General features: G+C 39.9%; 6 protein-coding genes, 2 long non-coding RNA genes and 8 pseudogenes across 8 annotated transcripts; 12 read left to right on the forward strand and 4 right to left on the reverse strand.

Moving 5' to 3' along the window:
* The first annotated feature begins 17,389 nt into the window (after nucleotides 1-17,389).
* LOC115694249 (uncharacterized) lies at nucleotides 17,390-20,684 on the forward strand (annotated as a pseudogene).
* Nucleotides 20,685-22,815: 2,131 nt separating this feature from the next.
* LOC130138397 (disease resistance protein L6-like) lies at nucleotides 22,816-23,724 on the forward strand. Its single transcript, XM_056312387.1, has one exon. It carries the CDS (start codon nucleotides 22,816-22,818, stop codon nucleotides 23,722-23,724), a length of 909 nt encoding a protein of 302 aa, XP_056168362.1.
* A 22,067-nt stretch (nucleotides 23,725-45,791) lies between these two features.
* Nucleotides 45,792-48,345, forward strand: LOC130138398 (probable nucleoredoxin 1). The gene is made up of 6 exons (XM_056312388.1): nucleotides 45,792-45,981; nucleotides 46,621-46,979; nucleotides 47,085-47,235; nucleotides 47,327-47,378; nucleotides 47,514-47,961; nucleotides 48,067-48,345. The coding sequence occupies exons 1-6, from the start codon at nucleotides 45,792-45,794 to the stop codon at nucleotides 48,343-48,345; spliced, it is 1,479 nt and encodes a 492-aa protein (XP_056168363.1).
* Nucleotides 48,346-48,504: 159 nt separating this feature from the next.
* On the forward strand, nucleotides 48,505-50,201 carry LOC115668015 (probable nucleoredoxin 1; annotated as a pseudogene).
* Nucleotides 50,202-51,470: 1,269 nt separating this feature from the next.
* Nucleotides 51,471-52,902, reverse strand: LOC115668808 (polyubiquitin-like; annotated as a pseudogene).
* Nucleotides 52,903-59,620: 6,718 nt separating this feature from the next.
* Nucleotides 59,621-70,509, forward strand: LOC115664268 (uncharacterized; annotated as a pseudogene).
* On the forward strand, nucleotides 65,328-66,461 carry LOC130138334 (uncharacterized). The gene is made up of 2 exons (XR_008816737.1): nucleotides 65,328-65,465; nucleotides 66,029-66,461. It is a non-coding gene; the product is annotated as an uncharacterized LOC130138334 (long non-coding RNA).
* On the reverse strand, nucleotides 66,745-68,912 carry LOC130138333 (uncharacterized). Its single transcript, XR_008816736.1, has 2 exons — nucleotides 68,459-68,912; nucleotides 66,745-67,071 (listed from the first exon to the last, which is right to left on the reverse strand). It is a non-coding gene; the product is annotated as an uncharacterized LOC130138333 (long non-coding RNA).
* A 2,822-nt stretch (nucleotides 70,510-73,331) lies between the features above and the next one.
* On the forward strand, nucleotides 73,332-73,886 carry LOC115669314 (disease resistance protein L6-like). The gene has a single exon (XM_030590548.2). It carries the CDS (start codon nucleotides 73,332-73,334, stop codon nucleotides 73,884-73,886), a length of 555 nt encoding a protein of 184 aa, XP_030446408.1.
* Nucleotides 73,887-77,353: 3,467 nt separating this feature from the next.
* Nucleotides 77,354-80,519, forward strand: LOC115665699 (disease resistance protein L6-like). The gene is made up of 3 exons (XM_030587547.2): nucleotides 77,354-78,289; nucleotides 78,459-78,758; nucleotides 78,948-80,519. Exons 1-3 carry the CDS (start codon nucleotides 77,369-77,371, stop codon nucleotides 80,517-80,519), a joined length of 2,793 nt encoding a protein of 930 aa, XP_030443407.2. The 5' UTR covers nucleotides 77,354-77,368.
* A 2,986-nt stretch (nucleotides 80,520-83,505) lies between these two features.
* LOC130138399 (uncharacterized) lies at nucleotides 83,506-84,103 on the forward strand. The gene is made up of 2 exons (XM_056312389.1): nucleotides 83,506-83,672; nucleotides 83,986-84,103. Exons 1-2 carry the CDS (start codon nucleotides 83,506-83,508, stop codon nucleotides 84,101-84,103), a joined length of 285 nt encoding a protein of 94 aa, XP_056168364.1.
* A 2,819-nt stretch (nucleotides 84,104-86,922) lies between these two features.
* Nucleotides 86,923-88,281, forward strand: LOC130138481 (uncharacterized; annotated as a pseudogene).
* Nucleotides 88,282-90,402: 2,121 nt separating this feature from the next.
* On the forward strand, nucleotides 90,403-95,504 carry LOC115661577 (disease resistance protein L6-like). The gene is made up of 6 exons (XM_056312390.1): nucleotides 90,403-91,064; nucleotides 91,852-92,103; nucleotides 92,178-92,955; nucleotides 93,057-93,365; nucleotides 93,489-94,999; nucleotides 95,390-95,504. Exons 1-6 carry the CDS (start codon nucleotides 90,403-90,405, stop codon nucleotides 95,502-95,504), a joined length of 3,627 nt encoding a protein of 1,208 aa, XP_056168365.1.
* Nucleotides 95,505-97,141: 1,637 nt separating this feature from the next.
* On the forward strand, nucleotides 97,142-98,635 carry LOC115661526 (uncharacterized; annotated as a pseudogene).
* A 9,656-nt stretch (nucleotides 98,636-108,291) lies between these two features.
* Nucleotides 108,292-109,670, reverse strand: LOC130138400 (filament-like plant protein; annotated as a pseudogene).
* Nucleotides 109,671-110,064: 394 nt separating this feature from the next.
* LOC115667699 (disease resistance protein RPV1-like) lies at nucleotides 110,065-119,196 on the reverse strand (annotated as a pseudogene).
* Nucleotides 119,197-131,887: the final 12,691 nt, after the last annotated feature.

Here is a 131,887-nt window from a genome sequence, read left to right on the forward strand (position 1 = left end):
TATTTAAGTATGTGAAGTTTAATAATTTTTTTTTAATAATCCTTGACGTCGCCATAGCATGTCCTGTTCATGATAGGGAAGTCCATGTTTCAGAATTTTTATAACAAGGCCACTTCTCTCGAAGTTGGAAATAATGTATAACCATTGTTGTTGATGTCTGAACCGATCATATGGACTCCATATTAGATCCGAATGATCCAAAACTCTTTGAATTTATTGCTCAGCAAAGTCAATTTTTAATTTCCCGAATCGATTCGTAGTTGGCCCATATCTCGAGTCTTTGTGCATGTGAGCATAAAGTAAATGTGAAAACAGAAAGTATATTCAAGTATTAATGAAAGGAATGGCGGTTCCGGCAAGTAGAGACAATGGCCCATGAAGTGTGCATGTGTTATGCTAGCTGTATATGTTTTTTGTTATAAAATTCCGGCACGTAGAGACAATGGCCCGTGAAGTGTGCATGTGTTATGCTAGCTTTAATGAAAGGAATTGCGATTCCGTCACGTAAAGCTTTAGTGGTATGCGTTGGCCAAGTCAAATAAGGGGGGTGATTAAGTAGACATGAAATTCTTTCAATGACCAGAACACACCGTTCCTACAGCGTTCAACTTTTTATTTTTATTTTTATCAGTGATAAATCAAGAAGAAATCCTGAAGAATTAGTAGGGTTGGCTCACAAGCTTAAGAAACAGAGGTAATGTGAATAGTTGGGTAGTCTTGGACCCCTTAAAGGGTGTGGTGCTCTTTCATACTTATAAACTGATCACTAGCCCATTTCATAAATGATATGGGATAACCCTAACAATCTCCCCCTCACTCATGGGACTTAGGTCGGATCCAGATTTGTTCGGAACTTTATACTTATAAACTGACCACCGGTCCCTTCCACAACCAATGTGGGATAACCCCAATAATATAGAGGTCCAAGGCCAATGTTATGGGTGGTTTTAAGACTCTCACCCCAATAGCTAGCTCAAATGATGAGACTTTCTTTTATACTTATAAATTAATCACCAGTCCCTTTCATAATCAATGTGGGATAACTCCAATAATATAGAGGTCCAAGGCATACTAAAAAAAGGAAGGTTAGGACGGTCTCATCTTTTGCGGGACCATGCATAAATGCACGGACTTCAGTTCAGTTGTACATTTGTTGTCCGATTGAAAAGTCAATTTGGGTAAGTGTGGCTGTAGATTTGCGAGTTCTCAAAGTCGGTTTATTGCCCTGTAAACGGAAGTCATATTATGCTTGTCTTGGCAAACTCCAAAGTTTACAAAAATGGCAATTTTAGAGAGACAACGCTTCACTACAGAGGTTCATAGGAGAGATAGAGAGGCTAAGATAGAGAATGTGTATTATAAGAGCATTTTGTTCAAATTAGTTTGTGTATCGCGAGAGTAATAGAGGTATCTTATAACGTAAGAAAGTTAACATATTGTCATAGGTGGTGCATTTTTTCTCTGCAAAAGATGAAGAGAAAAAAAATGAAAGAAGAAAGAATGTTTAAACCGAATTAATCAGCAAAAAATAATTTGGTTTGATTGGTTCTTGACTATAAATGGTTTAGTTTGGTTTCACATTTCTTCAAATCTTATTTATACAATTTGATTTAGTTTGACGTCCAAATTGTACCAACCATATCGTGCTCACCTCCTAATAGTTATAATAAAGAAATAAGTCCGGCAAAAGATTTGCACAGTCATTTGTTTTTAATATAAAGACACATTTTATAAGAAAATTTGAGTAGTTTTTTTTTTGGGGTAAGGTAAGAAATGTATTGACTAATCACGCACAACTTACAAGGGGATAAGCCGAAACACAAAAACCTCGTACCTGAGGCGACACAAAGAATGTCTCGACAGGTACAAAGGTGTTACAGCTAGCTAAAGCTTAAAAGCAACCCGTGCGCAGCACAACCCAAGGCCAGAACAACAGCCAACAACGACAAAAGGATAGCAAAGGCATCACTGGAATATAGAAGCGGAAATGCTTCAATTAACTTGGATTCTTCTATTCCAAGGGGTATCTTGAACAGGCTTGAAGGATATTGCAGTATCCCTCACAATCTTGACAAGGTGAGTCCGAAGGGCTGGAACAAAGAGGATACGATCCCTGAAAAGGATATGGTTTCTTTCCATCCAAATGCAGTGGCACAACGCTCCGAAGGAAGCTCTCGCAATACGCTGGTGGAAATTGCAGCCCCCAATACATCTGATGGCCCACTCGAGATTTTCCTGCCATGTACCATTTCTCCATGGGATATTGCTTTTTCTTGCCTAGAACCGTGCAAGAGCACCCGTGATTGTACACCCGAAAAATAGGTGGTCAATTGAGTCCGGTCTCCGACGGCAGAAGGCACAAGATCCATCAGAGATCCTATGGTAAGCCAAGAGTACCACCTGCGTGGGGAGTCTATTGAGGCATATCAGCCATAGCAAAAAGCCATATCTTGGTGCAATGCTACTATCCCATACAAAAGAGTGCCATGGCATATCATGACCCCTAGACCTGGTAATCTCCCAAGCTGAACGGATAGAAAAATTACCAGATGGGTGGCCTAGCCATAAGAATCTATCTTCACTTACCGTGTCCAGCAATATACTGGCTTCAGGCCAGGAGTTTATAGTATTAAGGACATTAGATTCTTGCCAGACGGATGTATGGAAATCCCTAACGGAAGAGTTTCGTGGAATACCCGAGCGGTAGATATCCCTGTCCGTGAAGAGCTTGTAAAAGGGGCCTTTCTGATGCCAACAGTCATACCAGAAGGATGTAGTGGCTCCATTTCCAATATTCCATTTGAATAATTGTTGGACTACTTGGCGTAAGTTCAGGATCTTCTTCTATACCCACGAGTAAAATGTCTTTTTTTTTTTTTTGGTAAAGGTAAGTATATGTATTACTTTTCAAATCACCAAATACAAAATAACGCCAAAGCTAGCCCTCAACCCGATTAGGACATAGAGATGTCCGAACATGGTCAAAGATGGCTCAGCAGGAACTATACAATAGGCGAAAAAGAGACCAACCATAAACAAAAGGAACAGAACCCAAATTAGGAGGCCATCAGGTCACTTCGAAGATTGAACGTGGAAGTCCCCACTTCCTTTGTAAAATCCGGTTTCTAAGAGTATCCTCAACTCCCCCAAAGGATATGGCTTTATCCTTAACAACTTTGAAAAGATGTTTGCGCATACCCGGGATAGAGACACTCTTGTTTCTGAAGATGGCATTGTTCCTTTCAGTCCAAATGATATGACATAGTGCACCAAAGGAAAATCTAGAGAGGCGGTGAGCAAAGGAAGAACCACCACAAACTTTCATCGCCCATCTAATATGCTCTTGCCAAGGACGGTTGCGCCAGGGAAGGTTACATTTCGTTGCCCAGAAAGAAGCGAACCTACTAGTAGAAGTGCAGCCAAAGAAGAGGTGGTTGACCAAATCCGGCCTAGTACCACAGAAAGCACACATGGCGGTGTCAATCCTGCGGTTTTGCAAGAGAAGTACCTGGGTAGGCAACCGGTTGAGAGATACTAGCCACAAGAGAAAGGCATGACGGGGGGCAATGTGATGATCCCATATGAAAGAGTGCCAAGGGGCTGAATGTCCTTTCCTTCTGATATGATTCCAAGCTAGCGCTACCAAGAAGGAGTTAGAAGGATGTGGTGTCCATATCAGTTTGTCCTGGGTATTTTGCACGAAGATTGATGGTGATTCCGTCCAGCTCAGGATATTGTCTAGTGTGTTTGAAGGTTGCCATATACAATCGTAGAACTTCCGAACCGAAGTATCCCGGGGGATCCGCGACTGGTAAATGTCCACATTGCTGAAAATAAGGTAGAGAGGGCCTTTGTTGTGCCACCAATCAAACCAAAAGGAAATCGAGTGTCCATTACCAATCTTCCACCGAAATAAAGCTTGGGCAGAAGCTCGCATATCCAGAATTTTCTTCCATGTCCAAGAGCAGAATGTAGGTCTGGATACAACCCAAAAGTTTGATTTTTTTAAGAAGGTTGAATGTATCCATTTGCACCACATGGATTCCTTATCAGTGAAGAGAAACCATAAGTGTTTAAGAGTCATTGCTCTATTGTATTCTATAAGTCGCCGTATCCCAAGGCCACCTTCTTCTTTGGATAGACATACAGCATCCCATGCTACCCTAGCACCACCCATTCCTAGATCAGGACCTTTCCATAGAAATTGTCGCAAAATAGCCTCAATTCTATACAACACTGATTTCGGAATAGAGAAAATAGTGGCCCAATACACTTGAATGGAATTCAGGACTGATTTGATGAGTTGTAACCGACCAGCAAAGGACAGAAACCGTTGAGTCCAGGAGCGGGCTCGAGCAGTTATAGAATCAATCAAGATTTTGCAGTCCTCTTTGCGTAGTCTAGACGAAATAATAGGCACTCCTAAATAGCGAAAATGGAGTGAACCTTGTTGGAAACCAAGGCATTGAAGTAATTGGCCATGCAGAACCGGAGTCCCCCCCGAGAGGAAGATATTGCTTTTCCTAGTATTCGGTTTTAGGCCAGACCAGTCAGTGAACATATCAAGAGATTCCTTGATTAGTTCAATCGACCTCAAGTGAGCTTCTGAAAACAATAACACATCATCCACAAAAAATAGATGAGATATATGGGACTTTTTGCATCGCCAAAACCAGCGGAAATCCGGAATGTTTGTTTTGGCCTTAAGAATACCAGAGAAGACTTCCATAACCATAATAAAAAGATATGGCGATAGCGGGTCACCTTGTCGTATACCTCGGCAACTACCAAAAAAGCCATGTAATTCCCCATTGATTGAGATCGAGAATTTGGCTGTTGAGACACAAGCCATAACTAGCTTGACGAAGAAGTCCGGAAATTTGAAGGCCTTCAAAGCCTTTTCAATGAAATTCTAGTCAACAGTATCAAAAGCTTTTTGAAAATCCACTTTAATGGCGCACTTAGGAAGGTAGGCCTCATGGTGAAAGTTCGCAAACAATTCTTGAGCAATCATGATGTTGTCGCTAATTCTGCGTCCTTTAACAAAAGCCGTTTGGGAAGGGCCAATCAAAGTTGGTAAGACATGTGCAATACGCCTAGCCAAGATTTTAGAGATGCATTTGTATAGGGTATTGCAACATGCAATCGGACGGAAATCATTCATGGCCGATGCATTAGGGGATTTCGGCACTAGAGTTAAAATGGTATTATTTAACTCTTTAAGCATGCATCCAGACTCAAAGAAATCTCTTACCGCCATGAGAATGGAGGGTCCAATGATCTCCCAAGTGGTTTTGAAGAAGTCAGTATTATACCCATCCGGCCCTGAGGCTTTGCCTTTAGCAAGCGAAAAAAGGGTAGACTGTATTTCCTCATCCGAAATCGGTTGTGCTAGGAGGTTCCTCTGATTCTCATCTAAAACCCGGCCAATGTAATCACTTATCTCCCTAATAGAGGCCTGAATAGGAGCAGAATTACCGTTGAGAAGCACCTGAAAGTGACCAACAATGTGATTCCTGACCGCTTGTGGGTCAGTTACTATAATACCATCATCTGTAGTCACCGAGAGGATTCGATTTTGTAACCGCCTTTTGTTGACAAAATGATGAAAGAATTTAGTATTCATGTCCCTCTCCTTAAGCCAGCGAATCCTGGATTTCTGTCTAAAAAAGGATTCCTCTTGTAATCTCAGAGCAGAGAAGGATCGGATGTGCTCCACTTCACTATCACGCAGGCTTTGATCAAAAGGATGAAGTTCCAAGGCCGTCTGAACAGCATAGAGGTCTGATCTGGCCTGTTCAGTCCAAGTGGAAATAGCTGAGTAGGAGCTTCTATTCAAGTGTTTCAACTTTGATTTAAGAATCCGAAGTTTGCAACAAATCAAATACATAGGTGTGCCTACTAAATGAGTATCCCAAGCTTGAGCTACTAAGTCCAAGAATTTTGGATGTGTAGCCCAGAAGTTGAAAAACTTGAAGGGTTTCTTGGAACTATGTGGCGGTAAGATTTTTATCACCATGGGGGAGTGATCAGAGATACCTGGCGCAAGGAAAGTGGCTTCGGAGAAGGAGAATTGCTGATTCCATGTGTCATTAATGAGCACCCGATCAATCTTGCGAAGTTTCCGATTATCACCTAAAGAATGAGACCAAGTATACCTACAGCCCACATATCGAAGATCCTCTAGTCCCGCTTGGTTTAGGCAGTCCCCAAATTCTTCAAAGGCCGGAATCCATTGAGTTGTGCTACCCACTCTATCATCCGGGTCTCTGATGGCATTGAAATCTCCAGCAACAATCCATGGTAAGTCACACGAAGAGAGCTGAATAAGGTCAGCCCATAGCAGACGCCGATTCACAAAGGTATGTTCTCCATAAACAATTGTGATTAGACAAGATTTTTGCATATACAAAAGCCTAAGCTGAGCATGTATCATTTGCCCAGAAGAGAAAATAAAAATCATCTCCAACTCATTCGGGACCCAACCGAACCATATTCTACCAAGGGGGAAAAATTCATAGTTGGAAATCCACCACCAGTTGGCGCATAAGCCTCTAGAAATATCAGCAAAAAGAGAGGCTTTGGCTTTTGTTTCAACAATACCAATACAGGAAAGGCGGTTTGTCCTAATAAAGGCCCGAATCTCTGCTTGTCTAAGGGGGTTTACTAGACCCCTAATATTCCATATACCAAAAAACATATTTCAAGGCGAGGAAGGTTACCTCTGAGTTTTCCTAGGCCTCCTCCTCTTTGATTTTTTTTTTCGAGGAGGACGGGCTAGGTGCCTTAACAGGACACATCGAGCTAGGAGTTGACCCAGGAGAGGGCTTAGAAATCTCATCCGTGGCACTGGATGCCATAGTTCGTGAACGAGTGTTGGGGGGGGGGGGGGGAAACAACAGCTGGTTCTTCCTCCTCCATTTCTTCTGAGGCACTATTCTTCTCCAATACTGACCGAGAGTCGGAAGAGTCTTCAGTGGGTGACTGTGAGTTTAGAGCAGTATCCTCAATCTGCTGGTCAATTAAGCCTGAAGGACACGGGGCAGAGGAAAGGCTCGGCCCTGCCTTAGAGTCCTTGAAATGATTCAGTTCAGGACTTATCAAACCAGGTTCAACAATGGGATTCAAAGCAGTAGTCCGGATTTCTTCCTCCCCCAGGTTCGGTGCCAGTTGTGAGTCTAGTGCAGGTTGGATCTGGTTTGATGGCTTGCCAAAGGGAGATTTGCCTTTTTTCCGGATGACCTGAGTCCAACCTTCTGCTCCTTGAGATCGAATAATAGTCTCAGCTCTGTATTCAGTATGTGTAGAGGCACATTCGAATCCACTGGTGCCCAATTTATGGCCAAATATGCCACAAGAAGAGCACGCCAAAGACTTCCATTCATATTCGATATTGATCAAATTCACTTCACCGTCCCAACGAAACTTCACTGCTTCCACTCAGGGTTTTGTGGTCTGAATTTCCACACAGACTCGTGCATAAGAAATTCTGGTCATCTGTTCCGTTTGCACATCCACATACAGTGGTTTCCCAATGGCGCTGGCTATTCGACCAATGCCAGCCGGAGACCATAGAGAAAATGAAATATCTCTTAGCCTAACCCAAACCGGGAGAGAATCTATAATACCCTTCTTGAGCTTCAATTTTGGGTGCCATTGTTGGAGCATCATTGTGCTACTGAAAATAGAAACCGGTCCCATATCAATAATCCTCCTGCGGAAGTCAGCATTCGGAACTCTAAAGAAATAGAACCCATTTTCATGTAGTTTAACATCAACTATATGCTCTCCCCATGCTTTCTTAAAGGCTTCTTCAGTTAACTTGAAGGGAATTTTCTTCCCAATATAGTGCCCAACAATGCATTCCAGCCAGAGTGGATTCTCATCAGCAACTACCTTTGGTGTAATATCCACTATCACTTCACCATCCTCCTCCAGCGGAGGAACAAAAGCTAGGTTGTAACCTTTAGTCAATACCTTCGCCACATTTGCCCACGTTCTAGTTACGGGTGCACGGATGGGTTGGCCTTGAGAACGACTAGAGTTCTGTCCCACCTCAATTGTTTTCCCATCTGGATTTGACTTGGAAACAGAACGAATTGAAGGTCCAGCATTATGGGCACTCCTATGAGAACGACTCCTATTCTTCGATCGACCCCTACTCCGGCTGCGGCTAGAGTTACCTTTCAGGAAGAGTCTAGGGCCAGTAGGAAGTTCAACCTCATGAATAAGAGAGGTAGATTTTCCTTTGGGTTCTACTGCCTTGGTGATAACAGTAGGAACATTCACCTCCGATTGAGACTCAGCAACAGGGGAGGGACCAGGCGATTGGGTTCTTATATTCTCCTCTATAGGGTCGAAGTATAGCAAGCTACCACACCAATTTCACCAACCAGTCAACCTAATAGCAACATAAAAGCCAGAACAGGGAATTGCAATAGTAGGTCTCCTTCCCAGCATTAATGCGTCCACCAATCCCAAACTCCAGCCCCACGACAGAAGGAGGGAAAACGAAAAGAGGGTACCTACAAGAGGGGATGCCGACCTCCAAGAGAACAATCCAGCAGAATGCACTCAGTGTGGTCGGATTTCTCAGGAAAAGGAACCCGCACCAGGTGACCGATCAGAACCGATGGCCCAGCCTCTATACTGAAAGGGAAAATGAGCCCTTTTGGAGGGGAGAAAGAGGAGAGTCCAGGGGACCTTGCCTCCAAAAATCAGCTCAAACGGCCGTTGGAATCCGCCGGAATCAGCAAAAATCCGTCGGGTGAACAGTACCCGCGAGAAACCCAGTAGAGAGCATTTCAGCTCGCGTGAACAGTGCCGCGAGATTTTTGGTGATCCTTCCCCACTAGCAAAATGTCGGTTTGGGTACAACCCAAAAATTTGTACGCTTGAGGAAATTGGAGTGAATCCATTTGCACCATAGGGATTCTTTATCTGTGAATAGAAATCATATGTGTTTGAGCATTGCTGCTCGGTTACATTCAGCCAATCTACGAATGCCCAGACCGCCTTCTTCCATCGGGAGGCACACTACATTTCAAGGGACTTTGGCACCCCCAATACCTAAGTCCGGTCCTTTCCAGAGGAATTGTCTTAGAACTTGCTCTATTCTAGAGAGGACAAATATAGGCAAACAGAAAACACTTGCCCAATGAACATGGATGGCATGAAGGACCGACTTAATGAGTTGGAGGCGGCCTGTAAAGGACAGAAATCGTTGAGACCATGAGCGTGCTCTAGCAGTTATAGAGTTCACCAATGAGCAGCAATCGGCCTTGCTAAGTCTAGATGCTATAACCGATACCCTAAGATATCGGAAGGGGAGTGTACCTTCAAGGAAGCCGAAGGATTCCAGAATAGAATTGTGTAGTTCCGTAGATCCACCTGAGAGGAAAATCTCACTTTTGTTCAGGTTCGGCTCTAACCCAGACCAGGACGAGAATAAATCAAGTCCTTCCTTGATAAGGTTGGTGGAAGCCACATTAGCCTCCGTGAACAGGAGTACATCATTAGCAAAAAACAGGTGAGTTAGGCCACTAGCTTTGCACCGCCAAAAAAACTTAAAACCAGGATGCCGTGACCGAGCATTGAGGATGCCCGTGAAAATTTCCATGACTAGGGTGAAAAGGTAGGGGGACATAGGGTCTCCTTGACGAATACCTCTACCACTAGCAAAGAATCCATGAAGTTCACCATTAATGGCAATCGAGAACTTAGGAGATATAACACATTCCATGATAAGCTTGACAAATGTCAGATGGAAGCCAAAGGTTTGTAAAACCATTTGAAGGAATCCCCAATCAAGAGTGTCATAAGCTTTTTGGAAGTCTACCTTGATTGCACACTTGGACAGGTACGGCTCATGGTGAAATCCAGTAAACAGTTCTTGAACCAGGAGGATATTATCCCCAATTCTCCGCCCCTTAACAAAGGCATTTTGGGACGGACTTATAAGAGACGGTAAAACAAAGGCAATTCTGTTTGCCAAAATCTTGGTGATGCATTTATAGACCGTGTTGCAGCATGCAATTGGTCGAAAATCGCTCATAGCTGAGGCATTGGGGACCTTTGGCACTAGCGTAAGGATGGTAGTATTTGTCTCCTTAAGCAAGGAGCTAGATTGGAAGAAGTCCTTTATAGCCAAAATGACTGAGGGGCCTACTGTATATCAGGATGATTTAAAGAAATCCACATTAAAGCCATCAGGGCCCGGAGCCTTGCCCTTCGCCAGAGAGAACATGGAGTTGTGAATCTCAATGTCAGTGACATCTCTAACCAGAAACCAGGCCTGATCGTCATTTAGGGCTTGCTCAATTACTGCCTGTAAACCCGCAACAGTAGGTAGGATGGTGGAGGAATTAGCAGCCAGTAAATTCTCGAAGTAAGATAGAATATGGTGCTGGACCAAACTCGGGTCATTAAGGATAACACCATCATCATCCGATACAGAAAGGATCCGATTGTGGAGGTGTCTCTTGTTAACGAAGTGGTGAAAGTACTTCGTATTATGATCTCCTTCCTTCAACCATTTGATTTTCGACTTTTGTTTAAAGAAGGATTCCTCTTAGATTCTGAGATGCGAGAAATCCAGGAGCTGGTCTTTTTCAAGACTCGCCAAAACCGGATTAAAAGGGTCAGCCACAAGAGCATCTTGAGTGGAAGCGAGAGCTAACCTGGCTTGAGCGGTGTGAGAGGATATCTCAGAAAAAGCTTCCCTGTTCAGTTGTTTCAGGCGCCTTTTGAGAAGCTTCAATTTCTGACATAGCACAAACATGAGTGAACCAAATATCCGGGTTTCCCACACCTGAGTGATCAATGCTGAATAAGATGGATGAAACATCCAATAGTTAAAGAACTTGAAGGGCTTCCTAGCGGAAATAGGAGGCACGATTCTGACGATCATCGGGGTGTGATCCGAGACACCGGGGGCTAGGAAAGAGGCCTCCGAGAAGGAGAAATCTCTGCCCCATTGTTCATTTATCAGGACCTAGTCAAGGATGTAGACCATGTAAATCTATGGCCAACGTATCTAAGATCCTCAAGGCCCGCTTGGTCTAGGCATAAACCGAACTCCTCAAAAGCGGGGATCCAAGCATTAGAACTGCCTATCCTATCTGAATCATAACGGATAGCATTGAAGTCACCCACAACCAGCCAAGGGGCATTAGCAAAGCGAGAACTCGATTCGATAAGGTCTGTCCAGAGAGCCCGCCGAGAGACAAAAGTATGTTTGCCATAGATCACCAAGAAATAACAAGTCTTATTTAAAGCTTTTATACTCAAATGTCCATGTATAGCCTGAGAAGACATTGAGATAACAGCTAATTCCATCTCATGTGGTTTCCACCCAATCCAGATTCTTCCCCGAGGGGAGAAACTATAATTTGAGGTCCATACCCAACCTGGAATCTAGCTAGTACATATTTCTTCAAAAAGGGACATATTAACTTTTGTTTCAATGATACTAATGCAAGAAAGAGAGTTAGATCTGACAAATGATCTAATTTCAGCTTGTTTGATGGGGGCCATTAATCTCCTAATATTCCAGATACCAAAAAACATATATACAGGGGAAGATAGAGCCTGTCACCTTTTCTTGCTTGCCCGTTTTCTTGGCTTCGGGTGGGCTATTTTAGCAGTTTTGGGGCTGCTTTGAGGATTGGGATTTATCACAGCAGGGGGCTGGAAGAGCAGGAACAGAAGTGCCCAAACCCGAATCGCCATTTGGGGGCAGTCCAGCTCGCAGACTAGAGAGTGGCGGAGCAGGGGAGGAATTCTCCTCCTCAGAATCACTACCAGCTTTGCTGGCCAGCATCCCTTGAGAGTCTTCTGAGTCAGAGGAATCCTCGGAAGTGGCTGGTGTAGGAATATAGGGTCAGAAAAGGATTGAGTTGCTGCACGAATGGTGATGGGTTTAGCAAGGACAGAACCCACATGAGGGGGATTCGTTACAGCAAGGTTTCTCGCTTGTGGATCACCATTTTTCTTGCGGACAGTCTCCCATTTTCCTTCCGTCGGGAGGGGAGGATTATGGGCAACAGGAGTTGCAGAGGAATTAACACTGATGTCTGTAGGTGTCACCCTAGCAGGGGGACATCTATGCCCTAATGTACCACAGGCTTTGCAAGAAACTGGTCTCCATTCATATTCTACTGCAATTGTCCATGTTTCACCATTCAAGATGATTTCTATAGAATTAAGAAGATCCTAGCTTGCCTTGATCTCAATACATACACGGGCGTACGAGATCATTCTCATTTGCTCCGTTTGGATATCTACATGCAGTGGCTTACCAATGGCACTAGCCACAGCACTTATACTAGTAGCGAACCACAAGGCATAGGGTATATCCCTCAGTTTTACCCACACCGGCAGAGATTGGTGTTGATTCTTCCTCAGTTTCAAGGTGGGGCACCATTGTTGCAAAATCATTGGTACCCTTAAGATGGTAATCGGGCCACCATTGAGGATTTTCTGCCGAATAGATTCATCCAGAATGTGAAAGAAAAAGAAGCCATCTGCATTTGCCATGACATCAACAACATGTGCTCCCCAGACATTTTTTTATGGCATTTTCAGTCAACTTGAAGGGTAGTTTCTTACCCACAAAGTAGCCCACTAGACATTTCTTCCACTAGGGGTTGGTGTCTTCAAGAATCTCATCAGAGATTTTTACCATAGGTTTGCCTTCCACAATCATGGGAGGGATGTATGAGACGGTATATCCCTTCTCAGCTGATTTGGCTACAGCAGCCCATGATCGTTGGGCTGGTAGTTGCTTCGGATCCTGGGGATTCTTTGAAGCTGCTAACCCTGCAGATAAGCTCTGCCTTGAGGTTGGCTTTTGATGTACATGGTGTTCCGATGAGATTCCCTCTTCATGTGCCTCATTAATCCGTGGGATAGCCGAGAAACGACTTCGGCTGCATCCATGCCTTCCATGTCGCTGTGCTTCCATAGCAATGGATGTCTCAACTTCTGCTGAGGCATCAATGGTTTTCAGTTTCACGGGTTCCACAGGAACCATGGGTTGCGGGGTATCTTCAGAAGTGCCAGCTTTGGCCATAGGAGGGGCTTGAGTAGTAGAAAAATGCTTAGCTGTTCCCTGCCTTTGCTTAGCTTTCGATCCAGTGGCCTTCAACGGAGGCTCCATTACACAAGAATACCCAGATGAATATCCTTATACGAGTATAGCCATTTACCAAGAGAGCCCCGCACAGTAAAGGTCGAAAGGATATCCAAAGGCCAGTGATTCAATCCTAAGAACAGTAACACGCACCAGAAACAAATTCCAGAACGAACCCAGAAAAACCCAAATCTGTTTCACAGCCCAATAGAGAAAGGAGCTCAGAAATCACAACGGACTGGCATCCCCAGGCACCAGAATCAGAGGAACCAGTGAGTAAAACCCACAGACCAGCAAATGCACCAGAGAGATTCCAGACAAAACCCAGCAAAACTCAAATCCGTTCCTTAGCCCAGCATTAGAGTACGGGAAAACAATGGACCGAGTAAGAACTTACTGGCAACCTTAGTCTCCAGATATCAGAGGAAAACCAGTGATTCAATCACATAGACCAGCAACCGCACCAGAAGAGTTCCAGACGAAACCCAGAAAAAACCCAGATCTATTCCACAGTCCAGCAGGGAGAAGAGATCGGGGATCCCAACTGATAGAAGAAAGTGTACTTACTGGCAACCCCAGGCACCGAATTTCAGAGGAATCCAGCGGCTGGATCGACCAGGAGGCTAGCAATCCCACTGGATGAGCATTCCACGGGCGACAGCTTCCGAGAGAGAAGCTGAACAGTACCGAAAGGAACAGTACCAAGGGCGGGTGAAAAGTTAGAAAATTTGAGTAGTTAAATGCTATCAATTTTAATAAAAGGCAAGTTATTAAGGCCATGAATTCAGAACGAATACGCGATGGTGAATTGGTAAATATATGCTAAGGCAGTACTTTTTTTTTTTGGTCTAGTCGAAGGCAGTACTTAGGTGGTGCATTTTTTTTGTGGAGAATGCTGCAAATTCAATAAATGCAATATGACGGAAATTTTAGCTAGAGTCCCATGTGTCATTTGGGAGGCGATTCAATATTATGTACTTTTAATATATATATATATATATATATATATATATATATTGCAATTTTACAATATTGGACTGGGATGATAAATATGTCCAACGTAGATATAGTTATAGAATAATTATATTTGACTTAAATGTTTGAGAATCATTTTTTTAATCCAAAAGATCAAATGTGAATTCAGAACAGAGGTTGTTACATAACTAGAGTCATGTGACAAGCACGAAGAAGAAACTCGAAAAAAATTGTGCTTGTGAAAAGTTACGCCTCTATCTCTGTCTTCTTTGGTCTCCACCTTAATATTATTAAAATCCATTGACTTTTTGACTAATGGTTGCTGCACCTCCTACGAAGTTGCCTATGCACGTTTTTTATGGCAAATAGAGTCAAATTCATATATGTGAAACGTAATGTTTTTTATTAGAATTTCGTTAACAAGTGTTCTAGGTATTGATTAAATTAAACGGGATAATGACACAAATAGTCCCTGAACTTTGACTTAATGTGCAATTTGGTCCATGAACTTTAACATAATGTTCAATTTGGTCCCTAAACTTTTAATTTGTTCAATGTGGTCCCTGAACTTTTAATATGTATTCAATTTAGTCCCTGAACTATATGAAAATGTTCAATATAGTCCATGCACTTGAATTAATGGAAGGACTATATTGAACATTTTCAAATAGTTCAAGGAGTAAATTGAACACATATTAAAAGTTCAGGGACCACATTGAACAAATCAAAAGTTCAGGGACCAAATTAAACATTAGGTTAAAGTTCAGGGACTATATTGAACAAATTAAAAGTTTATGGACCAAATTGCACATTGGATCAAAGTTCAGGGACTATTTGTGTCATTTTCCCAAATTAAACATCCACACGTAAAATTTTTTTGTCATTTTTAAATATTATTTTTCTTATATTATGCACCATCAGTGCATTGAAAATGGGCTTGCAAGTGGTTGTCAGCTACCAGTTGAGGCCTAGAGACCCCCACCAGCCACTAGGCAAGGGCCTGTGAGCCCTCACTAGTCGCTAGTAGAGTTGCGGCCTTCTCTCACATTTGGGAGAGAGCTCATAGCACTCGCTCAAAGCTGGGTGAGGGCCTCAACCCTTGCCTCGTGGTTGGTGAGGGCTCGCGGACCTTGCCTAGTGGCCGGTGAGGGCCACAAGCCCTCGTCCAGATTTGAGTGAGGATGGTGAGGGTCGTGGCCCTCACCTAGTTGTGAGTGAGGGCTTGCTGCTCTCGCATGCGGCTGGCAATGGCTACAACCCTCTTGCCTAGTGGCCGGAGGCTATTGGAAAAAGGTTTGATTTTTATGTTGTGTGAATTAATGTACCATTGCCAATGTAGAATTTTCTTTTCCATCAACTTACGGAAGATGAAGAGAAAAGAAAATGAAAGAAGAAAGAACTACTAAACCGGATCAAACAGACAAAAGATGGTTTGGCTTGGTTGTCTCTTGATTATGAAACGGTTTAGTTTGGTTTCTCTTTTCTTCGCACCGTATTTATGGAGTTTGGTTTGGTTTGACATCCAAACCACACCAACCACACCGTGTTCACCTCCTAATAGTTACGAACAAGGATATATGTGTTCTAAAAGATTTCCGCAATTATTTACTTTTTAACATAAAGGCACATTTCATGAGAAAAATTTGATTAGTTAGATATAATCAATTATAATAAAGGGCAAGTCATAAGCGAAAGAGATCGAAACATATACTCCATGGTGAACAGCAATTATATGCTTAGGTGGAGCATTTTTTGCGGCGAATGCAGCAAATCCAATCTATGCAATATGAAAAAGATTTTTTAGTTATCTAGAGTCTCGTGTCATCATTGAAAGGTGATTCTTTAGGAATATTTGATGTTATGGATTTACGTAGATATATAGTGAATGATCGATATTGGACTCCAACTATAGAAATCGCTACATAACAATCATAAATAATTTAAATGTTTGAGAATCATATATTTTTATTCAGAAGTCCTTGTTGAGTGATCTTGGGCTTCTTTCACCCCAAAAGCTAATTCAAAGGGTGAGATTTTTCCTCACATTTATAAATTGACCACCGGCCTTTTCACAATCGATGTGAGATGACCTCAATAATCTCCCCCTCACACATTGGGCATTGGGTCAGAGTGACAATAACCCATAACTCTCCCGTGTAACTATTGGGTCCATACTTGTTGGCAACCTTAGGCTCTGATATCAGTGTTGGGTGGTTTTGGGCTTATCTCACTCCAAAAGCTAGCTCAAAAGATGAGACTTTTCGTCACATTTATAAACTGACCATCAGCTCCTACAATCTCAACGGTCCCAAAGTGAACTTAGAACTGATATCATCTACATAGCCAGAGCCATGTGAAAAGCAAACGGAAGAAACTTGAAAGAATTTGGGCGTGTGAAACAGGTACACCTCTATATCTACGTGTTCTTAGTTCTCCACCTTATTATTTTTAAATTCATCGACTTTATTGATTATTAACTGGAAGCTGCGCCTACTGCAAAGTTTCCTATACGCGTTTTCTATGACGATGGAGTCACATTCAAATATGTGAAGTGAAATATTTTTCTAATAGTAATCCTTGGCTCCCGCCATAGCATGTCCTTTTCATGATTGGGAAGAAAATGTTTCAAAACTATTAAAATAAGGCCACCTCACTAGGTTGGAAACCACCATGTTTTGTCGTTGATGTCCGAACCGATCTTTCCTGTCTCCTGATTAGATCCGAATATTCCAAAATTCTTAGGATCTATCGGTCAGCTAAGTCAATTTATTTATCTCGAGTCTTTGTAAAATTAGTAATAATTCAATGGTCCCTCTACAAGTCTTAAAAGTCTTCGTCATGACTATATATGAAAGTCCCCGACTTGTACTCGAGAACCGCAAAACATCTTCGGTTTGTTCCAAATTGCCTATACCCAGTACACCGTGCTAGATGAAAAGGTATTTCGGTGCCTATTTTCGAAAGAGAGAGAGAGAGGTGACCCTGCGAAGTGTGAAGCGAGCTCCTATGGCAAACCCAGAAAGGACTAACATTCCATTTGGAGGTGAGTATTAGGTCTTCCTAAATTTTAGGGGGTGCGATATCCGTCATGGATTCGCCGACACCCTCTACCACTTCTTAGATAATGCTGGGATTCACATTTTCATGGATGACGCTGAGATTCGACCGGGTGAAATAATTGCTAACAAGCTTCTGCAAGCGATTAATGATTCCAAGCTCTACATACCCATCTTCTCTCCAAACTATGCATCGAGTCACTGGTGCCTCATTGAGCTTGCGAAGATGATGGAGAACATCTCTAAATCTAAAGAACATGAGAATAAGAAGGTGATATTGCCCATCTTTTATGACGTGGAACCTGAAGATCTCAAGCTGGACAAGCCGGATAAGCCGTTGTATCATGATGCCATATTGAAATTGAAGGAAAAGAAGGTGAATCAGGAGAAGAAGTTCACCACCGGGGATGTAGACAGGTGGCGAGAGGCTCTCAGGGAAGTTGATGCCAGCAAGGGGTTGAAGCGAAAGGATCATTCAGGGTAATCATCTAACCGTGAATAGGAAAATTGTTATTTCTAACCGGAAGATAGATTTAATAAATATTCATTACTTATATTCCAATTCCAATTTCCCTAAATCTAAATATACGGTCCCAAATTTTTCTTTTATTATTTTTTAAATCACGAGATATCCAAATTTTTTCTGACCTAATAGGATTATTATGGTTTTGTCTTTGACCTAATTTTCATTTTATAAAAATTTGGCTTTGCTTCATCATTTTTATACTAAGTTGATCCGTGTATGTGTTAAGATTCTACTATATGCTAGAGAACTTGATTATGGAACTTTACGTTGTTGCATTTTTAAAGTTATTTTCCATGTTAACAGAAATAGGTAAATCTATTATTGCAATAACTGATCACGCATTTATATTTAGGAAAATTTCAAATAAGGGCTTTGAGTACCTTCATTTTTTCAAATAAGAGTATGCAGTGAACATTGTTTAATATAAGGACATGAATTGGCCAAATCATCTCAAATAAGGGTTTGAAATGACCAAATCGTCTCAAATAATGACTTTTGGTCGGCCGGCCAATATGTGACTATTTTGACAATGGGTATTTTAGTCAAAAAAATTCTAAGTATATTTTTTTACTTTTCCTTTTCCTTTTCTTTTCTTTTTTTTTTTTCTCTTCCCTCCCTAGGCCATCGCCGCGCCTCGTCGATGGCCGGCGGAGGCAAGGGCCGCCCTTGCTGGCATCGGGCAAGGAACGCCCTTGCCTGTGAGGGCAAGGGGCCCTCGTCTGGGCTGGCGATGGCGTTCCTCGCTAGATCCGACGAGGCCAACCCTTGCCAGCGTCGGGCGAGGGTCATCTTGCTTGGGTTAGGTGGGTGAGGGCGACCCTTGCCAGATCTGGCGAGGGCAACCCTTGCTCGACATCAGCGAGGGTGGCCTTCGCTTGAGTTCAGCGACCTCTGTCAACCATTGACAAGGCCCGGTGATGGCTAGCGGGGGAAGAGGAAAAAAGAAAAAAGAAAAAATAAAACAAAAAGGAAATGGAAAGGAAAAGAAAAAAAAAAGAAAAAGGAAAAAGAATAAAAAAGTAAAGGACGAAAATGCCCTTCAGCCGGTGAGGTCAGGCTCTTCTTTAAGACTGACATGGCCACTTAAAGTTCTTATTTAAAACAAAGTCTACTTTAAGCCCTTATTTGAGAAAACGATGGCCCTTCAGGCCCTTATTTGAAAAAATGATGACACTTCATGCTCTTATTTATAATTTTCCCTTTATATTTTGATTGTTCTACTTAATTGAAAGAACATACATTTCTCTTCCTCTATTCGTTCAACTTAAACTTGTAATTGGACTTTAAAGTTTGTAATTCATCACGACCTGAAGTTTTGGGGGTAACTTTGAATTTTTATCGAGTCTTGAATCCATCTTGCCTCCTGAACCACCAAAAAAGAATAAAATTAAAACAGAGAAATGTAGTGACCCTTTTTGATAAATGATTAGATAGGAAATATCTATTTCTTAACTGGCAAGGTGCATGCGTGCTGCACGGATCTAAGTATGTATTTGTTATATTATTTTAAATGTCGGAGTCGTGTTGAATTTTCACAAGAGAAATACAATTATATGCAGAAATTATAATAAAATAAAGATTCACATCAACGAAATTCCCCGATTGAGTCTAAATGGATTTTACTTAAAGCGGATCAAAACCCCCAAAACACAAAATATTTACTTAGTTTAGTTATTTTGAATGAAAAGTTGTCTAGCATGGTGAAAAAGTGGGTTGCAGGTAAAAAAGAAAAAAGTGAGGCAAAAAAATTTAATCAAACAAATTCAATATACTTTTTAACTTGTAAATGATTTTCCTTGTTTGGCTAGTCATAAGATGATCATGATATGATTTTTGAGTTAACTTGGATTGCTATTGGCTCGAGTTGAACTTATCGATGATTTAAGTTGTGTAAATAGAGTGTTACTATTACAAAAAAACCATAGCCTTGAGTAACATAAAAAATGATAGCAGAAAAGTTAAAAGTAAATAATCTCCTATTAGTTATAAGTTGGGTAAGACATTACAATTAAGCAAATTTGAGGAGTGAATAGAAACTCTACTAAATCTTTTTTCTTGATTAAGTTTGTCATCTTTTTTTTTTTTAATTTGGTCTTATTTAGAGTTATTTAGAATTAGACAAATTGAAACGATTTTCTTGTTAATTGTCCATGTGTAGATGACTTATTTTTTACTGAATTGAGTAAGTAGTTTGTTTTCCGCTAGGTGAAAATCATGTTGGTTATCATTTTAGTTGTAACAATAGGAAAAAAAAATTTAAAGTGTGACATGAAACCGATAAAGCAAAAAAAGAATAATAAGAATAAGCACAACAGAACCACGGATGGCAAAGAATGAATAAGCGAAGAGAATAATAAGCAAAGATTCTCTCTCTTATCTTTCTCTTTGCTTATCTTGGTATTAGGCTTGCCTTACTGATGGCAGAGATAGAATCAATAAGCAAAGAGAAACCGGTTTCTCTCGCAATATGTGCGGTGGGGAATGCACCGTCAAGTGCCTCTCAATAACAGCTCCATTAGCTTCTCATTCTCCTTATGAGATTCGTTCATAAGATCAAAGTTTCTTAAATGGGAACAATACCCTAAGCGGTGGTGCACTAACTCGGTAGTCCCGCCTTGGTTGAATGCTGCTTTATATCCCAAACTTGATCATTATCTAAAAGCCTTCCAAAATTCTAACAATATTTAAGATAGTCAGATTGAACTTAGTTGACGGTTACATCATAAGCTTTTTCCCTCCAAAAAGTTTTGACCTCACCTTCCCACCCGGTTACTTAGTAGATGGTTTGTCAACATGCAAGGAAATGAGTTTGTTACCTTTTCTCAATTGAATCTGTTCAACTTTGTGGCAGCGATGGGCAGCTAAGCAAGTCGGTTGTTGAAGAGGTTCTGCATAGGCTTTGGATAAAACGAAGAATAGTGACCAAAGATTTAGTTGGAATGAAGGATCGAATAGCAGTCATAAACAATTTATTAGGCATCGACTCCGGTGGTGAGCACCAGGTGTTCCTCAGTTTTAGTGATCCCGACACTCTTCATGGATTCACCGACACCCTCTACCATGCCTTGGATGATGCCGGGATTCATGTTTTTACCAAATATGAAGAGTTTGGAAAGGGCGAAACAATTAGAGACGGCCTTCTACGAGCGATCGATGACTCAAAAATTTACATACCCATTTTCTCCAAGAACTACGCTGCGAGTGTCTGGTGCCTCAAAGAGCTTGAGAGGATGGTGGAGAACACCTTTAAATCTAAAGAAGATGGGGATAAGAAGGTGATACTACCCATTTTTTATGACGTGGAACCTAATGATGTGAAACTGAACACGAAGTTGTATCATGATGCCATACTGAATTTGGAGGAACCGCACAGCTCCGATGATGTAGAGGCGTGGCAGCAGGCTCTCATGAAAGTTGCTGATTTTACAGGGTGGGCCTTGAAGAATTATACAGGGTAACCATCTAACTATGAATGTGATAATTATTTTTTTGCAATCGAAAGGTAGATCTAATAATAATTCATTAACTATATTCCAACTCCAATTTCCTGAAACTGAAATAGAAAGTCTCAAATTCTTCTTTTACTTTTTTAGATAGCGAGATATCCAAATTTTTTTGACCTAATAGGGTTATTATAATTTCGTTTTTGACCTAATTTCTGCTGTATAAAAATTTGGCATTGCTTCATCTTTTTTATAATAACTTAATCCATGTATGTAGTAAGATTCCTACCGTATGCTAGAGAACTTAGATTACGGAACTGTATGATTTTTTTTTCCCTATCGAAAGAAATAAGTATATCTAATATTGCAGTAACTCATCCCACTTTTATATTTTGATTCTTCTATCTCTTTTTGCCAGAACTTTTGCTCTTCTGCTTGATTTAAATATCAAACATTTCTGTTCCTCTATTCCTTCAACTTAAACTTGTAACGGATGTTCACATTTGTAATTCATCATGTTCTTGAAGTTTTGGGGGTAATGTTGAAATTTTATCGAATCTTTAATCCCTCTTGGTCCAGTCCCGTTTGTTTCGTGCCCTTTTTCATTGGATAAATTCTCGTTGCCTGCTTACCACCCCCCATAAAAAAAAAAGACAATTGCCTCATAATAATAGAACAAATGCCCATACATATAGACTTGTGATAACCCATATAACTATTAGGTAGAATGATCATGAAAAGTAAACTACTGAGTAAAGCTCCCACGTGAGCGTGTTTGCCACGTGATTCAACCTCGTACACGCTTTTATGTATATAAAGACACTTGATGGAAATTATTTTTTCTTGTTTTAAGTGAAATAATAATATAGTGATAAATTTTTTGTGTCTTTGAACTCTATGAACATTCAAATGAATGAAATCACAAAAGTTAAATAGTATTTTTATTTCGGTGAAAAACAAACACTTCTTCTTACACTATTTCTATACTAGTATCTTACGTGGTGTTCTTTCTTACATGCAATAATAACGTATCAACATTAGATTCCTGGCTCCATGACTTAAATGATTAGAATCTACCTTTTGATTTGTTTATGGAAATTGATCCACAAAAGAGATACGACAAAGTCTTTTTAGATATGTGAATAAGAACCATATTTATATGCTCCTTTTCTGTTCCTTTTTTATTCTTTAGCGCAAGTATTGTCGATTTCATAACATAAGAATAGTATATTCTGATTATGTTATTCGTTCATAAGATCAAAGTTTCCTACATGGGAACAATTCTCTAAGCGGTGGTGGATTAACGTTGAAGTCCCGCCTTGGTTGAATACTCCAATATATCCCAAACTTGATCATCATCTGAAATCCTTCCACCATGCTAACAATATTTAAGATAATCAGATTGAAATTAGTGGACGGTTACATATCGAGTTTTTTCCCTCCAAAAATGTTTTGACCTTGCATTCCCACCCGGTTACTCAGTAAATGCTTGGTCAACATGCAACGAAATGAATTTGTTGCCTTTTCTCAATCGAAACCGTTCAACTTTGTGGCAGCGATGGGAACCTCAGCAAGTTTTTTGTTAACAAGATTGTGGATTGGCTCCGAAAAGAACGAAGTAAGATTGTGGATAGGCTCCAGAAAGAACAAAGTAAAGATGTGCGGCTTGTTGGAATTTACGGGATGACCGGCATTGGTAAATCGACACTTGCCAAGATTATCTTCAACCAACAATATCCTCGCTTTGGGAAATACTGCAGCTTTCTTGATGACATAAGCAAAATGGCAAAAACCAAGGGCTTAGTCAAGCTGCAAAAACAATTATTGTCCAATATGTCTGATTCTAGAGTGGCTTGGAATATTGAAAATATTGATTATGGGATCGATATGATTGGAGAAACAATTTGCAACAAGCAAGTACTAATTGTTTTGGATGATGTCGATGATGTCAACCAAATCCAAGAACTAATCGGAATGAAGTCTTTGTGTCCCGGCACTAGGATACTTGTTACCACTAGGGACAAAAGGGTTTTGAAAATTAGGGGATTTAAGTATGAAATCGTGCCTTATGAAATGGAGGGGTTGAGTTACAAAGACGCACTTCAACTTTTTAGTAGGCATGCCTTTGATAGCTACCCTCCTCCAGACAATTACGACGCTCTTTCAAAAGGCATTGTCTCTACTGCGGGTGGACTACCTTTAGCTCTTGAAGCAATAGGTTCGTCGCTTTTTCTTCAGAAAGAGCAAAAGATATGGGAAGAGAAGCTAGAGCAGCTAAGGAAAACACCAAATAGGGATGTCTTGGGAAAGCTAAGGATTAGCTATGATGCCTTAGAAACGGATCAACAACAGATATTTATCGATATTGCATGCTCTTTGATCGGTAAGAAGAAGGCTGATGCAATCAAACGGTGGAGAGATCATGGGCTTAGCCCAGAGGATGCTATTGATGTCCTTATTAGCAGGTGCATGATAAAGGTTACAAATGATCATAGGTTTTCGATGCATGTCCAGTTTAAAGATTTTGGAAAGGCAATTGCTCATCAAGAGCGCGAATCAAAATCAACAAAGGTAAAGTATGACCAAATTTGAATAGAAAATTGCTTACCCTGTTATTCATTGAGGATTCACGTTTCTGAATTGGGAGGTACTCCTGATTAATCTTTTCTTCTCTTTGATGAAATAAAATTGTGAGATATCGACAAATTTCTTTTCCTGCTCCTCAATGTCATTGGCAGTTCAAGGGAAGTGTTCAAGCACTCCGTTCGCAATCGGACTTATCGACTCAACCTCCTATAACTGTCACTACGGAGTCTTCCGGAGAGAAGATCTTAAATCAACCAATACAAGGGTCGGACTCTAAAACAGAAGCAGGGGATCCTCTATTGAAAACGGTGCACATTCTTTTTATTCATAGATCATCACTGTTTCTTCTGCCTTATTTGCTTTCTATTTCTGCTTTATTCTTAGTGGGAATGTCCATATGCTATGCGTGTCAACTTGGGAAGCGAGGCTAGGGATCTTAAATCACTCACTATCAGTAACGAAAAGGGCCGTTCTTATAAAAATTTAGGTCAAAGGACCTCAGCCCATCTTCTTATTTCCATCTGCAGAACCAGCAAAATAAAGAGGAGAAGAGAGAAACAGAGTCGGCAAAAGAACAAGGAGAGATAAACCAAGGGGAGAGTCTCTAGCATGCTTCAGAGGTCTCGACAAGTCAAATTAACTCCGCTTCGAAACGCTCGGTAAGAATTCGAAACTTTAATTAATCCAATTGGATAAGTTTTCTAGGTTTAAGCTATAATTTTAGTGCAGTTCAAATTTTAGGCTATTAGGTTGATTCCAGAGGTTGTTGATCTGTGATTGAATTGTACATTTCATCTCAACTCTTTTGCCCTTGAATTCCAGACAATCTCTTGTTTGGTACTTTACCAAGTTGCGTGGAAACATTGACGGTATCATAACTTGATTTTGAATGGCAGTTACCTCCAACACAAAACCCTTCATGTGCTTTTCTACCTCGGATCATTAAACTTCGAGCTAATCCCTATGACAGATTAGCTTCTCGCTATTTGTTCTGTGACTCTTTTGAAAACAAAAAAGACCTGACCTTTTCCGAAGAGGCTGTTGCTCGCATCGTCAACAGCGAATTAGAGAAATTTTCTCAAGAATCCAGAAATAAAGGCAATGACATCTTAGCCAAGTCCTCATTAGGTATCCTCTCCTCAACTCTCTTCAGATCCATGATGAGTTTATTAAACTCATCTAGGTGGGCTCTAATGGACGTCCACTCAGTCATCCCGGAACTGGTAGTGTCCATCTCTTGAGAAACAAACGGTTGTTCATCCCCTTCATCAAGTACAGGCTCTCAACCTCTGCCGTGGAACCTCTCTTCCATTAAATGAATATTACACTGATTCAACACACATATCTCCATCGCATCTGCTCATTCAATGACCAAAACAACACCTTATCCAACAAATTTGAAAAGGGAATACCATGTGCCTTCTCCATCAACAAAATGTGTCGACCTCCTTCATTAGTCTTCATTGACTTATCCTTGTCCTCTAATCCTTGTGTCACGAAGAGTGCACCATATTGGTACGCTACATACTAAAGCAATTACTCCCATTAAGCTTCTCTATCTCAAGAAAATTAAATGCTGAAACTTTAAGTACTATATTTTAAGCGTTGACTATTTTAAGTGCTGAAAATGAAAATAAAATGTTTGATAATAGCTGAATATTGAGTGTTGAATTATACTTCTTTCTTGCCAAATATGGAATCGTGAATATTGCTGGTAGGCTTTTACCAATGTAATAGGCAAGATTTTATTTCCTGTTTGGATGTCTTTCCTATTGAATGAATTCAGTAACCCCTTAGACCAAAAAAAAAAGAATTCAGTAACCCCATCCTTACTTTGCGAATTAAGTAATTTTTTTTACTTAATCGAATCTTTTAAGTCCAAACTAGTTACTATTTTAAAATATACTCAATAATATTAATTGCTGAAAATATTAATTTTCAGGATCCACTGGAGTTATAAAACAGGTTATTTAGAACTTGTTGGATAAAATTAAAAAAAAATTGAAAATTAAATTTTAGATGCTGATAATAGAAATAAAAATTTGTTTGATAGCAATTGCAAATTAATAACTGAATATTATTAAATTTTTATCATACATGAAATTGCGATCATTAAGGGCAAGTTTTAGTAACATAATTGTCAATATTCTAATTGCCATCAACTACTTTTTTCACTGATTGACTTAAGTTCTCCTTCCTTACTTATCCTATTAGATAAGTTTTTGAATATTTTAAGTCAATGTTTGTTATAGTTATGAAACAAGCTTAATCTCATTAAGTGCTGAATCTTTTAGTTTTCAGAACTTAATTGAGCTATCAAAGGCCCTAGTGTTCACCACTGCACCTCATTTTGTTTTAATCGATCAGACAAGCATGAAGAGAAAACTGAAATGTGAACCTATTCACAGCTTTTATACCAATTTTTGCACTATAGGATCGTGCAAAAATTGGTATAAAAGCTGTGCAATCTACCAAAATCAGGAGATAACTTAGAATTAAATGAGAAAAAGGAACAATGCGTTGGGATTTATGTAGTTTGATCCGAAGGTTGACCTACATCCAATGAGTGAATATGTCAATATATCCATGGAGATTATAACCTCAATCTAGCCTTTTCCATCCCAATCTTCTATTGCACAATTCGCAGCTAGTGTTATGTTGAATCTCTCATAGTTTTTTCTCAAACTAAAACAATGGAGAGCCTAAAGCAATCTCGATAGGATATAATGTGTACTAAAATCAGTAAGGGATTGAAAATGGGGTGAAAAAAAGGAGTCTCTGTGCGTGTCCTCGACGCCACTAGGGCGCTTTGTTCGGTCTGGTTGGGTGCCTGCATGGTGGCTATCGACAGTTGGCCCATCAGGCTCAGGCGCCTAATCAATGTTCAATGACCATAGGCCTTTTCGAGCCTGTGGTCTGCAGCCCGAGCATTTGCGCACGGGCGCCCTGGAATGACCATCCGGAACTTGTCCAAAACTAGGCTTCATCTGGGCTTCCGTTCTCGCTCAATTCATTTCCAAAACTCTTGAGACATTTCTGTGTCCATGTTGTTATCCATCCATTTGAATGCACACAATGCACATTGTTGTCATGCTTGATCAATGGAAATGAGAATGTGGATTTTCGAGCCTTAAGTTTTAGTCTCACAAAGATTGTATGAGACGAAGGTGAATAATTCGCTCCTATGGTTGTTCCACGTAATGGGGAACCAATGCCACTGTCTTTGAAATAAACAAAAGAAATGTTAAAAGGAGATCTATCCGGTGCTATGCATCTCATCTTCTACAATATACAATGGCGAGATGCCGTGTTCGGCAGAACACACAGATTGGCTTACACCCCGAAGATATCGACGATGCACTTAGGCGTTGACCTCCTCCGTGGACAGGTGTTAATACACCAGATCAATGTTTCAGACAAACGACTTCACCTGTGACCATGAGCGCTTCTGAATTGATGGGCATAATGCAAGAACTGCTTAGAAGAAAGAGAGATTCAAACTCTGTAAAGATTATAGTTCTGTTTCTCATTTCGAATCTTCCAATGTGATTTCATATGAACTGAGGATTTATTAAGTTTAATGATGATCCTATTTTTGCAGGTTTTAAAACCTTTGGCTCAACGAGTTACCATTACTGACCAGATGTTTTGGAAAGATTCAAGGCGTGTTTTGCAAGCATATTAGAATCATAGGCAAGCCTTGAGTTTTGAAAGAAGAAACTGAAAAGCACAAGGATTTCGAATAATACTGTGGAGCTAGGGAGATGCCCATGTTTTTCTGGTCTAAGACTATATTTTTTATATTGTTCTAAATGTTGGTTCTTCATCTATTTTGCAATTTATTGGTACTTCAAGTTAATTATTGGATACACTGAATGTTGATCTGTATTGCCTTGATCGTTTCATAAAATTCATTCAAATTGTCCGATTTTTCCTTCAATGAGTCCAACCACATAACCATCCATATGATATTTCTTGGCAAAGTAACGCTTGTGATAAACAGACCCAAAAAAAAAAAAACGCTTGTGATGAAAATTAATAACACGAAGTCTTAGTTAGCCAAACCAAATGTAGCTAGGTTGATTAGATGCCAATCTAATATTTATCTATCTTATCTTTATTAGCGATGGCGCAGCAAAACCTAGGCTCCTTTTTCTTCTAAAACCCTGGTTAATTTTTTTTTTGTTGATATACTAATATTCATTTTTATCATTTTATAATATATATTGAATTGTGAAACATGCACGACTAATTTTTTCTGACAGTTGTTAAGTGTTTTTTGTTGATACTTTAGTGTCATGTGTCTATGAAGTATAATTTGTTGTAAGAATTTCTTCAAGACATATTGAGATCAATACGATAGCAAGACACCATCAAAATTTCATTCATAAACTTACTATAATCCTTAATTCAAAATTTATTCTCACTAATTATAAAGTGATATCTTCATAAACTATAAAAAGTGATAGATGTTACACATCGTTGATAATTCAATTACTCATATCCGAAGAGTTTAAGTAATGGGCCCTTAATTTTATTTTATGTGCTCAGTAGATTATTAAAGTAGTTGGTAATTTTGAAAGTATAAAGAAATGTTAGTACTTTTCAAAACCAAGATAGATAAAAAAAAAAGTAAGACATTAATATTAGTCATTATCTTAATGTGATCAATGTTGGTACTTCAATCAAATTGAGATTAGTAATTTCCAATAAAAGTTAGTAATTTGAAAGGCGTTGGTAAGACACAAGAATAAATGTTGGTAAATCACTAAAGTAGTTGGTAATCTCGGAAGCATAAAGAAATTTGGTACTTTTCAAACCCAAACAAGATAAAATGTTGGTAAGGACTAAAATTAGTAGGTTTTCTTATGTGACGGACATCGGTAGTTCAATCGAATTAAAGTTTGTGATTTTCAATAAAGATTAGTAACTTCAAAGTCGTTGGGAAGACACAAGAATAATTGTTAGTAGATCAATATAGTAGTTAGTAATTTTGGAAGTATAAGGGAGGTTAGTACTTTTCAAAATCAAGAAAAATAAAAAGTTGGTAAATTGTTACAATTAGTTGGTATTTAATGTGACAAATGTTGGTACATCAATCAATTTAAGGTATAAAAGCTAGTAACTTAAGTACGTCAGTAACTGACCAAAAGAATTGTCGATAGATAATTAAACTAGTGGTTCGTTTTTAAAATATCAATAATTGTTGGTACAATGTTGGTTAGTTACTAGCGCGACTGGATCACGAAGTTGCCAGTCATTTTTTGTTACCAATATCATTTGACTATTACCAAGAAACTTACAAATTAACCAGCACGGAACTGGGGTCCCAATTATTCTATACGTAACCATAGCAAGATAAGAACCTTGATACTCTTCTTGATTGAACTTAGAAGACAATCGCTGTTAAGGAACAACTTGATGCGGAAGCAATATTGCAAATTGCACGAGGACTTACTCTGCTTTGAGGATTCATTGTCCATCTTTTCAGAGATAAAATGAGACCATGCGAATAACAACCATCTCAGTTTGCAGTAAATTTTCCAATGCTCGTTCCGCACATGATACCGTCTGGAAAAGATCCTTTGACAGTTTGGTAAAAAATCAATCAGGGCGGCGATTGGCAACTCATGGAGCCGCCTGTAGACCGTGGTTGCCAATGACCGAGAGGCCGGTTAGCCAGTGATCATCGCAAATTTCCGCGGCCCGAGAAATGTCGCTAATAGAAATTGCCCAACTTTGCAATTTGTAAGTTCCTACAAAAGACATTCTTTACTGAATTCATTTTTGGTTCCTAAGGAATTCTCCAATGTTCATAATACAATCGCTTGTTGAGTTAACGGCTGTATCTGTTCAGAACCGGTCGTTTATATTGAGATAACTCATAAATCTGTTGACTTAAACGGAAATTATACTGGTTGTGATAATAAAGTGAACTTTTCCAAAATGTAAAAATTGTTGTGAAATTTGGGAAAAAGAAAGAATTGTCTGAGGCGTGCAAGCACTGTCCTTAAGGATAATTTCGCCCATTGGAGTACGAAACTCGATGCGACAGGCTCTGGCGGCTATCCTCCCAAGATACAATAGACCTTCTTCTATATTCCACACTGAATATTAGAAACAACAGGAATAACGTAATGTGTATAACCCAACAAGGAAAGAAAGGATTTTGACAAAAAGGATATTCTCTTTTGGAATTTGGTGTATCTTCCAAGATTGTCTCTTTTGAAGTTTTATTTTTATATTGATTAGAAATAGAGCCGTTGAGAAACCGTTATATAGCCGTTGTAAAATAATGAAGGGTTTATGAAGAAATAAAGCATACGCAAAAAGGCCGTTATATTACCGTTGAAGAGCAGTTATATGACCGTTAAAAAAAATAATGATGGCTTTTATTGCGATCATAATTTCTATCAAAGCTATTACTTAAAAATTTTACAAAACTATTGAAATATCCAACAATCCCCCACATATTTCAAAAGGTTTTGAAAAGAAAAGTTAGAAAGACGCTGGGTTATTGGAGCATAAAGCATCAGAATTGGTGCTTGTTAGGCTATGAACCAGACCTAGAAAAAATAAAATATAATTCACGAAATCATTGGTAAAGTATGAAACTTCTATGAACCAATAATTTCTTTTTGTGAATTATAATATTTACCAATCACATTACACTCTCACAAAATTTGTTGTTCAATGCGGTTTTGCGCTAATAGGCCATGCACGTGCTTAGTTTATTCATAAGTGCTATAGAGAAATTAGCCAAAAATTCTCATAGGAGCGGCCCCACTCCACACTTATACAGGTGATTCCATCAAGTGTATTCTGCAATTTAATATACCACCAGTAATGGCTATGGAATTCACTAAGAGCCTAGCTCCACCTTTTTCTCATTGCAGCCTTGCACTATTCTCACTTTGGGAGGGACAACAATTTTCAATAGTGCAATACTAAAACAACAAGTGACTTGTTATTACCCATATGAACCTACTTCATGGGATCGCCAATCACATAGGTTGCGTTACCATCACTGTTGTTTTTCCTCAATTGGCTTAAGTCCCATTCCCCTCGATGTATCATAAATTAATTTTCTTCCCACAAGTTTAGTCAGAGGATTTGCCAAATTCACTTCTAACTTTACATAATCGATGGACATAATTCCATCTTTAAGCAGCTGCTTTACCACATCATGTCTTAATCAAATGTATCTATTTGTACCATTGAAAGTTTTATTCTTTGCAATGGCTATTGCCGCTTGGCAATCACAATGTATAGACACAGAAGGTGTCAGTTTCATTCCCAAAGGAATATCTGCTAAGAAGTTTCTTAACCACTCAGCTTCATTGCCAGCTAATTCTAGAGCCACAAATTCCGACTCCATGGTGGATTTAGCAAATATTGTTTGTTTTGCTGACTTCCAAGTTATAGCACCTCCACCAAGGGTGAACACATATCCACTAGTGGATTTTGTCTCATCTGAATCCGAAATCCAGTTAGCATCACTATATCCTTCTAATACAGCGGGAAATCCACTATATAAAATGCCATAATTTATGGTTCCTTTCAAATATTTTATTTCTCTGCTCAAGGTAGTCCAATGATCCCAATTGGGATTTTGTGTATATCTGCTCAGTCTACATATAGCATAAGCTATATCAGGTCGACTATAATTCATCAAATGCATCAGACTCCCCAATAATCTGTGCATACTCAGACTGAGCTACACTATCTCCTTTATTTTTTACTAATTGGGTATTAGCATCATAAGGAGTACTCACAACCGTGACATCAAAGTGTCCATATTTTTTAAGTAGCCTCTCTACATAATGCTCTTGAGTAAGCATTAGGCCGTTGTTACTTCTTACGATTCTAACACCCAAAATAACATTAGCTTCTCCCAAGTCCTTCATGTTGAATTTAGAAGTGGAGAAACATTTTGTTTTATTCACAACATCAATACACGTACCAAAAATAAGCATGTTATCAACGTATAAGCTAATAATTATAGATTCACCATCAATGGTTTTTGTGTACACACATTTATCTACCCCAACAGAGGAAAATCCATTATTAACTAGAACTGCATCAATTTTCTCATGCCATTGCTTTGGTGCTTGCTTTAGGCCATATAAGGATTTAACGAGTTTACAAACTTTGTTTTCTTGGCAAGGAAAAATACAGCCTTCAGGTTGCAACATGTAAATTTCTTCTTCTAAATCACCATTTAAAAAAGTTGTTTTAACATCCATTTGATGAACAACAAGTTTGTAAATAGAAGCTCAAGCAATTAAAACACGAATAGATGAAATTCGAGTAACTAGAGCAAAAGTATCAAAATAATCAACATTTTGTTTTGAGTAAAACCTTTTGCAACCAATCTTGCTTTATATTTATCAAAGGAACCATCATGATTAAATTTCCTTTTAAAAATCCATTTATAACCAATCGGTTTCGTACCTGGTGGTAAATCAACTAATTCCCAAGTTTAATTTTGCAAAATAGAATCAATCTCAATTTTTATGGCTTCTTTCCAAAAACTACTTTCTCTAGAAGAAATTGCTTCAGAATAATTTAAAGGATCATTATCAATAAGATAAGTATAAAATGATGTAGCTAGCAAGGATCACCTAGAGGGGGGTGAATAGGTGATCTAAAACAATTTTAATAATTTATGCGGAAACAAAATAGATCACAGAAGAGTCTGAATAAAATTCAGATTCAAGACAGATTATATAGACGGTGTTCTTGATGTGCAGAATTTAAAGTAAGAGATAAGGGATAGAGAATCTGCACACAAGTTTATAGTGGTTCGGCTTATAGCAAGCCTACGTCCACTCTCCCACGCTTACAGCCTACCGGCTGGATTTCACTATGTAATCAAGAGGAATTATAACTTTTGAGTGTTAACACTCTTGTGTATGATAGGACTCTCTATCTCACACAATCACTCTTACAAAGTATCCCTCAAGATCTTAATGTTTTGCTCAGAACGACAAGAGAAATGATTGGAGTATACTCAGACTTTGGACTTGTTGATTCTTGATTATGTATTTTTTCTGCTGCTCGTTGACCTCCTTAAATACTCATCTACTTCCAAAACTAGCCGTTTGGATAGCATTCAGAGGATCATCTTCCAATCTTCACTTTGGACAGATTTGTATACAAAGGATTGAGTAGCCGTTGGATAACAAATTCTGAATCCCGCTGATTCTGGTCGCCCATACAATCAGAATCTTGGTTTCCATAAGTAGAGCTTTGTTCGTTGTAATGTATTCCTGTCGTGATGTTTGATTGTCAATCAATTTGATTTAGATTGAGACAATCAGAACATTCCTTCTGTGAAATCCATGCTAGATCACTAGCTGTTGTGTTACGTTATGAATTCTGCGTCTGAAGAAATTTTGCGTCTGCATCTGAAGAGCTTCTGCGTCTGCGTATGAAGAATTTCTGCGTCGAATAATTTCTTCGCTGCATACGCATCCGAATAACTCGCTTACGCATTTGCATCGAATAACTTCCGAGTTTGAATTTGAACTTCGATTATGTGGGTCTTCATAACTATACTTGACAGATTGTAAAGTCGAATAACTTTCTTCTTATCTTCCAGAATATACAGTCCTGGAATAAAATTGTTCAGAATAAGTATCAGATTTACAATAACATGGAAGGTTTTGTCATCTTCAAAATCAATAGGAGTTTTCCTCAACAATCTCCCCCTTTTTGATGGTGACAAAACTTTCTTGCAGTTTGAATTATTTTGAAAATGAATAAACATATTAAGCTCATGAAACACAGATTGAAAGAGCAAACTCTGTTGATATCTGTGTCTTTCTTTCCTTTTGAATATAACCTGCAAATCTGCACATAATTTCTCATAATTTCTCCCCCTTTTTGTCATCAGCAAAAAGATAATAAGAGAGAGAATAAGGTACTGAGATTTAACTAATCAACCAGTCTAACAATAAGTATGAGATATATTACAGACCAATTGAAAGAAAAATGTGGAGAGAAATGTTGAAAAACAGGTTATTTCTTAGGAGTACGAATCAGTTGAAAATTTTCCAATATTGAGACAGCCTCCTCAATCTTTGAACTGCATTGACTTATGGCCTTATCCATGTTGGATGAGCACATAGTAATGGCTTCCTCTAATGCTGCTTTATCTGCTGCTGCCTGAAGTTGTTGAGCCTTGGAGTTTTCCTCAACAATGTTCCGTAGATTCTGCAGATGTTGTTCTAGAGCAGCTTGCTTGTCTTTAATCTCAAGCAGAATAGAGAGGATGTTCTGATTTTCGGATGGCTGACCTTGGACATTATCTTCCTCAGACTGATTGTACTCTGTTGCTGTTTCTGGCGGATTCTCCCCCTGAACAGGTGATGGATCTTCAGAAACATGTTCTGTATGAATGGATTCTGAAACCTTGGGATCTGGTTCAGCAACATGTTCTGACCCTCTTGTTGCAAAGTGTTCAGCTTCTGCTTCATCATTTTCATCTTGCAGAAGAATTTTACGCTTTTTGCTATACACTTTTATTGGGGTAGGAGAATCAGGCTGCTTGTTGGCTGAACTTGTTCTTTTCCTTTCCTCCTTTTCTTTCTGAACTTTCTTGCCAACAGATTTTGCCTCTAACTTTTCAGCCTCTTTTCCTTTTACTCTTTCCCTCATATCTTCAAATTTCTTCATTTTGGAGAGCATTCGTTCTCCAACAAACATACGAGGAAGCATAGTTTCTTGCAACTCACCAGGAATAGATAGATTTAGAAACATGAAGATTCGAGAGATTAAAGCTCCATATGGCAAATGACCTTTATCCTTCTGTAATGCTCTGTACATATGGAATATGATGAGGTGAGGGAGAGAAAAGGATTGACCTGTCAAGATAGCCCAGATGAGCTTGATCTCTGATTTTGATAGATCAGTTTTTGAGGCATCCTTAGGCTTCAAACAGTTTATTATGATCTTATGTAAGATCACAGATCGTCTGGATAAGTCAGAATAGGAGAGATGTCGCTTTGATCCTTGAACAAAATTCGGATTTTCAGAAGCTACCTGAGAAGCCTCTTCAAGATTTACTGCCAATGGAGTAAAAGTGGAGTGTGTGGCTCCAATTATCCTTGCCAACTCATGCGCCTTTAAATCAACCTTCTTGTCACCAACAGTAAACTGTATCCAATTTGGTGACAGAATTGAAAGATTGGAATAAAAGTAGGCAGTTAACTCAGCATAAGTATGGGGAGATTGAAGACAAAATTCATAAATCCCCAACTTCTCAAACAGGTGCTGTACAGAAATGCCAGCCTTATTCATATATTCGAAATCTACAGTTCTATTGTTCATTACTCCTCTAGCAAGTAACAACTTGTAGTACATTTGATGCGCAGTGCTTCTGAACAAACCTCCTGATTCGGGCAAACCAGATGCTATTCCCACTTTTATCTCAAAAGTCTCAAAAAATCGTGCATCATCATCAGGAATAACAAATTTTGAAGCACTAGATGACTTAGGGCTTACTTGAACCGATTTCTTTTCAGAAGGAGTTGAAGCTTCTCCAACTTTTTCTTTGCCCTTTCGTGAGGAAGTCTCTTGTGGGATAGAACGAGTTGGAACTTGTCCAGATTTAGTGCAGTAATCAGTATAAGTTTTCACAAGGTGAGTTTCAGAGCGAAGATCGTTGTCTTTCAGACAAGCACGAAGAGCCGACTCAGAGGCATTGAACCTTTTCAACCTTTGATAGTGTTCCCACACATGTTTAATGCTTCTGAACCGAAAATCAGTTTTACCAGATGATTTTGGAGGAGACGATCGCTGAGGTGTTGACGCTTCATAAGGGTCTGCAGGATGATCGGATTCTGAGTCTGAAACTTCCAAATATTCCGCCGATGCAGTAGACTTTGAGTCTTGATTGAGAATACGGGACGATCTTCTACGGGCCACCATCTTGACCGGCATTATGATCACCTTTGGAGACGAAAGTTTCGATCTTTGGAGGAAGAAGAGGAGACTCTCTGAATATCGGAAGGGTTTTGAGATAGAAAGGTCGTACTGATAGGGTTTTGAAAAGAGAAGGGCGGGTTTAAAAAGGAGGTGGATAATTTTTGGAAAGAAAAGTTACTTTTAGAAAATAAAAAGATATCCCAAGTAAGTAGGAAGAAAAAATACTCTTGGAAGCTTAACAAAACAGGATGATATCATAACAATATATTAAGCACAATTTATCAGATAAATTAGAATACATACCTGATTTGCTTCCATAAATAACGATTATAAAAATGTCCTGTCAAACATGCCAAAAATATACCCGTCAAAATTTGAATAAGGAACGTACCTTTCATTGTGAGTCTGAAAAATGTTCAGACTGAGAATACTTGAGTCTGAAAAAAAATTCCTGTCTATCAAACGCTTCAAGAAAATGGATAAGTGATACACAGTTTGTCTCTTATAAACTCAAATGAAGATTTGTCAAGAGGTTTTGTAAATATATCAGCTAATTGATTCTTAGAATCAATAAATTGAATATTTACATCACCATTTTGAACATGATCTCGAATAAAGTGATGCTTGATTTCAATATGCTTAGCTCGAGAATGAAGAATCGGGTTCTTTGTCAAATTGATTGCACTTGTGTTGTCACATTTGATTGCAACACTTGATTCTTCAATATCAAAGTCTTGTAATTCTTTGTTTCATCCACAGAATACGTACACAGCAACTTCCCAATGCTACATATTCGCCTGCGTAGAAAGTGCAGCGTATTACGCTTCTTTGAGTACCAGGATACCAACATATTCCCAGCGAGTTGACATGTACACGAAGTACTTTTTCCTGTCCACTTTACATCCAGCTAAATCAGCATCAGAATATCCAGTAAGAGTAAAATCTGAATCTTTGGAATACCAAAGACCTAACATTGGATATGTTCCAACGTATTTGATTATTCTCTTTACTGCAGAAAAATGAGATTCCCTTGGGTCTGATTGGAATCTCGCACACATACAGACACTAAAAAGAATGTCAGGTCGAGATGCAGTTAGATATAATAAAGAACCTATCATGCTTCTATATACCTTCTGATCAACCTTTTTACCATTTTCATCTTTGTCCAGTTTGGATGAATGAGACATGGGGATGTCTGTTTTCTTGCAATTCTGTAATCCAAACTTCTTGATAATCTCCTTTGCATACTTCTCTTGGCAAATGAATGTACCATCTTTGGTTTGTTTCACTTGAAGGCCAAGAAAGAATGATAATTCTCCCATCATACTCATCTCGAACTCATTCTGCATATTCTTTGAGAATTCTTTGCATAGCAGTTCGTTAGAGGATCCAAAAATTATATCATCAACATAAATTTGAACAAGTAGGAAATCCTTACCCTTTTTCTTAACGAATAAAGTTGTATCAACCTTACCTTTGGTAAAACCATTTTGCAGAAGGAAATTACTTAACCTTTCCTACCAAGCTCTGGGTGCTTGTTTCAGACCGTAAAGAGCCTTCTTGAGTCTATAGACATAATCAGTCTTTCTAGATTCTTCGAAACCTGGTGGTTGTTCCACATATACTTCTTCTTTGATATATCCATTCAGAAAAGCACTTTTCACGTCCATCTGAAACAATTTAAAGTTATGGAAACAAGCATAAGCTAATAGTAGCCGAATGGCCTCTAATCTTGCAACTGGTGCATAAGTTTCATCATAATCTATGCCTTCTTCTTGAGAATAGCCTTTTGCAACCAGTCTTGCTTTGTTTCTTGTAACTTTCCCTTTGTCATCCAGTTTGTTTCTGAATACCCATTTTGTTCCAATGACTGGATAATTTTTGGGTCTTGGTACAAGCTCCCAAACTTTATTGATTCTGAACTGCTGAAGTTCCTCCTGCATAGCATTGATCCAGCTTTCATCTGATAAGGCTTCACCAACTTCTTTTGGTTCTATTTCTGATATCAATGCCAAGTTGCTGATGTTCTCTTTGTGTTTGGATCTTGTCTTGATGCCATCTTCTATTTCTCCAATGATGAGGTTCTTCGGATGACTGGATTTATGTTTCCAGTTTTTGTCAAATCTTTCCTTCTGAAAATCTGCAGACTCTGAACTTTCTGGTTGAGTCTGTATTATATCTTCTTTTCCTTCTTTTCCTTCTGAGACTGATTGTTGATGATCTTCTGATAGATCTTGAATGTTGGGAGATGGTTCAGATTCATCTCTGTGAGTCTGAATGTTTTCTTCAAACCTTACATTCATTGATTCTTCAACAGTCTGAGAGTTCTTGTTGAAGACTCTGTATGCTTTACTTGAAGTAGAATATCCAAGGAAAAATCCTTCATCTGCTTTCTCATCAAACTTACCAGTGCGGTCATTTGGATTTTTCAGAATATAGCATTTACAACCAAATACTCGAAAATATGAAATGTTGGGCTTTCTACCTTTGTAAAGCTCATAGGGGGTTTTCTCAAGAATAGGTCTGAGCAAAGCTCTGTTAATGATATAACATGCTGTAAAAACTGCATCTGCCCAGAAATGAAAAGGAATTTTGCTTTCAATCAACAGAGTCCTTGCCATTTCTTGCAAAGAACGATTTTTCCTCTCCACAACACCATTTTGTTCTGGTGTCTAAGGAGTAGAAAAATTGTGTTGAAAGCCATTTTCCTCACAAAAATTTGAAAAACTTTGATTTTCAAATTCTCCCCCATGATCAGTTTTAATGCTGGAAATGGAATAGCCCTTTTCATTCTGAACTCTTTTTGCAAATTTTGAAAAATATGAAAATGCTTCATTTTTATGAGTAAGGAAGAACACCCAAGTAAATCTTGTGAAGTCATCAACAATGACTAAACAATATTTCTTACCAGCAATACTCTGTGTTCTGGTTGGTCCAAATAGATCCATATGAAGAAGCTGCAAAGCACGATTAGTGGAAACATGATGTATAGACTTGAAAGAACTTCTTACTTGTTTTCCTAGAGTGCAAGCATTGCATAACTCTGTTTTCTTGTATTTCAAATCTGGTAGACCTCGAACCAGTTTCTTGTTTGAGATATTTGAGATTTGTTTCATACTGATATGCCCCAATCTTCTATGCCATAAATCTTCATCCTCTTTGATTGAGATCAAGCAATGAGTGGAGATTGGATTGACATCTAGAAGATAGATATTGCCATGTCTTCTTCCTGTAAATGTTTGAGAAGAATCTTTGCTTGTCCCTGAGCATGTATCTTCTTGAAAATTAATTCTGAAACCTGTATCACATAGTTGGCTTATGCTTATCAAGTTGTAGTTGAGTCCTTTCACCAAAGAGACATCATTGATTGTAAGTCCTCCAATTTCAACTGTTCCTTTGCCAACAATTTTTCCTTTGGTATTTCCTCCAAAAGAAACTTTTCCACCATTCAGACTGTGTAGATCAGCGAATATGCTTGGATCTCCTGTCATATGTCTAGAACATCCACTGTCTAGGTACCACTTCCTTTTTCTCTTTGTGGTAACCTGCAAAAATCACAACATCTCAAGCTTTCTTTGGTACCCAAATTTGTTTGGGTCCTTGAGTATTAGTATACGCTGTCTTAACAAAATATCTTCTAACAGGTCTCCAGACCTTAGGACATTCATTCTCAAAATGTTGTGGATCTCCACATTTTGAGCACTTGAGTGCACTTCGGCCAACAGGTTTTACAAAATTCCTTTTGAAATGATTTTTATAAGCTTGTCGAGGAGGTCTTTGTCTTAATCTCTCCTTGACCTTTGGAAAATCAATCAAGCTATCACTTTCCTTCACAAATCCGAGACCAGATTTGTTGTAGTAAGGAATTTGAATAGAAAGGATATGCTTCAAGGTTTCTGAACCCTTTGAAAACTTGGAAGTAATTTCTGAAACTTGCTTTTTCAAAACCGCATTTTCTTTGGAAAGAAAATCTCCACTTTCCTTGACTTGATGAAATTCTTTTTGAAGGAAATCGATTTTCTCTTTTTGTGAAACATCCTGTTGCCTCAGTGATGAATTTTCCTTTTTCAAAGAAGAGATGCATTTAAGAGCAGTCTTGAATTCAAAGCATAATTCATCAATGTAATTTGATACTTCAATAGGCATGTCAGAATGTTTTACCTCAATTTCCACTTTGGGATCAGAATCTGAATCTGAGTCTAGGTCTGAGTCTGACTTAGCCATTAGACAGAAATTTGAGATATCTTCATCACTGTCTTCACATTCTGTGTCACTCCAAGTTTCTGCTTTTAAGGCCTTCTTTGCTTTCTCAAACTTGGTCTTCTTTTTCAGAAGTGGACAATTTGGCTTGATATGTCCACGTTTCTTACAGTGAAAGCATATAACATCTTTCGATCTATCAGTGTCATCGAACGATTTCTTCTTCTCAAAAGGTTTCTTACCTTTGAGGTTTCTTCCTTTGATCTTCATTTTCTTATACTTCTTTATAAAGAGAGCTAGTTCTTCATCATCAACGTCTTCATCTTCAGAATCTGCATCAGAATCAATGTTAGTCTTCAAAGCAATTGATTTATTACCTTTGGATTCAATCTCCTCATTCCGTTTCTCAGTCTCATATGATTGAAGAGTTCCAATTAACTCATTCACTGATAGAGGCTTGATCCTTTGTGTTTCTCGAAGAGATGTTTTGATGGTATCCCACTGATTTGTCAGTCCTCTCAGGAGTTTGTTGACTTTCATTGCATCCGGAACTGGTTGTCCTTGATAAGCAAGACCGTTTACTATATCAGTAAACCTGTCATACAAATCAGCAATTGATTCTCCAGGCTTCATTTTGAATGATTCATATTGACCAAGCAAAAGATTGATTTGAGTTTCCTTGGCTCGATCTGTTCCTTCATAAGTGACAAGGAGAGTATCCCAGATTTCCTTAGCTGATTCACAAGCAGCAATTTTTTTATATTCAATAGGAGATAAAGTACAATAGAGAGAATAAATTGCTTTGGAATCTAAGGTTTCTCTTTTGGATATCTCAGTTTGAGATAATGGAGGATCTGTTGTTATGCTTGCTTCTGCTTTTTCTTTTGAACCAGAAGATCTTGGATTGACTCCTCTGATGATGACATCCCATTGCATGTGATCAATTGACTTTATGAATGCCTTCATCTTATTCTTCCAGACACTATATTCCTTGCCATCGAAATATGGTGGTCTGTTGTTGCTCTGTCCTTCAATGAGCCCTGGAGCACCATAGCTAGCCATAAAGATCGTTAGCTCAGAAGTAAAACACTTCAATAAGTGAGCAACCTGCTCTGATACCAATTGATGTAGCTAGCAAGGATCACCTAGAGGGGGGTGAATAGGTGATCTAAAACAATTTTAATAATTTATGCGGAAACAAAATAGATCACAGAAGAGTCTGAATAAAATTCAGATTCAAGACAGATTATATAGACGGTGTTCTTGATGTGCAGAATGTAAAGTAAGAGATAAGGGATAGAGAATCTGCACACAAGTTTATAGTGGTTCGGCTTATAGCAAGCCTACGTCCACTCTCCCACGCTTACAGCCTACCGGCTGGATTTCACTATGTAATCAAGAGGAATTACAACTTCTGAGTGTTAACACTCTTGTGTATGATAGGACTCTCTATCTCACACAATCACTCTTACAAAGTATCCCTCAAGATCTTAATGTTTTGCTCAGAACGACAAGAGAAATGATTGGAGTATGCTCAGACTTTGGACTTGTTGATTCTTGATTATGTATTTTTTCTGCTGCTCGTTGACCTCCTTAAATACTCATCTACTTCCAAAACTAGCCGTTTGGACAGCATTCAGAGGATCATCTTCCAATCTTCACTTTGGACAGATTTGTATACAAAGGATTGAGTAGCCGTTGGATAACAAATTCTGAATCCCGCTGATTCTGGTCGCCCATACAATCAGAATCTTGGTTTCCATAAGTAGAGCTTTGTTCGTTGTAATGTATTCCTGTCGTGATGTTTGATTGTCAATCAATTTGATTTAGATTGAGACAATCAGAACATTCCTTCTGTGAAATCCATGCTAGATCACTAGCTGTTGTGTTACGTTCTGAATTCTGCGTCTGAAGAAATTCTGCGTCTGCATCTGAAGAATTTCTGCGTCTGAATGAAGAATTTCTGCATCTGCATCTGAATAACTTCTGCTTCTGCATTTGCATCTGAATAACTTCTGAGTTTGAATTTCAGAACTTCGATTATGTGGGTCTTCATAACTATACTTGACAGATTGTAAAGTCTGAATAACTTTCTTCTTATCTTCCAGAATATACAGTCCTGGAATAAAATTGTTCAGAATAAGTATCAGATTTACAATAACATGGAAGGTTTTGTCATCTTCAAAATCAATAGGAGTTTTCCTCAACATAAAAATCATTTCCAAAAGAAGTTTCTTTCCTTATTCTTTTACTCCTCCTCAATTCATCATTTGAATTTTCGAGATCATTTTTATGAAGAGGTGCGTGAGAAATAGTATCAATTCTTAACGGAAAAATATGCTCAAAAAATTTTGCATTCTTTGTCTCAACGATTGTATTGTTATCAAGCACATCACTTTTTAATATAAGAAATCTATATGCAACACTATGTTCAGCATAACCAATAAACATGCAATCGGATGTCTTAGGTCCTATTTTCCTTTTCTTAGAGCTAGGAAGCATGACCTTAGCAAGGCACCCCCACACTTTCAAATATTTTAAATTAGGACAATAACCCTTCCATAATTCATACGGTGTTTTACCAGTTTTCTTATGAGGTGTTCTATTTTGCATGTGACATGCGGACAGTATTGCTTCACCCCATAAATTATTAGGAGCTTTAGAACTAACAAGCATAGAATTCATAATTTCTTTTAATGTCCTATTTTACCTTTCAGTTACACCATTTGATTCAAGGGAATAAGCAGGTCTAGTTTCATGAATTATTCCTTCCTTTTCATAAAATTCATTAAGCAAGACAAATTCACCACCTTTATCTGATCTAACTCTTTTTATCTTTTTTATTCAATTGATTTTTTCATTAGCTTTATACAAAAGAAACATATCAAAAGCTTCATCTTTATGCCCAAGTAAATAAACTTTAGTAAATCTAGAATAATCATCAATAAAAGTCACGTAATATTGCTTACCTCCTCTGGTCATAGTTTGTTTTAAATCTCCTAAATCGGTAGGAATTAAACTCAACAATTCAGATTCTCTATTTACAGAAATACAAGGCTTTTTTGTTAATTTTGTTTCGGCACATATTATACATTTATTAAAACATGGGTTTTCAATCATAGAAATTAAACCTTGTTTTGCATTTTCTTAATATAAGAAATATTAACATGTCCAAATCTACCATGCCATAAATCAATAGATTCAACCAAGTAAACGAAAAGAAGTAGCATTTTCATCGATAACATTGGAAACGTTAAGAACAAAAAGTCCCTGATTACAATAACCCTTTCCCACAAAGACATTATTTTTTGTCATGACAATCTTGTTAGATTCAAATGACACCTTCACCCCAACCTTTCCCAAAAGAGGTACTGAAACCAGGTTTGCCCTTATATTAGGGACATGCAGTACATTATTTAGGGCCAAAGTCTTGCCAGATGTGAGCTTGAGAAGAACTTTTCCTTTCCCAAGAACTTGAGCTGTTCTTGAATCACTAAGATATATAATTTCTTCTCCTTCCCCTACTGGCGCATAGGAGGAAAAGGCATTTTTGTTTGCACAAATATGACTGGTAGCACCTGAGTCTACCACCCACTCTTTCACATTGGCCACAATATTGGCTTGGGAAATGACCGCAGCAATTATGTCGTCATCTGCTTTAACCAAGTGAACCTTTGGTTTGGCAGGATTGTCATTTCCCATTATCTTCTTTCTGCACTGCACTGCATGATGACCTGGTTTACCACAGACAAAATAAGAGCCTTTCATTTTGAAGGTGGGGTGAGCAATTTTGGGTTTGTAATCAGGTTTTTTATTATTGTAATTGTTTAGGCGATGTTGAGGTTTGCCTTGCACCAAATTTGCCCTAGTAGCAATCTCCTTAGCCTCGGTAGCTTTAATTTCCTTGCGAGTTGTTTCCTCAATTATGATATGCACGACCAGAACGACAAGTGACAATTGCTTGTCGTTGTGCTTGAGTTGTTGCTTGTAGTTGTTCCACGATCCAGGCAGCTTTTCAATCAGCAACGCCGCAACAAATTCTTCTTGTAAGTTGATGTTCTCCGCCTTTAATAAGTCCTCCACTAGCTTGTGATATTCATTGATCTGTGTCTTGATCTCCTTATCATCGGACATTTCCCATCGATAATAGTTTCCGATCACGAATTTTTGTCTGCCTACATCTTCGGCAGTGCTCTTTGCATTCATGGAGTCCCATATTTGCTTTGCTTCCTTGTACGGACAGTAAACATCAAACAATTCATTAGAAAGGGTACTAATAATTGTAGGCCTACATACCTTATTAGCATGTATCCATTGTTCTTGCAGCTTTTTATCAATTGGTTCGGCCTCCGTAAGTGCAAAAGCCACGCCGTGCACATCCAGGATGGAGAAAACTCTTTCTTGCCACCTTTTGAAGTTGTTGCCATTAAAAACTTCAATCTTTGATATGTCAGGAAAAGGTTTAGCATAGGATATATGTGGTACTGGTGGCAGCGCAATTGGAGTGTCAGAGATAGAGGCATCAACAGCGGCGGCTGTAGTAGCGGCGGCGGCGGCATCAACTTGAGAATCCATAGGTATTATCCTTAAGATTGTTGTAAAATTTGGGAAAAAGAAAGAATTGTCTGAGGTGTGCAAGCACCATCCTTAAGGATAATTCCGCCCCTCGGATTACGAAACTCGGTGCGACAGGCTCTGGCGGCTATTCTCCCAAGATACAACAGACCTTCTTCTATATTCCACACTGAATATTAGGAGGAACAGGAACAACGTAACGTGTATAACCCAGAAAGGAAAGAAAGGATTTTGACAAAAAGGATATTCTTTTTTGGAATTTGGTGTATCTTCCAAGATTGACTCTTTTGAAGTTTTATTTTTATATTGATTAGAAATAAAGCCGTTGAGAAATCGTTATATAGCCATTGTAAAATAATGAAGGGTTTATGAAGAAATAAAGCATACGCAAAAAGGCCGTTATATTACCATTGAAGAGCCGTTATATGACCGTTAAAAAAAAATAATGATGGCTTTTATTGCGATCATAATTTTTATCAAAACTATTACTTTTAAATTTTACAAAACTATCGAAATATCCAACAAAAATTACATCGCCTATTAGGCGGACGCTTGATCTAGACTATGTATAGAGGAGGGAAGCTGATAGTTAAAGACATGGCCTTTGATTGAACCAATAAGCAACTTCCAAGGAAGGCGTGCTTCTAGGTTCCCGTGACAAATGGAAAAGAGACGGGTCCATATATGTTGCGACCGTCCCGACCAAGCGTTGAGGACCAACGGGTTTAGAGATAATGCCAAGTTGGGAACCAACGGTCCTTAATTGGCTTGGGTTCTCCCAGGTCCTTACCTCGCACGACATTGGAATTTTTGTGTTAGTCTAAATTAATCCAAAGAAAAAACTTCTATATGAAGGAATCGCCACTAGCCTATTGAGGCCAAGTAGGGGCCAAGTGAGGCACGGGATGATACCTTACTTTTTACGTAACAAGAGATATAGGGTCAGAAACTTGATTGCACTAGTTATCTAATGAGTATTCTTTCGGTACCTAAACTTGATTATTTGTTAATTAAGTCGCACATGTAGTTTTATTATTCAATTACGAGTCCTAAAGTTCTTGTTCGCTCAGTGCCCATGCAATATTTGTGTATTTATTATGGTCCTAAAATGTAACCTAACCATTCAACTAAAATTGGAAAATCATAATTCAAAGAAACAGTATAAAAGAATCACTATCAGTTCATTAAATATAGGAATGAAAAAACAAGTAAAGAGTAAAATGTAGTAAAGCAACCCGATGCAAGTTAGACAAAGAATATAATATGACCTCATTATTAAGGCTCTGAGGGGGTAACTGGGTTCCCTCGGATGCCTGGGGTGTAACATGGTTTCCTAGATGTCCTCGCGATGCCGTGGTAGGTGCGAGATGCCTGAGGGGGGTAACTGGGTTCCCTCGGATGCCTGGGGGTGTAACACGGTTCCCCAGATGTCCTTGCGATGCCGTGGTAGGTGCGAGATGCCTGAGGGGGTGACTGGGTTCCCTCGGTTGCTTGGGGGTGTAACACGGTTCCCCAGATGTCCTCGCGATGCCGTGATGGGTGCGAGATGCCCGGGGGGTAACTGGGTTCCCCGGAGGATGTTGTAGCTTGAGTTACTAAATCAATGCGAAGTAAAACTCTTGTGATTGCATAACGTATGCAATGAGAATTCGTGTGAATGGATGTTAGTCTATTGACAATATTTTATCGGGTGAATTACGCCCAAATAAAAAGGGAGTCTTATATGTTATGGTTGGTTGTGAATTGGTTCATCTGTCTACCTATTTGACTCGATTGAAATGCCTGTCATTATCCGTTTAGTATGGCGTAATAGAGTTTACTTGGCTGAGTTTTCGTTCACTGTTTATCGTTGACACATTTTTTACAGATCTTCGAACATGTCACCGACGATAGTGTTAGTAGTGGTGGAGGTGGTGGCGACAAGTAGAGAAGTGGAGTTGTGGATGTAGCTGCATTAGGGGAGTAGGACCCCATTTTGACCTCCCAGATGAAATTTTTCTATCATGCTTGAAGAGGATGTCATCCAAATCACCTTTTGTATATAAATAAAAAGTGGGAAATGAAGATATGGTATTTTGTTGTGGATGTGTCCATTGATCGAGAAATGTTTAATTTGATTGTGTTTTGTCTTCCGCTTGTGCTAAAAGTGAAAAGATTAAGAATGCATTAGTAAGTGGCGTGTCTGGGATGCCACAGGTGATCTGGAGATCATTTTCATCTCTGCAGATGAGGATGAAGAGGCCTTCAGTGGATACTTTTCCAAGATGCCGTGGCTTGCGATCCCGTATTCCGACTCGGAGAAGCGCGATAGCTTGGATGAATTGTTTGAGGTGAGGGGCATACCCCACCTTGTGATTCTGGACGGCACCGGTACACTCTCAACAGATAGGGGAGTGGAGATTGTCCGCGAGTATGGAGTGGGAGGTCACCCTTTCACTCCAGAACGCATCAAAGAGTTAAAAGAGCAGGAAGAAGCTGCTAAGAGAAATCAATCACTGACCTCTCTTTTGGTTCGTGAATCTCGTGACTTCGTAGTTTCATCCGATGGGAAGAAGGTAAGCAAAAAAGATCTTTGATGCAGTTGCAACAGATGGTCGTGTGTGCTTATGATTCGGTTTTCCGTCCTCCTTTTACTAATCTAGTCTATGTGGACAAACTAGGTTCCTGTTACTGAGCTTGAAGGAAAAACCGTGGGTCTGTATTTCTCATTGTCCATGTACAAATCATGCGTCGATTTCACGCCAATGTTAGTGGAGGTTCATGAGAAGTTGAAGGTCAAAGGAGAGAGTTTTGAGATCGTTCAGATACCAGGTTTAAGAGGAAGACAGCTGCGGATAGATTGTAGTTTAGGCATTCCTACAATCGCCCTGCCTTTTGGTCATTTACAGAACTGTTTCTTTAGTGATATTGAGGGAATCATTGATGGACTGGACTCTTGAGGTAAGTGGCTCAAGGCTAGCTTCCATTCTTGCGATACCATGGAGAGAAGGGCTTCTTCGATGGGTAAAAAGAAAAGCAAAGTCTATTCCTGAGGCACACGACTACGTGCATACGACGTGCATGCGTTGAGTTAAACGATTGCGACCAAGTACATCAAAATGCCCCCCCCCCCCGCACGTGGTGCGGTCCGTGCCAGCGGTTACTCTGGTGGAGGTGTACAATGAACTTTCCCGAAAAGGTGATCTGGAGATCATTTTCATCTCTGCAAATGAGGATGAAGAGGCCTTCAGTGGATACTTTTCCAAGATGCCGTGGCTTGCGATCCCGTATTCCGACTCGGAGAAGCGCGATAGCTTGGATGAATTGTTTGAGGTGAGGGGCATACCCCACCTTGTGATTCTGGACGGCACCGGTACAGTCTCAACTGATAGGGGAGTGGAGATTGTCCGCGAGTATGGAGTGGGAGGTCACCCTTTCACTCCAGAACGCATCAAAGAGTTAAAAGAGCAGGAAGAAGCTGCTAAGAGAAATCAATCATTGACCTCTCTTTTGGTCCGTGAATCTCGTGACTTCGTAGTTTCATCCGATGGGAAGAAGGTAAGCAAAAAAGATCTTTGATGCAGTTGCAACAGATGGTCGTGTGTGCTTATGATTCGGTTTTCCGTCCTCCTTTTACTAATCTAGTCTATGTGGACAAACTAGGTTCCTGTTACTGAGCTTGAAGGACAAACCGTGGGTCTGTATTTCTCATTGTCCATGTACAAATCATGCGTCGATTTCACGCCAATGTTAGTGGAGGTTCATGAGAAGTTGAAGGTCAAAAGAGAGAGTTTTGAGATCGTTCAGATACCAGGTTTAAGAGGAAGACAGCTGCGGATAGATTGTAGTTTAGGCATTCCTACAATCGCCCTGCCTTTTGGTCATTTACAGAACTGTTTCTTTAGTGATATTGAGGGAATCATTGATGGACTGGACTCTTGAGGTAAGTGGCTCAAGGCTAGCTTCCATTCTTGCGATACCATGGAGAGAAGGGTTTCTTCGATGGGTAAAAAGAAAAGCAAACTCTATTCCTGAGGCACACGACTACGTGCATGCGACGTGCATGCGTTGAGTTAAACGATCGCGACCAAGTGCATCAAAATGCTTTCCCCCCGCACGTGGTGCGGTCCGTGCCAGCGGTTCACCCCGACTCTGGTGGAGGTGTACAATGAACTTTCCCCAAAAGGTGATCTGGAGATCATTTTCATCTCTGCAAATGAGGATGAAGAGGCCTTCAGTGGATACTTTTCCAAGATGCCGTGGCTTGCGATCTCGTATTCCGACTCGGAGAAGCGCGATAGCTTGGATGAATTGTTTGAGGTGAGGGGCATACCCCACCTTGTGATTCTGGACGGCACCAGTACAGTCTCAACAGATAGGGGGGTGGAGATTGTCCGCGAGTATGGAGTGGGAGGTCACCCTTTCACTCTAGAACGCATCAAAGAGTTGAAAGAGCAGGAAGAAGCTGCTAAGAGAAATCAATCATTGACCTCTCTTTTGGTCCGTGAATCTCGTGACTTCGTAGTTTCATCCGATGGGAAGAAGGTAAGCAAAAAAGATCTTTGATGCAGTTGTAACAGATGGTCGTGTGTGCTTATGATTCGGTTTTCCGTCCTCCTTTTACTAATCTAGTCTATGTGGCCAAACTAGGTTCCTGTTACTGAGCTTGAAGGAAAAACCGTGGGTCTGTATTTCTCATTGTCCATGTACAAATCATATGTCGATTTCACGCCAATGTTAGTGGAGGTTCATGAGAAGTTGAAGGTCAAAGGAGAGAGTTTTGAGATCGTTCAGATACCTCTCTGGATGATGATGAAGAATCATTCAACCAAGCCTTTGGAAGCTTGCCATGGCTTTCATTACCATTTAAAGACAAAAAATGCGAGATGTTGATTAGGTACTTTGAGCTCTCGACCCTACCCACTCTGGTCATTATCGGTCCTGATGGGAAGACTCTCCAATCCGACGTTGCTGAAACCGTCGAGGAGCACGGCGTTGCAGCTTACCCATTCACTCCAGAAAAGTTTGCAGAGCTTGCAGAGATATAGAAGAAAAGGGAAGAATCTCAGACCTTGGAGTCAATCTTGGTTTCAGGGGATCGAGATTTCGTCCTTGGAAAGGAAGGAACCAAGGTAAATTTGTTTTTCCTCCTAGAAACTAGTGACTTGGAAATTTTTATAGCCCTAAATTTCGTTATCCCTCGGGTTACTTGAGGTGACGAAAGGATTGAAACCAGGTCTACAACTAGGAAAATCGTTTTTGATATATGCTGTTTCACGTGCTTTTTCCATCGATTGGTGGTTCATGAAGTTGTTTCTTAACTTGGATTGCAGATTCCAGTATCAGACTTTGTAGGGAAGACTGTCCTCCTTTACTTCTCGACACATCGGTGCCCTCCTTGCTGCGCATTCCTGCCAGTGCTAACGGAGGCATACGAAAAGATCAAGGCCAAAGACGAGGCCTTTGAGTTGATCTTCATTTCCAGCGACAAGGACCAAATTGCCTTTGACGATTATTTTGCTCAGATGCCGTGGCTGGCGCTCCCCTTTGGCGATGAGAGGAAGAAATCCCTAAATCACAAATTCAAGGTCGCTGGAACCCCCACACTCATAGCCATCGGCCCAACGGGCCGAACGCTGACTAAAGAAGCAAGGGATCTTATATTGGACCACGGGGCTGATGCTTATCCTTTTACCGCTGAACATATCAAGAAGTTGGAGGAAAAGTCGACTAAGAACGAGCCGGATGAAGAAGAAGAAGACTAAGGTGATGAAGCAACTGGGGAGGAGGCAAAAGAAGGAGAAGCCGGAGAAGGATGGGTCTGTGATGGTGAAGTATGTTATAAAGCCTAAAAGTTACTAGTCGATCTGTTTTCTATGACTCGCTTGAAGCAGTTTGCTCCTTTTTCTGTGAGTGATGTGTCTGAGCTTGATCTGCTTTTTCTGTGAGTGATGTGTTTGAGCTTGATCTACGAAGGTTCTCGTATATGGGATGTACATTCAAACTTTAGTGTGTTATTATGACTGAGAGTTTGCTGTCGTAATAAAATCTTTATTGTATATAAGCCATGTGCCAAGCAGCGCAATAGGCTCAAATAGTCTGTGATTGGCATTCGCCGTACAGGCAGCTCCGGCTCTCCTTATGGAGATACAGCTTTGAGATTTGCATGCCGGCTGGACTTAATAGGACACGCTCAACGATACAGAAGTATGGATCACTCCTATAGTGCTAGTGCTTAGTTCTTGTTCAGTCTACCAATATGATAATAGATCATCCGTTATATCAATAGACGATGACTCTAGATCCAGATCGGTTGATATAATTAGTGGTAATGGAAAGTTAATCAGCCCTCAATAATGGAATGTTAATCAGCCCAAAATAAGTCTCCTAACATCAAGAAAATGATCCATTTTCAGTTTATCAAAGAGGTTGAACTGCAGATAGAATAGGTACATTCAACATCATATGTTCTTTTCCTACTTTAGCATCAAACGGGACTTGGCAAAGTTCATCATTTAGATCATATTGGTTCCACTTTTACTTTTTTGATTGGCGATAAGGAAAATCGATACTTAGATGCGATAGCTAAAACTAGAGGATGAAGATTGGAGACCCTTATCTAAAGGTCCGCTTCCCACCCTTTCGCTCGTAAAACACCTAAAGACATTGAGAATGAATTGATTCGTAGCCTAGAGATTTATCCTTCAACCGACATCACTTGCTACTATTACCTAGTCAAGAAGTTTAACTCAGCAATTATCTTTAACAAGGAGCACAAGATCAAGCTAATCTTGATTAAAGTCCAGCGTGAAAGATAAGCTGCGCTCGAGAAAAAATAAAGCATCTTCCAGTAAACCTAGTAATTGAAGAGATGCATCACATATTTCCTTCCTGTATTATGCTAATATTTCATCTACCGCCTTAGAGATAATGCAGCCTAATTTATATTACTTTTCCCTCCCAGCAACTGAAATTCATTCATTCAGTAGGGTTTTCGAAGCTTTGCTTCGCTGTATGCTAGCAATTACTTAGCCACATTCATACATATATGTATGCAATAGAGAAACTAACCACCGGAATATATGGCTCAAAAGCCAGAACCTTAAATGAGAGAATACTGTCATGCAATAGGAAAAACACTGAAGGCATCAACTCATATCCATCAAACTGACAATAAAACTAAAGAAGTCACACGTTATCCATACCAATTCCATCCATCAGCAGACATTATTTACCCTAACATGAAGCCAAACATTAGAACTGACCAAACAAGAGAAACACACCAACTTGACTTGATGAAACCTTTCCGCATGAGACTTAAAAGCCACCACGCAGACGAAGGACCAAGTGCAGAGTCGACTCTTTCTGGATGTTATAACCGGCCAGTGTCCTTCCGTCTTCCAGTTGCTTCCCGGAAAAAATCAGCCTCTGCTGGTCTGGTGGGATGCCCTCCTTGTCCTGGATCTTTGCCTTCACATTGTCAATGGTGTCCGAACTCTCCACCTCCAGAGTGATGGTCTTTCCGGTCAGAGTCTTGACAAAGATCTGCATTCCACGGCGGAGGCGAAGCACAAGATGTAGAGTTGACTCCTTCGGAATGTTGTAATCCGCCAGTGTCCGGCCATCCTCAAGTTGCTTCCCCGTGAAAATCAACCTCTGCTGATCTGGGGGAATGCCTTCCTTGTCCTGTATCGTAGCTTTGACATTATCAATGGTATCCAAGCTCTCGACTTCCAAAGTTATGGTCTTCCCAGTCAGGGTCTTGACAAAAATCTGCATGCCCCCCTCAACCACAGCACCAAGTGAAGAGTGGACTCCTTCTGAATGTTATAATCCGCCAAAGTCCTTCCATCCTCAAGTTGTTTCCCGGTAAAGATAAGCCTTTGCTGATCTGGGGGAATGCCTTCCTTGTCCTGAATTTTCGCCTTGACATTGTCAATGGTGTCGGAGCTCTCAACTTCCAAAGTGATGGTCTTCCCAATCAGGGTCTTGACAAAGATTTGCATTCCTCCCCTCAAGCGAAGCACCAAGTGAAGAGTGGACTCCTTTTGGATGTTGTAGTCTGCCAGAGTCCTGCCATCCTCGAGTTGCTTGCCGGCGAAAATCAACCTCTGCTGGTCTGGGGGATTCCCTCCTTGTCCTGGATTTTCGCCTTCACATTATCGATAGTGTCCGAACTTTCGACCTCAAGGGTTATGGTCTTGCCAGTCAGGGTCTTGATAAAGATTTGCATTCCTCCCCTCAGCCGAAGCACCAAGTGAAGAGTGGGTTCCTTTTGGATGTTGTAGTCTGCCAGAGTCCTGCCATCCTCGAGTTGCTTGCCGGCATAAATCAACCTCTGCTGGTCTGGGGGATTCCCTCCTTGTCCTGGATTTTCGCCTTTACATTATCGATAGTGTCCGAACTTTCGACCTCAAGGGTTATGGTCTTGCCAGTGAGGGTCTTCACAAAGATTTGCATTCCTCCCCTCAGACGAAGCACCAAGTGAAGAGTGGATTCCTTCCGTGCCTTCTTGATCCGACGCCGACAAGATAGGTTTTCCTCGTGGGAGGATGGATGGATGGATGCCTTCGTTTTGGATGGAGACCCTCGAGGCCCACGCGCCCAGCGACGTGGTGCATGCTACGCGCGGAGTACGCGGATTTCCTCCCTCCTTCCTTCCTTCCCTCCCTGTAAACCCACGGGTGCTCCTATGACCTTAACCGTTGTTTTGTACTTGGTAGCTTTTTGAACAGCAGGATGATTAAAAAAAGAAAAAGGTTAATATGACGAAAAATTCAAAACTGATATAGCTGTAGCGAATTTATCCTAAACTAATTTTTTGATCATAAAAAAAATCTCAAATTGATATATTTGTGACAAATTTACTCTCCGTTAAATTTGATTAATATCACGAAAAATCACAAAATGGTACATCTGTGACAAACGGAGGGTAAAACCCCAAATTGATGCACTCGTCAACTATCACGTGTAATCCAGTGTGGATACCTAATTTTTTACCTATCCGTTTTAGGTTAATTACATATAAAATCAGGGGTTAATTTTTAATCCCTAAACAAAAATATTTTCATTAAATTATGTGGCATATAAATATTAGATGCATTGGCATTAATAAGATCTATCAGGCATATTTTTCTTGTTAAAAAAATAAAAAAAACAACAAAAAAGCAGAAGAAGATCAGGCCGGTTCGACCCGGTCCGATTGAGCCAGCCCCTTTTTGCTTATTGTTATTTCTTTCTTTCTCTTTTGGGCTTGGCCCTTTCTTGCTTTCCTTCCTTTTCTCTCCAGCCCAACCCTCTTTCCCTTGTTTTATTTCCAGCCCAGCCCCTCTTGTTTCTCTCCCTCACGCTCGCACGCTCTCACGCTTTCACTCCCCTTCACGACAAACACCGAAAACGACAGAGAAAGACGGGGGCAATCGTACGACGCAGAAGAGCAGAACGCGCAGCAGCAGAGGGAGCGTCGCTCTGCGTCGAAAGGGGAGATGTCAGGCACGTACAGTGGTCCAAAAAGGGGGCCCCGTCCCGGGATAAAGAGGCTGAGAGTGAGAGAGAATAGGGGGGGATGCTTGAACGAAGAAAGAACAGGGAGCGAGAGAAGAGACGGAGAAGAGAGAACAGAGAGTGAGAGGAGAGACACCGAGAGAGATCTTGAGGGGAATCGGAGAAGACGAAGCTTCGCTCGTTCGTCGGAGGACCGCCCCAATCGCCGTCGAGGCCCCCTCTGCCGTGCACTAAGAGCTCGCGAACTCCCGACTTAGCCGTTCTCTCATTCTTGGCCGTCGGAGCTCCTCTCGACCGAGCTGAGAGACCCGCGGAGAACCCTTCGTTGCAAGAAGATTAGCGATCATTAGGAGCATTTTGCGCGCCGGCGACACTTGCCCAACTGATCTGAAACTCGGCGACTGCGACTGAACCAGGTACTTACTTGCCCTGTTCTTTCCCATGCATCTCCGTAGTCTCACTTACCAAGTTCACTAGGTGGTGTCGTGACCCAATCATGTGATACCGAAGCTGGATCGTAGTGTATAATGACGACTTGGGTCTGTAAGTATCATGTTTGGGGCCAAGGATCATGTTGAAATTAAATTCGGACCTCGCATTCTTAGTCGCATGCTAACTGTTCGTCGAAATGCTTGAATGCGATATTAGAAGCTTTGAGCACCGAGTTTGGGTCTGAAAGTTTCGAACCTTTTTGTGTAAACTGAGATGAATTTTTCGTCATACACGGTCGTTTAGAGTTGTATACATCGTGTTTAAAGCTAGAAATCGCATTGAATCTCACCCAAGAACGTGTTTCTCAGCTTGCATACCACATGTTCAACGAAATGCCTAAATAGAAGTCCGAATGGTTTTTTTGTGGAATTGGTGCTTGGAACTCGGTTTTTATGCCTTTTTGTTCTTATACTTGTTGGATCAACACTGACTCTGTGGTTTCTTTCGATTTCGTGGCATGAAAATCGTTTTCCCGAGCATCCATGGATGAACGCCTTTCATGGGAGATCCATTCCCCTCACCGGAGTTGCCCGCTGTTAAAGGCCGCTCCGGTCCATCGCCAGCACTGGCGGCCCGAGCCGACGGCCGGCGGTAGCATCCCGGCGCGGCCTCAGTTGGAGGCGTGAAGCCTCGGGCGTGAATGGGCCTTCGGTGAAGAACAACACAAAGAAGAAGACGTTCTGGGGAGAATGTTGAGACTATAGGAAAGAAAGAAGAAGAAGTGGAAAGCTGAAGAAAGCTCAAGTCTTCTATACGCATCAAATATTGATTAATGTTCTGCGTAACTGATTTCTGTTCTTTGAGCTAAGGGAAAACAGAGTAGTTGACATTCTGTTAGTTCAGTTGTACAGATTTGTTTCTTCTGTTAGTTCAGTTGTACAGTTGTATTTCTGGTGTATGAGCTGTAACTCGAGCAGTAGTTTAACTTGAAGAGCTGTACGTGTTATATAAGCAGTAAGATACACAAGAGAGAAGTTAAGCTCTCAGATGAAGTTCTGTATGTAGTTCGAGTTCTTCAACTGTAAATTTCCTTTCTTCTTTCTTCATTTCTCAAGTTCTTCACATGGTATCAGAGCCATTTCTCTGAGAGCAAAGCTGTGAATCTCGATCTTTTCTCTTGAAGAACACAGCAATGGCAGCGAGAATACCAAGATATCCTTTTCCTATCCACGTAAACATTGCTAACTTTGTTACAATCAAACTTGCAGAAGACAATTTTCTTCTCTGGCAGACTCAGTTTCACAGATTTCTCCGGAGTCAAGAGCTATTTGGTTTCGTCAGTGGAGAAATTCCACCACCACAGAAGTTACAACTCGATATTGAAGGGAACGAGACTGAAGCTGTGAATCCTGAATACAATGATTGGGTGAGAGCTGATCAACTGGTATCATCATGGATTAGTGGTGCAGTTTCTGAGCATATACTAGGGTTGGTATGGCGGCCGGATAACAACTGTTCTAAAAGTTAAAACTGTTAGATGAAGGCGTGATTTATTATTTAATTACTCTAATACTCCCCCTCACACTTAGTCTGGTCTTTTTAAACTAAGCGTGGAAATATTTAATTGGGGAGGTAAATGGGGTTTGGAAAGATTTGAACTCGGACCTCCTGCTCTGATACCATGATAGATTTGGTGAGACCACTGCCAATTGTTCTAAAAGCTTAAACTGTTAGATGAATGCGTGGTTTATTATTTAATTACTCTAACAACCTTATTTGAGATTGATCTAGACACTTTGGGTCCTTATTCGAAAAAAATAGCTCCACTTTTTATCTTTATTTGGAATTTTTCCTAGCTAATACTGAGCCCAATTTTTTTTCTTCTTCTTCATTTTTTTTATCCGCATTTCCATTTTTATTTTTCGCTTTCTCTTTGTGCCCTTTCACGAATCAGAGCTCTTTCTGCGATTTGAGAGCAAACTCCCAACTAATACATGAGATTTCCAGAACTTCAAAAATAACGGCCATGGATCAACAAACATATCAAAATCATAAGTTGTAAACCAATCTATGCTCCGCCATCAATTACCTCCGTCAACAAACTCCGAATTTTCTCAATCAGCCATTACGCTCAGCCATTGTCACCGGCCATCCGGTGATAGAAATTTTCGTATCGGCCGACATTCTCCGAATATCAAAAACTACCAAAGCTAATATGAGCAATTTCAAGACATTACTGGATATTCGGTAATATGCATACCGGTGACTCTCACTCATTTTCCTCGCCATTGTTCACCATAAGAAGATCATCCAATACGGAGAACATAATAAGCAACAACAAATGCAGGTTCAGATTCAGTAACAATGAAACAACGAATGGAATCAGATACTTCTGACAAACGATTCATATCAACACTTTTTCAGATCTGAGAATGTCATGAACTATTTCTCGGTCATGCCATTGGAGGCGTTTTGTCAAACAGTGTACGTGCAACCAAAGGATTGACTCGAGCTATGGAACCAAAGGCATGTTTTCATCTAAAATCCTAAAACCAGTGTCAAAATCACAAAACCGTCACAAATCATCCAGTTACAGCTTAGAAAAGAGGGGAATGAGTTTGCCCGGTTTATCGGCGGTACAGAGGCTGAAACAAGAGCTCGAGACGACGAATAAGAGTCTTACGATCATCCGCGCACGAAGTTAGAACCAGCGGAGAAGTTCTAACGGAAACTGGATTAGTCGTATGTTAGGGGAAGCTGGATTTTCTGACTCGGCCGATGAGCATGCCGGAGTATAAAGGTTTTAGATGCGTTGGCTATGAAGTTCAACTCCAGTGCAGAAAGTATTGAGTGAGCGCGAAGCACTCTGGACGCTCCGATCAGAAATGCAGGAGAGAACAGAGGCGTGGCCAGCAAAGCTTGAAGATGGCGGAGGGCGTCGATGGACGGTGGGCTCCGGCTATTTGTTATTTCTGTCTCTTTTTTTTTTTATTATCTTTTGAAAATGAATATTTGAATTATCGACTAAAATTCGGGTGTCAAAAATAGGTGGGTTAGACCTATATGTTGTAACTCAATTTCATTGGTTTTTATTTATGTCAGTGACCGTAATTTTTTTTCACTTATAATCAGTAATTTATATTCCCGATTTGTTATTTGTCTTTAGAGTTCCTAACCCGAAAATGTTAATACTTAGTAATTAACCATGAGTATTAGTAAGATACCATAAATTGGCGTTTGTGATGATACCCATACTCAGTAATTTTCCTTAATAATGATAACTTTCGTATAAGTCCTCGTAAATGACAAGTTAATGATAACCCTTTAAAATGTAGTAATTTAAACTAAAATTCTCGTAAGTTTGAATTTTCTAACGTTTGTAAATTTTTTTTTCACTTATAATTGGTAATTTATATTTCCGACTTGTTATTTGTCTTTAGAGTTCCTAACCCGAAAATGTTAATACTTAGTAATTAACCATGAGTATTAGTAAGATACCATAAATTGGCGTTTGTGATGATACCCATACTCAGTAATTTTCCTTAATAATGATAACTTTCGTATAAGTCCTCGTAAATGACAAGTTAATGATAACCCTTTAAAATGTAGTAATTTAAACTAAAATTCTCGTAAGTTTGAATTTTCTAACGTTTGTAAATTTTTTTTTCACTTATAATTGGTAATTTATATTTCCGACTTGTTATTTGTCTTTAGAGTTCCTAACCCGAAAATGTTAATACTTAGTAATTAACCATGAGTATTAGTAAGATACCATAAATTGGCGTTTGTGATGATACCCATACTCAGTAATTTTCCTTAATAATGATAACTTTCGTATAAGTCCTCGTAAATGACAAGTTAATGATAACCCTTTACAATGTAGTAATTTTAACTAAAATTCTCGTAAGTTTGAATTTTCTAACGTTTGTAACTTTCCATGGAATATTGTAAACAACATGAATTTCTTGTAATTTTTATTTTCTCTAGTCTGAGTAAATTATGACAATGATCGTAACATTCATTTACAGATTCGGAATTTAAGGACCCTTTACATGTCATAGTTTTCCTTCATCAACAGTAACACTGACAATCTTGTAGTCAATAATTTTGATTAAATATTCGTAAGTTCCTGTCTTTCTAAAATCATCTAGCGGTCGAAATTTATTCACCCTAAAGCCAACGGCTTAGATTGAGTTTGACCGGTTATGTGCGATATCTCATGTCTTATGTCAATTTGGAGAGGTCATTTGACGGTCGAAACTTATTCACTTTTAATATAACGGCTTAGATTGAGTTTGACCGGTTCTATATGATATCTCAAGACCCTATATCAATCAGGAGAGGTCATATTGAGTAATTTAGAAGTTAACACTAAACCCTCAAATCGTCATCACTTTGTGTAGTTACTTGGAGTACTTTTTAATACTTGGCTTACATGCATCTTTTTTTTTTTTTTTGGTCGGAGCTTACATGCATCTAGTTGGTCTAGGTAATTACAGATCGTTAGAGCATATCCTTTCTAGTATATATATGGTTGGTGGCTAGACTAGGCCTATTTGCAATTAGACAAGGGCAAAAATGATTATCGGGATGAGAGAGCTCGGATAAAATGCTAGGATTCTAGAATGGCATAAAATGCAAGAATATACCTAATCATGAATCTAATAGGGGAGTGTCATTAGGCAATAGGGGCCAATACTAACGAGGGCACTTTTTAAGTGGAGGAGCACGTGACATCCCAAGTTCCACATCTATTGGGAGAGATTTTGTTGAGTGATTTGTAAGTTAATGCTGCCCCCAAATGATCATCACCTTATAAGGTTACCGAGAGTATTCTTTTTGGTAGCTTGGCTGACGTGGACCAGTTGAGCTGGGTGGTTACATCATGTACTTTCTAATACTGGACTATAGAATTCCCCTCCAATGAAAACTGCAAATTGGGCTTGATTAATTGCACTTAAGTAGAAATTCAGTATTTTATTGTTTTCCCGCCAAAATTAAAAATATTATCTGAATTTTTCAAAAATTCGTGTGAAAATATATGAAGATCTACATATCAAAATTGAGCGTTGTGAAAGTCTTGAAAGTTTATGATTCAACAAAAAAAAGTCAAAAAGTGTACGAGCTCTAAGATTTAAATTAAAAAAAAAACGGTGAAACTCAATCTAGACAGAAATTAGTATATCAATGAGAAAAACTTTTTACAAGAGTCAACATTTTTTATTGTTAGAAAGGACTAAAATCAAGCCCGCATTTTCCCCAAAAGAGACTTAAACCGTAAATGGATATAAAGTATAATACTTATGATTAAAAAGTACAATTATAATACAGATGAAATGGTGATTAGAAAATAGCATTATTTGTCTAATTGTTCCTAACTTTTCTTTTTCTAAATCTAGGGAAAGTTTAGAGTTTAATAATGGGGAGTGCAATTAACAAAATAGAATCCAAGACCCAAGGCAAAGACGACGCAAGCAGAGGCTCATCGGGAGGACGTGGAGGAGAGAGAAAGAGAGAGAGAGAGCAGATGGGGGGTCCTCCTGTTCGACAAGCAAGCAAGCGGAGATCTACGTGGACGTTCGTCCGACATACCCGGCACACTGGTACTCCACGCTTGCTACTCGCACTCCTCGTCACTCCCTCGCTTGGGACGTCGGCACCGGCAACTGCCAAGCCGCCCTCGGCGTCAGTCCTCTCTCTCTCTCTCTCTCTCTCTTGGCTATAGTACGATTTAGTTGTCTTCATTTTTCACCAAATCATACTTATGTAGTTTAGTTTGGTTTTGATTTGACATCAAAACTGCATCAACTGTACCGTGCTCACCTCCTAATAGTTATCAATAAGGAAATAAAGGTTATAAAAGTTTTGTGCAATTTTTTTGCTTTTTAACATAAAGGCACATTTTATGAGACAATGAGTAGTTAAATATAAATAATGATGATATGAGGGATGTCATTAAGGCGAAGAGATCAAAACAAATACGCCATGGTGAATGGTAAATATATGCGTTTTTTTATGGCAAATGGGTCATTTTTAAATATGTGAAGTGTAATAATTTTCTAATAATAATCATTGACGTGGCCATAGTGTTAAAAAGTATTCATCGTGCCTTCAATTTCAAAGTGACCGACTTGTATCGAGATCTGGAAAACATCTTCGGCTTCTTGCGAAATTGCCTCCATCCGGTTCAATGTGCTAGATGAAAAAGTACTTCAACAGTGCCTTTGTGATGAGATTCGAGACTTGCCGGAGCTTCCCGACAGTTTTGATCATTTTGTGTCTGAAATGTTGGTCGCTGCAGATAGTCCCTAAACTCTCAGACCTTGCTAATTTAGTTGAATTGCTCCTATCTGATGGCTCTGAAAATGGGCACGCTTCAAATATAATTTAAACTTGTGCTGTACAGTGGATTGGGAAGTTATCCAAACTGAACAAGTTGAAGCTGTGCGTTTTAAATGTTCCCTCACCGCCTACAGAGTTGAGTTCTCTTCCTTTGCTGAGCCAACTTACTTTAACTGGACTTGACCAGCGAACCCTTAGGAAACTTCCATCTTCTCTGCTGGAGTTGGAACTGAAGAATGTCAATTCAATGGATTCACTGTCGTCGAACTTGAGAAACTTGATAGAATTGAGGCTCTTTGATACTCTGAGTGAATGAAATACAGCTCGATTGCCTTCCGCAGTTGAAAAAGTTGACCATGTCGGAGCGTGAACTCCTCGAGAGATTGTGCATTCTGTCGAGCACAGTGAAACTGAAAGAAGCCAAGGTATCTTCATGCGCAAGGCTAGTTGAAATTCGATTTCTCGGTGCATTGGAATCATTGGAGAAGCTTTCTGTCAAAAAGTGCTACTCTATGAGAAGGCTAGGCAGTTTATCAAACTTGAAGGATGGAGGCGAACTACTACAAGCTGGAGACATACAATGTGCGTCTTCTACTTACTGTTCACAGATTGTACACACTCAACATCGCCCTTTCCCTTGTTTTGTTGGTTCATACAAACATAAAATTGGAAGGCCCACTTGAAGGAGTTTCTTACGGACAGTCGCATAGAAGATAATCTCATCAGAACTCCTCGACATACGACCAAAAAAAAAAAATTCTCACCAACATACTGACTGAGTGCTATTTTTGGCTACTTATGTGTTAAAACTGATACTAAAACATGCAATTAATGACCAATCTCATGTTCGATGGCATTTGCTCATTGCAATTATCCACCTTAAGTATTGAATGGATCCATTTTAAATATTTATAATCATGTCATTCGAACTGACGGAACTTACAGAACTTGATGATGCCTTGCTTTTACAGGTCCGACACCTCAGACAAAATGAGTTACCTTTTCCAACCGTATCCTTTGGCGAGATTCATGACATGTTTATCAAGCATATTAGACGGTATCTGCAAGCATTTCTAGTTTTTCAACTTGAGAAGTTTTCTGTGGCTTCTATTAGAATCGTGGAATTGGAAAAACCGAGAAAATTGTGCCCCTGACATAGAACTTTAAAGCTTAACTGATGGCTTGATTATAGAGCTATCAGACCCTTCATCACGCTTAAATCGAAATCACTGAAAGAAACAAGTGTTACAGAGAAAAAAGAATGCATATTGAACAGGGATTCACTCTGCTATGAGGATTTAGGGTGCGCATGAATACCATTCTGTGCCCGGGCGCTATTTCTGAACAGAAATGATTTTTTTTGATTCTGTGCCCGGAAACAATTTCTGAGTATTTGAAGGCGTTTGATAAATGTCCAAAATTTCTATTCCTAGAGTAGAAAAGAACAGAAATGCGTTTGGTAACTACATAAAATTTCTGTTCCCAAATAATATTTTAATAATATTTTGAATTGTTTAAAATTTTTTTTTTCTTTTTACTTTCTTCTTTGGCCATGGCCGGCGAGGCGTCACGGACCTCGCCGGCCGCCGGCTGAGGCGAGGTCGCCCTCGCCGGCGAGGCGAGGCTGGACCCTCGCCGCCTAGGCGAGGCGGCCTCGCCCGGAGATGGCGAGGCTCGGCCTCGCTAGAGCCGGGCGAGGCCGAGCCTCGCCCGTCGCGACCCACGGCGAGGTCGGCCGCCGTGGGTCGCGACGGCGAGGCCGAGCCTCGCCGTCTCTGCGGGCGAGGCCGACCTCGCCGTCGCGACCGACGGCGAGGCTCGGCCTCGCTCGATCTGGGCGAGGCCGCCTCGCCCGAGCGGCGAGGGTCCGGCCCTCGCCCTCGCCGGCGAGGGTGACCCTCACCTCCGCCGGCGGCCGGCGAGGGCCGTGACGCCCTCGCCGGCCTGGGGCTGTGGCCGGTCTGAGTGGCCGGCCGCTGGTTCACTGCGGCCGGCTCGACCAAGAACAACACCACAAAATAAGAAAAGAAAAAAAGAAAAAGAAGAAAAAAACTGATTCTCAAAATTGTGCCAGAAACAAGAAGCAACTTTTTTTACTTCTTGTTTCTCTTCAAAAGCTGTTTCTCGGCACAAATTTTTGCAAAAATGTGCCGAGGAACAAAAAGTTTACCAAACGCATTTCTGTTCCCAAACTATTTCTGGGAACAAAAGAACAGAAATTTTCACTATTTGGCACGTTACCAAACGGGCCCTTAGTGTCCATAAGGTAAGTTGTTGGCATCGGAGTTCAGTGAACAGTATGACATCATTTATGAACTACGTCCTTCACAAGCGAATTAGTTAGTATTTTAACGTGACAAATGTTGGTACATTAGTCAAACTAAAGTTGATCATTTCAAACTAAATTCGATAACTTTAAAGGCATTGATAATCCACAAAATTAAATGTCAGTAGATTATCAAACCAGTTGGTAATCTTGAAAGTATAAATAAATGTTTACGCTTTTCACAACCAACCAAGATAAAATGTTGGTGAATGACAAGATTTTGTTGGTACCTTAATGGGACGAAAATTGGTACGTCAGTCAAATTAAGGTTGATAATTTTGAACAAAAGTTCGTCACTTAAAATGAGTTGGAAAGCCAAAAAAATTAGTGTTAGTAGATTATTAAAGTATTTGGTACTTTTGCAAGAATATAGAAATGTCGGTACTTTTCAAAATCAAGCAAAATAAGAAGGTGCTGTGATTAAAATTAGTTGCTATCATAATGTGACAAATGTTGGTATGTCAGTCAAATTGAGGTAAGTAATTTCAAAGGCATTGATAAGTCACAAGAGTTAGTGTTGGTATATATAAGTAGTTGTTAATCTTGAGAGTTTAAGTAAGTATTGGTACTTTTCAAAACCAAGCAAGATAAAATGTTGATAAGTCACTAAAATTTTTTGGTATCTTAATGTGGAGAATGTTGCTATATCGGTCAAATTAAGATTGGTAATTCGAAATAAAAGTTAGAAACTTAAAAGCCGTTGATAAGCTATAAAAATAAATTTTGGTAGATTTTTATAGGAGTTAATGATGAGGGAAAATTATCAAATCTGTTTTAAACCTATTGTACGAATGTTAATTCAATCCTAAACATTTCAATATTGTTTATTTAGTCCTACACATTTTGATGAAATTCCAATGTAGTAATTTTGTCACTATGCCTTGAGAATGCTGACATGGTGGTCCAGTCATCGTTGACCATCCTACATGACACGGCTGGCATTTGACATGAAAGAAGTTAAGCAAAACTACGTCATTTCGCGGAAATGAAAAAGAACCTAAGCCACGAAATCCTAAATCATCCACATAGGAACCCTAATTGCTCTCCCAATTTGTTTCATCCGATCCCATAAGAATTCACATTTTCCTCAATTTAAACTCTTCCATCACATTCCACTCAAATCGGCCGCGGAGAAACCCTAATCGATCTCCACCTCCACACTCCACAAACCCAACCCCACCCCACTCACCCCAATTCGCCCGACCCCTTCGTCCATTAGAATCCCCAATTCTCGCAACTGGAACCCTAATTTTCTATCAAATTCCACTCGGCCAAATCAAAATCCAGCATTGGCATAAGCGACCTTGAGATTCTGCAGCAAAAACGACAAAGATTGCTCATGTTTTTTGTACATTGAAGTCGAGAATCTTTCGATTTTTTATGACGATAGAAGAAAAAAGGCAGAGAACAATCAAAAGCTAGACCTTTATTGTGGTCTCGATCTGAGTATTATATTTGTGTTGGTGGGTTGTCGTTGTCGGTTTCTTCGCATATGATGTTGCTGGTCCATGCGTTGTGTGTTTGTTATATACTTTGCCTTTTTTTTAAAAGGATCGAGATGAGTAATGAAGTAATGATAATTCAGTAGATCTCCAATTTCCCCGGGCACTCTTTAAGTTTCTTGTACGAATTAATATTCTAGTGAATCAGGCACCTTAGATTCCCGATCGAGCAATCAATTTTCACCAAAGGATCACAATGTTGAAGAGTCAATCTCGGCCCAATTCCCTAAAAAACCCCAAACTTTAGATTTAGTCCCAAATCTGCCCAAAACTTTTTTTTATCTTAAAAAAAACCCTCAACTTTCATTCTAGTCCCAAATCTACCCTGTTAACTTTCTGTCAAAAATCACCGTTAAGTCTTCTTACATGGCAATTCCATGTCAGCACAAAATCCACATCATAAGCTGACATGGAATAACTCCAGAAAACATCGACGTTTTTGCTCTGGATATTGGGGGAAAATTAGGGCTTGCTTTGCTTCGTCTTCTTCAATTTGCTTTTAAAGATCGACCAAAAGAAATTCGCACTCAAAGAGACAACACCGCTCAGTCGCTCCTGATCAGTCGCTCCCTCCATCAGGTTCGCTCTCTACGCCATGAAGCCAGAGCCAGCTAGCGTCTCCGTCGCCCTCTCCATGGGTTAGCCTCTCTTTTGTTTCGCTTGAAGGAATCGATCGCAATTCGCACTCAAAGAGACAACACCGCTCTGTCGCTCCCTCCATCAGGTTTGCTCTTTACGCCACGAAGCCAGAGCCAACTAGCTTCTCCATCCCCCTCTCCATGGCTTAGCCTCTCTATCGTTTCACTCAAGGGAATTGATCACGAACAGGAGAGATTCCTCCATAAATCGACTGAGTCGTGGACTCCAAAGCACTCGATCTCTTCCTATACAGGCTCGCGCTCGGTCACTCGGTGGAGAGAGTGGCGGAAACTGCGATCAACCCTTGTGTTAACCAGGTATTTGTTCTTCCGTTTCTTTTGCTCTTTTTTTCCCCTAAATTTAACTTTTATCGTTTTTGATGAAGTATGCGTGCATTAATCTTGATGTTTTCAATTTTTGCTATCCCTGTTACATGTATGATTCTAGGTTCTTGAACATAATTCAATCGCACAAGAATGTTGGTTGATTGTTGTGGTAGTCAACTGTTCTTATGATGTGAATTGTGTCGTTTACAATTCGCTTCAACCAGTGGAATGTGTTTGACATTGAAATTGCAGGTTGATCATCATTTTGCTAGCAAGTTTTGCTCGTAAAAAATTGGAGTATTACTAGGTTGAATCAGAAGCAATGGTGGGTTCATTCAATTGTCGACTCTTTATGTTCGAATTTTGTATCTTCAGGCTCGACAAGGATACGGACTTTTCATGCTCATTTTGTATCTTCAGGCTCGACAAGGATATGGACTTTTCATGTCTGAAACTGGGAATTCATATTTAAGGATAATATCTTTGTCTAATTTTAAATGTATATCGAAAAGAAAAGCAAGTTCATATGTAAGATTTTTTTTTTTTCTTTGCAGATGCCCGGTAGTGATAGAGTTATTGACATCGGAGGTCCATCCTTCTCCAACGAACAAACAAGAGCAAGGAATGTTCAAGTTTCAATAAGCCAATCTTCAATTGATGTCTCGGAATCTCCATGCACTCAACAATCTGGAATCGGTGGTGGATTGTGAAATTGTGGACCAAGAAATGCTAGTGGATATTCAGTGCCTGCTGTTAGATGAGGAGATTTTGTTGCAGACAGAAAAGTGCTAGTTTTTATGTTTTTTGTAAGTAGATATGGCTATGTACTGTCTGGTGTGAGGATATGGTAATGTAACTTTCTATATGGGATGGTTTGGTTATGTACGATGCATTGAGTTGTGCTTGTTATGTTGGCATGTCTCTCTTTTCCAGCACACAATGTGGATCGGTTTAAGTTAATCTAATGCTATTTAGCAGATTTTTGCCTTCGCCTTCTTTTGAGCTGTGCTTGCTATGGTGCTGGGATTGGTTGAAGGATCAAAGTTGGATCATTATTTGTGGTTTTAGCTGTATAAAAAGGTCTTATCAGGGAAGGTGAAGGAGATACAAAAGTCTGGTGTTATATTGTGCAATCTTGTTTGCTGAGTTGCGCGTCAGCAAATGTTTCGTGTAAACAGTTACAACAGTTTGTGCTATTTGACTTGGCTGCTCAAGTTTACAGGAGAGAAGAAATTGGTAGGACAATCAAATAATTCAGACAAATTCCACATCAACTAATTCGGTAACTTTTGTATTTCAAGATCAACAAGGATTACAACTCAATATGTCTTTCACCAACATTAGAAACAAATAAATCGAAAAGAGAATATGAGAGATCTAAAAATACAGCTACAAGATGCTCCGCATCATCTAAAACACAATTTCATTTCACTCAACCCCTACTAAAAGATGCCATGGATGTGAGAATGCTTTCTCAAAGCACCAGTGTCAATAAAGGTTTTTCAGCATCCTTCATATCACAGCTGCAGTCGGCTTTGACTCAAGCTCGGGCACCTTTGCTCCTTTTCCTTCTCTTTCAAGGCCTTCAATGTGTTCTCTGCATGTGAGACAAACAGAAACTGGAGTCACTTGAGTCCATGCTTCAATGTGTTCAGCAGCCAAGTACATATATTTTCAGTTGAATAATGGCAGCAGTAACAACAACAAATCAAGCCTTATCCCACAGACGATTTGAAAAACGACATTGTCACCTACACTTTCGATGAGAAGAAAACTAACATTTTCCATGAAGAGAACTGCTAAATGACGTTTCATTTAGTTGTTCTGAGTTTTTTTCCCTGATTCTCTTTGCTACCTGTTTAACTCGGCAAAACCAGGCTTCTTATACCATACTGCAATGGGAAGATATACACTCTTATATATCTTTTTGCAAAAAGCACGCAAATGACACAGATTTTCGGAAGTGTTCATGGTACAGAAATGAGAAAGGAAACTGTTGCTTATAGGGCTGCATCTATACCTCATATGGTGGTTGACTCAATTTCACAGAACAACGTCAAAAAACTGTTGCTTATAGCAAATTCAATTTCACAGAACATGGTAAAAAAACTGTTGCTCATAGCGAATTAGGTTTTTTTCAAGTAAAAGGATTTCAGAATAAGGAGGAACACTTGAAATACACCAAAGAGAACCATCGGCTAATGCTCACTTGAAAATTCAGGAGCTTTTTCTTCCCATCCTTCGGTAAAACACAAAACGAAAAATGATTTCATGAGCTTCTTCACTGAATTAACACTCATCAATGAATGGTTTATAGTTTTTGACTTCAGTTATTTGGAATCATTAGACATACTCAAGGCATCACTTAAAAAATCCCACGAACTCTATCTAAGCATTCCTTGCTAACCATTATAACTTTTGCCTACAACTTTTGGTCACCATTTATCTTATCAGCAAGGAATTCAATTGACCCCTCAACATCTGCTATTCCAGAATTTCACCCTCTGTTGCTCACCAGCAACCATCACTGGTCACCATAGAAACACGTGAAGCACAAAGCCATGGCGATAGTTCAACAGCGTACTCGGCAACTATGAAAGTACATCAAGAATCCTGTCTAATAATTAACAAATCGATTAATAACATGTGGACTATATCAAAACATCTTCCGATTGAGCAATTCCAAGAATTAATTCATGACTGTATCTCACGGACATATCATCAAACAGGTTGTATACATTCGATTAAAGGAGAAACGATACATTAATGAGCTCGGATTTGATACTAATCTCTAATCCCATTCAGGACGATCGTAATCAATTAACCTAAATTGAGAAAACATCTCAGCACATACATATATGTACAATTAATTTTCGTTTGATTGACCCAGTCACATATATGCAGCATATTCAGAAAGACAATGTACAAGGAATGATTCAATTTCATGCAGGGGACTCTCGGATAAGTTCTGAGGTATAGCATACCAAATTGATCTCGTAAGTTCTGAGAAAGCATTCTCACATCAATTGCAGTTTCCGCCACCTCTCCACCGAGAGGCCAAGCTCGAGCTTGTATAGGAAGAGACCGAGCGTTTTGGAGTCCACGACTCGGTCGATTTACGGAGGAATCCCTCCTGTCCGCAATCAATTTCTTCGAGCGAAACGATAGAGAGGCTAACCCACGGAGAAGGGGATGGAGAAGCTAGCTGGCTCTGGCTTCGTGGCGTAGAGAACGAACCTGATGGAGGGAGCAACCAAGCGGTGTTGTCCCTTCGAGCGCGATTTTTTTTTTTTGTCGATCTTTGAAAGCGAATTGAAGAAGACGAAGCAAAGGAAATCCTAATTTTCCCTCAATATTCAGAGCAAGAACGTCGACGTTTTTTGGAGTTATTCCATGTCAGCTTCTGACGTGAATTTTGTGCTGACGTGGAATTGCCAGGTAAGAAGACTTAACGGTGATTTTTGACAGAAAGGTAACGAGGGTAGATTTGGGACTAGAATGAAAGTTGAGGGTTTTTTTTAAGACAAAAAAAAGTTTTGGGCAGATTTGGTACTAAACCTAAAGTTTGGGGTTTTTTAGGGAATTTGGCCGTCAATCTCTCTAAAGTTGAGCATTTAGGAAAACTAGGTGTCCTAGTTATGCCCAAACTATGTTCAAGAGTGAGAACTTTCAATTCCTTTCCCTCCTCCAAAAGTGAATGTACCAAGGGACGAACAGTCAAATTGGAAAAGTATTATAAGTCAAAGAAACCGAAACCGTCCTTACATTTTCTTAAAATGGGACAATTACCAGGCTATAGATCAATGCTAGGACGGTGACTGGCGGCAGAGGACAGCAGACAGTGACCGGTGGCTAATGGTAGTGGATGGTGGTAGGAGGCGGCCGACGGGCACTGGCCGACGGTGGGAGGCTGCCGGCATCGGTTGGCGGCGGAGGACGGCAGACGGCGGCCGGGGCGAACGGCCAATAGCGGCGGGAGGCGGCTGGCGGGTGGGCAGCTGGCTAGTAGTGAGGGCAAGCGATGAAAAGAGTTTTTATTTCTCATTTCTGTTCTAGAAATATAAAAGTAGAAAAAATTTTACTTCTCATTTCTATTCCAAATCTATTTCTGAAATCAAAATTTATTTAGAAATAAAAAAAAATGAAATTGCATCACCAAAATCGAATTCTGTTCCAAACCTGTTTCTGATAACAGCAAAACAAAAAAAATAGAAAAATATAATGATTATCATACGCGCCCTTACTGTATGCAGATGATTATACCATTCTGTTCTAAGAAAATAATAATTTTCCATGCTGGTAAAATCGAACTTGATATGCCCCGGAATCCAAATTAGTGTTGTTTCTTAGCCACATGTTTCCTTTGCATCATTTCCCTTGCCAAATGTAGGTCGTGGAATATCATCAGCAAGTGATTGCCACGGACATGAGCGAGTCGCAGCTAAATCATGCCATCCCGCATCCCCATGTTCGGTACATCCACACTCTGCTATCCATCTCAGACGACGAACTGTTAGCCATGATCAGTGGCGAGAACTGTCAACCTAATCACTGTGGCTGAAGCCATACATTGGCTCGACCTCCCCAAATTCTACTCCCATGTGAAACTTGTCCTTCGCAAGTCGGGGTCATGATTGCAGTTTGGGGCTATCAAGCCATCCAGGTCGGCCCTATTTTTGATCCGATAGTGAAAAATTTCCTCAACACGATGCTTCCGTACTGAAATTCTAACACAGGCACTTGTTCGACCATTACAAGACATTGCCGTTCCCTTTCGAGTGTGTCAGTTTGGGATCCAAGGGGAACCCAATGGCCCTTGACATACCAAAGGAGGTTTCTTTCGAGGGAATCCTGGGGATCTTGAGGTTGTGGTCCACGGTGACGACGGCGAAAGAACGGGGAGTGGAGATGTTGAGTGAAGGGGTTGCTAGGGAGTTTGAGAGGGTTTGGGGTGGTACAAAGCTGGTGAGGAATGTGGTCTATAAAGCCTTTATACTGGTAGGGAAAGTGAAGAAGTGACCTTCCTTGTATGATTGGAAAGGGCATGTTTGCAAATTGTTTCAAACAATAAGGCCACTTCACATTGTTCATTAATCCCAGCTGCTCCTTTTATCACTTTCTATGTTGCTCCCTCATTTCTTTGAAACGTTGGAATTAGGCTGACGAGGTTCAATTTGCTTTACGTGTTGAAAAATAAGAGGTCAATTGATTTGGGGCATGTTGCCATCTCTAATAAAATTATAGTTGAGCAGATAACATGAAACTCGATTCTCTTGAATTGAGTCAAGCGAGTGAATGCGCATTTCAAATATGAAGCGAATCGGGCCTTATTCATCTAACAGCTAGCTAGCTGAAACTTTTAAAAAAAATTGATGGTTGATCCTACAAAATTTCTCTGGAAAAGTTGATACTTTTCAAATCAAAGAAGATAAATGGTTGGTTGGTGACTAAATTTAGTTGGTAATTAATATGACGAATGTTTGTACGTAGGTCTAATTAAGGTAGATAATTTTCAATAAAAATTAATAACTTCAAAAGTGTTGATAAGCCACAAGAATAAACGTTGATGATTATTAAAGTGGTTAGTAATCTTGGAAGTAAAATAGAAAAGTTGTTGGTACTTTTCAAAAATCAAGCAAGACTATAGTTAATAGGTGACTGATTAGTTGTAGTTGGTATCTTAATGTGGTGAATGTTGGTATATCAATCAAGTACGGTTTTTTAATGTTAGTTGTCAATTTGACAATGCAATATGACGTGATGATTTTGTGTTTTGCCAGACTTGATTGATGATTGACATATACAAGAACGTTATTTTATAAAGTTACCTACTCGGATTTGAACATTAGTCAATGATTTCACCATATTTTACAATGTCATAACCTGAGTTAAAGCTACTCTTATGGATATAATGGATCACGTCTATTTATTAAACTTCAACACCTACTTGAATACATGTGAGTATATAGTATTTAGGATTTAGTAAATGTGAAAACAAAATGTATACTGAAGGATTAATGAAAGGAACAGAGGCCGAGTCCCGGCACGCAGAGACAATGGCGGTGAAGTGTGCAGGTGCTATGCTAGCTGTATATGCTTTGCTTTCTTAAGCTTGGTTGTATGTGTTGGCCAAGTCAAACAGGGCGGGTGATTAAGTACAAACTAGAAAGGGGAATTTTTAAATGACCAGAACCGCACTGTGCCACAATGCTCGGGTTTTTTATGAGTGGTAAAATAGGAACAAGCACTAAAAAATCAGTGGGACAAGCTTACGGACTTGAGCAAGGGAGGTAAAGTGCATATAATGGTTCGAGGCACACTAAAATGGGATGTTAAGACGGCCTCATCTTCCGCGGGACCATGCATATATGCAACGGACTTTAGTTAGATTTGTTGTCCAATTGAAATGTCAATTAAGGTAAGGGTGGGGCAGATGATCGGGTCCTCAAAGTCAATTTATTACCCTATAAATGAGAAGTCATACTATGCTTGTCTAGTTAAACTCCGGTGTTCCAAAAGAACAACAATTTTAGAGAGACAGAGGTCAAGATAGAGAGTACGTGTTGTAAGATCATTTTGTTCAAATTTGTTTTATCGTGAGAGTAACAGAGGTATCTTGTAAGATGAGAGTTAACATATTGTAATAGTGTCCTTCGTATTGTTTACAACGTGCTTTGCTTATCATTATTCTCGAGTTCCTTCCACTACATTCACGCCAAACTACCCAACAGATATAAGACCAAGCTTCCATGTCCAGCACTATAAGACCAACTCCAAAAGATTTGAGCATATTGCTTATAGACGTAATAAATGTAGGATTTTCTGGATGATACGATCCGACACTTTTTTAATATACAAATAGCATTCGAATATAGAGCTATTTTATCCTAAAACAAATGGTTATTAGGGGTGAGTAAAAAATGGTTTAACCGCCAAACCAAATCAAATCCCAAACAGTTTATTGTGGTTGAGCTCGGTTTAAGAGTACTTTTTGAAGAAAAATGGTTAAAATATCAAACTGGACCGTGGTCGGTTCTTGACTATAATACGATTTAGTTGATTTTATTTTACTTCAAATCATACTTATGTAGTTTGGTTTGGTTTGACATCCAAATTGCACCATCTGTACGGTGCTCACCTCCTAATAATTATCAATAAAGAAATAACGGTTGCAAAAGATTTGTGCAATTTTTTTGCTTATTAACATAAGGCAAGTCATAAAGGCAAAGAGATCAAAACAAATACTCCATGGTAAATGGTAAATATATGCTGAGGGAGCGCTCAGGTGGAGCATTTTTTGCAGAGAATGAGGCAAATCCAATTTGATGGTAAATGGGTCATATTTAAAGTTGAAGTGTAACAATTTTCTAACAATAAATTTTGACGTCGCCATAGCATGTCCTGTTCATGATGGGAAGTAAATGTTTCATAATTTTTATAATAAGGCCACTTCTCTCCAAGTTGGAAATACTGTATTACCATTGTTGTTGATGTCTGAACCGATCATACAGCCTCCGAATTAGACCAGAATAAACTCGCTGAATCTATTGGTCAGCTAAGTTAATTTTAATCTGTCGAATCGATAGGTAGTTGGCTCATATCTCGAGTCTTTGTGAAATTAATAGTATTTCAATGGTCCTCTAATAAGTCTTAAAAAGTCTTCGTCGAGACTTCAATATTAAAGTCACCGGCTTGTGTTCGGGATTGGCTGAACATCTTCGGCTTCGTGCGAAATTACTTATACCCGGTATGATGTGCTCGATGAAAACTTACTTCAACAGTGCCTACTGGAGAGAGAGAGAGAGAGAGAGAGAGAGAGAGGAGGCGATGACCCCGCTAATTGCGAAGTGATCTCCTATGGCAAACTCAGAGGCAGGGACGAGCACCGGCAACACATTAGGAGGCGAGTATCAGGTGTTCCTGAGTTTCAGAGGGCTTGATACTCGTCGTGGATTCACCAACGTCCTCTACCATGCCTTAAAAGATGCTGGTGTTCACGTTTTCATCGATGACGAAGAGCTTCGACCGGGCGAAATAATTAGTGGCAACCTTCTGCGATGGATTGACAACTCTAAGCTATACATACCAATCTTCTCCCCAAACTACGCTTCTAGTCACTGGTGCCTCCGCGAGCTTGCGAAGATGGTGGAGAACACCTCTAAATCAAAAGATGAGAATAAGAAGGTGATATTGCCTATCTTTTATGATGTGAAACCTGATGATGTCAAGCTAAAAACGGAGTTGTACAAAAATGCCATATCGAAGTTGGAGCAACAGAAGGAGGATCAAAAGAAGTGGTGGTCTTTTGGTCTGAGGAAAAAGTTCAGCACAGAGGAAGTAGAGATGTGGCGGCATGCTCTTTGCGAAGTTGATGACACCAAGGGGTGGGAGCTGGAGAAATATTCAGGGTAACCATCTAATTGTGAATGTGAAATTTACTTTTTACAATTAGACCACAGATCTAATAAAAATTCATTAATTATGGTCCTACCCCATTTTTGCTGAATTTAACTAGAAAGTCTCAAATTCTCCTTTTAGTTTTTTCTTAATCACGACATATCCATTTTTTTTCTCACCTAATAGTTTTATTATATTTTCATTTTGGACCTGATTTCCACAGTATAAAAATTTGGCTTTGCTTAATCTTTTTCATACTAACTTTTGATCCATGTATGTATTAGGATTCCAAATGTATGCTAGAGAAATTGATATGAACCTGTATGCAGTTGCATTTGTAGAGTTGCTTTCCACGTCAAAAGAACTAAATAAATCTAATATTGCAGTAAATAACCACACATCATATTTTGATTCTTCTACTTGATTCAAAGATCAAACATTTCTTTTGTTCTATTCCCTCAACTTAAACTTGTAGTGGATGTTCAGGTTTGTAATCCATCATGTTCCTCAAGTTTTGAGGGTAACGTTGAACTCTTATCGAGTCTTTAGTCCATCTTGTTCCAGTCCCCTTCGGTTCGTGCCTTTTTCTTTGGATAAATTCTAGTTGCGGCCTGACCCACGCAAAAAGGGGAAAGAAATAGTTGCCTCATAATCATAAAGACAAATGTCCATACAAATAGACATGTGATAACCCATATGACTACTCGGTAGATTGATTATGAAAAGTAAATTATTGGATAAAACTCTCATGAGAGGGCAAAAGTACACCGCAAGTGTCATAAATAGTGTACGGCGATCATTTTGGTGCTATAACTTTTTTTCAGATCACTTTGGTGCCAACTTTTTTGAAAATCGATCACTTTAGTGTCAATGCTGACGTGGCTCGCCGGAAATCCGATGTGGCGCTGACACGGCTCGCCGGAGAGGTCCAGTCAGCATTAAAAACCAAAAACGACGCCGTTTAGCCCGCTGACGTGTATTTTTTTAAAATATTATATTATATTTAATTTAATTAATTTAAATATTTAAAAAAAAAAAGCCCTGCAGCAGCGGCGAGGGAGCCCTCGCCGCTGCTGCCGCCAAGCCACCACCGCCGGGAAGGGCCAGCGGTGGTTGGCGCAGTGGTCGGCGAGGGTCGCCGGCCCCTGGCTGGGGCTCGATAACCCTCGCCGACCCCCGGCGAGGGCCGGATCCGGCGAGGCGAGACCTCGCCGTCGCCTGGGTCGCGATGGCGAGGTCTCGCCTGCCTCGGCGGGCGAGGCCGCGCCTCGCCGTCGCGACCCGGGCGACGGCGAGGTCCCGCCTCGCCCGGCGAAGGTGAGGCCGCGCCTCGCCGTCGCGACCCGGGCGACGGCGAGGTCTCGCCTCACCTCACCCGGCGAAGGCGAGGCCGACCTCACCGTCGCTGGGTCGCGACGGCGAGCGCGGCCTCGCCCAGCCGAGGCGAGGCGGGGCCTCACCGTCGCGACCCGGCGCGGCGAGGTCGGCCTCGCCTCGGCCGGGTGAGGCGAGACCTCGCCGTCGCGACCCAGGCGATGGCGAGGTCCCGCCTTGCCCGGCCGAAGGCGAGGCCGCGCCTCGTCGTCGCGACCCGAGGCGGCGACGAGGTCTCGCCTCGCCTTCGGCCGGGCAAGGCGGGACCTCGCCATCGCCTGGGTCGCGACGGCGAGGTCTCGCCTCGCCCAGCGAAGGCGAGGCCGACCTCGCCGTCGCCCGGGTCGCAACGGCGAGGTGCGGCCTCGCCTAGCGAAGGCGAGGCGGGGCCTCGCCGTCGCGACCCAGGCGACGGCGAGGTCTCGCCTCGCCGGATCCGGCCCTCGCTGGGCGAGGCGAGGGTCGCCGGGCCCCGGCCAAGGGCCGGCGACCCTCGCCGACCACTGCGCCCACCACCGCCGGCCCTTCCCGGCGGTGGTGGCTTGGCGGCAACAGCGGCGAGGGAGCCTTGCCGCTGCTGCAACACCTTTTTTGTTTTTTGTTTTTAATTATTTTAATTATTATTATTTTTCTAAAAATTAAAAAATTCGAAAAAAAGCCACGTATTTTCCACCGTGTACAAGTCATACCATTTTTTTTTAATATAAATGCCATGTCAGCTTTTTGGCCGGAATTTTGGCCGGAGTCACTAAAGTGATCGATTTTCCTCCGACTTGGTACCAAAGTGATCCGAAAAAAAGTTATGGCACCAAAGTGATCGCCGTACACAAGTTATGGCACTTGTGGTGTACTTTTGCCCTCATGAGAGTATGGCGCGCGCACATGTGTGTATATATATATTTCAAGACACTGGATAGAAATTAATTTTTCTTGTTGTAAGTGAAATAACAATGTAGTGGTAAATTTTTAGTGTTCTTGAACACGATTACCATTCGAAAACATGAGCTCGCAAAATTAAATGCTGTTTAGTAGTTTAATTTCGGTAAAAAAACAAGAACACTTTTCTTCACTTAATTTTTTTGGTTTCTTACGTGGTGGTTTTTCTTGGGCAAAAGGACACTATAAGTGCCATAACTTGTGTACGGAGATCACTTTGGTGCCATAACTTTTTTCGGATCACTTTGGTGCCAAGTCGGAGGAAAACGTCACTTAAGTGTCATAAGTTTTTTTGGATCACTTTAGTGCTAAAATTTTTGAAAACGATCACTTAAGTGCTAAAATTTTTTAAAAACGATCATTTAAGTGCTCAAATTTTTGAAAAACGATCACTTAAGTGCCAATCTCCGCGAGCCACGTCGGCTTCAGAAATTAATAAAAAAATGCCACGTCGGATTTCCGGCGAAAAATTGTGTACGGCACCGGAGTTGGCACTTAAGTGATCGTTTTCAAAAACTTTAGCACTTAAGTGATCGTTTTTCAAAATTTTAGCACTAAAGTGATCCAAAAAACTTATGGCACCAAAGTGAGCGCCGTACACAAGTTATGGCACTTGTAGTGTTCTTTTGCCTTTTTCTTGGATGCAATAATAGAGAGTATCAACATTAGATTCCTGGCTCCATCGCTTAACTGAGTGGATTCTGCCTTTTGATTTGTTTATGAAAATTGATCTACAAAAGAGATGAGACAAAGACTTGTCAGGTATTTGAATAAGAACCACTTATTTATGTACTCCTTTTCTGTTCTTTTAAATTGGTTTTGCGCAAGTATTGTTTTTTTTTGGTATAACTATAATATGTTATGATTATGTTATTCGTCCATAACTTTAACGTTTCTTTCCATGGGAACAATGCTTAAGATAATCAGATTGAAATTAGTTGACTTAGTATATGGTTGGTGAACATTTAAGGAAATGAATTTGTTACTCTTTCTCAATTGAAACTGTTCAACTTTGTGGCAGTGATGGGGATCTAAGCAAGACGGTTGTTAACGAGGTTTTGGATAGACTCAAGACAAGACAAAGAGGAGTGACCAAAGATTTAGTTGGAACAGAGTATCGAATAGCAGCCATAAGCAATTTATTAGACATCGACTCGGGTGGTGTGCAGCTTATTGGGATTTACGGAATGGGCGGCATGGGTAAAACGACACTTGCTCAAATAATTTTCGACCAACTATGTCCTCGCTTTGGGAAAAGCTGCAGCTTTCTTGATGACGTAAGGGAAACCGCAAAAACCAAGGGCTTAGTCAAGCTGCAAGAACAATTATTGTCCGATATCTCTAATTCTAGAGTGCCTCGCAACATTGTTAACAGTGACGATGGGAACAAAGTGATTAAAGAAACAATTTGCCACAAGGAGGTATTGATTGTTTTGGATGATGTCGATGATGGCAACCAAATCCTAAAATTAATCGGAGGGAATTCTTTGTATCCTGGTACTAGGATACTTGTTACCACTAGGGACAAAAGGGTTCTGAAAATTAGGGGATTTAAGTATGAAATTGTGCCCTATGAAATGGAAGGGTTGAGTGAGAGAGACGCACTTCAACTTTTTAGCAGGCATGCCTTCGATAAAAACTCTCCTCCAGCCAATTACTACACTCTTTCAAAAGACATTGTCTCTACTACGGGTGGACTACCTTTAGCTCTTCAAGCAATAGGTTCGTCGCTTTTTGGTCAGGAAGACAAAACATTATGGAAAGAGATGCTGGAGGAGCTAAGGAAAACACCTCATGATGATGTCTTGGGAAAGTTAAGGATTACCTATGATACCTTGAAATCGGGTCAACAACAGATATTTCTCGATGTTGCATGCTTTTTCATTGGTAGGAATAAGACCGATCCAATGTACATGTGGAAAGATAGTGGGTTTAGCCCAGAGTATGCTATTGATGTCCTTATTAACAGGTGCATGATAAAGCTTTTAGACGATGATAGTTTTTGGATGCATGACCAATTTAGAGATCTTGGCAGGGCAATTACTAGTCAGGAGTGTAGCAGGTTGTGGGATGGAGAGGACATCGTTCGCGAATTAAGATCAACGGAGGTAAAGTATGGCCAAATTTGAATTGAAAATTGCTTACCCTGTTTTTAATTGGGGATTGCCGTTTCTGAATGGGGAGCTACTTTTCTGTTTCATTTTTTCTTCTCTTCGACGAAATAAAATTGTGGGATATTGACAAATTTTTGCTCTTTCTCCTCAATGTCATTGGCAGATCAACAAAAGCGTTCAAGCACTCGATTTAGAGTCACGGAATCAAGGTCGAATGACTGTCACTGTGGAGCAAATTAAACTGTTCCCGCATCTACGGTGTCTTCGGTTGTGTAATGTAACTTGCCAAGGCAACTTTACGGGCTGTCTTTCCGAGTTGAAATGGATTGATTTGGGTTACTTTAATTTGAGCGGCAATCTCGATCCACAGTTTATGGCAACCAATTTGCATCTAGAAAACGTGGTTGTGATGTATATTCGTGGCTATGAGTGGACAGAAGATGCGGTCCGGAGTTTAATCAAGGTATGTTAGAATCCCCCTTAGTCTAATTTTCTCAATAAAGGACAAAATTTAATGAATTTACAGTCTAATTTTCTCATTTAGTGAGAGGATCAAATGACATACGATACAAGTTGGAAGCCTAAATCCAAATTATCTTTTTCTTGTACAGACATCTAATTCTCTGTCTTGATGTTTCATTGGCTTTTGTAGGGGGCAAGGAAATTGAAGGTTCTCACTCTTCAACATAGTCAGTTGATACATAGGACACCAACCTTTTCCGAACACTCACTTTTAGAGAAGTTGACTATTTATGGTTTCGGATATTTGAAGGAAATTGATTGCTCTATTGGGAAACTAAGGTGGCTGACAGAATTGAGTGTTGAGTTTTGCGAGGCGCTTGAAAAATTGCCCGAACAAATTGGCGAACTAAAGAATCTTCAGCGCCTCTCCCTTGTGGAATGTCGCAGCTTGAGGGAACTCCCTGGCTCAGTTTCGAAATTAGAGTCATTGACGAAGCTGGATGTATCAAGGACGAGCATTACAAGATTACCAGATTCCATTGGTAGACTACAAAGCTTGTCATCTCTCAATGTATCACACACAAACATAGAGAAACTGCCTGGGACAATGAGCAAGCTTAGTCAACTCCATACACTGGACCTATATAATTGTCATGAGATCCAGGAGTTGCCGAAGCTCCCCGGAAGTTTGAGCACTCTAAAGCTTAGATCTGATCTGTTGCAGATTGTCCCTAACCTCTCATACCTTACTAATCTAGTTGAACTGCTCCTATCCGATGCCTCTGAAGGTCATAACAAATCAAATATAATTCAGCCTTGCAACTTGCTGTGGATTGAGAGGTTATCCAAAGTGAGCAAGCAGTACTTGAGCCTTTTAGATGTCCACGCATTGTCTGCAAAGTGGCGTTCCCTTTCTTTGCTGGAAGAACTTTACCTCTATGGACTAGACTTGCAAACGCTGAAACAACTTCCGTCAAACTTGACAGTTCTAATGCTCGATAACACTCAAGTGAAACAAGCAGAACTCGATGGGCTTCCTCAGTTGGAAAAGCTGACTATCACAAGGTGTGAGCTCGTCACAAAAATATGCATTAGATCAAGTTTGAGAAAACTCAGAGAAGCCGATGTGTATTCTTGCAGCAAGCTAGTTGAAGTTCAATTTCTTGGTGTCTTAAAATCGATGGAGAGATTATCTATTAATGGATGCGAATCTTTCGAGAGGTTGGTTTGTTTGTCGGAGGAGCAAGGGTGCAATGAGCTACAAGCTCCTGAGTTGACTGATGGTTGGAGGAGAGTGTCCCTTGTCTCAAGCTCCCTAAAGATGCTTCAAAAACTCAATCTGCGGAGGTGTGCGGTGCTACAGGAGATTCAATTTGTGTCAACGTTGGAATCATTGAAAGAATTTGTTGTTCGAGAGTGCATTTCGTTGAAATGTATAGACGGTTTGTCAAACTTGAAGAATTTGAAGTATTTAGAAATTGGAGAGTGCCAGAGCCTGCAGGTTGTTGATGGCATTGACGAGTTAGAGTTTTTGCATTTGTTGGAAGTTTATAGGTGCGGCTCAATGGAAAGGATTTTTTATGCATCAAGCTCAAAAATACCAAATGAGTGCCAGATAGCAATATGGGATTGTGGGGAGTTCGACACTCATCAATATGGTTCAAGCCTCACTTGGGAGTCTTACAGAGAGAAGATTTTGAATGGACCAATACAAGCGTCAGCTTGCGACTGGGTTCTTCTTTTTCACATAGAAATATCATGAAAGGTATGCTGTTTTCTTTGGGCTTTAATTTCCTACTCTCAAATATCTCTGAGTGATTGGTCTCTTTAAGAAGTTTCTTACACTAGATTGCCATAGAATTTACTAGATTTTGGGCAATCACATTCGCTTCAGATTAAGGCCAACACTTTCCTCGCGTACATATGCTATCGTATAGAAATAGATTTACACAACCGAACAAGAAAAGAATGACACTGAGAGCAACGACCATGCATGGCGTATCTGGCCATATAGCACACATACATCGGAACCCACAAATGGTTTATTGTCAAAATCATGCGAAAAGTTTGAGTAACCTCTATATTAAATTGTCTATTATAATTGATAATGATGCATATGACTAAACTAGATGCACTGTTGCTAGGTTTTGGCTAGCTAGGACTCTTCAAGGCCAATGAGCACAAGCATGTGTAGGGCCAAACGTATCCCGGAATTATTGTCAGGATCGATCACGAATGGGGAAGATGTCCCAACAAATCTTGCACTTCGTCTGTTTGCAATAATCTAGTCCAAAGTCGCACTTCCCACCAGTTTGATCCTGTCGTGTTCGTCGTGTAAATCCAAAAGCCGAAGCAACGAATAAGTTGCTGGGTCGACATGTCAAGCTAGAGCTAAGCTTAGTTAGGCATCTTAAACAAAATCATCATAAAGTTGTGGAGATCTCGCGCTATTCTGGGAATAAAATCTGTGGACACGTGGCATATGGATTTATGTGAGCATTTGGTGTTTGTGGTCGGTACTTAATCCGTCTATATTTTTCATTTCATACAACAATAACTTTCATAATAAATGAAGCTGAGATCAAGATTATCATTTGTTGTCATCTTATAGGGGGCAGTATCAATTTGCAGCCTATATATATAAAATCCATACATTAACTTTACGTCATTAATTGCGTTAATTTGTTGTATCATAAAGTCCTTGGTTTGATGGACAAACCTACAATATGGTAAAAAATTTAGGGTGACGCTATTTCCACTCCCAAATAACTAAATCCACCTCATTTATACGAAAAAGACAAAACTACTATCAATCTTTGAAGTGCAATTTAAAGCGATGGCCTCACTCATTCTTTTTTCTATTTTTTTCTTTTTCTATTTAAGATAGTTACCATAATTAAGCATTTCGCATGTTTTGTTTTTTAGCGTATTAAAGAAAAGTGCATTCTCAGATACTTCTATAACGTTTTACACGCTCTGCGTAAAATTATTTCGCCAATATTAAGAAAAATATAATCTTTGATATAGTATAAAACTGAAAAGTCTCTTCATCATCATTGATCTTATAGCAATTTATCTCTTCTTTGTCCCTCTTAACTAAAAAGCTCGCTTTGTTAGTGAACTACTTGTTAATTTCATTAGTCTATAATATATATCAAATTTCTTTATTTACTATATAAAAGAATTTATCTTTTTTCCTTACTATATTGGCGAGATACTTTTATACAGAAAGGTGAGATATTAGAAAAATATCTAGGAATACACTAAAAACATTATGCACAATGATGCATCTTGATATTTATTCGTAAGTAGTTCGTGGATGATATTAATTTTTGTCAATCCAAAATAATGATATTTCATTGGCATTTTCAAAAGTATTTTTTACTCTATGCAATGTTTGGATTTAATCAAATTTTATCTACTTAATAGTTTATCCGTAATTTTGATCGACAACATAGAAAAGAACAAGATTTTTTTTGTAAATTTCTCTTTTCGACAAAACAAAATTTTATGGAAGCAATATATAACAATAAAAAAACATAGTACCTTTTATATACTTGGAAAATCTACAACAAACAAAAACTAAACATATGAAATTCTTAATTATGGTAAGTAGATTGTACATAAATAAAAAAACTAAAAAAAGGAAAGTAAATAAATTTGAGACCACTAACTTAAATTGCGATTATATGATAGAGGGCAATTTTGTCTCTTTAGTGAAAATTGGGTAGATTTAGTCACATAGGGAATGAAAATAATGCCGCCCAAAATTTAATGTGTACGATAAGTGTATTTGAGAATATAATTATAATTTTTGTAAAATTGGGAAGATGAGTGATTTATAGAATGCTTGATGATTATGTTGAATTAAAATTAGGAAGTTAGAAATAGTGATTGATTATTTGACGAATCTTAATTATCATAAATTACTATTTTGTTCATCTATATTCATATAAATATATATTTTTAGTTAATTTAAATTTAGGCATGGTTTTTCGTGGATTAATTTGGTAAGGTTGAATAAACCAGTTGATTTGTTATATTAATTGTAGAGATGTAGGCACGGAATTTGATGGAATTCTTTCATAGAAGTTTGAGAGTGAAGTTACTATTGGATGCTTCTTTAAAATGTAAAGATAAGTTTCAAATGTTTTTTTTTTCTAGCTGATAAATGCAAACGTTGACACGAATGTAATTGAGAAATTTTTACATACACTTAAGTCATGTGAACTATCTTATAATTTGGGTCCTTTGTGGGGCCATCAAAGTTGATGGCACACATGAATCGGACGCGCATAATAACTTTTAAATGTTATAGATCCATAAACAAATATAAGTGGATCAGATGTCTCGTGCTGCCACATGTTTAACTACCACAATTACATAAGTCTTTTCTATAAGCTTTTAAAACTGATTTGTCTGGATGGATATGTGTCGATATACATTTCTTAATTACGATTGTAAGAAGTGGGGCTGTCAAAATAACCCGGTCAAATACGATTCGACCCGACCCGACCCGACCCAAAATTTTTCATATTGGGTCGGGTTGAGCCTCGACTTGTTTGGGTAACAATCAAAACAATAACTAATTGTTTTGGGTTTATTGGGCTCGGGTACCTAGCCCAACCCAAACAATGAAACATCTCTCTTCCACATCTCTCTCACGCACTCTCTCGTATCTTCTGGGTAGGTAGGGTTTGTTGCTATCTGCGGTTCCTGAGGCGGTGAAGTCGATTCCGAAAGGGGCCATGGCCGAAAGAATAACAGGGAAGGTCAAGTGGTTTAGCGACCAGAAAGGCTTCGACTTCATGACCCCCGACGACGGCTCCGAGAATCTCTTCGTCCACCAGTCCTCCATCCAGTTTGAGGGCTTTTGCAGCCTCGCTGAGGGCGAGACCATCGAGTTCAAGATCAAGTGCGACTCGTTATCCTCATCGATTTCAGGACCGTCGAGGATTCTTTCCTTTGGTCATTTTCGGTCGTCCAACGTTTGTGAATGAAGTGTTCTAGAAGCTGAAAATCGAAGGTTACATGTTTTGTTCATCTACATTTGCTTACGTTTGAAAAGGGTTCAGTCTTTCAGATCTGAAGGTAGATAAGTGGATCGATTTTTTGCAATCTTTGAAATCATTGTAAATAATTTTCGAAATTCTGTATTTAATGGAGGCGTTTCAACTGCTTGGTCTGATGTCCTCTTCATCCTTGTTTATGTCTTCTTGAACCCAAAGGATCCTTAGCTATAGCAGGGGCGGTTACAAAGGGGCGGCTACGGTGGCGGTGGGAGAGGAAGGTACGAAGGAAGAGGAGGAGGCGGCTGTGGCCAAGGCGGAAGCTGCTATAACTTAACATTAATTTAAAATTAAAATATGAAACACAAAACCCGGCTTGGCCCGGCCCGGCCCGGCCCGACACGACCCAACCCGATCATGCAGTTATATCTTGTTTGGGTCTTGTCTCGGGTTGGGCCAAACACATATGTTCATCATATCGGGTCGGGTCGGGTCGGGCATAATGAAAACCCGACCCAACCCGACCCATTGACAACCCTAGTAAGAAGCCTCTAAAAGGGATGAACAACTGACGTTATTTGACCTTATTAAAAAAAAAACATTAACTTTAACTTGAGTGACAATTTTGGCTTTAACTTTTCTTTTGTCTCACAAAAAATCATAAATTTTCACTTAAATCCCAAATGTAGTCCTGTTTTTTTGGGTAAAAAATCTAGACCAGTTGACTTGGAATCGTTAATTGTCTAACGTGACTATTTCACCTCAGTAATAAATCCACGTCGCTTGCTAGCTGGATTTCAAGCACTATTCATTATCTTATTTTCTTAGCCACAGCTTGAAGAATAACGGTGAAGTTGTTCATAGTCTCCTTCACTTCACCGGCAAGTTAAAAAGATTTCCAGACTGAATCTCTCTGGCTAGCCTCCACCATTTCGTCGTAATCTGAAGTTGTGGAACTCGTCGAGAGACGCCATGGACGAGATCCTCTAACCTCATGACCAGAACCTTTTTTTTGAAACAAGCCCAAGTCTATGTTGAATGGACATTAATCAATTGATCTTATTTATTATATCGGATTCTAGTGATGGGCATTAATAAGTGGATTTTGTTGGGAAGTATAGTTAAGGAGATTCTAAAGTTGTGTCCTGCCCAAATGTTTGTAATAATCTACAAGATCTCAATCTTTGGTTAACGGGGGGGGTGGGGGGAAATTTGAGGCTCGATTAAAAAAGTTAGTAATTTTTATTGAGACAAAAAAAGTTCGGGTTATAATTATCATTGAAGATAAAATTTGTGTTTTTTTTTGAATTAGCTCATTATTTCTAGTAACTGTGGTCATATGATATCATCAATCAAATTTCCTAGGTCTGACTAGATCTAGCTCCGCAGTCCCATCAAAAGCCTAGGACTGTGGCTCATGAGATGTGTGAGGGGTTTCCTTAACGCTATAGGCCTAGCCCAACTGATTGCGCGGAACTACAGCCAAAACACGAGTGTCTCTACAGAATATGTTACAATACTCTCCATTTTTATTCCTTTACAAGAAATAAATCATTGCTTATATACCAAATGTATCATCTTTAATGTTGAGACACGTCAGGATCCATTTTACCCAATAATCTTGATCTATTGGGTAACTCGAATTAAATTATTGAATAAGAGAATTTAATCCTTCCCAAATAATTAGATTTCATTCAATCACCTATTATTGTTGGGCTAATAAAGCAACCTAGAAGGAGGGTTGAATAGGTTGAGTGTTGATATCTAAAAACTTTTGTGGAATATCATACAATTAACACTAAAAATGGTGATGCAAACGGATTAGCGCGTGTGATCCTGGTAAGTAAATCAGAGTTAAGACAATAGATCACACATTGATGTATAGTAGTTTGGCTTATAACCAAGCCTACGTCCGCTCTTAGACTAACAACTTTAACAGGGGTCAAATTCCATTAGTAATCATCAACGCAAGTTACAATCGGCCAGTGCGGTCCCCTTTTAGTTGATAGATCACACTATTGGGATACACAATCACTGCACTTACTCTTATAAACCTGACTATAAGCTATTACAGTGCTTAACCAGATACAAAGAAAACTAGTTCATATGACAAGTACAATGTATTGAGAAATTTATTATCCAATTTTTTTCTTCTAACATCATCATTGCTCTTTATATACTTTGGTCTTCAATATGTCCCTTGGAGACCTTCAAGGACGATCAACTGGCCATTTGAGAGATGTTGGGAGCTATTATGCCAGTATTGGGATTGCTTCTAGAGTTGCTTCACCGTTAGAGCAAATTACCTAAAATGTACATTGTCAGCAGTTTTGTCTCTGAAATCTGTCAGCTGCTTTTCTACTATATGACTCGATTTTTCAGCTACGGAATCCAGTGCTTCAACGTCTATATTCTAAACCATCAACGGTCTTCTTGTAGTGCATATCAGACCCGATACATCACTATATCCATCTAATACACACTATCATCGGTGCGAATACTAATTGACCAGGTTGACATCTTCAATGATAATACCAACTGAAAGTCACACGATATTGCTATCAGTGATCTTTCCATCTTCATCAGTGCCAAGGACTTCTAAGATCACTAGCTTGACTGGCCCTTTCAAGCTACTGCAATATACTCTTATTGGTACTTGTTCTCTCAAACGTCAATGACTAGTATCTCATCATTACTGATATGGAGGATCATTGATATTTATAACTTGTTTCACCATATGTACTCATCATTATAACCATTAGTGATAGAGATAGTTTGGTAATTATCAAAATCTCATAAGAATGTTTTCCAACAATTATTACTTGAACAAATAACATATAGCTACTGGCCCAAAAAATAAAAGAAAATAAACAACTTGTGCCTTATAGCTGGCAAGCTTCAACAAGGGGAGGTACCATGCGAACAAAGTCTATATAAGGCAGGAAAAAGAGATCTTTCTCACTACTCAGCCAAATTTTTATGTATTCTTCAATCATAGACCCTTACAAAGCGGAAATATCGAAATTCCTACAATTTAAAGAATCATTTTTGTCACTTCTCCTCGGATTTCATATATCCAAAACCTCGTTGACTAAACATAAAAGTAGTCACAGCGAAGAGAGTATTCATAGACCTGGGTTAGTGGGCATGTCAAGTTCGATTTTGCTTGCTCCACTTTACAAAGTCGGAAAAGAAAGCTAAAGTCGAGTACGGTCCCTCTAAATTTCTCAAAGTAATTGTCATGGCATTCGCATGCTGACTCGATCCCTATTTGAGAAGTTTCGTATGATATATGCGAGTTCAAGTTGAAGAAAAGAGAGAGAGAAAGCCTGTGAGTGAGTGATGGCTGGGCTGTTCGATAAGCAAGTCGACCTATACGCGGATACGAGGCCGACATATCCGAGGGAGTGGTACCAGAAGCTGGCCGCTCTCACCCCCCGCCACGCCTTGGCTTGGGACGTTGGTCAAAGCTGCTCTTGGGGTCTCTCTCTCTCTCTCTCCTCGCGCGATTGCGGTGGTGATTATGCTGCTATTTGAGGACTGCTTTCTTCTTGATCTAAACTATCACTATTTGATTTATTATTGAGCTAGATGTAATTTTTTCATTCCACCTTTTTTTTATATGAACTGCTAGCTACACAGCCAACAGTAAACAATTTAGTACTGTATGCTGACGATTATATTGTTCTGTTCTCCAGAAGAACAAATTTTTTCTGTGCTGGTAAAATCGAACTTGACATGCCTAGGAATCCATATTAGTGTTGTTCCTTGGCCACATGTTTCCATTGCTTTATTTCCCTTGCGGAATGTAGGTTGCAAAACATTATTAGCAAGTGATTGCCACGGACGTGAGTGAGTCGCAACTAAATCATGGCATCCTGCATCCCTGCGTTCGGTACATCCACACTCCGCTATCCATCTCAGACGACAAATTGTTAGCCATGATATGACTGTGGCTGAAGCCATACATTGGTTCGACCTCCCCAAATTCTACTCCCTCGCGAACCGTGTCCTTTGCAAGCCGGAGGGCATGATTGTGGTATGGGGCTATCAATCCATCCAAGTCGGCCCTACCTTTGATCCGATACTAAAAAAGTTCCTCGACGCGGCACTTCCTTACTAGAATCCTAACATCCGGTACTTGTTTGACCAATACAAGACATTGCCGTTCCCTTTTGAGAGTGTCGGTTTGGGATCTGAGAGTAACCCAATGCGACTCGACATACCGAAGGAGGTTTCTTTCGATGGATTTATGGGGATCTTAAGGTAGTGGTCCACAATGACGGCTAAAGAACAGGGAGTGGAGTTGTTGAGTGAGGGGGCTGTAACAAGTTTGAGAGGGTTTGGAGTGGTACAAAGCTGGTGAGGAACGTGGTCTATGATGCCTTTATGCTTGCAGGGAAAGTGACAAGTTGTTGAGTGAAGGTTTTGCTCGCAATTTACCTTCATATGATTAGGGATGTTTGAAAACTGTTTCAAACAATAAGGCAACTTCTCTAAGATGCAATTGGTGTCAAGATCGTAATGGCCTATGTTTTGGTTGTGTTATGTGCTAAAGTTGCCATCCGTGAAAATAAATATATAAGGTAGAATTGATCTGATAGTTGCTCACATTTTTTCATTAATCTTTGCTATTCCTTTATCATTTTCTGTATTGCTCACTCATCTAATCTGGAGAAAACTAAGCTAATAATCCGACCCCACTTCTCAATTGGTTGGAGAAAGTTTCGAAAATATTGCCCTTCACCGATTCTTTTGGTTGTTAGTAAATTTCTGATAATGTTGGTAACTCACCGGGTTATCTGACATCTAAGTTAAGGGTCATACTTATTCTAATGACGGGGCTTTGAAATTTCCACCGAGTTAACTTTTGCCAACTTTTCCCTTGACTAGACCCGCAGACTCGTCCAGGGTCAGGTCCATTGTGTTTTTGTACAAGGCTTTCAGGGTGTCTGGCACAATTAGTGAAAGATGTAAATTTCTATGTCCTCTTTGACTTTTTTTTTTTTGGTCGAATCTCTTTGACTTCATCTTTATGGAATTGAACCGACATGGTCATGAGTAGTTGATATATGGAATCACTGATCCTTTTTAATTTCCATTTTCACAAGTTGAGAAACTTTTGAAATCCTGCACTGAGGTGACATGTGCGGGAAAATTGTTCAAAAAGTTGTAAACTTATTGCACTTTTGTCAATTGAGTTCTAAACTTTTCAATTTTGCCAATTGCGTTCTAAATCTTTTTGCCAATTTGCCAATTGAGTCCATTCGTCCAATTTTAACCAAAAATCGTTGAAGAGGACACCAGTTATGTCACGTAGGACGGCAAGAGCTGATGTGGATAATTTTTAATAATATTTCAATATTTTTTGAATTTATTTATTTATTATTTATTTATTTTTCTTCCCTTCTTCCTCCTCTAGCTGGTTGTTGGGCGTTGGCGACAATCGACGATCAGCCAAAGGTGAAGGCCGGTGAGGACGGGCCTTGCTAGATCTAGCGAGGTTGCGCCTTGCCATCATTGGTGAGGCAGCGAGGTCGGGCTCGATATGGCTGGATGAGGCTCAGCCTCGCTAGATTTGGCAAGGTCGCGCTTCGCCCAATGATGGTGAGGCTCGACCTTGCCAGTAGCCTCGCCAGCCAGAGGAGGAAGAAGGAAAGAAAAAGGTAAAGAAAAAAAGATAAAGAAAAGAAAAAAAAAAGAAAGGAAAAAATTGAAGAAAAATACTAAAATATTATTAAAAAATTATCCATGTCAGCGTTGGTCGCGTCACGTAGGACGACCATCGCCCATGTCAGCAATTTTTGGCTAAACTTAGCCAGTTGGACTCAATCGACAAATCATGTAAATATTTGGGACTCAATTGGCAAAATTAAAAGGTTTATGACTGAATTGGCAAAAGTACAATAGGTTTACGACTTTTTGGACAATTTTCCCAACATATTCTGCCATATCTCTATCAAACATGTCAATATCAAGTGGGAAAGGAATGACTTTGGCGTAGAATTAGCGAAGAACATCTTGAGTTTTAAAGGGCCCGACCCTGTTGAAATCAAATGTTCAAGGGATAATGACACAAATAGTCCCTGAAGTTTTTTCTAATGTGCAATATGATCCCTGAACTTTAGCTTAATGTTCAATGTGTTTTCTAAACTTTTAATTTGTCTAATGTGGTATCTGAACTTTTGGCACATGTTCAATGTAGCCCTGAACTTAAATTAATGGAAGGACTATATTGAACATTTATCAAAAGTTTAGGGACGACATTGTATAAATTAAAAGTTTAGAAACCACATTGAACATTAGGTTAAAGTTCAGGGATCACATTAAATAAATTAAAAATTGAGAGATCACATTGCACATTTGGCCAACATCAGGAACTATTTGTGTAATTTTCCCGACGTTTAATTGCACCCGTGAAATACCAGAAGAGGGTAACGAAGAGCAAACTTTGCGAGGCTCACCAATATCATCTTCGTATTGGAAAATTCCGTCCAAGGTCAGCTTATTTAAATACTAAATCGCAATTCTAGGTATGTCTAATATGGCTCCATGTCCATCTAACCAACTCTTGGAAAGTCCGTCTATACTTTGCTTAAAAGATACCGTCTACAGCTGTTAGTAATTAATTGAACAATGTCATCGAGTTTATCGACAAACTCTGGGTATATTAAGCAAACATCTTGGCCTGCTGCGGAATTTCCTTCGTATTTGTCGGCCTCTGTTTTTATATTTGACGAACCAAACCGAAACCTGACCCTAGTACGAGGGGAAACCAAGTCCTTATGGCAAACTCGGAGGCCAGAACAAGCAGATACAACCCACAAGGAATTCAGTATCAGGCGTTTCAGAGGGCCCGACACTCGTCGCGGATTTACCAACACCCTCTGTCATGGCATGAACGATGCCGGGATCCGTGTTTTCATGGATGATGAAGAGCTTCGACCTGGAGAAAGAATCAGTGAAGAACTTCTGCAAGCAATCGACAACTCAAAGATCTACATGCCTATCTTCTCCAAGAACTACGCTTCGAGTCATTGGTGCCTCCGTGAGCTTGCGAAGATGGTGGAGAACACCTCTGAACCTAAAAAAGATGGAAATAAGAAGGTGATAATTCCCATCTTCTACGATGTGAAACCCGATGACGTGAAGCTGAAAACGGCCTTGTACAGCGAGGCCATATTGAATTTGGAGCAACAGAAGAAGAGCAAGTTCAGCCCAGAGGAAGTAGAGAAGTGGAGACGGGCTCTCAGGGAAGTCGATGACACCAAGGGATGGGAGCTGCAGAACTATCAAGGGTAACCAATTTATAATTTTTTTCTTTTTCTAGACCTAATTCTTGAAAAACAGAACTGTTCTAATAAAATGTGAGAAATAACTAGTTATATACGATAAGACATCAAAATCTTTCTTCAAAAATCAAAATTGTCTGTTCTAAGCATCCTTTTCACTTTTATACTTGTAAGACTTCAGCTTTTGAGTCTTTTTTGTTCCTGGACTCTTTTTTTCATTATTTGAAAGAGAAAAGCCCTTATAGTTTTCTTTCCCAAGTATTCTCTGGGGACCTTCTGATTAGTTTTTCCATGGGAAAATTGACAGAGGATGCAGATGCCTCTGAGACAAAAAGTTCTTGGCAGTTGACTTCTGAACTTCATCTTCATTAAGGCCTCAATACATCGGAAGGCTCAATTTATATTGCCATTTGTCCATTTCTACATATATCGTTCACGTGCATTGTTTGTCCTCACAAATTAATGAATGTTTGGCATCCATATTGTGGAGAACATCATTCTTTTATATGCTAAACAAACATTTGTTTATGCATGATTTACACTAACCATGGTCATCCACAAAGTTTATAACGATTGAATAAACCACGCAGCTCGGTTTGAGCTGTAGTCTAATCATGCTGAAAGTAATTTTAATGTTGCATAAGGAAAATATTTCTGCTAGATTTTATAGCCAAGTTTTGAGGTCATGAGATTCTAAACAGTCTCGCCAATCCCCTCCTACTTGGTTGAGGGTCCAGCTGCATACATGGATTGTTATCTGTGTCTCAACTACAATGGTTTGATTTTGTGGCAGACATGGGGAACTTGTCAAGTTGGTTGTTGACGAGGTTATGTATAAGCTTAAGTCGAGACAAAGAAAAGTGACTGATGATTTGGTTGGGATCAATGATCGCTTATCGGCCATAAACACTTTATTAGACATCAACTCCGGTGGCGTGCGGCTTGTTGGAATTTATGGCATGGGTGGTATTGGGAAAACCACTCTTGCCAAGATGATCTTCAACCATCTTGTTACTTTGGAAAGTACAGCAGTTTCCTTGATGACGTACGAGAAAAGTCACAAAACGAGGGCTTAGTCAAGTTGCAGGAACAATTGTTATCTGATATCGTTAATTCTAGAGTGGCTTGCAACATCGACAGAACTGATTATGGAATGAACACGATTGGAGAAATACTTGGCAATAAAAAGGTGCTCATTGTTCTCGATGACGTCGACGAGAGCGAGCAAATCGAGGATCTAATTGGGAAGAATTCTCTGTATCCTGGAACTAGGATACTTGTTACCACTAGGAAAAGAAGGGTTTTGAAAATTAAAGGATTTAAGTATGAAATCCTATCTTATGAAATGGAGGCATTGAATGATGATGACGCACTTCAGCTTTTCTCTAGGCATGCATTTGGCAGAGACTCTCCTCTAAATCCTTACTACAGTCTTTCAAAAGACATCGTCTCTACCATGGGAGGGTTGCCTCTAGCTCTTCAAGTAATAGGTGCATTGCTTTCTCATCACGAAGAGAGAAAATACTGGGAAGAAACATTGGACAAATTAAGGAGAACGCCTCATAGGGATGTCTTGGGAAAGTTGAGGATCAGTTATGATGCCATAGATAGTGATGAACAACAGATATTTCTTGATATTGCATGCTTTCTCATCAATGAGGAGAAGATTAACCCAATTTACGTGTGGAAAGATTGTGACTTTAGCCCCCGACATAGTATTGATGTCCTCATCAACATGTCCATGATAAAGCTTTTAGATGGTAGTAAGTTTTGGATGCATGATCAATTTAGAGATCTTGGAAGGGCGATTGTTCGTCAAGAAAATCTAAAGCACCCAATCAAGCGAAGTAGGGTTTGGAATGATGATGATGCCCTTAACATATTGAGATCAACAGAGGCAAAGTGCGCCTTTTACTTGAAAATCATTGCTTAAGATACATGTGAAGTCAAATACACAAACTGTGCAGACATAACCTCATTGTTTGCTTGGATTGGCAGAGTAAGGAAAATGTTCAAGCACTCAAACTGCAAGGAGAAATTTGGGAAGATGCTCGTGTTATCGTTACTCCTGATGAGCTTAGACGCTTTCAACATCTGTGGTTCCTTTGGTTAAAAGATGTATCCTGCAAGGGGGACTTTACAGGTTGTCTTTCAGAATTGAAATGGATTCGTTGGCGTTACTTGGATTATCCTTCTTGGCTAACTCCTCAAGTTTTTAAAGCAACCAATTTGTGTCTAGAGAATCTAGTTGTGGCAGAGCTTTCAGGAGATCAAATCACAGATGGTTTGGTGGAAAGCCTAATCAAGGTATGTTAGCATTAACCTATAGCAGAAAAACTGTCTCAATTTAAGAATCAAAACGGTTTTGGTCTCTCTATTGCAATACTTTTGCAATTAACCGTTTGTCTTGTGGTTCATTCACTTTTGCAGGAGGGAAAGAAATTGAAAGTTCTCACTCTTGAACATAGTTTGGGCATAACTAGAACACCTAGTTTTCCTGAATGCTCAACTTTAGAAAGATTGACTCTTCAACATTGTGCTCATTTGGTAAAAATTGATCGCTCCATTGGGAATCTAAGGTGCCTCATTCACTTGAATATTAACTCGTGCAAGAAACTTCAAGATTTGCCTGAGAAAATTGGAGATCTACTAAATCTTCAATACTTCTCTGTAAGGGACTGTTCCAGCTTGAGTGAATTTCCTGACTCTGTTTCGCAATTAACATTGTTGATGAAGCTGGATGTATCGTCCACGATGATTACGAGATTACCTGATTCTATTGGTAGACTAACACGTTTGGTAACTCTCAAGATCTCATCCACGCCGATTGCCGGACTTCCAAACTCCATCAATGATTTACAGAGTCTTTTGTCTTTCCATGTAAGTCACAATGTGATTGAGGAACGCCCCACCTTCATGGAAAACTTACAATTTTTACGAGTATTCAAATTGTTAGGTGGGGGTCATTTTGCAGCACGATGGGAGTTACCTAGCATCATTGGAAGGTTAAGGAATCTAGAAGAGTTATACGCGGATTATTTTCCAGAGCTAGAGGGTGAAGTTCCTCCTGAAATTGGAGAATTGTCCTTGCTAAGAATCTTAAGCTTAAAGCATACTCGGATTGTTAGGGTGCCCGGGACTATCAGCAAGCTTCGTCGCCTCCAAACACTGGACTTAGAAGGTTGTGATGAGATTCAAGAGTTGCCGGGGCTTCCCGACAGTTTAATCATTGTGCGTCTGAAATCCAAGTCTCTGCAGATAGTCCCTAACATCTCAAACCTTACCAATTTAGTTGAATTGCTCCTATATGATGGCTCTGAAAATGGGAACCCTTCAAATATAGTTCAAACTTGTGACGTACAGTGGATCGGGAAGCTATCCAAACTGAAAAAGTTGGAATTGTGCATTTTAAATGTCCCCTCACTGCCTACAAAGCTGAGTTCTCTTCCTTTGCTCAGCCAGCTTACTTTAACTGGACTGGACCTGCAAATCGTCAGGAAACTTCCATCTTCTCTGCTGGAGTTGGAACTGAAAAATGTCAATTCAATAGATTCACTGTCGTCGAACTTGAAAAATTTGATAGAATTGAGGCTCTTTGCCACTCGAGTGAATGAAATGCATCTCGATGGCCTTCCGCAGTTGGAAAGGTTGACCGTGTCGGAGTGCGAACTCCTTGAGAGATTGTGCACTGTGTCAACCATAGCGAAACTGAAAGAAGCCGAGGTATCTTCTTGTGCAGGGCTAGTTGAAATTCGATTTCTCAGTGCATTGGAATCTTTGGAGAAGCTTTCAGTCGAAAAGTGCTATTCTATGAGAAGGCTAGGCGGTTTATCAAACTTGAAAAACCTGAAGGATTTAAAAATCCAGGAAATCCCCGAGCTACAAGTCATCGAGGGCCTTGATGAATGGAGACGACGTGCCACAAGCTGGAGACATACAAGGTGCGTCTTCTACTTACTATTCACAAACTGCACGCACTGGACAGTGCCCTTTCCCCTGTTTTGTTTGTTCTCAAACGTAAAACTGGAAGGTCCACCGGGAGGAGTTTCTGACGGATAATTGCATAGATGATAATCTCGTTTTTTTTTTTTTTGTTGAAATGATAATAATCTCGTTAGAACTCCTAAACATGTTGGCCAAATTCTATTTTTGGTTACTCGAGTGTTGAACCGATTCTAAAACGTTCAATAACGATCAATCTTATGTTCGACAGCATTTGGTCATCTGAATTCTCCACCTTGAGCATTAAATGGATTCACTTCAGAGTCTCTATCATCATGTCATACAAACTAATGGAACTCGTAGAACTTAATGATGCCTTGCTATTGCAGGTCCGACACCTCAGGAGAAATGAGTTTTGTCCCCCCAACCGGATTGTTCGGAGAGACTCACGACATGTTTCTCAAGCATATTAGACGGTATCTGCAAGCTTTTCTAGTTTGTTAACTGATGGCTTGATAAATGACTTCCATACTCTTCATCAAACTTGGATGGAAATCCCTGTCAAGAAACAAGTACTGCAGAGAAAAAAGAATGCATATTGAACAGGGACTTGGTCTGCTCTGAGGATTTATTGCCCATTTCTCCTAGGTAAGTCAATGACATTGTGGTTCGGCGATCAATATGACATCTTTCGTGAACTACGTCCTTCGCAAGCCAGGAGTCATAAGCGCCATCTGGGGCCGTCGAGTTCAAAGTTGGCCCTACCTTTGGTCTGACTAGAAACTACTCCGACCAATACATCGCCTTTGCCGTTTCCTTTCAAGAGAGCGTTGGTTGGGGAACCGAGGGAAACCTGGCGCTGCTCGATAAGGAGGATTTCGGTGATGGATTTCTAGGGATTTTGAGATTTCTTGTATTTCTAGGCTTGAGCAGAGGATACGAAACTTGATGGAGCATTGAGTCGAGCCAGAGTGAAAAATGCTGAAAATGCAAGTGTGATATGATGAGAAGTAAGCTAACAATCCCACCCTACTTCCCATTTGTTTGAAACGTTGGATAAGGCTGGCCGCTCTACCCGTGAGCTACAAGGTTCCATTTGCTTTACGTGTTGGAATTAGGAGAGGTACATTGATGTGGGGCATGTTGCCATCGCTAATTAATTAAAGTGGAGCAGAGAACATGAAATTTGATGCTCTCGAGTGAATTCGCATTTCGAATGGAAAATAAATCAGGCCTCCATCATCTAACAGCTAGCTACCTCAAACTTCTAAAACAATTGACAGGTGGTTTCACAAAATTTCTCTAGAAATGTTGACACTTTTCGAAATTTAGGAAGATTAAAAGTTGGTCTGTGATTAAAATTAGTTGGTATTTGATGCGACAAATGTTGGCACGTCAGTCAAATTAAGATCGGCGATTTCGAATAAAAGTCAATAACTTCAAAGACGTTGGCAAGTCGCGAGAGTAAACATTGACAGATTATTAAAGTAGTTAGTAATCTTTGAATTATGAAGAAAAGTTCATACTTTTCAATGTCAAGCAAAATTAACAGTTGGTAGATCATTAATTAGTTGATACATTAATTAGTTGATACCTTAATGTGACGAATCGTGGCGGAGTTACGGAGCACGGAGAGACAAATTATTAGGATTCGTAGCCGCAGGTTAATGTGAAGCTAAAATTAGCTAGATAAGCTTTTTTATACAGCTTTTTCTCCGTTCTTCCCGATGTACCAGATGGATTTCGATGAGTTTGTATGTGGGTGACTAATACGATAAGGAAATAAAGAACTTCACTATGCCGTTAAATCCTTCTATCTGCTTGCTTTTCTCGAGGGCTCATTCCGGATCACGGTATTTTTCATTGGAGAGGAGACTGAACTATTAATACGGAGGTTGGGCAAAAGAAAAACAAAAACAAAAAAGAATTATGGAGAAAATAGTTGCTTTATTTATAAACGGTTGTGGCAGGAGCATATATTGAAAATGCAAAACTCCCGCATCGTCGTCTGAAAATATAAGACTGTCGATATGAATCAAAACGATAATGTTTTGAGAATAATATTAGGCAGCGCAACGAACAAAGCAGAAACTAAGATCCAAGGCAAATACGACACGGGCAGAGGCCGATCGGGAGGAGAGATGGTGGGTCTGTTCGACAAGCAAGCGGAGATTTACGTGGACACTCGCCCGACATACTTCGGCACAATGGTACTCCATGCTCGCTCTCGTACTCCTCGTCACTCTCTCACCTGGGATGTCGGCACCAGCTATGGCCAAGCAGCCCTTGGCGTCAGTCCTCTCTCTCTCTTTCACTCTGCGCGCAAGATTAATAGCAAGTTTAAGGTTTGTGTTGATACGATCGAACCGACATTGATCAAGAATCGTGACGTGGTTAGCCCATCTTCTGGATCTTTGCCAAAAAATGGGGTTGGCCAGATATGATCGCAGATCATGCGAAATTTGACACTTTCCATGAATAATATAATGCCGAATGCATGTCTCGCCAAAGAGGATTTTGAGGAGCATCATTCATTCACATACTCACCTTGTACCAATATTTTCTTTTCATTTGGTTTTTGGGGGTAATTGACTAGACGTAGAAGGTGTAGAGAATGAGCGGGATTAGCTCATCCTGGGTGAATATTAGGACTTTGCTTCACTTCAACACTTACCTGAATATCTCAGAACTACTTTCAACTCCTCATTGATACTGAGAAGATGATTTATTTGATTTGATTTTGTTTGGGGCTAGCATTGGCTGCATATCGACTTACTAATTGCTAAACTGAAGGTGCTCATCCTCCATTTTCACGTAATTTATCTCAAATCCTGTTAGTGTTTGTTTGAATGTGAACTTCAAAACTGAAGTTCTGCCCGTGTCAGTGTCTTCCAAAGCTTCATTTCCCTTTCGTTTTTATCCTAAATGGGCTTCTCTTCCCTTCTCCCCGCTTTATGATGATAGATCTTTCTCCAAGCTCTAAATTGTCTGAATAATTTTCTTATCAAGTTTATCGCATAGAGTCCAAAAATGATCACTGGCCATCAATTTCAAAGCTCAATATCTTTCATTACTACCGGATTGTTGTTGTTACGTACGACTCTGTTCATATGCCCTGCACCTGCTTGTAAAATAGGTAGCTGAGCACTAAGACCAGCTGATTGCCACGGACGCGAGCGCAGCCCAGCTAAAATTTGCCATGCAGCATCCAAGGGTCCGCTACATCCACACCCCAATACCCATCTCCAACGACGAAATTGTGACCTTAATCAGAGGCGAAAATTCAGTGAATTTAATTATGGTGGCACAAGCCGTGCACTGGTTCGACTTCCCCAATTTCTGCTCCCCTGTGACCCGTCTGCTTCGGAAACTGGGAGGTGTGATTGCAGTGTGGTGCTACAATGATGTTGAAGTGAGCCCTACACTCCATCCGGTCATGAAACGCTTCCACGACGCTACACCACCCTTCTGGGACCCAGCCATAAAGTACTCAATCGATGGTTACAAGAAACTCCCATTTTCCATTTGTGAGTGTGGGATTGGGATGCGAAGGTGAGCCATTGCTACCGGATATACCGAAGGAGCTCTCTTTAAGAGATTTAATTGAGAAATTGTCGGCATATAAGTCAAAATAAGATGACTGTCATAAATTTAAGAATTTTTTTGGTAATTTCCCGAAAAACTGTTAATGGATTATTATAGTAGTTGGTGACCTTTGACGTGTAAAAAACTATTTGTACTTTCCAAAACCAAGCAAGATAAAAAGTTTGTACCAACACTAGAGGCTTGCCCTAATAGCCACTATTCTCTCATGGGAATGGGTAGGTGGGGAGTTCGAAACTCCCTTCCTCCGGATTGGGGGGGTCTCCAGGTGGGCCTACTAGGGGCCTGCCGAGCTCCTTGTAGGAGCTCCAAAGTCCAAAAATACACTTGTCAGACAAAAAAAAAAGGTTTATAAGTTACTATATTTAGATGATATCTTAATATTACATATATTAAATGAAAAATGCATGGGCAATTTCGGAATATACAAAAGCCAAGAAACTTTCGTATTTTCATACCTGGTGAATTTGTATTTCTAGGCTTGAGCAGAGAAAATGAAACTTATGGAAGTTGGATTGCGTCAAGCAGGTGAATGTGTATCGACAATGCAATATGGATATAACAATTCTGTTTTTAGCCAGACTCGATCTGATGATTGACATATGTAAGACGGTATTTTATAAAGTTAATGTTAATCGCGTTTGAATATCAGTCAATGATTTCAGTAAATTTTCCAATGTTATTACCTAAGGTAAAACTACTCTTTATGGATATAATGGATGACATCTATATATTAAAAATCAACACCTGATTTAGTACATGTGAGCATAAAGTAAATGTGAAAAAAAAATTATATTCAAGGATTAATGAAACGAATTGCGACCGAGTTCCGGCACGTAGAGACAATGGCGCGGGAAGTGTGCATGTGTTATGCTAGCTGTATACGTTTTTTGTTATATTCTTGGGTTGCTACAACTACATTCACGCCAAAATAGCGGACAAATGACATCTGAGTAGCTTCATGAAAGTCAAGGTATCAAAGCTAAGCTTCCTTATCCAACATTATAAGATCAACTCCAGTAGATCTAAACATAGTACATATGAATCTCGTAAATTTAGGATTTTCCAAATGACACGATTGGCGAATTCTTTTATTACACAAATTGCATTAAATTATATCTATTGTAGGAGTGCATTACAATATGACGCAAGTATAAATATATATCGCGCTTGAACCAACATGTCGTGCGGAACAAAAAGTAAGGGGTGAGTAAAAAATGGTTCGAGTTAAAGCAATCAACTGAACAGTTTTTTGCAGTTTGGTTCGGTTTAAAAGTACTTTTTCGGAAAAAAAAAACAACCGATCACAAATCAAATCAAAATGTTTTTCGGGGTTTGGTTTGGTTTCAATTTTTTTGAAACCAAATCAAACCGCAAAATCATATTGTATAAATTATTAATTTTGTTAATTATTTTTACCATCTATATATGGAGCAGCGTACTGATTTTCATTGTGTGTGAATCCATGAATTGTTGTAACCATAGATTTTGGTTTTCTTCATGAAATTACAAAACATGAAGAGAAAAAAATGAAAGAAGAAAGAATGATTAAACTGAATTAATAACAGAGGCGTGAGCTCGGAGAGATTTGTGTGGAGTCGAGTCTATCGAGTTGAGTTATTAAGGCTGCGAATGATAATCATTCTGTTTCAGAAATCAATTTCTGGCAAGAAATTGATTTTTCTATTTCTGTTTCTGGAGGAGTTTCTAAGCTAAAAAACATGTTTGATAACGACACAAAATTTCTATTTCAGAAACAGAAATTTGTTTGATAACGGCACAAAATTTCTCCTTCTCATGTGGCCGGCGAGTGGACGGCGGGCGGCGGACAATCGCTTCATTTCTTTTAGAAATAGAATAAAAAAATTAGAAAATCTGGAAAATTCCTAAAAATCTAAAAAAAATTCAGAAAATCCATAAAATTTTCCAGAAAATAAAAAAAAGTCAGATTTCGGGAAAATAGGAAATTTGTTCATTTTTTCCAAAAAAAATCAAAAATTTCAAAACTTCACAGAATGGCTTAGAATACCTGTGGCCACCCACTTTGAGTGAAATTTAAATTTTTTGAAGTGCCCAAAAAAAATCAAAAAAATAAAAAATTTCAAAACTTCACAGAATGGCTTAGAATACCTGTGGCCACCCACTTGAGTGAAATTTAAATTTTTTATTTTTTTATTTTTTTATTTTTTTATCACCTAAAAAATTTAAATTTCACTTAAAATGGGTGGCCACAAGTATTCTAAGTCATTCTGTGAAGTTTTAAATTTTTTGGTTTTTTTTTTGGGCACCTCAAAAAATTTAAATTTTACGCAAAGTGGGTGGCCATAGGTATTCTAAGCCATTCTGTGAAGTTTTGAAATTTTTTATTTTTAAATTTTTTTGGGCACCTCAAAATATTTAAATTTTACGCAAAGTGGGTGGCCACAGATATTCTAAGTCATTCTGTGAAGTTTTGAAATTTTTGATTTTTGGATTTTTTTTGGGCACCTCAAAAAATTTAAATTTCTCACAAAGTGGGTGGCCACATATATTCTAAGCCATTATGTAAAGTTTTGAAATTTTTTATTTTATTTTTATTTTTTTTTGGGCACTTCAAAAAATTTAAATTTCATTCAAAGCGAGTGACCACAAGTATTCTAAGCTATTCTGTGAAGTTTTGAAATTTTTTTATTTTTTTGGAAAAAATGAACAAATTTCCTATTTTCCCGAAATCTGACTTTTTTTATTTTCTAGAAATTTTTATGAATTTTTCTGGAATTTTTCAATTTTTAAGGATTTTTTGGATTTTTTTTTTGGCCGGCGGGAGGCAGCTGGCGGCCGATGGTGGCGGGAGGTGGCCGGTGGTCGGCAGCCGGCGGTGGTGGGAGGCAGCCGGTGGCAGGAGACGGTGGCCGGCGGCGGCGGCCAGTGAAGGGTAGTGGCGATCGGCGGGTGAGCGACCGACTAGTAGTGAGGGAAAGTGATGAGAAGAACAAAAAATTTTGTTTCTCATTTCTGTTCCAGAAATAGAGAAGCTAAAAATTTTAACTTCTGATTTCTCTTTCAAATCTATTTCTGGAACAAAAATTTGTTCCAGAAATAGAAATTAAAATTGCGTTACCAAACGGATTTCTGTTCCAAACCTATTTCTGGAACAGAAATAGAGAAACAGAATGGTTATCATTCGCAGCCTAAACATTGTGGGTATTGGGTATATACTAGGACTGGGAAATACTTGAGCGTGAGTGATTGTAACTCTGTAATTCTCTGATTTATTAGTGGATTATTTGCTGGCTCTCTTCGTGGACGTATGTTTCAACATTCGGACCAAACTACGTAAAATTTCTCGTGTCCTTTTATTGTTCATCATTTTTTTTTTCTATGTCAAATTTCTATAGCTCCCTTCTTAATTGCAAAGTTACCATCCACTTCCGCTGTGTCGCCAATTTACAACAGTTGCCATTCATTCACGAAGGCTGTTTCTAAAGACGTGTTCTTGATCCACAAGATGTCTCTGGGGTTACGTAAAATATGACATGTAATATTGTTGAGGATTATTGGATTATGTATATGTAAACATATGTATTGTACTACCACCCGCCTGGGTGGCGCTGTTGGAAATGGCACTTTTCCTCTCGCAAAAGGTTGAGTGTTCGAATCCCGGGCGCCGCAGGTTAACTTAACCGGTGCACGTGTGTGGTGGCTAGCACGTGTCGCCCCCAGGGTTTATCTCCCGGCTGTCGGCCGTGCGGGGGTTCCCTGGGTTACCAAAAAAAAAAAACATATGTATTGTACTTGTTTATTTTTAATGAATTGATATTTTCATCAATCAGTACAATCTGTTACGAGACTAGCACAAACACACATAAATTGCTGAAAGGTATGTCATTAGGCAATGACTGGCTCACTCACACGAGTAATCACCTCAAGTGCTATAGTAAGAGATGAGACTGTATGTACTATAAATGATGATAGAGCAAATTTAGTACATAATATAATTTTACGTCACCTTGGTTAGAATCAAGATAAGGTCTGTGATTTGTATGTGATAAAACCAAACATGATAGCCCCACAATCATGTATGCCTGATGGAAGCTGGATGCAAGTACTTAATTAGGCGTTGTAGAAAGCGAGCCGATATAGCACTCGAGTTAAACATATGTAGATGATAATCATGTGACTATGTTTAGGCTAAGATCCGTATAGTGGATATGTTTAATAAATGATATATGCTCTTATAGAAAAAGAAATCCACTATAGCATGTAATTCATATTACATGTGTTTTATACGACCGATTAAGGAGGTGAATGAAATTATCCCTATTTACTCATCGTGTGTGTTTCGAAAGTCAAGCGATCGAACAATAAAATAGACAGAATAAGAAAATAAATCGGATACCAGATTTACGTGGTTTGGTCGTAGTGACCTACATTCACGGGGAGAGTAGTACGGAATTCCACTATAAATCAAGCGATACAACGAGTCAGTCAAACACTCTCAGTGTTTCTCAAGCTCCAATTACACCCAATAACTCACGTAGTGTTTAGCCCTACAATTTTTCACGAAATAATCTCTGAATCTCGCGAAGGAATTATATACAAATTCTTACCACAAGAATTTAATCGACTACAACACACTCGGATATCTTCAGAGTGTAATTCAATAACAGAAGCTCATCTTTAATGATATTCACAAATAACATCCCCTTTTTATTTATAAGCAAGAATTGGATCTAAATTAAGAAACCTCTTTTTAGGAAACCTTCTCCAATTAGGAAACCTTTTCCAACTAGGAAGCCATTCAATTAGGAAACTTTCCTTTTCGAGCTCAAAATCAAGACATATTCTAACAATGTGAGTCCTTGAAATAACTTATGAATTAATTACCTCATTTTGTACCCGATGTGACATCTGGCTATGTTCTCGAAGTAACATATCAATGTTGCTACTTTAGCATGTTACCGGCGGTCATGGATCCATATGGCTTTATGGGACATGTTTAGGAAAGCAGATGTTTTGAAATGAAGAGAGATATGAGTGCAAAGGAAGACTATTGGTGTTTTACATCAATCACGTGTGTTTACTGGTCGACCAATTATATCGCTTTTGTGGCTTCGGAAATAATTGTGAATACATGGTGCTTTTTTAGAAAGGTCAAGTGTAGCCTTTAAGGGATCGATATACTTAGATTGATGTAGCAAAATATGTCTGGGACATTATGAGACATTATTTAATTACTTATTTCTTCTTTTTGGGTTATAGCCATTATGTTATCCCTAACAGGTGCATAATTTGACCTCAAAGTGCAAGTGTATTCACTGGTTGCACGACCTTTTTGCCAGTACGAATTGTTTCTAAAGTAGATGAATGTTGAATGTTTTATATTCTTGATAGAGCTTTATCAAGCCCATTATGTTCGAGTGGGAAATGTTATATTTCAGTGGTTCGCCCATGATGGGGTGTGTTTCGAGAGGCAGCCTTTGAAGAGGTGTGAGCGGTTGTCTTTTAAGGGAAGTTAAAAATAACTTTCTGATGAGAGGAAAAAATATATATACAGAAAAGAACGTACAGTAAAAGGTTTGTTCTCCTTTCTATCAAAATAACACACAAAAGGTCTCCACCGTTACTTTGAGAAGATGATCGGCATTAACGTTGTGGAACAAAAATATTTACCTTATGATTATATTCGGACCATTGTGAAGTTGTAGATTTGTCCATTACTCACTGGTGATTCAATCTATATTCCTGGATAATTCTTTTGTTGTGCATTGAAAGGTTAGTTGATTTCTTTCCTGTTCTGTCTCTTGATTATCTACACACAAACATCATTAATACGGCTTGACGTTCACACCTCATTCGAAACAGAGAAGAACCGGGGAAGAACATTACCTGTCTGTGAGCTATGAAGGAGTTGCAATCGGTAGCTAGATCGGAGACGAAGATTCTGATTAACGCCTATGGCCAGAATCACAGAAAATGGATGAAGCAAACGTACGATCTTCGATGATTTGAGAACCTCGATGCACGAAGGCAAGCAACACAGAATAGATCGTTCTTTTGGAATTGGAGTTGACGATGGCAAATCAACGACGACCGGCAGAGACCGACACAGCCGGAAAGCAATGGATCCTCAAGGAACGATGATTTGTCCTGTCTTTTTTTTTTCAGAGAGAATGCGTTCGTTTCTCCCCCTTCGGCCGAAAACCCGAACCTCTCCCCCTTGCGAGCGAGAACCAATTCTGTTATATTACCACCGGCCTTCTCTGCTTCAACAACCTCCAGCTCAACACCTCTTCTAGAAACTCTTGGATTTGCTTACCTCTTTTTCTCACCCGCACTCGCTCACCATTGACGCGCGTTCTTGTTGTCTTCAGCCATACCATGCCTTCTCCAGTAAACATGAAGTAAGGCAAAGGTTTCGAAGGAAAAAAAAAGAAGTAAGGCAAAAGTAAGAAGTAAAGAGTGCTAGGCTATCTGATGGGCCATGGACTTGTTCAGGTTTTTTTTATTTATTTATAATGAGGACTTGCTCAGATTGATTTCAATGATATTTTGGGTTTTTCGGTATAGTGGGCTGAAGTATTATGGGTTAATGAGCCCAAATACTTATAAAAGCTTTAAAGGCTAAATTTCATGGGCCAATGGGCAAATGAATTTCGGCCTGACCTAGGAATTGGGCTGTGTATATGGACTATCAGGCTTTACTTTCTCTTATTTATTATTGTATTTTTTATTTTGCTACTTTTATATTTTTGCAAAATTACACGCTTGGATGGTCAACAAAAATACGGGTGTCAACATGTGTCTCTTGTCAATTATCATGGTAATGTCGTGTAACTGTTGATCTATTTGTCAACTTTTATATTTCAAATCTTAATTTCCTTCAAAAAATTTGGTTGCGATTTCCTTTTTATCTTCACCAGTTGTATGATAAGTCATGCAACACAACCTAGTTATTGGCTCGCTCAATTGTACTGTTTGGGGAAACTTGAGCATCGATACATCAACCCCCAATGCCTGACATATGGCAATAACTTCATCCAATTGCACAATGCCAAAGGCTACCTCTTTTTGTATTGTCAATTAACGTTCTTCATGTAGATCATCGAATGGTATATGCATCTTTCATAACCAAAGTACCATTCTTGATCATACTGCTACAAGCTTTGAACCAATACAGTAATAAGATTCTTAGTCCTTGCTTCATATCAAATTGCTCCAATTATGCCGATTCTAGTACCTGGTCGGAGCAGCAAGTGTTCGTACATTCGCTGGCCCACTCATTCCTCTCTACCCTCTTCATATGATTCGTTTCTACGTGTTTCTATGCAACAAATTATTTTCCATCCAAACAAACAAAACAGTACGTGCATAGAGTATCATGAATATATGACATGATATTTAAAATGATTCTGAGGTCTTAAACACTATAACAATGATAATTGATCTTCCATAGGAACTTTTAATTACGTGTTATCTAGAAGTTGACCGTCATGCAATAGACCTGCACAACTGGTGAGTTATCATTGTCAAATTCCTTTTCCTCTAACATGACTACCAAGCGAGGTAAAAACTGCCAATGGTTTAATAAAAAAAAAATTAGAGCTTGGATGAAAAAATGATTTGCTAGCCTGAAAGAACTCTCGTAAGGGTGCTATGAAGTGACGCGACTGAATCTATGGCGGGCTTAGCAAGCCAACTTATTCCCACTTTAATTCGATGCTCATCCGTGGGCAATCTTATCAGATATGCAAATTTCCTCGCTGCAAATGCAGAAACATATGGATGAACATCAATTTTTTTTTCGAAGGACCAGGGTGACAGAGGCAGAGAAAATAACCTGCACGTCCAACTGGACCTTCCAGAGTTAATCCATCAATGAAACTTGGTGAAATTGCAGCATCGTTTCTTCCCAGTGTCATCATCTCGCCCAAGTTCTGAAACCTGAAAAGTAGAGTTACAGAATCATGCACCAGTCACATATCCGAAGCTTCTACAGGTGTACCAGTATAAGCTACGAAAAATAAAAATTGTCACACACTAGTAGAGGCAGCACAGAAGGATACTTAATGGAGTTTATGATGGGTAACAGTAAGTGCTCCTTGTCACTGGGGATGTCGACGTGCAACTGAAGTTAACTTACTACATCCACCCATATTTAATAGAACCATAATAATTTGGGGGAAGGAAGGTGAGATCAAAGCTACAACATGCATGCTGATCACCAGCAAGGGCACCGCATTGTGAATAGAGCAGATTGAACCATAAAAAATGTTTGGCACAAAAGGCACAAGTGAAGTGAAACACCTAAGAGGCAGAAGAGGAAGGTCATTGATTGCTGCCCACAGATTCCAACCAGTGAAGTCCGCTTACTGTAAAGCAACCTGGTAGGCCATGAAAGAAATGACTAAAATTGGCGAGGAGATAGCAAAACTAAGAAAGGTGCAAATAATTAAGTTGCACTATAACATCATACTTAAATAGATGAATTGCATTTCTTGCTTGGCTGGAAGAATCTTTCCATCTGAATCTCTTAATGCAGAAGAATCACCAAGCGAAAAAATGCGTGGGTGCCCTTGACACATAGAGTTTCATCAGTTTTGGCTTGACCACGGGCAGTCAAAGGAAGCTCATGGGGCTAATCCCAAGGTTCTATAAATCGGGAAGTGAAGGTTTAGAGCCCACAGTCCACAGGACCAAATCCGCCTCCAGAATTTGAATTTGTAATCCATTTTGAGCGGGTTGAAGTTCCAATATAAATTTCTCAACATCATCTTCTGCCGCAAAGCCCTTGGCGGGTCCACTCTCTTTCTTCATTTCAGGATCTTCAGAGTTTCCACCGAAATAGAAAGAATCTTCAGCGTCACTCGACTTCCTTATATTGCGTACAAAATAACCCAGAAGCAGCTGGACTTTCCTTGACGAAAGAACCTGGAACGAATAGCAAAAGCTGTACATTGTGATCCACCCTCTTTCTTCCAAATGGAGGAAATTGGTTATTCAAAATTATTACTTCAATAAATTATATCTATAAAATGTCCCGGAGATTACTTTCATTGCAGCTTCCCTGTTGCCAGGTGGGGCAGTTGGACAGATTGTAGTTTCCACATTTAGTGCTTTCACTATAATTTCAAAGGAAAATTAGCAAAATAAACATATTCAGGAGTGATGACAGAGAATACAGCATTCACCTCTGCCCAAAAAACCATAGTGATTAGATGCCACTAAACTCTACTCAGTTTCATCATTTCTTCTGCTTCTAACCAATGCATGATAAACCTCAATCCCAAGCCACATGGCTCAAAGTTATTAATTATAAAGGCAAAGCCCAACCTTAAACACTGAGCTAGAATGAGACTGACTTGGGGGCAGAGCCCAAGCAGCACATGGAACAGGTGGGAGGTTGTGGAGTGGACCGATCCATTCACGGAAACCCGCACCCAAACTGAGGATTTGACCCTAGTGTTACAGCCGGGCATTGCCAATGATAACAGAGCATGTACACCGCAATGTGAATAATGCCACATACCATGCGCAGAGTGTAGATCCGACGAAGCAGTGGCTGATTTACGCAAGTTATGAAATTCATGAGGTATTCTTATACCTTGAATGCATTGGCTAAGTACCAGCAACCTTCTGTTTCAACCTCGTTGAAATTGGAATCACTTGTCTGGCCTAACAGCAAATGAGTGAGGTATGCTCGTGAAGTTCAACTAGCTGAGGCAGGAAGATGAAATGAGTGAGGTGAGATAGGAAGAGTGTCTGCTTTGATTTTTTGCCTTGTGAATAAACAAACACCATTGTAAATGCATTTATGACATCTCCAGAACCGATACTCGTGAAGCTCAAATATAGCTGTATTTGACATTGATTTAGAGGTATGCTTGTGAAGTTCTACCAATCTCATCTCAACCTCGTTGAGCTGACTCCATGACGTTTCAAGTTGCTTTTGACATTGATTTAGAGCCATCTCTAGCTTCTCCTTTTCTTCTTCCTTCTTCTCTTATTCCTCCTCCAGCTCTGCCGTTCTATTGATCATGGCTTCCAGCTTGGATTTGAGAGGGACTTCATCAGATCTGTTTTGATCCAGAGCGGGCTCCACTCCTTGGCTGCAGCTTCCACTTTCTGTATCTGGTAAAGCTGCAAGCCTTTCCATTTCCAGAAAATCATCCATTAAATCAAGTTCTCCTGAAGCGACCATGAGATTCTTTCCAAAAGATTTGTCTTTCTTAAAATGGTCAAGTTCATTTATTAGAGCAGATGCCCAATACTTGGAGTGGCTCCGCTCACAATCATTTGGCTCCAAGCAACTCGCTTTCTGTGCGTCGTTCTCAACTGCTAGCAGTCTATCCCCTACATCTGATTGGCTATTGGTGAAGGACTCTACACAAATCGATGATGCGGAGAAAGACTTAAGATCGTTCGTCCCAGTTGCTTTCCGAGACATGGCTCTGAGTCTGCAGCATTCGGCTTCAAGCCTAGCTACCTTCTTTATGCTCACTAAATGCTGTTTGCTGGCTGTTTCTGCTGCTTGGGTGCTCAAATCACGCTCAATAATCCTAATTTCTAGCTCCTCAGACAGAGAAAGGACTTTGGCTTTGAGGGCCACATTCTCTTTTTCAGCAGCATCAAGCTTAGGGCCAAGATCAGAACTTATAACTGAAGAAGCTTCACTCTTGGCAGCTTGGAGCTGGGCATGGACATCAAAAAGCTTAGTCTCAAGCTTGGCCTTTGTTAATTCCCACTCACGAGTTTCTTGACCACAGCTTCTTGGATCGTCTGCTCTTGCTCTTCCCTCACCTGTCTGATTCGATCTTCCAGCGTTGAGTTCTTTTGAGTTGCAGCCTCCAGTTGTTTCTTCAACACCAAGACTTCATTTTCAGGCTTCTCCCATCCTATGATTGAATATCAGAAGGAAAAAACTTATGACAAAGTACATAAGCGCAAAAAAGCAAATCTGAATGCAATGTCGAATAGATTTAACGCAGGGATAGTTGAAGTAGATGTTATCCTCAAATCTGAAACTCCATGTGAGTTCAGTTCACTCTTGCTCTGATTGAAAGGTTCCAATCTTGTTACCCCAGACATGAGTGCTTAATTTCAGTGCAATTTGTGTAGTATATCAGGTATTTCCTCCCTCCTACGTTCTCTGATATCTTGTTACAATCCCCATTCATTTGCTGCAGCTTTGGATATTAAACGCAGACATCAGGAAACTAAATCATTATGCTGTGGTTACGGATCATGCTACAGTACTATAAGAATAATTGGCAAATATCTCTTTGGAGGAAAAGAAAACCGTGGCTCCTTGATCTTCATCCCTAATGACCCTGCTATAGACAAGTTCAGATGTCACTCCTAGACAGAAACGAGAATTACTGGCGGAAAACTTGCTTCTCTTTTAAGATAAGCGTTAAAAATGTGAAGAAACCAAACTAATTTTTCTCTTATATAGATGCTTGGTTTTTCATTGAAAGAAACATCAGTTTTTTGTTGCACTACCTGATACAGCTTCTTCTGCGACTTGTGCTAGTTCTGTTATCCTGTAATCTTCTGTTTCACTGGAAATTTCTTCCACTGTGCTCGTTTGACTATCTTCATGCCGAACCTCATAAAATAAAGTTGGATCCAGCAACTGATTGTGTTGAAGCAAAACCTCCAAATCATTCTCTAGTGGCTTGCATATTATTCGGAATCCACACTTTGTCACAATTCCACTGCCCAATGCTCTAAAGACAAACTGGAAATGACTCCAGTCATTTGCATCAAAAACGACTCCTCGCCACAAGTTTTCTGGTTTGGAACAACAAAGCCACAAATGATCCGAATCCAATCTGAAAGTCGTTGGCTGTCTCCACGTCAATTTGTTATCAACATATGCAATAATCTGCAATTCGACATTCTCTTCTTTTGCTTGGAATACAACTCCGAAAGCTAATCCTAGGAACTTCTTATACGAGCACTTGGGAGCCATGAAAGATATATAACTCTCATTGCTAGGGAGCAACCACTCTGGCATCTCTCCTCCGGGTAGAAGAAGATTTCGGCATCCAGTTCTGGGACAAAAATGCTGTCATAGATATAAATTGTTAGATACTTCTTTTGAAATTGGTACCTAAAAAGAGGCACTTCAATGAATTAAATGGGTAGTCCTAGAGTTTAGCTATAGTTAGTAATAGCATTACAAAGACTTTTTATTGTTCGAAACAGGATATGTATCGTTGAAAGCTTTTGTAATTGAATGAACATGTATCGTTGCAGTTTTTCATTGAATGATGCTTGTAATTCCACAACGAACTAGAGTTCTATAAATAGAGAGAATATCTTGTGCTTTGCATTATAACCGCCTCCACTACATATGTAAAATATGGGTTTTAAAGGTCAAAAAGTCAAAGGGAAAAAGGAAAAGAAAAGTGAAAAGAAAAAGTTTGAAAAGTCAAAAAGAATAAAAAGAAGTATTATAAAAGGGGAAAAATGAGACCATCGGCTGAGAGAAGCAAGAGCTCACCGAGAAGAAGAAAGAGAGGAAAGAAAGAAGAAAGAAGGGAGAAAGAAAGGGTTTTTACACGTGCTCGCCACAGGAGTCTCGCCAAACCAGAATTCCTTCGTATCGCCACGCTCGGTAGGTATTCTCGCCCCTTGTTCGTTCAATCGGAATATTTTTCGGGGTTAGGGCTTATATTTTGGAGTTATGAGTTATTTGAGCGGCGAAGTTCGATTTTTAAGTTGTTGAGCTATGAATATACATAGAATTGGTAGTTTAGGGTGCTGCAAGGCTGTGAGATTTTACAGAACTCGATTTGGACTTTCGGTTTGCCGGATATGAATTTTCGAAGTTGGCCGCACAAGGTGAACAGTGCGCGACCAGCGGCTTTTAGGCCAATTTTCGCCGGTTTTCGACTTGATTTTGGGACGACCAAGTTGGGGCTTTTGTAATACTCTGAACGGGCTTTCTTTTGACTATAAGTTTGCTAGGATCGGAGTTCGATGGAGAAAGTTATGGCGCAATCAAGTTTCGCGTTGCGGACAATTTGGATAATCGCTTAGGAGGAGCGATTTGTGAGCGCGTTTGAGTCGTTTTGGTTAGCGTCTAAGCTTGGTTTAGTCGAGTCGTTAGTGAAAATGGTGTTTTATTTGATGTTGACGTCGATTCTCATTTAATTGATAGAATTACGAGATCGTCGGTTCAAGTGAGCGTCGTTACATGATTTTTGGGGATTTCAGGTGAGTGGTGATATCTCTTCTTTGAGTTTGTAAACTCATATTTCGAAAGCGATATGAATCAGATATGTTATGAGGTAAATAGCATTGTTATTGCATAAAAACTCAGATCGGGCATTTACTACCCTATTGATTATTTGAAATGGCTTATATATCGATTATCGTGAAATAAATTGAGGAAATTCTTTATGAAAAGAATTCTTTTGTTAAAGGTTATACATATCGATTTATGAAGAATTTTGAGAATGATTTGGGAATCGTTGTATTGTGAAAGTATACATATGTATATCGTGTTACGAACTAGTTTATGAAATGAGTTCGGAAATGATTCAAGAAATGCTCTACGAAATGTATTTCCGGCGGATGAGCCGTGTTGCGAGAAAGTTATTTGTTTGGTTTGTGAAATGTATTCTGGATTAGATTTCTGATATTGGATGATGATTGTTTGATGCTCAATATCGCTGTGAGCCCATTGAGGGGCTTGGGGGTATGCATACTGGATTAGGATATCTTTCTGGGTTGAGCCACCGGCTTTGTAGGTAAAGACCTTGCCAAGGGGGGAATCTTGGTAGCCTTGTCAAAAGGCTTTGTGTCGTGACCATAGTTTGATATTGAGCAGTAAATTCGTCGATGGAATGGACCATCGATGTGTGATGTGATATGAGATTCATCAATGGAATAAACCATTGATGTGTGATTTGAGATTAGTCAATGGAATGGACCATTGACGTAGTTTTTATAGAGATTGATCAATGGACTTGACCATTGATAGTTTGAATTGTGATGATGGATTTAAATGTGTATTTGGGACTTGTACAAAGCTTTGAGGAAATAATACAACTCGTATTTGAATTGATATGTATTTGATATCTTGAATTTGGCTTCTGAAATTCTGGTATGGCTTTATGTATACATGCATAGTGGTTGCTCGATCTGCTTAGAAGAGATACGCACTGCTTACTGAGATGTGGTTGCTCACCCCCCTCTTTTCCCAACCTTTCAGGTTCTTTGTTTAGTAGCCAATAGAACGAGAGCGATATCATTGGGACTCTTGGGTGGTTTGAGGCTGCGTCCTTTGGGCGAAAGGACGACCGTGTCATTCCCCATCTTGGTAGGTTTCGGGGTGTGACAACATATACATGCAAAATCACTTTTTAATCAGCCTACCGATCTAGGATTTTCAGGCTTTCGCAATACACAAACACTCAGTGCAGCCAACATGTACTCAACTCCATATTAATCACAGAGAGATAGTCTCTAACCTCAAGCTTGAACAAATCATCAATGGTGAACCCATTACGGACCAGCTCATGACATGAACATAAGTCAACATGATCAACTTCACATACGTCGGAGGGAATTGTACTAAGAGATTGGCAACCCAATGCCTGTAGATCTTTTAATTGCCCTAGAATGCTGACGATCTCTTGTAGTTGTTGGCAGTACGAAATATCCAACCAGAGCAACTCATGTAGTTGCTCGCATGTAGGAAGGTTAGTAAAATTGTTTCTTGACAAATTCAATTCTTCTAATGAGGGAAAACAGGAACGATTTTCCAGAAACTCTACTTCTGATAGATTGCATCTATCAAGGAATAAAATCTGTAACTTGGGAAATCCCGTCTTCGAATGGGGATCACTCGAATCCTCCTCATTCTTTGGAAACTTGATTAGTTTTGAGCAGCCTCCAAGCCACAACGTCTTAAGATTTCGCAACCTGAAGATGCTAGATGGAAGGATTGCCAGTTCCTTGCATTCTATTAAATTCAGACTCTCCAAAGATACAAGATTTTCTATGGAAGAAGGAAGTTGCTCAATTGAACTCCTTTCTAAATCAAGAGTTTGCAAGGTTTTAAGTTTATTTGGAATATCAGGGACTCTTCGCAATTTTGAACAATCATTAAGATTGAGATATCGAAGATTCTGGGACCGGAGCACATTGGGGAGATGCTCCAAGTTTTTGCACCCACGGAGATCTAATTTCTCGAGACATGGAGTGTAATAGAGGTCCGGCATACAAACCACCGACTGGCATTCACTTAAGTTAATGAACTTCAATTTTCCAAAGTCCTGCAAGAACAATGAAACCAACTTGGACAGACATTCCGGACCCAAAAAAAACTGAGATGAATTTCTAATTCAAAATCTGGCTCTACTTTTTCAATAAAGAAACTAGTGGTCTGTCTGTCCATTTACAGAGAACTTGCATATAAAAAAAATTCACACATCATAAAAGCATTATTGGAAAACTTCGATGAACAAGTAAATATTTCTATTAGTTCACGGACAAATAAATTGACCTTACATTTTTCCTAAACAAATTACATAGGGACGATTCTGCTATTACATAATGCACAAAATCTGAATACCATTCCGTGTTGGTAAAAGTTGGAAAGGTTGGTAATCGTCAAATTCCATTGCCAACAAAATTTTGACTAAGAACTTGTTCAGAGAGTAACGCGTTGGTAAGTTACCAACACTTTTGGGTTATGTGATAGTTTTAAATTAGCAACTATTTCACTACGTAACCCACCAATAAGTTAATGTTGCTGACTTTTATTGAAAACTAGTAAGATGCCGTTGCTTTGCATGAATCTAAGACTAAATTTGTATAGCATTTCGAATGATGATATCGACTGACTTTTTCGCAAGAGAAGTAAAATATGTGCAGAAAATTATAACAAGAATAAATATCCACATCTATCAACCGGTATCTCATGACAAAACTAATTTCTGTCTCTCAAAAAATCCCAATTAGTACCCCTAGCCCAAATCTACCATCAGTTAGCATTCCGATTTTATCCCGTTAAAATGCATACATGTTAATACACATGGCAGACGACTGCAAAATGGATATGATATAGAGAATGATAGATCCTACATGGTTAACCTACGTGTGATGATACTTAAATCCAAACATAAAATAGTGAAAATTATTATATAAAATGAGCAAGACTTTGGTTTTTGACACATAACATCGATGAGTACTACTCTTAACACTCCGTGCCCCGAAGGACTCGTCCATCACTTGGACGATTCCACAAAACTTTTGGTAACTTACTTGCATGTTTATAGGCTAAATAACTGATGGTAGTTCCATAAAACTATTGGTAACTTAACATGTTACACGCTAAACAAGTTGCTGATAAAAATCTAGTTACCAACGACTTTAAATTTTACCTACGCTTTTAAGAGATTACTATCATGTTATACTATTCTATTTTTTCACGGACAGAACGCTAAAAACCTGCATTACATAGTGATGCTGCTACTTCTCAAGAATTGGGTTTAAGCAATTAAAACAAAACGCTGACTTTTTCTCTGAAGGTTTTTTATTACTTATTTTGGATAAAGCCTTCTTTTTTATTTTTCTATCATGAGATGGAGCAAGCTCAATCACATTGATAAAATTGTTGATTCTCTTCGAATTAGTTAAATTTCATTTTGACATTCCAATAGTTTAGCTAGTACACTAGTTGAAACTTAACAAGTAAAGGAGAATTACCATCCGTGGCTTCTCAATTCTCCCATGCTTCGACCCAAAAAAAAAAAATTCTCTCATGGAAAGGGTCTTTAAAAACATACCAACGGTATATCAAAAACCTACAAATCAAATAAAAAGTCTCATGGTAAAACTTAAGCACATTCAGCATTCAAATGTTAAATTACATACCAAGAAATTTTTGTTTCAATTTTCAGCTCAAAGTAATGATGGTTTGAGCTCACTGTTATCGTTTTTCGTACATGTATGGAAAAATTCTACTTTTCATCCCTATACTTTCACTACTTTTTTTTAATCAAGTCCATGTACTTTTAATTTTCTAATCAAATCCTTCCACTTACATAAATTGTCTAATCAAGTGTTTCTAGTACCAAATCTAGCCAAAGGTCATTGGACGACTCCGCATTATAATGCGGATTAAATATTGCATATACATGGGCACTCTAGACGTAGCTTTAAAAAAAGTTGGTCAAACAGGTTATGGCATCTCCCACCATTCACTTTCCATGGGGGTGCCCACTTGGGCAATATTCGATCCACATTACACTCGGCCATCCTTCGATGGGCACTGGATTTAGCCGGATTTGATGCCGAAAGGACTTGATTAGACAATTGTGTAAGTAAAACGACTTGATTAGAAAAACTAAAAACACATGGACTTGATTAGAAAAGCAGTGGAAAGACAAGCATAAAAAAATGAAATCTTTCCTGTATGTATTTCAACGATAACCAACAAGTTGTCAGCTAGAAGGCAGAGTATTTACAACCGGAAGATTTTACCAACATTGGTTCATGTACTAGATTGATAGCCTACATCTGATGCTTTAGTAATTGCACATGTTTCCAAGGACAATAACAAACATCATCAGATTTAATACATATAGTTATAAGTAACGACAACAGGACCAAGTAAATGCGCACCTTAAATTGGTTCAGCACTGCTTCGATGTTGGTATTCTGTAGATAAAGTCCAACTAACTTCTTTGGACCATCTCTAAATTCTGGAATTGAGGCACAATGAGGCCATTCAAACCACTTCAACTCATTAGGGAGATGGATGGGTCCTTGGAAAGAATTGTGCACATTTCGCAGGATTAGCAACCTCAACTTTTTCATGTTTGTGAAAGCATTAGGACCAATATACATTTCTCTTCGCTCTGGTAGCTCCAAAAATATGGCTTTTATCACATTTGTTCCCTGTATATTTATTAGAATATTTTTAGGATTATTTGTAACTATAGTAATCAAAGTCAAAAATAAGAATAAAATACGAATTCTTATACACTAACAAGTCTTACCAAATCTCCTGATAGAACATCAAGAACATCTTCATAAAGCCATAGCCTACTACGTTTGCCGGGATCATCACGGCATTCTTCTTTTACAATATCCATACCCATTAATTGTATTAAGTCGTGCATTTCTAAGGTCCCATTCTCTTCACCAATCAAGGAGCGATCAATGAGAGTTTGTACCTCGGTAGTAAAGGACATATCACAACTATCAAGAACTTTCTCTATGTACTCTTTCCTCCGACCCTTGAAGAAACAGGCAATGTCGAGAAAAATATCCTTTGCACAGTCCTCCAATCCATGATAGCTAACCTTTAGCACATCATTGATATTCTTGTCAGGATTTTTGGCAAGTTTTTTTAGGGTACTTTTCCATCTATCTTCTCCACTACCACATAATAAAGAACCCAACGCCCCATGACCCAAAGGAAGGCCGCTGGCATAATGTACAACACCATCAACGAGATTGTTGCTTATTTCTATGTTTTGATTTCCCCAAAAAGCATGCTTTTTGAAAAGTTCAAGAGCTTCACAATCCTCGAGAGCTTTAACTTCATAAATATGATCCTGATGTAGCCCATGACTAGTTAGCAAATCCCTATTTCTTGTTGTGATAATTATCCCGCTTCCTTCACCGAACCATTGACAATTTCCGGCTAAAGTATCTAGCTAGCATGCTTTATCGACATCATCAAGGATAATGAGAACTTTCTTATTACAAAGTCTATCTCGAATCAAGAAACTTCCTCCATCAACATTGTAAACTGTTAATTTCTTCCCTAGCAATACCTCTGATAGCAATTTTTCTTGCAAAGAAACCAAACCATTGGGATTTTTGGAATTTTCTCGAATACGTTCCAAGAAACTAGAACCTTGAAACTCTCTAAAAATACTGTTATAAATGGCTTTAGCAAGGGTTGTCTTCCCGGCACCTCCTTGTTCGCATAATCCTACCATAAGAATATCATCCTCGGACTGTAGATTTAAGATTGTTTTAAGCTCTTGTACTCGGGAATCTATCCCAACTGGATACTTGGCTACATCTAATGGAGTTCGATCTAGTTTAGTTGATATCTCCTTTATGATTTCTTGTATAAGCCTCGCTTCGCATCTGCCAATGGAAAATCAGTTGAAACTGCTTTTAGAGCAATCAAAAGAAGTTGATAAGTATTCAAAGAGATTGCCGAGTGAAAAATTAGTCCGCAAAATATTTGGAGATGAATGGATAAATATGTTAGATAGAAAGATGTCCATGTCTGCATAGGTCTAAGACAATATTTTTCATATTACTCTAAATGATGTATGTTAATATATTTGGCCTTTATCAGTAATTCAAGTTGATTATTGGATTACTAAAAGTAAATGTTGATCGGCATTATCTTCATCTCTTTACACACTTAATTTTTGTTTTTTTGGTCGGATACGCACTTAATTGAAATTGTCCTGTTTTCCTTTAATTGTCCAAATGCCTACCCATGAATGTGGTATTTTTCGTTAGAGAAGCAATATCAGTGATGAAAATTGATAACGTGAAGTCTAATATTTGGTATATCACACTAGGATAATTTACAGATTTGTCATTACCACAAATGCTAGAGTAAGGAAGTTCTAAGATAACGGAATTGTTTGAAGAAGGTTCACACAATTACAGACAATCTCATAGGCGAGAAGTTAATCCCCGAGAATGAACATGGCCTGGGAGGTGGACTATGGTGGAACCTATTGGAGCATCTAGAGCGGTTAGTGCCTCTCGGGTCCAATAGAGAGGAGGAGGAATAACCTTATTTGATAAGAACTGCCTATATCGTCTAGGCTCAAAAGATAGCAATTTGTGAAGAAATTTAGGATTTTCGAACCTGTATCTCAAAGATCCGAAAACTAAAGAGCTTCAGAAAGAAGGATCAGGGACACAAACAAAATTAATCACCTGTCTACGAAGAAGAGGATACATACATTTTTTCTTTTGTTGAGCAAATTAATTTTTCTCGGTACACTTATCATCCATGCATTTTCTAATATTCCTTTAATTGTAAAGATGATGCATAATCATTTTATAATTGTAAATATATCATTTACTCGTCAAATATAGGCTATAATAGAAGTAGTAGAAGTGTTCTCACGTACTCATCAGTAATATGCCACCCCGACAAGCAACCAGCATCAAAAAGAGCTTCCTTCCATCTCTTGACTTTCTCTGAATCCTTTCCGAACTTGACCTCATGTTTAGCAATAGCTTCTCCATAACTGTGTCTCTGCCCTCTCACCTCTCTTGGTTCCACTTTGTAAAACACTGGCAACACAATCAGGTTATTTTGCTTCTTGCACTCCATGATCTTTGTTACCTCTTCCAAACACCACGGCGAAGAGGCATAGTCCTCGGAGAAAATGATGATCACGATTCGTGATTCCTCAATCGCCTTCATAAGTGCAGGTAATATCTGCTCTCCCTTCTTCAGTTCTTCACTGTCAATGTATGTGTGTATTCCTGCTTAGTCTAGAGCTGTGTATAAATGACTAAGGAAGTTGTTGCGAATGTCCGGCCCTCTAAAACTTAGGAAGACATGGTAATTCCTTTTGAATTTGAAAGAAGAAGAAGCCATTGGAATCAGGAAACCTACTTCATTTGGAGAATATATTGTGACTTGATTTGCCGCGTCGGTTGTAGGTCACTCCACTCAATGCTCGGTTTCTCTCCCTCTTGTTATTGACACAGATACTCTATCTCCCTTTCTTCCCTTCCTCTTTTCTTTTTCTTCGTTCTTCAAAGAACGAAAGTGTCTCTTTCTTTGCTTCCAACCTCTGCCTCCACTGTGGCCTCTTGGAGCCCCGTTAGCAGCTCCAATCCATCATCTGTGTCCAGCTCAAATCCGCTGGATTCTCCGACTCGTTCGTTTATAGAGCCGAGCTTAATCTTCCGCATAAAGGTTAGAGTTCTCTCCCTTGTTCGCGTGAATGCTTTGTTCCGTGTCACGCTCTAAACTAACAAACAAAGCATGATGATGTTAGTTCTGCATGTGGAATTCAAAGAAGAACTTTGATGCACAATTTGTTTCTTATTTCTTATCATACTTACAGAGAACATAACATATAAATAGGGTTTAGGACAACTAGAAAATAACAAGAAAATAGGAGCAGAATTAGGAACAGATTTCCTACTTCCTAATTCTAGCGATCTACTTCTTATTTGTGAAGAGTAGAGCTCTATTTATTTTTAAAAAGTGTTTATTCTTTCTTTGTACCACCCCATTTTGTTAAGGGGTGTTAGAGCAAGAACTTTGATGCACAATTCCCTTTTCCAAGAAAAATTGTCCCAAAATTTTATTGAAATATTATTTCACATTGTCACTCTTAAAAATCTGGATTTGCACTTGGAACTGTGTTTGTATCATGGTATAACATTTTTTTAAAACAATCTCTACCTCATATTTCTCTTTTAACAAGCTGTCGCGACCCTCTTTTCAAGTTTCCTTTAGGAGGAAACAGGAAGAGAAGAGTTTAGGGGTATTGCCTAATGGCGGGCCAATGGCTCTCGATTAGCTGCAGGCTCTCTCGAGTCCATACCTTGGACGACGTTGAATTTCATTTTAAGTTCTTAATAACCTAGGTATTTTCTAGTAGCCACCACTAGCCTATTGGGGTCAGCTAGAAACCAATTGAGATGTGGGAGCATCGTCTTAATTTATACGGAACCAGAGATTCTAATTACGGGGACTTGATTACGCTAATGTTGCTGTTAGTGCCCCTTCGATACCTAACTTGGAAGGTTGTTTAATCTAAGTGGTCACACACTTTTGATTATACCAATTATGATTCTAAGGTATCAAAGCCGTTGAGTGATCATGCATAGTTCTTGAAGAGTTCATTATGATCCTCAGCTAATCCTAACCAAACGAGAAAGGGAATTAACAAATAAGTTATTGTAGTGCAATGCGATAATGAAACAACCAAGTATTGAAAGTGCCTAAGTAAGCGTGAAAAAAGAAAACCCGATACAGGTTGGGAAAAGAATATATAGGGCCTTGTTTTTAAGCCTCGGAACATGAACTCCATAAGCTTGAGATTAAAGACTAAATTCTATCCGGGATAAGCCTAATTCACTCACCCCTTAACCAGACTAGGAAATAACCAGTTAAAGATAATGATTATTAACCCCCACTCGTGTTCACAAAAGAGAGGCTAACATCACTAACCCGACACATAGCTAAACGAAATTAAATGTAATCAATCAAAACATTCACAAGCAAGGACAATTAAGCATGCAATTGGGTACACAAGTCAACAAACGATCAACCAAGCGAAGGCATGCATTACACTAAGAAAAGAAGAAGTGGCAATTTTCTAACCAATTTCTATTTTTTAATTTTTTTTTGGATTTATTATTTTTTTATTTAAAAGAAACCGGACCCGGGTTGGGTCCTTAAACCCGGTCCGGGCAAGGGCAGAACCTGGATCCCCCGTCCTCGGCCACGATGAGGATCGAGCTCCTATATTGAGCCCGATCCGTCCAAAGCCCAATTCCCCTAGAGTCCTAAACTAAAACCGAAACCCAAACACACGGGCCCACGGGCCCACACTGAAACTAATTTTAGTAAAAGAGCCCATTTTCTCATTTTCTTCTCCTTTTATTATTATTTTTCTCTTTTGTTTATTTCTCTTTTATAATTATTCGCTTGCCACCTCCCTCTTCACTGCAGCCTTCATCATCTTCTTCATAAAATGTCACGCCCCGAACCCCATCAAGCACGCGACATTCCTCTACAGTCGAAGATTGCGATATTCCAGGGTATCGCCGACCTCACTTATAATTATCAGAGGTTTAAACTAATTAGCGGAAACCACGAAATTCCCGGACAAATAATATTGGGGTAATCAGGGAGAATGCACATATTCACTTCTCATTCAAACCTGTATAATATTCACATTTTACAGACCGCCATTTACATATGCACACCGTACTATGAAACCACCGATATTAAAAAACGATCGATGACCTGGGTATTCTATCCTAAAAAATGGTACACCTTCAAAAACCTATTTTCAACCCCCCTACGCTAGCCCCTATGTCCTTTACTCGGCGTCTACTCCGAGTCTGATTCTACGTCATCTGAATCTGAGCTCCCCTGAACAGACTGCTCCTTCGAGGGCTCCGACTCTGCCTCAATCTCGATCGGGTGGTTTATGTCACCCGACTCCGCTGGAACCTCATTTTGCTCCTCTGAGTCGTTCTCCTCATCAGACCCGTACTCTGGTACAAACTCAGTGTCAATCCACTACTCATACGGGAGTATATACTCCAGTTCTCCCTCAGGTTCAGCAGGCTCGTTCTCAGGTTCCGCCTCGGGTTCTTCTTCCTCTGGTTTCTCCTCTGGGATCGGCTCGAGATCCACGTCCATTAGGTCGTCTCCCGCTAGAGACTCTTCCAGCTCCGGCTCATGCTCAGCCCCTGAAGACCCCGGTGCTACAGGCGCTGGCTACAGTTCAGACTACGCCAAACTAGTCTCTACATTAGTCAATTCGCCATCAGGAGGAGGTATAGCAGACGGGTCCGAGTCCCCGACTCCATCAAAGGGGACATCAAATCCGCGGACGGGACCGAACTCATCTACCTCGTCTCGGAAGAACCAAGCTGTGTATGTATGGGGCTCCCACGGGGGTAATCCTACATCTACAAAAACTACTGTGGTATGTTTAATCCAGGTCATATGGCCATCTATAGGAAACTCTGTAACATCGTGTTCGGTGTGCATCGGTACTCCAAAACGCTCTGGTGGAGGCGACGGAGGATTCATTGTTCCTGCCGGGGTTCTGAAATGTTTGGTTGAAACCACCATGAGATTACATCTCAGTAAGTACACCCCTAAACCCCACCTAGGCTATCACATCCCTCCAGACAATCATAAAACACAATCACACACCCAATCATCACATAACGGGCACATAATTTATTCTTACCTGGGTCTATCCTGCGTGCAACCTGCACGTTAGTCATAACCGCACCATATGCAATCACATGCATGTTCAAATCTCATTTCACGCATTCGTTCCGATTTCATCACATCTTTTCCACACCACTCGCCAGTGCCCGCGTAATGGTACCGCCTCAGGTTCACTGTGACCAACTCAACACAACACTCTAGGGCCCACGTAATGATACCGCCTCAGGCCATGTATCTTGCCCTCGTAATAGTACCGCCTCAGGCTCAACATCCGTTCTCCTAATGCACAACCCGCGTAATGGTATCGCCTCAGGTAGGCTATATTCACGATACTACTTAGCCCGCGTAATGGTATCGCCTCAGGCCATGTATCTTGCCCGCGTAGTAGTACCGCCTTAGGCTCAACATCCACCACCTACGACACAACCCGCGTAATGGTACCGCTTCAGGTTGACCGTCCTCCGGTAATACCGGACATCGTCCCGCATAGTCGTACCGCCTCAGGACGGAAACATCCCCGCGTAGTGATACCGCCTCAGGGATTTCCACGATCGCACATGCCACACTACACACGATTTCTTGCTCATTCACACGCTTAATACTCGCTTGCCAATAAATTGGCCAATCACACGTGGCCCGTGCACGCCTCAATTCACACACAATTTCATGCTCAATAAGCATCCAATATGGCCAATTGACAATTAATTCAATTTGGCCTGAGCGTGCACATAGCAAAGCATACTTCAATCAATCAATTGCATACTAATGCACTCAATTTCGTCACCACAATTCAACCACAGTTCGAACACAACCAACATACAAATTGGCATTTTTCCATGTCCAAACTACGTCAAATCAATTCTAGCCCTTCACGACATTTTCACGAAATTCCGAGCCGGATCTAATGGCACTAACCACACACCAAACAGCACATCACAGCACTCCAGACAGCAATTTCCAGCCATCGATCAGCCTCTAAAAATCCACCAAAATCTTCCGATTTCAATACTAAGGCCCGCTAATCATTTCCGCTCCTAAAACCGTGCTAATCCACTTCTATTAAAACTCGAATCCACCCTAAATTGTCTGTCGATACCCGACGTCCTAAATAAGGTTTAGGGCGCGACTTACTAAACTCTAGACTAACTCGGCTAGAGCAGAAAGCGGCGGCGATCGGCGGGGACGGCGGCGCAGCTCGGCGACATGGATGGCGTGCGGCGGCGGCGCGGCTTCCTTGGCCGTGACCCACGGCCACACGAGTGAGAGGGAGAAAGAGAAAAGGGACGGCGACGTGAGGGGCTGGCGGCTCGGCGAGGGGAGGGGACGGTCGGCGGTGAGGGGAGGGGAGGGAGCCGAAGGAGAGAGAGGGAGAATGAGGAGAGAGAAAGAGTCTTGGGCCTTTAATAGTCAAACCCAATAATTGACTAGCCAAAATGACGATCTTGCCCTTTACTCACAATTCCAACCGACGGCCCAGATTCGATCTTATCTTGAAATCGACGGCCCGGATCGAATCTTTTCCAAAATATCCAAGGGCAATCTGGGAATTTCTCAAAAAGTTCAAGGGTAAAATTGTCATTTTCCAAAGCTAGGGCAAAATGACCAAAATGCCCTTCTCGCTTAAAACTTTCCCTTAATAAATTCCTAGGGGTAAAACGGTCATTTTCCTCATTTCTCGCCAAAATCGAATTTTTCTGAAGGATTCGGGCAAATCCGAAACTGCACGTTCCAACCACAATGTCGTCCTAACATCCCGTTGTGACTTCCTAATTTTTCGATGTCCAATTTGGGCTCAAATAAATAATTTAAATTTTATTAAACGTAACTCGAGCGTTTCTCAAACTAACGGGTGGCTTTTGGGGGAAATTCGTATATTCGACTCGTGACTGATAATAAATCGAGTCACGTGCAAGTTCATTCTGTCCGTGACGACTTCGGTTGTCACTTAATCGTGAGGATCGATCGCTAGATCCGAGGGGCATGATCGTTTGGTATAGGTTTAGGGTCATTCGTCAATTCATTTTGTGGTCCAGCGGAATCAGCCGCGATCCACTACTATGACAGTGGCGAACTGACCCCTGGCTATCCTTGGATCGGCCTACAGTGGCTCAAAATGTCACCTCGATGACTTTATGATCGAAAATCAATTCACGATCGAATTTTCTTTAGTCTCACGAATTTAAATCCCTAATTAGCCTTTCCCTAATGGTTAGTATCCCAGGAATGATCAGTTCCAGGCGAGAAATAATTACGAGTACGTTCGTAAAATCAAGCATTTCATAAATCCCAAATGGGCAAATTTTAGGATGTCACATAAAACCCAGAACTTCTGTAACTTCGACACCCAGACTAAGACTTTAAGAGGAAATCTATACACACTATACTAAACTGAGAATGTTAACGCCATCACCAACCACCTCCAGTCACCGGATCGCCACCACCGCCGTGTTAATGACCATCGCCAGCCACAATCTCCAGCAACACAGAGAACAAAGATAGACACATTTGAGTAAAAGGACGTAATGAACGAACCGGTGCCACCGAGCTTAGAAATTAACGCTTGGACCGTCCTTTTTGTGTCGACCCCTCACAGGTGACCCTCATTGAAAACATGCCAATAAAGAAAAGAGACGAGCAAAACAAATGCATGCAGATTCAATTTTAATGATAATGGAACATAACCAGAACTGAATCGATGAACTAAGAAAATGATTGGTCTAAGTCTATGCATCTTCAGGTTGAACAAAATCGTGATCTATTTCATGTCTGTGTCAAAGAGGCATATATCAAACAGTTGGTGGTCAGTAAATTATGAAGTAACATTAGGCTATCAACTCAGATTCATGGCCTGATTCAGAGGAAATTAACAAGCAACATTCAAAACCAACAAAAACTAGTCTATTCTCATCTAACTCTTGCTTTAACCGAAGCGAATGAACATCAATCAATAATGGGCTAAGCAAAGGGGATTAACATTACTTGATCCGTGAGCTGTGAAGGAATTTCAATCATCAGCTAGATCGAGGACAGTGGTCTTGATTATTGCTTGTGGTCGGAATCACAGTGAACGAATGAGTCTCGCTCAATCTTCATCAGTTCGAGAATCTCGAACGTGAAATCGAGTAAAACAGAGCAATCATGTTCTATGCCCCGTCGTTACTAATGGTGGTTGTTGATGGACAACTGGCGATTGAGATAGTGGTCGACAGACGAAGTCAAGAAGTATATGAAGATACAGAACGATGGCGCAGTAGGATCCTCAGTATAAGGTTTGATACGCAGGAAAGCTGAACTTTCCCTGAAGCTTCTTCCCTAAGGTAGTTCTATTTTAGTGTCGTCACTTAATGCAAATATGGGAAGGAAAATTGTTGCTTTGGCTAAAGTAAGGGTTGAATTTCAGGCAATAAATCTTCTTTAATGATATTCCCTAGATCCTTCCACATGAATGCCTTTGTTTTCCAACCCATTTCTAATTACCTTGTTGGGCGAAGGATGATATAGGTTTTCTTCTCATAGTCAAACTCAACAAATAATTCTAGAAACCTTAATTTGGATCTAAATATCCAAATCAATTTGCAAGAATAACTCACAGAAAAGAGAGAAGAAAAACTAAATTCATTTGCAAGATGGCCTATTATTTTTTAGACAGAAGAGATCGGCATCATCCTTTGATGAAGAGCCTTTCAAGAACCTAACCCTTAAACCTTCAAGAAGTGATCGTTAGAAGGACTGTCTTTTTTAAAAAGCTCGAAGAGCTCACTCTCCCTTTTACTGGTGAAGATTTTTCCATTATGCACTATATCATCGGCAATCTCTCTCTCTTTTCCATTATATGTAATGTAACTCACTTTTGCTATTTCTATTATGTTTCCTCTTCTGGAGGTCATCATATTTGGTCTTCTCTTTAGCTTTATGAAGGGGAATAAACAAAGCTCTTTTGTTCTGCATTCTTAGTTTCATTGTCTAGATTATAGTAGCATATTTAGCGGCACGCGCAGCCCCCGAAATGCATGTCCCTTCCCTCTTAAAATGCATTATTGTTTCCCACAAAAAGACATTGTGAGAGGAAAAGTGGATTCAAAGGATTTAACTGGGATTGACTCACCAAAAAGAAAGAATCAAACGATTCTACATAATTCTTGGCATCGTGGTTGTTAGAGATAATTAGGGATTTTTTCTAGGATAATTTTCATTGTTAGAGATATTTTGATAATTTTATTGATTATCAGTATCTCTCAAGATTGCATGTATATCTCTTTTGATTATGTATATCTTAATTGAGATATTATCTCAGAATAGTTATCTAATAAAATCTACAAATAGGCTAATGTATTTTTTCTGAATAAATACCAAAGAAATCCTAAACTATTACAATTGTGTTATTTCAGTCCTAAAACCAGATGGTTTCTCCCGATATTCTCTAATAAAACCTATAATAGCATACTTGATCAAGTTCGAGGAGTATGTCATGGGTTTGCTCGATAGCTAGGTGGTTTCTCCCGATATTTTCTTGGAAAGCAGCAGCTACATGCAATGGTGGAGGGAGTATGAGGACATGTTGGTGAAGCAAATGATGGGAGCTTATCACAACTCGGAACTCACTCATTTTATGAAGGACGAAGACTATCACCAGCATAAATCAGGTATCCAGTATTCGCATGACATATAAATAAATTGGGTAATTTGAATGTAAATTATAGTGTATCATAAGACCAAGAATGTGCCAGTTTCACTCGCTGTGCTTATTTTGCTTTGCTTGTCGGTTCGGATTCTCATTGGACCACTGGTTATCGCGAGTTCAAAAATCGGAATCGGAAAGCAATAGTTTATGTGGCGCACGCTGGAAAATCAACGTAAATTCAACTGACACGGTGGAATAGTGAAAAAATGTGACCATTTATAAGATTTCACAAGCCAAAATAATGCATAACTGTGTCTTTGATCGGTAACTCTCGTTCGACTTTCCATATAATTTAAGAGGTTTAATGATAACTGTGTCGTTTTTCATCTAACGAACCAATGTATAGATTTCAACAAAATAATGCATCGCATACGAACTCTTTTTTTCTTTTTTTGGGAGGGAGGAGGGGGTGAGCGTTTTGTATTATTTGAGTTTGCAAGGTGAAAGGTGGAAAAGTTAAAAAAAAAGCTGTCAACAAAGGAAGGGAAAAGTGGACTTCAGTTATCAAGAGGGAACAAGGGCCACACTCAAGCTTATTTGAGGCCGAGAGCTCACGCGACCAAAAGAAGAGAAGGTAGGAGAGGGAAAGAAAGAGGAAAGAAGAGGAAGAAAGAGAAAGAAAAAGAAGATGGGTAAATGCCACGGACATCTTGTCAAGCCGGATTTATTACGCATTGCAATGTTCAGTAAGTGCTCGCATCCTTGGTTTGCCCAATTGGAGCATTTTTCGGAGTTAGGTTAGAAATTCGAGGTTAGCCGAATTTATTACGCATTATGCATGATCATGGTAGTATATTGAGCAACAGATTGGTTAATGAATAGACCATTGACGGGGGAAGAACAGCATTGGTGCCAAAACTTGTGTACGGAGGCCACTTTGGTGCCAAAACTTTCATTTGGATCACTTTAGTGCCAAATCGGAGGAAAAATGATCACTTTGGTGTCAACGGCGAGAAATTCCGGCCAAATTAATACGTGGCATTTATAATTAAATTTTTAATCTTAGTTGGATTTTTTAAAAAAAAAATTAGTCTACGTGGCATTTCCACGTAATTATTTCGATTTTTTAAATACTTTTCTCAATTTTTTTCTTTTTTTTCTTCTTTTCTTTTTTTCTTTTCTTTCTTCTCCCTTTGGTCACCGCTGGTGACCGGAGGCCGGCCACCGGCCGCTTGGCCTCGCCCGGACGAGGCCGCCGCCGCCCGCCACAGGCGAGGCCCGGCCCGACCCTCACCCGGGCGACGGCGGGCAAGCCCGGCGAGGTCGGCCTCGCCTCGCATGGGCAGAGGCGAGAGCCGACCGTGGCCCAGGCCACGGCGGCCCCGCCGGGCGTCGCCTTCCCCGGGCGACGTCCGGCGTGGGCCGCCGTGGCCTGGGCAATGGCCGGCCTCGCCGGATCTGGCGAGGGAAGCCCTTGCCGGGGCTCGCCCTCACCCATGCGAGGTGAGGCCGACCTCGCCGGGGCTTGCCCGCCGTCGCCCGGCGAGGGTCGATCGGGCCTCGCCTATGGCGGCGGCGGCGCCTCGTCCGGCGAGGCCGAACCGACCCTCGCCCGGGCGACGGCAGAAGCCCCGGCGAGGTCGGCCTCGCCTCGCATGGGTGAGGGTGAGCCCGGCGAGGCCTCGCCGCGCGAGGCCCGTCGCCCAGCCACGGCGGCCCCGCCGGGCGTCGTCTTCCCCGGCGACGTCCGGCGGGCCGCCGTGGCCCGGGCGACGGCCGGCCTCGCCGGATCTCGGCGAGGGAGCCTCGCCGGGCTCACCTCGCCCATGCGAGGCGAGGCCGACCTCGCCGGGCTTGCCCGCCGTCGCACAAAGCGAGGGTCGGCCGGGCCTCGCCTCGTGGCGGGCGGCGCGGCCTCGTCCGGCGAGGCCAGGCGGCCTGTGGCCGGCCTCCGGTCACCGGCGGTGACCAAAGAGAGAAGAAAGAAAAGAAAAAAGAAAAGAAGGAAAAAAAAAGAAAAGAAATAAAAAGGAAAAATGAAAAAAAATTATTTAAAATAAAAAATGCTGACTGTGCGTGTTCACTGTATCTCCGGCGAGCCACGTCGGTTTCAAATACTAATAAAAAATTGCCACGTCAGATTTCCGATCAATCAGATCGGAGTTGGCACTTAAAAGATCGTTTTTCAAATTTTTTGGCACTAAAGTGATCCAAATGGAAGTTTTGGCACCAAAGTGGCCTCCGTACACAAGTTTTGGCACCAATGCTGTTCTTACCCCGACCATTGACATGTGATTTGAGATTAGTCGATAGAATAGATCATTGGCGTGTGATTTTGACGAGATTGATCAATGGGCTAGACCATTGATGTTTGTTATGATATTATTGATTTAACGAATATTTTCTGATATCTAACGGACAGGATTGTTATGTTGGATGTGCTGGATTCTGAAGGCAGTTGCATGCTATGCTGTTCTCTTTTTCTTCCTCAGAACCACTTCCATTAGAACTTGAAGTACACGCGTCTCCATCTCGTCTCCCACTAGTCCGGAGAGTAGGAGCTTCCATCCCCTTCCCCACTTAAATTCAAATGCATTGCACCATCGGAAATGGTAGTCTAGGTGAAGGTAAGTAAGCTCAAGGCACGCATATCTGCCGATAATGCATTTTCATGTGACGATCAATCAAGGTGACCTATTTTTCTCGTTGTCTTTTTATTCTGATGGCTAATACACTATCTGTTTTGATCAATTCAGCAGTAGAAGAGGGCATTATTACTGGGATAAAACTGAATAGGCATTGTCCAGTGCTTTCACACCTATTATTTGTTGATGATTCAATTTTCTTCTTGGATGGAAAAGTGAAAGAATGTCAGAACTTGGCTCTTATCCTAAATCAGTATTGCTTTGCATCCGGGCAAGCAATTAACCTTAATAAGCCAAGTATTTATTTCAGTATGGGATGTCCACTAAACCTAAGAAGAAATATGGCAAATGAGTTGAGAGTCCCTGAAGTTGAGAAGACAGGTCTAATTGGGGAGCTACGAAAAAACAAATGTTTTTTCGATATGTAACCTTTAGGCTTACAAAATATCTTGCCGACCGCATAAAGCAGATTAGGTGTGAGCAAAATTCTCAGAGGATAAAACCTACCAATTGGTAGGATTGGAGCAAGTTTAGTAGTTTGACGAATCATCTCGCCATCAGTCTGCGCTGGCATATGTTGTGTAAGCTACGTCAATGTGGCCGTCATGAGCTATTGCTGGTTCTGACATCTACTACATAATCGTCAAGCAAATTTCAACGCTGATATATTCATAAGATCTACTGATGCTCTTGCTCGTGCTGTATTAAGTCACTAATGCAATGCGACTAACCACTGAAAACCAAAGTTCCACAAACAGCCTGTTACGTCCCAAGGATTGCAAGTATATTCACGGCGTAAGAACATACCTAAACAAGGCTAAGGAGAATCGCATTCCATTTATAACGAGGATAATAATCAGCATTAATAAGAATAGCCATCAATTAGTTTCTATCTATAAGGATAGCCATTAATTAGTTTTCATTTATAATTGATATCCATATGTGTACTCGGCTATTTAAAGGGCCATTAGATTACATTAAAGAGTAAGCAATTACAATTCTGTTCCTACTTCTCTTCCTTCTTTCCCCTCCTCTCTCCTCAATTCCTGCTAAATCAACTATTCTCTTAACAATTTGGTGCTCTTGTCGACTCATACCTCCACCATGCTTGCAACTCGTTCTCAAGAACAGGAGACCCAATTGCAAGCGGTGCAACAACTAGCCAATGAAATTGCTAGAGCTGTCGAACAATTACGACAAGATTTCATTACCTCTACAGCCAATCAACTGACTGCAAAGAGCCTCATGACTCTTCTGGATAAACGTGACCAACGTCTCACCGCTATCCTCTGAACAGAACCATCACCACTGCCCACCTCATCCAATCCTATTACGTCCGGCATTCTCGGGAGTGGCCCACTAAAACCCACCCATACGGATGAATCACCACTGCCCACCTTATCCAATCCTATGACGTCCGGCATTCTCGGGAATGGCCCACTGAAACCCACCCATACGGATGAGAGGCCAACCCAGCGCCCGACATCACGTCTCATATTTTCGCGTTTCTCTTTAGGTGATCCGTCTGTTTGGCTTTTCAACGTAAGCCATTTTTTTCAATATTATCACACTCACCCCGAGGATCGCCTACTGCTAGCGGCAATGCACCTTGATGCTCCCGCCGCCACTTGGTATCAAGGATTGCCAGATTGGGATGCATTTACCCGTGCTATCTGTCATGGCTTTGGGCCCTCCGAATACGAAGATGCAACGGCCCTCCTTGCCAAGTTCTCACAAACGGGTTCCGTCCTTGATTACCAGGCCACCTTCGAAAATCTTTTCAGCAAGGTGTTGACACCTGATTTTTAGCTCATTTTTTTCATATTTTCAAAAATATCAAAATTAGGACTAGGAATCTTGGCCAAGCCTAGAAACCTACTTCTAAATCAAAAATAAATTTTTTATCATTTTCCCGCATTTTTTCTTAATTTCTTTTAGTCAAAATGAGTGAGAAAATCAAGAAAAATAGCAAATGAAATCAGAAAATTCCATGAAAATAGTATTTAGTCTTATTTTAAATCCAATTTCATTAATACATCATCAATTTTAAAAAATCTCAATCGGGTATATGTTTTTCCCAAATTGGGCA

Source organism: Syzygium oleosum, unplaced genomic scaffold, assembly GCF_021117445.2.
Source record: "Syzygium oleosum isolate NSW1041296 unplaced genomic scaffold, Sole_v2.1 Sole_v2.06, whole genome shotgun sequence".
Classification (NCBI taxonomy): domain Eukaryota; kingdom Viridiplantae; phylum Streptophyta; class Magnoliopsida; order Myrtales; family Myrtaceae; genus Syzygium; species Syzygium oleosum.

Excerpts from the sequence above, each read along its gene's own strand:
- LOC130138397 (XM_056312387.1), top strand. The coding sequence starts at position 22,816 with ATGACCGGCATTGGTAAATCGACACTTGCCAAGATTATCTTCAACCAA.
- LOC130138398 (XM_056312388.1), top strand. The coding sequence starts at position 45,792 with ATGCCTGAGGGGGGTAACTGGGTTCCCTCGGATGCCTGGGGGTGTAAC. Across the intron at positions 45,982-46,620 it reads GGGTGCGAGATGCCCGGGGG|GTGATCTGGAGATCATTTTC; the intron begins GTAACTGGGTTC and ends GGGATGCCACAG. Across the intron at positions 47,236-47,326 it reads TGAGATCGTTCAGATACCAG|TGATATTGAGGGAATCATTG; the intron begins GTTTAAGAGGAA and ends CTGTTTCTTTAG.
- LOC115669314 (XM_030590548.2), top strand. The coding sequence starts at position 73,332 with ATGGCAAACTCAGAGGCAGGGACGAGCACCGGCAACACATTAGGAGGC.
- LOC115665699 (XM_030587547.2), top strand. The coding sequence starts at position 77,369 with ATGGGCGGCATGGGTAAAACGACACTTGCTCAAATAATTTTCGACCAA. Across the intron at positions 78,290-78,458 it reads GCGAATTAAGATCAACGGAG|ATCAACAAAAGCGTTCAAGC; the intron begins GTAAAGTATGGC and ends TGTCATTGGCAG. Across the intron at positions 78,759-78,947 it reads CGGTCCGGAGTTTAATCAAG|GGGGCAAGGAAATTGAAGGT; the intron begins GTATGTTAGAAT and ends TGGCTTTTGTAG.
- LOC130138399 (XM_056312389.1), top strand. The coding sequence starts at position 83,506 with ATGGCCGAAAGAATAACAGGGAAGGTCAAGTGGTTTAGCGACCAGAAA. Across the intron at positions 83,673-83,985 it reads ACCATCGAGTTCAAGATCAA|GATCCTTAGCTATAGCAGGG; the intron begins GTGCGACTCGTT and ends TTGAACCCAAAG.
- LOC115661577 (XM_056312390.1), top strand. The coding sequence starts at position 90,403 with ATGTCATCGAGTTTATCGACAAACTCTGGGTATATTAAGCAAACATCT. Across the intron at positions 92,956-93,056 it reads ACATATTGAGATCAACAGAG|AGTAAGGAAAATGTTCAAGC; the intron begins GCAAAGTGCGCC and ends TTGGATTGGCAG. Across the intron at positions 95,000-95,389 it reads ACAAGCTGGAGACATACAAG|GTCCGACACCTCAGGAGAAA; the intron begins GTGCGTCTTCTA and ends TTGCTATTGCAG.